At 37.6% G+C, this 108,584-nt stretch overlaps 4 protein-coding genes and 2 non-coding genes across 7 annotated transcripts; all 6 read left to right on the forward strand.

Moving 5' to 3' along the window:
• The first annotated feature begins 34,246 nt into the window (after positions 1-34,246).
• LOC127652877 (nuclear factor of activated T-cells 5-like) lies at positions 34,247-54,124 on the forward strand. Its single transcript, XM_052139300.1, has 12 exons — positions 34,247-34,466; positions 36,642-37,236; positions 38,311-38,497; positions 39,947-40,137; positions 40,520-40,692; positions 42,307-42,441; positions 42,590-42,642; positions 43,236-43,368; positions 43,847-43,915; positions 43,993-44,087; positions 47,046-48,789; positions 48,876-54,124. Exons 2-12 carry the CDS (start codon positions 36,665-36,667, stop codon positions 49,112-49,114), a joined length of 3,591 nt encoding a protein of 1,196 aa, XP_051995260.1. The 5' UTR covers positions 34,247-34,466; positions 36,642-36,664; the 3' UTR covers positions 49,115-54,124.
• Positions 54,125-58,029: 3,905 nt separating this feature from the next.
• Positions 58,030-79,523, forward strand: kars1 (lysyl-tRNA synthetase 1). Of its 2 annotated transcripts, XM_052139326.1 has the most exons (15): positions 58,050-58,147; positions 63,024-63,154; positions 63,292-63,433; positions 63,842-64,007; positions 67,101-67,194; positions 67,300-67,486; positions 67,583-67,708; positions 67,843-67,962; positions 68,060-68,222; positions 69,456-69,629; positions 70,092-70,177; positions 73,137-73,222; positions 73,374-73,500; positions 78,228-78,371; positions 79,061-79,523. In XM_052139326.1, exons 2-15 carry the CDS (start codon positions 63,036-63,038, stop codon positions 79,133-79,135), a joined length of 1,809 nt encoding a protein of 602 aa, XP_051995286.1. In that variant the 5' UTR covers positions 58,050-58,147; positions 63,024-63,035; the 3' UTR covers positions 79,136-79,523. The 2 variants fall into 2 exon arrangements, with proteins under 2 accessions (XP_051995295.1, XP_051995286.1); XM_052139335.1 differs by lacking the exon at positions 63,024-63,154 and having other exon boundaries at positions 58,030-58,147.
• A 1,927-nt stretch (positions 79,524-81,450) lies between these two features.
• Positions 81,451-86,264, forward strand: LOC127652921 (glycine cleavage system H protein, mitochondrial-like). The gene is made up of 5 exons (XM_052139378.1): positions 81,451-81,676; positions 83,975-84,054; positions 85,430-85,493; positions 85,579-85,710; positions 85,807-86,264. Exons 1-5 carry the CDS (start codon positions 81,526-81,528, stop codon positions 85,902-85,904), a joined length of 525 nt encoding a protein of 174 aa, XP_051995338.1. The 5' UTR covers positions 81,451-81,525; the 3' UTR covers positions 85,905-86,264.
• Positions 86,265-91,601: 5,337 nt separating this feature from the next.
• On the forward strand, positions 91,602-94,774 carry rpl13 (ribosomal protein L13). The gene is made up of 6 exons (XM_052139369.1): positions 91,602-91,646; positions 92,232-92,347; positions 92,479-92,620; positions 93,829-94,002; positions 94,334-94,390; positions 94,571-94,774. Exons 2-6 carry the CDS (start codon positions 92,244-92,246, stop codon positions 94,727-94,729), a joined length of 636 nt encoding a protein of 211 aa, XP_051995329.1. The 5' UTR covers positions 91,602-91,646; positions 92,232-92,243; the 3' UTR covers positions 94,730-94,774.
• LOC127619927 (small nucleolar RNA MBII-202) lies at positions 93,032-93,109 on the forward strand. Its single transcript, XR_007967645.1, has one exon. It is a non-coding gene; the product is annotated as a small nucleolar RNA MBII-202 (small nucleolar RNA).
• Positions 94,184-94,268, forward strand: LOC127619919 (small nucleolar RNA MBII-202). Its single transcript, XR_007967644.1, has one exon. It is a non-coding gene; the product is annotated as a small nucleolar RNA MBII-202 (small nucleolar RNA).
• Positions 94,775-108,584: the final 13,810 nt, after the last annotated feature.

Raw genomic sequence — 108,584 nt, forward strand, 5'->3', positions numbered from 1 at the left:
TCATCATTATCTGGCCTTCTGTATGATTTTGATAAAATCACCCCGCAGTCTACAAAAACCCCCTGCGCTGTCTGCGCAAAACTTACAGGTGAGTTTAACAACATTCAGAAGCACGCTCGACAGCATCAGCGGTTGTTAGTTGTCCAAACCGGAGCACGCCTTTTAAGCTTTTCTGGTGATAGTTGAGTTACACTGCTTTGAAAAACATGGACCAGCACCATGTAGGTGTGCATTTGATAGCATCTTTTGTGTAAATTGCTTAGCTGCGGAGTGTGTTCAATCAGCTTATGTGCACATCTTAGTCAACAAAAAATAAATCGATGATGAAAACCAAATCTTCAAAGAAATTAGACAGAAAAGTTTGCTTTAATTCACTATTTTTGAAGTGTTAATGGACACGTCTCATAATGTTCAGGGTCTGTAGTGCTCGTAGCACCACTGAACCTACATGCATTCAAATATCCTGACTATTTGGTTCTATATACAGCTGTGAGTCAGCATTCTCTATCCCAGATATCATCAAATAAGTTTTTTATTCTTTTACCAATGATTATCTGCACAAATATCTGGCTCCCCTCACTAATTTCTATATACATCAATGTTTCTGCATTGCATTGATGGATTGTTACAACCCAATTGTCTAGTATCAGAATAGTGCAACTGTTGATTGAGTGAACTCTTCTCACCCGATGCATGGCGTGCCCTCTAATTTTCTAATTTCCCCTCACTCAATGGAAGGATACAATAAAGAAAAATAGGCTAAGATATTTTTAAAAATGTATTTAAATGTATTCTAATGTAAGATGATACTCATGTTTTAGGCTAGATGACCATTGTTTTCTTAAGTGGGTTGGTATTGTTGAAAATATGGGCTTTAGCTGATCTAAATATTCTTTATAAACAATAACCCTACAATGTTTACTTTAGGTCTATCATTATATTATTTTTAAAGTAAAGTGTGACAAGGAAGAGGGCGTGGCCGGGCCTGAATCAGCTAATCAGCGGGTGAGCAAGATAAGGGGCGGACGGAGACACCGGTTAGAGAGAGTGAAAGGCACACGGCCGCGTTGCTTGTGTGTCTGTTTATGTTTGTTTAAGTTAATTTATATCATTGGAGTTTATGTTTAATGTTTAGCTGGTTCTCCCCTTCTCCTTGCCCATACTTATACTGTTACATAACGTTTTTCAAAACATATTTTTTAGTTCAGAGAATTAAGTCATGTTTTTCCTTTAAAATTAACTTTTGGCCAGACCTTATAAATAATGAATTGAAGATGAACTATTTTAAAGGTGCTGTAAGAGATTTTAGCCATTCTGAAACTTCTACTTGACTAGCCATTTAATTAGCCCCCTCTTTCCAAAACACCACACTCAAAAGCGGCATGCACACATACAAACACACTGACGCTGTTGTGTTGGAGTCCATTTTAATGCCCAACTTTGAGCGTTTCACGTGAGCAGGACACTGTACTGGCACTTCTAGGAGCATACAGTTGAAGTCAGAAGTTTATATACACTTATGGCTCCTACACACTACACGACTTTCAAAGACGTCGGATCGTGGTACCGTTCATATTACAAAACTGTCTGTCTTGTCATTGAAGTCGTAGCGTTTTCAAATTACACAATAAATCTGCGACAGGGGTGAACACATTACAAGACATTTCACTATTGACGAATCCCCGAAGACTCTGCCTGGACTCCAAATTACGTTTCACAACAGAGATATGAAAACATACCTATACTGAAAAATCTACCTATTTGCTTACTTGACTGTCCAAGAGAATTTGGCAATTTCTCTCCAATTCTTCTCTTTCTCCACCCGGTTGTGGTACAGTTCAGATGAAACATCAAATAGGCACTGGTGCTCCTGCAAATGTTCCACAAATTTTTCCTCTATTTCTACGGTCCAATTAGAGTTTCTTGATACCGCAGCCATGCTAGGTGATGTTCTGTTGCAGGTACATCAGGACTCCTCCCACTGAAACTTCCTGTGCCCTGTTTCTTGCTCTCTCATTGGTTGTAGGTCAACATAGCTGTTGTATTCAGTCAAAACATATTTCACATTGCGCATATAAACACCATGGGACCATGCAGCCATCATACCGCTCAGGATGGAGAAGCATTCTGTCTCCTAGAGATAAACGTAGTTTGATGCAAAAAGTGTAAATCAAATCCAGAACAACAGCAAAGGACCTTGTAAAGATGCTGGAAGGAAAAGGGCAACAAGTATCTATATCCACAGCAAAATTTGTCTTATATTGACATAACCTGAAAGGCTGCTCAGCAAGGAAGAACCCACTGCTCCAAAACCACCATAAAAAAAATCAAGACTACACTTTGCAAGTACACATGGGGACAAAGATCTTAATTTTTGGAGAAATGTCTTCTGGTCTAATGAAACTAAAATGTAGCTGTTTGGCTATAATGACCATTGTTATATTTGGAGGAAAAAGGGCGAGGCTTGCAAGCTGAAGAACACCATCCCAACTGTGAAGCATGTGGATGGCAGCATCATGTTGTGGGGTGTTCGCAAAATTGATGGCATCATGAGGAAGGAAAATAATGTGAATATATTGAAGCAACATCTCAAGACATCAGCCAGGAAGTTAAAGCTTGGTCTCTAATGGGTCTTCCTAATGAACAATTACCCCAAGCATATGTTCAAGTTGTGGCAAAATGGCTAAAGGACAACAAAGTCAAGGTATTGGAGTGGCCATCACAAAGCCCTGACCTCAATCCGGTAGTAAATTGTGGGCAGAACTGAAAAAGCGTGTGCGAACAAGGAGGTCTACAAACCTGACTCAGCTGCACCAGTTCTGTCTGGAGGAATGGGCAAAAATTCCAGCAACATATTGTGAGAAGCTTGTGGAAGGCTACACAAAATATTTCACCCAAGTTAAACAATTTAAAAGCAATGCTATAAAATACTAACAAAGTGAATGTAAACTTCTGACCCACTGGGAATGTGATAAAAGTAATAAAAGCTAAAACGTATCATTCTCTCTACTATTATTCTGACATTTCACATTCTTAAAATAAAGTAGTGATCCTGACTGACCTAAGACAGGGAATGTTTTCTATGATTAAATGTCAGGAATTGTGAAAAACCAAGTTTGAATGTATTTGGCTTATGGGTATGTAAACTTCTGAATTCAACTGTATATGGGCTGCCCTGTGAACGCACACAATAATTGGCAGCCAAAAAGTCTTCTTATTGGCTAAACAAATTATCTGTCTGCAGCCCACTTTCATCTCTTCTCCACTGTAAGACATCAGTGATGTCTTATAGGTAATAGACACGTTATTTCTAACGTTAATAAACAGTGTTATTTAATAATAAATATAATTGACAGACCATTTAACCTGACCATTTTTATGTAAATTAGACTTCTTTAACCGTTGTTCCGTTTTTTTTTCAGTGTCATGTAACTTCTAAAAGCACGTCTCAATACACCTGTTTTTTGTTATATGCATTGCGCTTTCAGTCTGAATTGCCCCTGACAATATTTCTAAGGAAATATTTTTATAAAGTACACATTATTGTACATATTTTTTAGCAGCATTGCATTTTGCTTAAATCGCAAACATTTAAAAAATGGCATATCGGATGAAACAAGAGACTGAATATCGGATGAAACAAGAGACTGAATATCGGATGAAACAAGAGACAAACAGTTTTCAATGTAAAACTTAATTAGGTTTCTTACCAGATGTAGTTTTGTTGGCATTTCTCCCAAAGACAAACTCGGCGTTCTTTTGTCACATGACTCGAAACGTCGAAAGTTTAACCCTTTTCTGACGGCACAGATGTTTCTGAACTGAGATCAGCCAGTTTAAATGAAGTAAAATTATGTTACATATTGCCAAAGTACAATGTCCACGCATGTGTATGTGGGGTTGCATGAGATAAAAGTCAGATCTTTTATTTGTTTTGCAACATTTTGTTCTTGACTTTCACCAGGCTGATCCAACCATATGATGGGTTGACAATCATTCCATTAAGTTGATGATGTCACTTACCGTGTTACTAAGGGCTGTTTCACGTCTTAGATGGATTTCACTATTGCTTTGCAAATACTTCTGTCACATTTTCCTTGAGTGTTAGATCACTTTGTATTTGTATCAGTGAGGGTGTTTGTATGCATGCGTGTGACCCATTGCAGTGGCTATGCTTGTGTAAATAGCGCAAATTCCTCACTGCTCTGAGGCCCTGCTTTCATCTGAGCCCAGTGGTAAACACGGTAGACACAGACTACTTGTTTCTGTGCTAAAAACACACTTGTGAGAACCAGCTGAGAGCTGGATGGCCTCTTACATATGTCATCTTAGGTGAATCGACACTTCATGTTGCAATATGGCAGTGAAGCTTTATTTCCTGCAATAAGTGTTGAAAACAAAAAATGCCCATCCTCTTAGGTCCTAAAATAAATATTGTGGTTAATTTTCAACTTAAGATTCTTTGCTTTTCCAGTTATCTCTAGGTCTTTGAAATGAACAAAAACAGGATAGGGAACCATCTTCATTCCCTCATTTATTTAACTTGTCTGGCAACATACCTTGGATACAAAACAGTGCAGAAAAACAGAGGAAAGTATAGTATGGAATAGATTAGCCTAAATGTAATAGGAAGCACATGGTGGCACACAAAATGAAAGAAACATCCACATTATGGTACCCTCCATTTCTCCGCCCCATCAAAAGTTGGCCTGTAATGTTGTCGCTGTTACCCTGTACACCTGCCTCAAGGATAGGCCATTGTTTCAGCTCAGAGTCAGTGACACTATACTTATAGTAAAGCAGGTTTAAGAATTCCCTTCTATCTACTGGCTTTTATTATAGTCAAGGATAAAATTTTGGCTTTTTAGCATGGTCCAGTTAGCCCCTGGTGGTTGGTGCCATAACTGCACCATTATGGGGCCAAAAATCATCTTCCTTTATTGAGAGACATTTATAAGTAGCCATTTGGTTTGTAAGCAACATACAAATTAGAGGTAAACCGATATATCGGTTTTACCAATTACATGGTGCCGATAGTTGCTTTTTGGATCTATCGGTTATCTGCTAAATCTATGCCGATAGTTTCCGACAGTTTTTATTTGTATTATTCCTCATCAATACACCTCTGGTAAATATATAGGCTATAAAAAGCTTCATTTATTAAATAGTTACACTGACTTAATGCTCTGTATGTATTTCGGGCTTGTTTATAGTTAAAAGCCCCACGTTATGCACCAACTCTGAATTTGTCTGGTTATTATTGGAATTGTGGTTTCAAAATAAACTACTTTTGGGATTTTATTCATTTTGGACTCATGTAGCCTCCATGTCTGTGCCTGTTATAGTAAGGAAACTCTAAGAAATCTTTGATAATTCTATAAATTGACAACAACAAAAAAACTGTTGATCGATTATCGGCAAAAGTTGAACTCTAATACAAGTCTCAGTAAAAGTACATTTCATTATATTTTAGTAGATGTTTTGTCAGTGACAGATTCTTTTAAGAAGGCTCTTAAAATGGGCTCATATTTTTCCCTGTCTGCTGATTTTGACATCACAGCTCAATATGGTTGCTAGTGAAGGGCTTGAGACTGTGTGTGTGCTTATGGTGCTATCTTCCAATCGGCATTAGGGCTGTGTATTGATAAAGATTTTCCGATGTGATTCAGATTCACAAGCTTTCGAATTTGTTCTGATTTCAATTAATTTGGTATATTTCAGTAATGTCCATTTTGCTTACATATGAAAAACATTCTCTGTCAGCTAATGCTGTTAATTATACAGGGGATTTTCTTACTTGGTACATTACAAAAATATACATTTGACTAATTTTAGTTTATCATTCACTTTTTATAATTTAGGTAACATTTGAGCTTTTTAAAAATTTACAAATGCATGTATTCCATCAATAAAAATATCTTGAAATTGCGTACATGATATTATGACCAACTGCCTAATATGCTGTTTGTCCTCCACGTGCAGGGTTGGGAGTGTTACTTTATAAATGTATTCCACTACAGATTACAGAATACATGCTGTAAAATGTAATTTGTAACGTATTCCATTAGATTACTCAAGGTCAGTAACGTACTCTAAATACTTTGGATTACTTCTTCAGCACTGGTAGATTTTTTTCTCTTGTTTTGAACTCTGTCAGTACAAAATTATTATCAAAAGTCTTACTAGAAAATAAGAAATTATGATCCAACGTGAATTTTCTTGATAAAAAAAAATATGATTGTGCCTGGTAACGTGTGCATGTAAAATGGCTAGAAATAGTATTTTAACTTAACGTAAATCTGATAATTTACACAAGGATTAGTTCTATTTCTTGTGCTCCAAACTTACTTCAAACTTACTTCTCTGTCTGCTCGTATGAATATAACACACCACAAGAAAGTGTTTCACCGCTGTTCAGATGCACATATCATTTATATGTAAAATGATTTCCATCTAAACGACTAATTATTAAATGAAAATTAATGACAATAAAATGCTAAGTAATCTCTTCAGAAATCTAAACACTTTTTGAATGTAACTGTATTCTAAATACCAATTATTTAAATTGTAACTGTAGTTGAATTCTGTTACTTATATTTTGTATTTTAAATACATATTCCCATTACATGTATTTCGTTACTCCCCAACCCTGTCCACGTGCCACCAAAACAGCACTGACCCACCGAGGCATGGACTCTACAAGACCCCTGAAGGTGTCCTGTGGTATCTGACATTAGCAGCAGATCCTTCAAGACGTGTAAATTGCGAGGTGGAGCTGCCATGTATCTGACTTGTTGGTCCAGCACATCCCGCAGATGCGCAATTGGATTGAGGTCTGGGCAATTTGGTGGCCAGGGCAACCCATTCAACTCTTCATCATGTTCATCAAACCATTCCCGAACAATGTGTGGAGTGTGGCAGGGTGCGTTATCCTGCTGAAAGAGGCCAATGCCATCAGGGAATACCATTGCCATGAAGGGGTGTACCTGGTCTGCAATGATGTTTTGGTAGGTGGCACGTGTGAAATTGACATCCACATGAATGACCGGACCCAGGTTTTTCCAGCAGAACATTGCCCAGAGCATCACACTCCCTCCACCTGCTTGTTGTCTTTCCACAGTGCATCCTGGTACCATTACTTCCCCAGGTAAATGGCACACACGTACTTGGCCATATACGGGACTCATCAGACCAGGCGACCTTCTTCCACTCCTCCAAGTTACAGTTTCGATGCTTGCGTGACCAGGAGCACCCCACAAGCCTTGCTGTTTCAGAGATGCTCTAATGCAGTCATCTGGCCATAACAATTTGGCCCTTGTCAAAGTCACTCAGGTCTTTACACTTGCCCATTTCTCCTGCATTCAACACGTTGACTACGAGAACAGATTGCTTGCTTACCATCTAATCTACCCAGACCTTGACATGTGGCTTTGTTAGGAGATGATCAACATTATTCGCTTCACCTGTGAAATACTCAAACCATCCTGTCTTGCACCAACAATAATGACACAGTCCAAATCACAGAGATCAAATTTTTCCCCATTCTGATTGTTGATGTGAACACTAACTGAAGCTCCTGACCCATATCTGGATGATTTGCACTGTTGCCACACGATTGGCTGAGTAGAGTTTCCTCTCCATTTTTTCAATGTATTTTTTATATTTTTATAGCCTGGTTATTCTTAAGAATATTGAACTTGTGAATACAAATACCTTTCTTGAACAGCATTTCTATTGGCAGTAGTGAATCTTTGCCCATGACTTAATTTTGGTCAAAAGGAAACACTATTTTTTTAAATGTTAATATCATATCGCAGTTCAAATTACAATATTTTTCAAAATAATCGCTATTAGCTTTTTTGTCCAAATCGTTAAGTCCTACACTTGTAAATGTAATCCCTAGTGATTCTGTCACCAAGCATTTAACCTGGGGTTCTCCTACACTAAAATGACAAATGAAATCAGAAAGAAGAGGCACTACAGTCTGTTTTTACAGAAAGTAATTACTTTATTCCCTTTCACCGTTTTGTATTGGCAAGTGTGACATATCGCTGTGTGATGATGGCTTGACCTTTTCACATGTGAGTTTCTCCTGTACTGATGGACCCCCTAGTGTAAACTCTTTAACGCATGCTGTAATTAAAATAAAATCTTACTTACACTTCACAGTAGATAAATGGTAAATGGTCTGCACACATATAGTGCCTTTTTAACCTTAGCGGTATTCAAAGCACTTTACTATGCGTCTCATTCACCCATTCACACACACATTCACAGCCTGCCATTGGGAGCAACTTGGGGTTCAGTGTCTTTTGCCCAAGGACACTTCGGCATGTGGAGTCATGTGGGCCGGGAAACGATTAGTGGTTAACCTGCTCTACCACCTTAGCCACAGCTACCCCATAGATGCACTGAAGGACAGATTATATCACAGCAGGTGCTGTGATAAAGATCAGATTATAAATGATCAAATATATAATGTGGATTTTAGATGTTTATAATGATTAATCATGATAGATGAGATGCAATCGCGAATGCGCTTGCAAGCTATGCGCACCCCCATATTGTTTACACGCAATGCAACATGGGATTCTGAGTTTGTGATAAAAGTGTAGAAGGTTCTAAATGCCTAGCCCTTCCAATTTCCCAGCACCGAAAAAGTTAGTATGAGTGACAGACAAAATGGGAGATAGCTGGAACGGACTGACTAGTATATTCTTTGTTTGATATCAGAAAACATGGCAGCATTGCTGCATCAAAATAGTATGCTCTGACGGTAATGGCTTTAAACTTTTATGTAGTGATTGTTTGAATGTTTGTAACATAACAATAAAGATATTGTGATGTTGAAAAGACTATTTGAGCAGCTGGTTCATTTTGACAACTGCTTCAGTCCCTCTTTTGCTGGTAAACAACAGCATGAATGCAAATCACACCGGTTGTGATCATACGTGTCGGATCCCAGCCTAGTATAATCACACCGGTTTGATTGTACATGCGAAAGGGTTACGGGTGATTGGCTCAAAAACACCTGTATCCAGAACCGAGTGCCCAAGAACAAAGATGGCTGCATTTAAATTGCATACTTTGAGGATGTGAAGGAGCCAAGAAAATGCCATTGAGATGAGAGGGCATTCTAAAATGGTGTTGCTGATTCCTATTATCTCTGCATGTATTAGGAACCCATGTGAAAGCTCACTCTCTTTGACTGGACTTGTGGTGAGAGCACAATGCAAGACTTGTTGTGACGGACTTTCATCCAGCCTTGTCCCACAACACTGTATGTAGACCATTGTTACCTCAGTACTTGTACTTCTCTAAAGTGACTATAGATTGTTTGTTTGCAGACATTACATCATATTTTTCTGCTACAGCACAATTTTCTGTAAAGTTGCTTTGAAACCTTGTGTGTTGTGAAAAGCACTATGCAATTAAAATAACTTGACATGCACCTCTTTTACAACTAGCATTGCAGCTGTCTTACAATGTGGTTGTGTAGTGCACCAACACTGGAATATATTTAGACTAGGGAGTTTTTTAATAGTATTTTTCAATATTTGTCTCCACCAAAACATTAAATTGACACTTTATTAAAAGAAAGTCTGTAGCCAAAACAGTTATATACTTTAACAGTATGTATACTGTTCATTTCATTATGACTGGTGATTATAAGTTAAGTATGAAAAAGTAGGAACAATGTGAAAAAAAAGAAAGAATAAGACTTGAATAGAAAGCTTTGCATTGGGTGTCATACAAGATACTGCCTCAACATATACTGTAATGCATTACATGCAGTTACATGCTGTTCATCAGCTAGTAAAATCAGCTGCTGAATTCAACAATGTTTTTAAAAAACCATTGACAAAGAAATAAAAAAGCTATTGTCAAGTTGCATTCTTCTTAGCTGAACAAAGATTGCTTCACCACAATTATCAAAATAATTTCCCTTGTGTCACACCATGCTTCCCTTACTATTTAGTGTTAAAACATTTTCCTGTTTACTTCTTTACCTATGTTCTAGTGTGTGCAAATGACCGTCACAATATTATTTAATATCACAAGCTGCAAGCAGGTCAATGTAAGACCTAAATAAAGTCAGTTTTCATAGACGCAGCATATTCATTGACATTCACTGCATGAAAGCTGTATAGATATTTCCACACTTTCTTAGACAAATAAAAAGCTCTACACAATTTGCACGGCAAAACATTTGGACCTTCTGATGTTGGTTGAGCAAAGACTTGACCACAATGGTGTTCATATAATTGCCTATTCCAAACTTAAATCAGCATAACTCATGTTACCTGTTTTTCTTACCATCTACATTTTGCAGGCCTCAGAATTTTAAGTTTTGATGAATTGAAGAGTCACTTTTAAAAGTAATTTCTCTTAAATGTAAACAGAGAAAAACATGTGCTGTATAAGCTAGTCCATATGGAAAAAAAAATGTCTGTATGTTCTCAGTACTCTGGATAGAAATATTTGAGCACTTATTGACAGTTCAACATATATACTTCGTTAATGCATATATACAAAATATGAACTTATATATATTAAGATAATTAAATTACAATTAACAATGTTCAATTTTAGAAAGATTGCTAGATTTTATTTGTCTTTGTCTGTCTGGTTTAGTTAAACTTGCTTTAGCAACAGTTGCCATTTTCTTTCTAAACTTATATAGAGCACCCATTTAAATTTCCCTTTACCACCTACTTAATGCTGAGAACTCTTGGAGATATAGACTGCCCCTCCTGGTTGCTATGGCGCCATTGGCAGCTAGGTGGAATAAGTAGTAAACATTTGTGTAGTGTTATAAATGATTTCTTGCTTAAATCCCTTTTGAGCTTTGAATGGAGCCATTTGCTCTGACACTGTCTGTATTAGTGTTGTTTTGTCTTTTTTAATAAGTATAACAGTCTATTTTTTACATTGTATATACTGCACTGTATACAAATATTGCATTAGATTTCTCATTCATTTCAAAGTTCTAGTTTTGCTAGTTAAATAAAGAAAGAGGTTCAAGCCAAGATAGCTAACCAGAATGAAAATGTGAGGGGATCTGGGGGGGGGTTGGAGGGTTTGTTGTTTGGTTAATGGGCCAACAGACAAAGACATTGCCCCTCCTAATATTGCCAGGGCTTATCAGTACAAGCACCAGGAATCTGCAGAAGTGAATGAAAGTGTGTGTTGTGAATAACTTACATGGTGTGTTTTTTCCCTTTCCTTTAACTTTCTTATCTAGTGTTGGCTTGCCTAAAGTGTTGCGGAGCCTTAAAGGCGTAGTGTGTCATTTTTGGGCCACTAGCATCACCATACGCTCTTGCAAAAATAATGACTGTTTTCAAACACGTTTCTTAAACACTCTCCATGTCTGTCATTGGTCGACTGAAGAGATAGCTCCGCCCCAGATGCAAGCCATTTGTTGAGCCCATGTTGCTATGTTGAGCTAGTTGTGTTGCTGAAACAAACAGACCAAATTGTATGATACCATGGGGGGGATTAATCTACAATTGGCTTACCTATAGTGAATATTTGGGATGTGCCTGAAGCTGAATACCTTTCAGAAAGGGACGAATAATGACTTTAAAACAAATAACTAATTAATCAGAATAATACCAAAATATTCTGAAGACTGATCATCCAATGAGCACGGGTATTAAGCAATATTTTAAATAAACATTCCCAAAATTACAAAGTAAATATGAGTCTGTGAAGCCAATATTACTACAGTAAACCTTATGAACGAAAATGCGCACTGTGTGATTTCAAGTTCATTGGATGGCCGCGGTCTCGACTCTCGACTAATTGTGCGTGTCTCTAAAATCTAATCTTGTCAAGAATAACATTAAATAAGATACTATATCATACACATTATCCACTTTTTAAAATGTCTGTTAACACATTAACACCAACTCTTGCACACACTTCACACGGAAGGATCCATTACCCAACCTGAGAGCGATGTTGAATTCCTTATGTGATGATTTTATAGCGGAGCTCATATGTCTGTCTCTTAAAGCTGACCACATTTATATCCACTTCACCAATTGTGTTTGTGCATGGTTTCGCCTTTATTCTCAAACAGTTTAAATGCTACATAGAGGTTTAAATACATGTAAATCTATTCAGAATATTCCTGCACATGCACGGAGGATTGCAGATAAAACAAAACATGCACATTTTCCCCACTTTTTTCTTCTTGAAATTTATAGAAGCTCACTCTTGCTATTTATTCCACTGCATTTCGATAATTCTGCATAACTAAATAATTATGTCCTCCTCCACATTATGATAAAATATGTGCACACAAAATAAACCTCAAGTGTAGCCTATCATGAAACTTTCTGATGTTTCTTGTGTAGGTTTATTTTTTTTCTAATTTCATTTCATGTTTGTATTTGTATTTAATATTCACTGCAAAATGTATGCTTGACATTTCACAATTGCTTGACTCCTCGTGCCTCCAGAATATCCTTTTATACTTGCACACTGCACATAAAATTAAACATATACTTACTCATTGCAGACATAATACAAAATTCTGTTTCAGTGGATATTAGTGTAAAAAATACCAGTGCTTTACACTGTGTCTCATTCACCCATTCACATGCACATTCACACACCAATGACGGCAGAGCTACCATGCAAGGCGCTAACCTGCCATTGGGAGCATCTTGGGGTTCAGTGTCTTGCCCAAGGACACTTCAGCATATGGAGTCATCTCCCCACATGAAGCATCTCCCCACATCTCTTGAGCTTAACCAGAGTGACCATCGGGTTCTTGGTCACCTCTTTTACCAATGCCCTTCTCCCCAAATTGCTCTGTTTGACCAGCTCTATGAAGAGTCCTGGTTGTTCCAAACTTCTTCCATTAAGAATTATGGAGGTCACTGTGCTCTTGGGAATGCAGCCAACATTTTTTGTAGCCTTCCTCAGATCTGTGCCTCGACACAATGGCTCTGAGCTCTGCAGGCAGTTCCTTTGACCTCATGGCTTTTTGCTCTGATATGTATTTTCAGCTGTGAGACCTTATATAGACAGGGGTGTGCCTTTCCAAATCATGTCCAATCAATTGAATTTGCCACAGGTGGACTCCAGTCAAAGTGTAGAAACATCTCAAAGATGATCCAGAGAAATGGGATGCACCTGAGCTAAATTTCAAGTGTCATAGCAAAGGGTGTGGAAACTTATGTCAGTGTGATGTTTCAGTTTTTTTCTTTTTAATAAATTTGCAAAGGCATAGAAAATCTTGTTTTTGCTTTGTCATCATTGGGTATGGAGTGTAGATTGATATAATATAAAGATATAATATAAAGCATTTTAGCATAAGACTGCAACATAACAAAATGTGAAACAAATAAAGGTACACACTGTTCATACATCTTATACACGTATGGCAGATTAGCAAACAATGTAAAAAAAAATACATATTCCAGAATTAATTTGTTTTTTTGGGAAAACATTAGGGTTTGTATGGGATGACAATATGTTCATTTTTGGGTGAGCTATCCCTTTAATTCTTTGTGTTTTGGCTCAGATCAGCTCTGCACAAGAAAGGAGCTTGAAAGTGAGCAATTGTTTAGTAGTAGCAATGAAATCACAATGTTTACCAAGTTAATGATATTTCTCTTTGTTTTTCTTCTACTGGTGAAGTAAAACTGTGTTTTGGGACATGAAAGACAGGCACTGTGTCCTGTCTGTGTGGGAAGGAACTATGCAGCAAAATAGGAATTTTCTCTCTCAAAAATGAGTGGAAACACTTAGAAACAGTCCAGGTACTGATTCTGTAGCCACAGTCTTAGTGCACACTGCATATTTTCTGTCTGTGTGGTTGGCAATCTGTTTACTGAAAGGGCCCTGTGCACACAGCACATGTTCCTGCATGTGCAGACCAGCCTAAGAAACAGTGACATGGGGAAAGAGCATGATTTGGGTGCTATTCTGTCTTTTAAGTTGTAGTGTGTTTTCTGTATTGGAAAAACATTGTTAAACCTTTTTGAAGTGATTTGGTAATAGAACTTGATATGCAATACGAGCACGTTTTACAACTGCGATGCTTCAGAAGTGAATTGTGTGTTTTTATTGGGGTCCTCTACTGTTGCTATATACATTTTTCATGTTGTCACCTGTAAGGTAACATGATATTGCAGGCTATTTATACTGATAAATATATATTCCTTCCATTGTAGCAATTCAAGCTTGAAGCCACCATATTTTTACAAGTCTCAGTAATCAGGGGGCAGTAAGCGTAACTCCAGATGTACAGACAACAAACCACACTTGCATTCAAACACAGCTGGACGGAGCACAACTTCACTACAGCATTCTCAACATTAAGTTTTAATGCATGCTAATGTTTTCAATGCACACTATGTAGTCCATTAAACAACATCACCTTGCATTAAAGGCGATAAAATCATCATACTGAGCTGCTCACACAGACCTCAACACTTGGTGTGCAAAACACGATGGTGGTAACAATCAACAGATTATTATTTTTTTTAAATGAATGGGTCATTTTAAATAGAAAAGAACATAAGACTTCACAAAACAAGAAGTTACCAAATGTTACAACAAAATCAACAATAAAAACTGTGTTAATAACCTTGCAAAAAGTGAAACCATGCAAGGTCATTCATTATTCAAGCTTGGTGCATGCTGGGAATACCAGCTTTGAAGTGTTTACCTCTAAGTATTTACCTCTGAAATAACGGATTTCTAATTAGGATTGAGACATGATGACAAATTATAAAGATAACAAACTATCATAAATTATACGTATATTTACGGTGTAAAAATTTTGAATTTGCTTAAAGGAGCCTATGATGCCCCTTTTCACAAGATGTCATTTAAATCTTTGGTGGCCCCTGAATGTGTCTGTTACGTTTCAGCTCAAAATACCCTACAGATCATTTATTATACCATTGTGGCAGCGGGGGCGTGGTCAAGCGCCCGTCCGGGAGAGAAAAGCGGTAAGGGCGCTCACACCTGAGCTAAATGATAACTAACACCTGTGTCTAATTTCAGTAACATGAGGAGAGCGGCATAAGAGGGCAGGAGCGAGAGAGCAAGGGAGAGAACCAAGGAAGACTGTCTCTGATGTCTTGTAAAAACTTAAGAATTAAAAAAAACGTACCCCTTAAGTTGACGTTTGTTTCCGTCCTGTCCTTGAGCTATTTCACAGTGGTGCTGAAACCCGGGACTATTTTTTTTTTTGGTTATGTGATGGAACCAAGTCGCCCCATAGAGTCCTCCCAGCTGGCGGAAATCCTCCAGTCCCTCGCTAATCTCCATCAGGGCCACCAACAAACCCTGCTTGAGCTCCGGCAGGATCAAGATCGGCGGTTCTTCGAGATCATGCGGGCTCAGGCAGAGGACCGACTCGCTATCCGGAGCCTCCTCAGCCAGGAGGCTGCGTCAGCCCCAGCCGCGACCCCGGACACCCACGCTACGCTGCCCCCGCCCATGTTACAGAAGATGGGGGTGGCAGATGATCCTGAGGCCTTCCTCGACCTCTTTGAGAGGGCGGCTGAAATCTGGGGCTGGCCGCCTGAACAATGGGTAGCCCGGCTAATTCCTCTCCTGTCCGGGAAGCACAGCTCGCGGCACAACAACTGCCAGCGACGAGCCTCCTGGCTTATTCTGACCTGAAGAGGGCCATTCTGCAGCGGGTTGGTCGGAGCCGGAAGAGAATCGCCAGCTCTTCCGGAGCATGAAGCTGGAGAAATCCGACCGCCCGTTTGCGTTTGTTCAACGGCTCCGGGGCGCTTGTCGGCGGTGGCTGCTCGCGGGGGACCGCGACGTCGAGGGAGTTATCGATCAGGTGGTACTGGAGCAATTTACGCAAAGACTGCCCAGGAGAACGGCGGAATGGGTCCAGTGCCACCGCCCGGCGTCGCTGGAGGCAGCTGTGCAGCTTCAGCGGAGGACCACCTGGCGGCGATCCCGAGGGCAGATGAGCCCTCCCCTCTCTCTCTCTCTCCCTTCCCCTGTGCCTTCCCCTGTTTCCCCCTGTTCCCTCTCGCTCTGCTCTCTCCCCAGGGCCCGTTCCTGCCCCCGCGAGGCGTGGAGGATACATCAGGCCAACTTCCCGGCCGTGGGAGAACCCGCCTAACCCTTCCCGTCCTTCAGCCGCTCTCCTCCTCAGGTGGTGGCGCCCGCCAGCTGCAGGTGCGGCCGTGGCGCCTGGGCGGTCTGTTGGAGGTGCGGAGACCGGACCACTTCGGGATCAGTGTCCACTGATGGAGGTGGGGACGGTGGTGCAGGTCTCCGATGTCCCGCAGGCTGCCCCGGTCGGGCTGGAGCGTACCGGGTCCGGTAAGGATCCAGGGGGTACATACCAAGCATTGATGGATACCGGCTGTAATCAGACCACCATCCACCAACGCTTGGTTCAACCCGGGCTTTGGGCACAGCTAAGCGGGTGAGGGTGAGGTGTGTGCATGGGGATATTCACAAGTACCCCGTGGTGACTTTAGCAATCAAATTCGGGGAGAAAAACACAGTGTGGAGGCAGCGGTTAGTTCCGCCTCACCCATCCGCTAATCTTGGGTACTGATTGGCGAATTTTAGAAATGTATTAGAGGGAGTTTGTGCGGATGGGTCCTGCATGAAAGTGAAAAGGTGTGTGATGTGCGATGCTTTGGCAGGAGGCGGAGCCGGGGCCGTCCTCGGCTGCTCCAGTGGCGAGGGAAGGGGCGAGGGGTCACCCCTCCTCTCAGGGAGTTCCCTGAGGGGACTTCCCCTTGGAGCAGTCGCGGGATGAAACCCTTAAACACGCCTTTGACCAAGTGAGAGTAATCGATGGTCAACAACTCCGGCCGGTGTCGCCATTTCATATCCGTATTTTTCACTTATTAAAGATCGGTTATATAGAGTGGCGCAGGGCGCTCAAACAAAGGAGGAGGTGGCACAATTGTTGATTCCACGGAGCCGCCGGAAATGGTTTTCCAGGCGGCTCACTATAATCCTATGGCCGGTCACCTAGGGGAGCGGAAAACACTTTTCCGTCTAATAGCCCGTTTCTATTGGCGGGCATTGGCGGCGACGTTCGCAGGTGGTGTGCGGCGTGTCGCGAATGTCAGCTGGTAAACCCACCGGCCACCCCAAAGCGCCTTTGCGCCCCTTCCATTGATCGAGGTTCCTTCGAGAGAATTGGAATGGACCTCGTCAGGCCATTAGAGCGGACGCCACGCGGACATCGCTTTGTGTTAGTCCTGGTGGATTACGCAACGCGGTATCCGGAAGCAGTGCCTCTGAGCAACATCTCAGCACGCAGTGTTGCCGGGCACTCTTCAAGATAATCTCCGGTGGGGGTTCGAAAGAAATCCTCACCGATCAAGGCACTACGTTTATGTCACGAACACTTCGCGAACTTTACGAATTGTTGGGCATTAAGTCGATTCACACTAGCGTGTACCATCCGCAGACGGATGGGCTGGTGGAAACGATTTAATAAAACATTAAAAAATATGATTCAGTAAATTCGTGCGCGAAGACGCTTAGGAATTGGGATAAATGGCTGGACCCCTGTTATTCGCGGTACGAGAGGTTCCGCAAGCCTCCACGGGATTTTCCCCATTTGAGCTGCTATCACGGACGACGCCCACGCGGGTCCTCGACGTCATCCGTGAAACTTGGGAGGAGGGGCCTTCCAATGCCAAAAATGAAATTCAATACGTTCTTGATCTTAGAGCAAAACTCCACACACTGGGGCAATTAACACAGGAGAATTTGCTCCAGGCTCAAGAACGCCAACGCCGGCTGTATGACAGGGGTGCTCAGCTACGGAATTTGCACCGGAGATAAAGTACTTGTATTACTCCCAACATCGAGCTCAAAATTACTCGCCAAGTGGCAAGGACCCTTTGAGGTCACACGACCAGTAGGGGACCTCGATTATGAAGTTAAGCGTACCGATAGAGGGGCGCGTCAAATATATCACCTCAACCTCCTGAAATTGTGGAGGGAAGAGGCGGCCTCTGTGACGTTGGCAACGGTAGTTCCGGAGAGGGCGGAGCTCGGACCGGAGGTAAACAAAGCCTGCGATCCTAACACCCCGGTTCCTTGTGGAGACCACCTCTCACCACGCCAACTCGCAGAGGTTTCCGAACTACAAAAGGAATTTCCAGACGTGTTCTCTCCTCTACCGGGCCATACAGACATTATACAACACCACATCGAGACCGAGCCGGGTGTAGTGGTACGTTGCCGCCCTTATCGCTTGCCCGAACATAAAAAGAAAATAGTTCGGGAAGAATTGGACGCGATGCTGGACATGGGAGTAATAGAAGAGTCTCACAGCGATTGGTCCAGCCCGGTCGTCCTTGTTCCCAAGAGCGACGGGTCTGTACGTTTCTGTGTGGATTATAGAAAAGTCAATGCGGTGTCTAAATTTGACGCGTACCCAATGCCCCGTGTTGATGAACTGCTCGATCGGTTAGGTTCTGCTCGGTTTTATTCGACCTTGGATCTAACGAAGGGCTATTGGCAGATCCCCTTGACACCAATATCCCGTGAAAAACGGCCTTCACCACGCCGTTCGGATTACACCAATTACGTGACGCTTCCTTTCGGTTTGTTCGGGGCACCAGCCACGTTTCAGCGACTCATGGATCGGATCCTCAGACCACATACTGCGTACGCCGCTGCTTATCTAGATGATATCATCATTTATAGCAATGATTGGCAGCGGCACTTACAACATCTGAGGGCCGTCCTGAGATCGCTGCGGCGGCGGGCTCACGGCAAACCCGAAAAGTCGCGTGGTTGGGCGTGTGGAGGTACGGTATCTGGGGTTCCACTTGGGTCATGGCCAGGTGCGACCCCAAATTGACAAGACCGCTGGCGATTGCGACTTGCCCTAGACCCAAGACCAAAAAGGGGTGAGGCAGTTCCTGGGGCTGGCTGGCTATTACAGGCGGTTTGTACCTAATTATTCGGATGTCACCAGCCCGCTGACTGACCTTACTAAAAGGGGGCTCCAGATCCGGTCCAGTGGTCAGAGCAGTGCCAACAGGCGTTTACAGAGATTAAAGCTGCACTTTGTGGGGGCCGCTTTTGCATTCACCTGACTTCTCTCTCCCTTTTGTTTTGCAGACGGACGCTTCAGACAGAGGGCTGGGGCCGTGCTCTCGCAGGTGGTGGAGGGAGAGGACGTCGGTGCTGTACATTAGCCGGAAGCTCTCCTTGAGGGAGACTAAGTACAGCACCGTAGAGAAGGAGTGTTTGGCCATCAAGTGGGCGGTCCTCACCCTCCGATACTACCTGCTGGGGCGGGCCTTCACCCTCTGCTCGGATCATGCCCCACTGCAGTGGCTCCACCGCATGAAAGATACTAACGCCCGGATCACCCGTTGGTATCTCGCTCTCCAGCCTTTTAAGTTCAAGGTGGTCCACAGACCGGGGTGCAGATGGCTGCCGCTGACTTCCTCTCCAGAAATGGGGGAGTGGTAGGCAGGCGGATGACGCCCGGACTGAGTCGGGCGGTGGGGGTATGTGGCAGCGGGGGCGTGGTCAAGCGCCCGTCCGGGAGAGAAAAGCGGTAAGGGCGCTCACACCTGAGCTAAATGATAACTAACACCTGTGTCTAATTTCAGTAACATGAGGAGAGCGGCATAAGAGGGCAGGAGCGAGAGAGCAAGGGAGAGAACCAAGGAAGGCTGTCTCTGATGTCTTGTAAAAACTTAAGAATTAAAAAAAACTTACCCCTTAAGTTGACGTTTGTTTCCGTCCCGTCCTTGAGCTATTTCACAACCATGTTACAAAATGGCCATTTTTGTGTGGGAATAAAAACTAGCTGCTTGTGTGTGTGTGTCTTTAAATGCAAATGAGCTGGTGCTCCCCACCCCGTATCCAGAATAGGGTGGAGTTTTGACATCTCTGCTAAGGATAACTAGACATCATAAGCAATATGACTGACAGCGAAAATAGTGGTGTTCAGCCCGATATGTTTGAACCGGAGTCAGACACTGATGAGGGAGAGGCTCTGTCAGAAGTAACAACTTTGAGAATGAACCAGGAATTTTCCAAATGTTTATTTGATAAATGTAGAGTTTTTTCAGCAATTTTGCAACGATAGATGAGCAACACACACACACAAATACTGTTACAACGTTCGCTATGCGCTATAATAAAACAACACACACAAACAAACATGTCCATCGGCAGTGTCCGTCAACAGTAATGGGCAGGGCCTGTACAAAATGACATCACTTTGTACAAAATCTGCAAACGGCTTGTTCTGAGACCGTGCTTCTGATTAATGGGGATTACAAAAAAAGGACTGGGTGGCTTTTTATCATTATAGGGTGGTTGTGTACACACACTGCCAACACACATTTATGTTCAAACACCATGTAAAAGTGAATTTTGCATTATAGGTCCCCTTTAATATTTTCAAGTTTACCCTTAAACTAACTTTATCAATGTAGAAAGTACTTAATCTTTACTGCTATATTAACCACCATTTTTTTCTTCAGTGTATGTTTATGTTCAATAAACACTGTATTGCCTTTTTGGTATTGCTTAATAAATAATTCACTCATCTGCCGCAATAATGTATTTTAAATATCTGAATTATTATATTTATTATATGTTTTAATTATATTTACTTAAATATAATTATTTAATGATCATTTATTTAATATTTTTTTTTGATGGCCTTTCATAGCAAATATTGATATGCGATTTAATTTTATTATTTAATTGTCAAATCATGTATTGATTAGATGAAACATTTTAATCAAATTCCTTATATCGGCCACTGTGCTCTCTTGATATCAGTATCATCCATTCAAAAACCATAATGATCGGCCACAAAAAATACCATGGTATTACTGTGGTTTTGGGCCACAAAACCACAGTAATACATTTATGCATTTGGCAGACGCTTTTATCCAAAGCGAATTACAGTGCATTTATTGGGACAATCCCCCCGGAGTAACCTGGAGTTAAGTGCCTTGCTCAAGGACACAATGGTGGTGGCTGTGGGGATCGAACCAGCGACCTTCTGATTAACAGTCATGTGCTTTAGACCACAACGCCACCACCACTCGTAGTGTAATAACCTGGAATAGATCCAAATATCGTTGTCTGGTGGTGCTATGTATTTTCAATTTTTTTTTAAAGAGTATTATGTTAACACCATGGTATATTAATATGGTAATCATTCAGTACCATGGTGTATGTCATAGTACCATGGTATTACCATCTGATACCATCACTGTACCATGGTTCTGCCATAGTCCTTTTTTAAGGGCAGGCACAAAGTATGCATTATTAAAGGTAATTGGAAAATAATCATGACACTTTACCATCTGCTTAAAGACCAGACAATGATATTTGGATGAAGTTTCAGTCTTGCTTGTGAAAGAAATGGTGAAGTTTTGTCTCAAGACCTTTAAAATCCACTTTCATAGGTTTGTTTATATTCTGAACACGGCCATATTGAGGAATTTGCCTTTACCTGCCCTCTTGTTTGCATCTATTCCAGGCCATATAGAGGTGAGTTTATTCTCAGAATTTAAGAGGCTTCTAAGCAACATACCAGTGCTTTTAGAACAATGGCTTTTAATAGTGAGAGGCACTTTATTTTGTCTACTTTGAATCCTCTAAGCATCAGGTATTGACCATGCAGGTGGAAAGGGTATGGTGTGGACATATGAAGACATAATTAGGTATGTAAAAGTGAACATGTATTTTTTTAATCATGTTAATACACGTTAATATAAGTTAATACTTCACTATATAGCGAAGAATACAGCAGACCACCTCGATCACATTCTGTCGGGACTGTACAGCAACACTCCACTACTGTGATCCTGACACCTGAATCATCTCTTTAACTTGTATGAAAGTGTGCTTGATTACATCACACATCTGGATATGTCAGACTATTTGATCATTATTTGATGAATCACTACTGCCATGATCAATAGAAGATGTACACAAACATCTCTTTTGAATAAAAATCATTTTACCACCTGCATTCATCTGGCAGAGATAGCATGATGTTAAAAGCACTGGTCAAATATTGTGAATGAAGCACAGTCTTCAATAAGGATTATTGATAACCGCAAAATTTTACTTAGACTCGTCCCTCCTTTTCTAAGAAAGAAAAAGCAAAAAACTAGGTTACATTGAGGCACTTTGAATGGAAGTGTATGGGGGGAATTTTTAGAGGGTTAAAAGGCAGATATGTGAAGCTTATTATATTATTTAAGCACTTACATGGGGTCTGGGTAGCTCAGCGAGAATTGACGCTGACTACCACCCCCTGGAGTTGTGAGTTCGAATCCATGGTGTGCTGAGTGACTTCAGCCAAGTCTCCTAAGCAACCAAATTGTCCCGGTTGCTAGGGAGAGTAGAGTCACGTGGGGTAACCACCACATGGTCGCGATTAGTGGATCTCTCACTCTCAATGGGTTGTGCGTTGTGTATGGATCGCGGAGAGTAGCATGAGTCTCCACATGCAGTGAGTCTCTGTGGTGTCATGCACAACGAGCCATATGATAAGATGCACGGATTGACTTCTCAGAATTGGAAGCAACTGAGACTTGTCCTCCACCATTAGGATTGAGGTAACCGTGCCACAATGAGGACCTACTAAGTAGTGGGAATTGGTAATTCCTAATTGGGAGAAATTAATTGTATTATTTGAGCAAAAAAGTTGTTTAAAGATTAAGATTCAACTTTATTGTCATTGTGCAGAGTACAGGTACAGAGCCAATGAAATGCAGTTGTTTTCGCATATCCCAACTAAGCTGGGGTCAGAGCGCAGGGTCAGCCATGAAAAAGCGCCCCTGGAGCAGATAGCCTCAAGGGCCTTGCTAAAGGGCCCAACAGTGGTATCTTGGTGGTGCTGGGGCTTGAACCTTGACCTTTCGGTCAGTAACCCAGAGCCTTAACCACTGAGCTACCACTGGCCCTGCTGAGCTACCACTGGCCGAGCTACCAAATGGTGTATTAAGCCATTTTATGACACTAAATCATGTTAACACGCATATTGTTTACATCTTGCGGCTATGCTTTTGAAATAATAAGTATTTTAATGTTTACGGATTGGCCCATTCACTTCCATAGTAAGTGCCTCACTGTAACCCAAATTGTTGAAGAAAAGGAGGGTGAAATTGAAAATCTTTGTGGTAATCAATATTATGCAAAAAATGCTGTCGTGAGCTTAACTTGTTTCCAATCAGCGTAACACTCACCAAGCGGCAAATGCAAGTATAATTGGACTTTGGCGAGTTAATAAAATGGACATACCAGTTGGCTGATAAATTCTAAGGAACGGTCACATTACATGCTTTTAACCTATTGTCATAGTGAAAAACATAAATGATAAATGGCAAGGTACAGAACAAAAGATTTGTAGCAGTTATTTTTCTTTCTTTTTTCTTTATGCCACAATTGATTCTATCAGTGAAAACCACTTTTCAACCTCTCAGATACGTTTCCCCCCATCTGTTTATAGTATTACTCATCAGCATACCAAACAAGAATTCAAGGCTTTGTGTTCTTGTTCTGTTAAACTAACCTACTACAATCACAAAGTGTGGAAGGCTTGTAGACTAAGGCTTCTGGCATTTGAAAAATGTTATTTATCACTTACTATTGGTGTAAAATAAGCAGTCAGGAATTTTTCCATGTTGATAGCAATGCAGGTAAATGGCCAGGACCTGTAAGGTTCATAAGAGCACTGTATACCTGGAATTGGACTGGCACTTGTATCCCAAGACTTTTATGGTCATGGAAAAGTACTGAAATAAATGTTGTGCTGACTATCACCCATGGCTTGTGATAATCCACTTGAAATTAGATGTTGGAAAGTCACTGCACATATCAATTGCCACAAAGAAATCTGTGCAAAGATATTTTGACCTGCTGCTGTGTTTACTTAAATATATAATGGACTAGTTAGGTAACATGTCTTTCTCTTAGTTCTCACTCGTCAAGCTCTTTCGTATCTCTTACCAGTTGCTTGTTCCTCCAAGGAATTTCGTGTTTTAAATGATAACTCCTGAGCTTTTAGCTATCTATGGGTTTATGCTTATGAGTCCTCCAAGACCATTTGTTCTACAGTCAGCCAACCATTTTGAGTCATAAGACAGCACCAATTAGCTATTTCATATTGCATAATATGAAAAGAAAGAGACTGCGGAGAGATGTGAAAGTTGCACGTTTAAAAATACTGTTTATAGGTACTATAAACAGTTCGCCTACTAGGCGCCTACTAGGCGAACTAGCCTACTAGGCGAACAGGCTTCTTTTAGTTCGCCAACAAAATATGACACAGTTTGTTTGGTGATAATTTCTCTTGTTCCATACATTTCCTGACCTAGGGGAACTCAGCTTGTCGAAACTAATTGTGGATGTGGTTTGTACATTACTTTTGTTACTTCTTTATTTTCCTCCAAAAACTTTTTTAAAAGGATGACGCACTTTGTTCGCCTATAGGGTGCTTAAGCTTGCTCAGGAGACAAAAGCTTGGCTTCTTCAGTTGAATAAATTAGGTTTAAAGGTGTACTCACAAATGTTTTGAAGTATGTTGAAGGGGCAATCATTGGCTAACACTGACACCTTTTGATGCTGGATGCCTGGATGCTGCATCATTCAAACACAGTAGTTTTCAGTTCCAATGCCATTGTAGAAATTCACTATGCATGGTCAACCAGGATTAATTTAATCCATGAATGAAAGGCAGTTACTGAGACTAAGTGAGTAGTATTCACCTGGTCATGTGATGCTAACATGGCTGCCCCCATGAGGCGCCCCTAACCCATGTAGAACAAAAGAGCTTTTATAAGGTTACTGATATGACTGAACTCTTCATCTCACATGAGAGGTCATGATTTTATACATAGGTTTCAAAATTACTATTCACTAAAGTAAAACGTTTTAAATGAGGAAAAAATTAGTGAAAGGCTCTAATTAATAATTTTCTCTCTCTTATTCCCTCTAGAATCAGTATATGATCTTCTCCCCAAAGAGCTGCAGCTGCCATCTACTAGAGAGCAGAACGCAGCCGCTATGAGTCAAAACAGTGGCGGAGAGGCAGGACCTCCCCCAGCAACAGCCCTTGCTGCAGGTAAGCGTTCATAGTTTGACCATCTTTTCTCTCTGTCTCAAGTGGACTTCTAGCTTGAGTCTGAGGCTGATAAAGAGTGGAGCTGAGGCCATATAGCTCCTGCATGAGGGGCATCAACATGCATATTCAACTCTTTCCAGAATGGCACTGGGAATTATCACCTATTTTTGGGGTCACTTTGAAAAGTAAATTTTGTGAAATTGCTTGGCAAAAAAGCACCTCTTCGGAAAGTTTTTTGCCATTGATATGGGATCACATTATAAAGGTCTAATGCCAATTTCAGGGATCAAATATCTGCATATGTTTTGTCATTAACTAAGAAATATTGAGATATTCCAAAGAAACAATTGAAAAAGAAAGCAATACAAGAGACTTGTTTCCACAATAGTAAAAGAATGGTAAACATTACATCAATACTGAGGTGTTTAATTAAGAATGTATATTCTATATATCTATAGAATAATACAAATATACTTTCTTAATTCAGTATTTCAATTATTAGGGTTGTTGTTACATAATAGAAGTACTTTTCCAAAATGTAGCTAGTTTGTATTATTTCATTTCTATTGGGATGCTTAGAGAGGGTTATTGTAGTAAAAAATAAACCCTAATTGGGGCATTAGTGTAGCTAATATACTTTGCAAATAGTAATTAAATATCTAATATACAGTAGTATTAGATATAAAATGTCTAATATAGCCTTATTTTTGTAACTTTGCGATTAACAAGCAAAAAATTAGTAAAAAAAGATCATCAAAACAACTCACAAACCAACTTCAGACAGCAGTCAGACTGTCTTGTTACAGTATATGAAATTCCAATTGGCTGTCCAGCTTTTTCCAATGGAGTTTTGTGAATGAGCCTTTCAAAATAGGTCCACTGTTTCTTGGTCCCACCAATTTTGGTTCTGCTAAAAAGCCCAAAAAGCCCAATAAATCTGAAACTTGGATCTTTCTTTTATTATAATTATTCACTGATCTTTCAATTTTGAAAATGCCAAACATAACTTGTCATAATTAATTATTAACAAGTATAATTGGCTATAAAAACATGCTTTCTGTTAAGAAGAATAAATAAATGAATAAATCTAATCATTTTAGTAACCTCCTCCTGGCATGCATTGAACATCTAAAAAAATAAATAAAAAAATAAACACACAAAACACTCCACAGAAGCATTATTTTGAGTTCCTATTTGTACATTCAAAATGCAATTCACTTTAGTTTCTTTTACTCTGCCCCTTTATCAAAGTACCCAGGTTTAGGGTGAGTTTCAGTAAACCAGAAGTCTGTTGCCTTTGGACATCTGTACCTAACTGCAGCCAAATGCATCCCTCTGACGAGGCAGGACATGCTGGCTGCAGCTGAAGGAAGGTGACGTATTTTCCAGCTTAAATGAATTTCATTGTGGGATTGTAGGTTTCACTGCAAATTGGCCTTACATCTTCTGGCTATTTTCTCTTCCTGTTTAATGAAAATTTAGTTTGTGTGTCTTAATTCTTGAATGAAGAATAAATTGTAGTAATCAAACATTTGCTCTGGTATTTTGTGTGTGTATGTTAAGTTTGTTTTGTTTGTTGTTGTTTTGGTTTTGTTTTTGTTTGTTTTTTGCCTCTTTTTGCTTGTCATTTTCATGTCTGTCTTTAACAACCACACAAAAACTGTTCTCTTCTCTCAGTGCGAGAGGGCTGTTGTTTGAGTTCACCTGTGTTGAGCCATTCTAAGCATAAACCTATTCTTGTCACCACATATTAGCTGCCAGAGATGTTGCTTGACCTAAGCCAGACCCTTTTCTGCCCTCTACGTCTTGCCACCTTATCCCTAACCCTTGCTTTTATCTTGTCTTCTACACTGAGTAATGGCTAAACATGATTGCAATAGAGCTTTAGGGGTGGTTCTTTTGCTTTCTTAAAATGGATCTTTGTGTATTCTTCAAATATATGGAATAGGTTTGGGCCATGTTGTTAATTTGGCCCCTTAAGTCATTTTCCGCTGTCCAATTTAACTGTTCTTACTGTAAAAATCACATTTATATATCTATTTTTATAAAGTCTCAGATATTCCTATAAATTATTGTTGTTGTATACATTTTTCCTTTTATGAGGGGTTAGAGGAGGGGCTCAGATCAAGGATTGGCCCTGTTTTAAACAAGGATGCATACTTATCATCTGGGATAAGTATGCAAACTTGTTTAAAACAGGGATGTGTCTTGTTTTAGAGCTGTAAAATAGCAGTAGAATTAATTAATTCTGATCATCTTTTATCAAAAAAGGATATTTTGAGGATCTTTAAAGGGATTTTAGCATCAATTACTCACCATCTTAGGGTTAGGGTAGGTTAGGGTGTCATTCTAAACCCATATGACTTAATTTCTTCTGTGGAAACTATTACTTTCAAGCCCTAATTCAAGGCAATAACTGTTGATATGCTGCACTATTCTGATTAGTATCTCACTTTGCTTCTCCCTGCTTCCCTCATAACCTTGCCCCTCTTGTATGGGACCCCATTATTGACATATTTTATTTTTTATTTTTTCAAATGGTTTCACGTCTTCGGTATATTTGAACTTAAATTGTTCCTTTAAGATAAAATTAAGAATTGTATGCGATTGCATCCTCAAGAACGTTGCTGCCTAAATCGATAAACACTTCACTGGTCCCCTTTTGGAATTTTTGTATTCCATTGATGAATTCATTCAGCTTACATTTTAACTTTGCCCCACAGGGTTTCTGTTGGCTTGTGTTACACCTTCTATCAATAGTGAAAGCTCTGAGGGCACTGGGTATAACACAACACACTCAGGTTGCTGTGTTAAGTTGGCTACATGCCGAATAAAGTGTACAGTGCAGCCTTAGAATGAAGGCCAGTCTAATGAATCAGAGGGGGTTGTGTAACTCTGACACAAAGTTGACTATACGATCTCTTATCTGACTCTTGTTTGTCTTTTAAAGATTTTCAATCCTTTGAATTTATTTGGTTTGGATTTAATCAATCTTACATTTCTTTATTTTCTCAGATACATTTCTTTCAGGGTTTATAGATAGTTGATGCAAAAAAATGACCACAGACTTTTTTTTATCAGCATTCAGATTTCAGGTTAAAATAAATCAGTGATTTTTGTTTTTCAGTAAAAATATCTAAACATCCTTTGAAACAAGATACATTTTAAGCAAACTAAGATGTGTAAGATCATAAGAGTTTTGTTTATTCAACAAATATATCTTGAAATACATTTATAATTATTCTTTTTTGTTCTTGTTGTAAGGACAAATCTAAAAAACTTTAGTGAGGATATAAAATACGGAAGCCCTGAACCACAAGGTTGGAAAAAGTGTTTTAGTGCCTTTCTGAGCCTATGTCCTACAATTTATGTATTTTTTTGTCAGGCCAAAAATTAATTTTTTTCTCTTTAAAAATGTTTTTTCTTTCTGAAAACATTAGATTCAATTTTTTAAAAATTTTCCTCGAGGCAACGTGAGAATTGTTTTTTCTTACTAGCTAACAATTAGCAGTGGTCCCATTAGAGATGCAAGAGACAGACACAGTGTTTTTCAATGCTGTTGTACTTCTCTGCATTGCTGTATGACCGCCAAGCAGTTGCAACATAATGTGTAATGAAAACTGTCTTTGTTGTCCTCCAGCTGAACAAAGATTCAATTAATTTCTTTAACAGTTATGCACAAACAAAGGAGCAGATGATTCAAATGACGCTGTATCAGATGTCCACCTGGCAAACCGCTCAACCTGGCATATGCCCAATTCAAACTTGACTGAAACGTGAAAAGAGCTTTTAATAGGATTTTAATCTCACTGGTTATCAGTGAAATAAATCATGTTGCCATTGTTGTTTCAACATCAAGGGCAATTAGTTGATTCAGACATGTTAAATAAATGGAGGATGTTTTGTGTTCTCTATTCTTGTCACCTGTTCATACAGTATTTCTCACATGGTAGGATGTTTTCCTTATCTGATTATGCATGGCTTGGGTAGACACTCTTCCTGTGCATGCATGTGTCCTCTGTTAATCATGCCACATTTCCACCAGTTTGATCAATCTGCTAAGGCAGAGTTAAATTAATTCATTTAAACGGTTTATGTTGTGAGACACATAACTCTTTCAAATGGGCATATATAGTAGGCATATACATCAATTCGGAATGGGAGGAAGACATTCATTTTTCTAGATTGTGTTAATATACGTTGTGTGTTTGGAAAGACGCTCTAATTTTCAGGTCTCACAACTGCATTCTCTGCAAACCTGTGCTGTGTGAACAGAACCGTACTGGACAACTAGTTGTTTGTCATGTCATATAATGTGATAGCCATGGTGCACTGTACACGAGCATGTCTCGTGTGTTTCATGTGGGGTTTTGTTAATGAGCTGCGTGTCATCCAAATATCCAACCGCTGTTTTTTACTGGCTGCTCGTGGGCACAAGGCGCGTGAAAAGGCTAAAAAGCATTCAAAGCAGTTGTCAGTTAATTATGATCTGATTAATGAACTCATGCCTCATTTGGACTTGTTTATTTAATAACATGGTGTCAGTTGTGAAACTACATGGTGGTATTATGGACATCACCATCTTTAATATATACTTCGCTCACTGTCACTATAGTTACAGGTGTTAGAATACGGTTGTGACTTCGGTTGTTCGTTCATACAGACAGTATTCAAGACGCTAATATAAGATGTTGTATAAACTAGATATATCAAGACTAGCACATGTAAGTAAATGTGTTTGTCAATCCCAAACACTGACTGTGTGAGCATAGCCAAAGTGATTTTAAATCATCCTCTTAAATTTATGTTGAGGGTATTATTTTTTTAATCTCTCTGTCTTCCTTTTCCAGATGCATTGTAGCCTATTTGTCGCTGCAGCCTGGGACAAATAAATGTATTATGCTTTTTGTCAGTTGTAGGAAATTTGGTAGTATAAATGTGCACTGTATGGATTAAAGTGCCTGTGTACCTCCACCATTATGTAGGATATTTGGTATTATGTGTGTTAGGAATTAAATTTAACTGTCCGCTTGTCTACGTCATTATGTAGGGAAATTTGGCAATGGAATTTGTCGCGTTTGACAACCATTATAAATTAGATAAATTACAAATAATTCGATTATTTGCCTGAATAAAATTCTCCACCATTAAAATCGTAATACAACGTCTCGTTGTATCCGCTCACAATTTCTATTTGATTTAATCATTGAATTGTGATTAATCCACTTATTGGAGTAATATTATCCTCATAGCTTAATGAAAATAATATCACATATATTTTAGATATGTGTTTTGAAGCAAGATCTTTTAAAGTCAAGGGACGAGATTATTTATCAAAATATTCCTGATTCAAATTAATTTTGAATACAAACAAGACTTTATTGCTAATCTAAACATAAAAACGAATCTAACACATAGACACAAACATGAAAAACAGGTTGTGATTGAATTGTAACAGAATGTGGAGGAAATGATCTATACAGAGGAAATGTACTTGATGTCTATATCGACGATGCCTTGAGAACCATTTGATACTTCTTTGAGTCTAACTCGATTTGCAGTCAGATAACTCAAATGATATTAAAGAGACCACCAGTACTTTCAGCAAAGTCTGGAGATATAATTGCGTGACATTGCGTTTCTTTGCATTGCTTTGCTTCTTTGGTTGTCAGTAGAAAGTTCTGGTTGTTCCATCAATGTTTTGGACCACTGTTAAGATCGTGGATGTTTGTTGCTAGGATTATGAGGTGGGGTTTTGAAGCGAGGCCTTTCGCAAATGTGACTCGTGACTCCCCTCATGCATGTATGTCTTAGCGCAGAGAAGAGAAGGGCTTCTTCTGAGCTTTACTTCGAGCCTTCCTGGACTTCCACATTGCACAGAACTTGAGGGGCGCTGGGGCGAGGCTACAAACCATGAGGGCCAGAGCGCGGAGGATGAGGAGCTGCAGAGGAAGTGGAAGGAGCAAGCGAAGAATAGAGAGTGTTCTTCCTTGGTACCAGAGTCTTGAGTGTAGACTGGCCGCACCCCAAAGGTGTCCTGAGCCAATCAGAAGTGACTTTTCTGAGTCACATGGTCAACTCTTTCCTTCTTTTTCAAAGTTGATTTATAATCCTTTGTGTAAAGTATACTTAAAAATTCCTACTTGAAAAAGTATGTTTTAAACATACATTTATACCTTGAAAACGGTGCAAGAAACATGACATTCATTAACATCAACATTATCAAGCAAGCTTTTACATACTAAATATGACATACTTTCATGAATATTTGACATGCATGTAACAAACATGAAAATACCTGATTAAACATCGTAATGGTTAATTAATTTGTTTACAACAATGTTAATACAAGATTAAGGATTATAATCATCAATTTGTCAGTTATAAGTGATTACAAATCACTACAGATATTTTAAAAGGTACATTTACGCATTTGGCAGACGCTTTTATCCAAAGCCACTTACAGTGCACTTATTACAGGGACAATCCCCCCGGAGCAACCTGGAGTTAAGTGCCTTGCTCAAGGACACAATGGTGGTGGCTGTGGGTATTGAACCAGTGACCTTCTGATTACCAGTTATATGCTTTAGCCCACTACACCACCACCAGGCTATAATCATTTGTCAGTTAGAAAAGTGATTACAGGTCAAAACTTATCATTTTCTAGCAAGGCTTGGTATTGTGTACATTTTGGTACAAACAGGTAGATTCTGTGCATTTAGAGGGTTAACTCATAAGTACTGTGACTGTGTGTGAAATATTATCTATTTGTCAAAATGATTAGCTGGGCATGTCATAGGGGTATTCCCTGATTTACGACATGTACGAGGAGTCCTCTGCATTCACAGGTCTTCTTTTGTTCTCAAGATGGTTAACACTCAACAGATGTCATGGCTGTAGACTGCCTGGCTCCAGTCTGAATCTCTTCATAGCTCAGGAGAAAGACAGTGTAGATTCTGTATTTTAATTATTCTGTGTAGAATTGTTGAATTTCTCATAGTTATCTTATGCATCAAAGTCCTACACAGTGTTATTGTGCTGATTCTGATTCATTCTTTTGAATTTGCAAGAAAGGGGAATCCTTTATATATATATATATATATATATATAACAATGTCTAAAGGTTTGCAGAGCATGGAGACATGATTTCACAGAATGAGTGTCTTTTGACTCTATGAGTCTGTGTCATTTATTTAGTGCCATCTTCTGATGGCCATATGTAACATTGTGCTTCATGTGGATTATCTAATGATCTGTGCATCCGTTTACCTTATGTGCTGGCTCGTTTAAAAGATAATCACTTCCTCTAAGAAATTGTATGTGATATTTTATGTTCCGTCTATATTTGTGAAGTAATATGCAAAAACACCATATATGCAACATCAGCATAATTGACATATACTTAGCAATTACTCGCTATATTTTTGTCTGTGAGTAAAACAATAGGCTGGTTTTATTCTACTCTTTGACAGCTTTCAAACAATATGACACATGACGTATTTGATAATTTTTATGTTTTTACTGACTACAATAATATGTATAGTTTGTCACAATGCCTACATGCATTGGAAAGTAGAGCTTCTAAGCTTTCAAAAGATACCTATTTTGTGCTGGTCAAGACTGTAGTTATTCATATTTTGACCTTTATTTTCTTCTCACAGGCCCATCCAAACTTAAAGGGTTAACAGCAGTTATTCATCTTGGTTAATATTAATTCCAACATGTACTAGTACATTTTTAAAACTGTATGCTGTAACATTAGTTACTGCATTACTAATGTGAATCCACAATGAACATTTTTATTTTCATGAACTAACATTAGCATTAACTAAGACTAATAAACACTGTAAAACATATATGGTTCATATTTAGTTTTTGATACCTATGATGCATTTACAAATGTTAACAATTATAAAGTGTAGCCAAAAAACTAATGAAAACGAATGAATCCCTTTCTGTACTTTAGTAGTGATTAGTGTTTTTGTTGACATCACGCTCATCGTGATATTAATTGTTTAGGTGAATCTACCACATTTTGGCATTTTCCTTTCTTTGAACATTAATTTTAGAGATTAGTGCATTTGTAAATTGATTTTTCAAATAGCAAATCTTAATTTGTTCTTTAGCCATATTGTTTACTGTTTGCATTTTTTTTATTATAGTCGCATTATTTTAAGTCATTTCCGTTTCATTAGGGCTGTTTTACTATTTTCAGGAAGCGATTTTTAAGATTTCTCCAGAATTTCTTTCGGAATGTTTTTTTTTTCCCCCCCTATTATTCTTTCTCTGTAGAATTATGGAAGTTGCAAAGCAACGTTAGTATAATCCTGCTTGTTGCAACAGGGCATTATTCCCACATATTTGAGCTTTTGGAATGGGAAAACTGGACTGGGGTAGGACTAGAACGTGACCAGATTGGTTTCTATGAAAACAACACTGTCACCAGACTGTTGATGTCTTTTTATGTAGTATTCTTTCACAACAAATCTTTATAGAAAAGACTGGTGGTAAAGGATTGTTTTGAAACTCTTTAGAGTTATAAGTGGATTAAATTAATAAATTGTGAGCTGATTTTCACTTGTCATGTATCATGTATATGATGACAGATAATTCACTTTATGTGAGATAGCAACATCCAGAATTAAAGTTTGTTTTGAAGGGAGGGCGAAACTAAACTCATTATTGTTTTCATACAATGGACTCAAATAGCTGTTTTAAGTTACGTCATTCATATCCTAGAAGTTCATAGGCTTTTTTTTTAACAATGACTGTTGCAGTGATGTGTTCAAGATATTTAAAAGGTTTTCCCAGCATTATTTATTGGATTTAATTATTAATTGGAAAACAAATTAATATGGGACAAATTAAGGTTTCATAAATGTTTTATTGTGTTGAATAAGGTTTAAGACAACACATTTCCATCCATCTTTTTCTTCTCTAATTTGCATATTTATGCAAATCAAACAAAATGCTGAGAAGGCCTCACAAATATGCCACAGACAGGCTTCATATATAGATATATATATATCCCCACCCTTCAATACTTTTGGAATGCTTAGAAGCTGTCATAAAGTTAATTATAAACATATAAGGTCTTATAAAGTGTCATCTTCACATTAACCCTTTGGCAGAAGTCCATGCCATCTGAGATGTGGAGGTAGTCTAATTAGGATTTCAAGGCAAATTAACGTTGAATGACATTAGTTTCAATTTGTCCAAAAATAAAACTGCAACAGTTCTGGAGCTTTCTTCATTTTAATACACTTTAATGGTCAGCTCTTGTTGTTCATTGGTTGTCTCATTTTCATTCCAGGGAGTTCCCTCTGAAGCAGGGAGTGTCTGCATACAAAATGCTCTGCAGTTCTCTGCTTCATAGGTCAGGCACTGGTTTATGTTGTTTCTGTGGCTATGCTCACTTCCATGAAAATTTGTATACGAATTTGCTTGCATCACCTGACACACGCTTGCAGCATCTGGATGAAACATAAATATATTGAAAACCACTTTTTGTAACAATTGAGGATGATATACAATACATGTATATACATTTTATATGTATGCTTAAATGAAGCCAAGGCAAAAGAGGAGGATATTATGGCTAGCAAACTGTGTGTAATGTCTTGGAGAGTGATGTCATGCACTGCTTTACAGTCACTCTACACCAAATGCTTGTTTTCCTTTTGCGTCCTGAATGTCCTAAGGGAGCACACAGACGTTATTCAGCATGATCATTCTCATTGTTTGTTTGTTTATTTATTTTTATTCACTGAACAGCATTTATGCTTTTGCAATTGTTGACATTTGCCCTCCAAAATGGCAATTAATTAAACGTTTGTTTAGGTATTTTAAACCCAGCAGGGCTCAATAAAAAGGATTTTTTTTCCACTTGCCCAGTGTGGCCAGTAGTTTACATATGCATATGCCTTGCAAATATTTACAACAAAAAAAGAAGAAAAACAATAATATATTTTTAATTCACAAGTTTATAAAACGTATTATTAGTAATAATATATATATATATATATATATATATATATATATATATATATATATATATATATATATATATATATATATAATATTCTTGTTATTAAAAGTTCATAAACTTTGAAAAGTTTTCTTTTCAAAACAAATCTAATTTACAAGGTAACTGTAAATTATGCAGCTGTAATGTAACTAATATAATGTAATTATAATGCAAATATATAATATAAGCTATTTATTCTTAAAAACATTTTTAATTCATATGTTCATTAAATGTATTAATAATAACAAATATTCTATATATATATATTGCATTATTATTGTTCAATTTTATTTTTAGAAACATTTATATTTGTGTATAGTTTATTAGTAATAAGTTTTATAAACGTATGTATTAAAAATGTATAAAGTTTTCTATTCAAAATAAATCAAATTTACTAGGTTGCAATTATAATTGGAAATTATGCAGCTGTAATGTAACTATTATAATGTAACTATATAATATAAGCTATTAATATAATAAAAACTAATAATTATATATATAATGAATAATTATATATATATATATATATATATATATATATATATATATATATATATATATATATATATATTATTCATTATATATATAATTATTAGTTTTTATTATTATTATATATATATATATGTTTTGGAAACGTATGTATTAAAAATGTATAAAGTTTTCTATTCAAAATAAATCTAATTTACTAGGTTGCAATAATAATTGGAAATGATGCAGCTTTAATGTAACTGTAATATAATGTATTATAATGCAACTATATTATAAGCTATTTATTTTTAAATAAATGGTTGATTAATATTTTAGAAAATGTTAATGATACAAATGTATAAAAAAATATGTATATATATTACATTATTATTTATTATTGTTACATTTTATTTTCAGGAACATATATATATATATATATATATATATATATATATATATATATATATATATATATTTTTTTATATGATATTTTGTATTATAAATACGTTTCATAAACATATGTATTAAAATGTATTTGTTGTTTTCTTTTAAAAATAAATCAAATTTAATAGGTTGCAATAATAATTTGAAATTATACAGCTATAATGTAACTATAATATAATGTAATTATAATGTAACTATAATATAAGCTATAAAATCATAAATACAGATTGCTGGAGGACAAAGCTATATGACAAACAGTTATAGAGAATTTTGTTAGTCTGTTAGACAACGTTACCTCGGCAACATATTAAAATCAGATTCATTTGACAAATTTAAACTAAATGTTTCAGTTTGCAAGGCATACAAATGCATGCACCATTGGCCTGATAGCGCAAGTGACAGTTCCATGAATTGCCAAACTTTTCGCACACTGGTCCCAAGCTAGCAGGCCATCCTTTTTGTTGAGCCTTGCCGAGTAGATAACTCTCCATGAAACATTAAAACCAGGAGCAATTGGAAAGTCAAAGGAGACAGAAAGCTATCGTGATTAAATGTATTGCTGACCTGCATATAGAGATGCCTTTATTGACTGTCTGATTGTACACACTACAGATGCCTCATCCGACTCTTCTGCTATGAACATGGGAAGTCCTCGAACTGCTTTTCCCACCTCCTCCAGTTCAACCATGCACTCCACATCAGCTTCAGAATGGATTGCTGTAAATGACAGCAGCACACCAGGAGATTCAAACAGCCGAAGGAAAGCTGAGGTGTTGGAAGGCAAGGTCTCTAGCTGTAACAGGATGTGTGGAGAAAAGGGTGGAGGAACCAGCCAGCAGACCCAACAGCAACACCAGATGACACCCTCCAAACGGTCTGTCCTCAGCATCTCACCTCCACCTGAAGACCTGCTTGATGACAGCCGGATGTCTTGCCAGGACGACCTTCTGCTGGACTCGGAACAGAGCAGCAGTATCTGGATGGAGAACTCTGTCTCTAAATTCAGCATCGTGAGCTCCAGCTCCTATAATGACAACACTGAAGTGCCCCGCAAGGCCCGCAAGTACACCCCTCGGCAGAAGCCTGGACCAAACCCGATCCCAGCTGAAGAGGCCAACTTGGATGTCTTCGATGCAGATAGTGCCAAAGGTCCACACTTTGTGCTTTCACAGCTTGGCCTAGACAGCAAGGTCTGCTCCAAAGCAAGGTGAGTTTTTGCTGTACCATGGTAAACTTTGTGCCCCATGCATTCATTCACCACCCCAAATATTTGTTCCTTAAAGTAGAAACAGGTGAACAGGTCTTAGGCCTTAAAACGCCTACCCCAGACAATACAATAAATCCCAACCCATTTGTTGGAGTTGCCACAAGGAATAGTCTCCCAAAAATGAAAATTCTCTCATCATTTACTCACCTTCATGCCATCCAAGATTTGTATGACTTTCTTTCTACAGTAAAACACAAACAAAGATTTTTAGAAGAATATCTCAGCTCTGTTGGTACTTAAAATACAAGTGAATGGTGACCAGAATTTTGAAGGTCCAAAAAGCACATTAAGGCAGCATAAAAGTAATTCATACGACTCCAGTTGTTTAATCAATGTCTTCAGAAGATAGGGGTGGGTGAGAAAGTCTTTTTTTTTTTTTTTTTACTATAAATCTCCATTTTCACTTTCACATTATATTATTATATAATATTGATCTGTTTCTCACCCACACCTCTATCGCTTCTAAAGATATTAATTTAACCACTAGATTCGTATGGATTAATTTTACGTGGCCTTTATGTGATTTTTTTTGAGCTTCAAAGTTCTGATCACCATTCACTTACATTGTAAGGACCTACAGAGCTGAGATATTCTTCTAAAAATCCTCATTTGTGTTCTGCAGAAGAAAGAAAGTCATACACATCTGGGATGTCATGAGGGTAATGATGAGAGAATTGTCATTGTTTTTGGTGAACTATCCCTTAAACAAGATAAGGTCATACCTTTCATAAATTTAATTTACATTACTAAAAAAGTACAGAGACTTCAAAGTTCACGTTTGAGGTATTACTGAGTGTAATCTATGTTGTAGAGCAAACATTGAAAGTCTCAAGTAATGTTAAACACAAACCTTATTTTACTTCTCTAGGTTTAAAGACTACCAAGTGAACAGTGCTATAATTTATACAGATATCTCATCTGTAACTTGTTGTTGTGTTGAAAGGTTCTTAATGGCAGCCAACCAATTGGCCACAATCTTTAGTTTAATGCTCACCAACGGTGCTTGTTTTCTAGTTCTGGTGGACCACAATCATCTTGTCACAAAGGTGGGATACTGTCTGGTCAGTATCCTCAGAAAAGTGAAGGGAAAGAATTAAAGATTCTGGTGCAGCCTGAGACTCAGCATAGAGCCCGTTATCTGACTGAGGGCAGCCGTGGGTCTGTGAAAGATCAAACACAACAAGGCTTCCCTACTATTAAGGTGAGTCACACAGACTTAATGTATGTTAACCAAACAAACCTGGATGTCTTGTATACTGTAGGAATAACAAAGTTGCTGCGTTTTTTACTGTGGCCATTTTCACTCACCCTGTAAAAGTCGTTGTGCAACATTTTTATGTAATAAAAAATGGTACTGCTTTAAATCCTAAAACTACATCACACCTTTCCCATGCTCACTAAGTTCATTCAAAAATTAGCTTTTAATTCGCTCTTTGTTATAACATGTTGCAGTTTTCCCTTAAACACACTATAAAGCCAAAGTTACTTTAAAATAACTCTTAATATTTAAAAAAAAAAGCTAATTTGCTCTATATTAATTAGCTCTTTGGTACAAAATATTGCAGTTTTCTGTAAACCACACTATAGAGCCAATATATTTCTAGAACGATTATTAGAAGGTTATCTCAACTCTGTATGTCCAGGTTAACGGGGTCAAGTTCAAAAAGCTTATAAAGGCAGCGTTAAAGAAATCCATAAGTGTTTAATGCAAGCCTTCAGAAGCGATATGATAGGTGTGGTGAGAAACAGATAAATGTTTAAGTCCTTTGTGACCAGGTTCTTTCAAGGAGGAAGCTGGATATGGGTAAAAATTTAACGTGTATTTTTTATTTCCCACACAAACTTCAAAATGCTTTCCAGCTTCAACACAACGACCACACACATGAACACACTGATGCGTGCAACTCTCTCTCTCATCCGGTGGTCTGGAATGCCCTTTAAATTCCTCTCCGCTCTCACTGCAAACACAAAACAGCTGTTAGAGGTGATTTCCCACAGGTGTCAATCCTTACCATACTTACTCTGTCTGCCTATCACTCAGCCACACCCCATCACCACATCTTTTTTACAATAAATCTCCACTTTCGAACAACCCCCCCAAAGCACTCTTCTCTTTTAAAAGTTTTTCTTCTTTTGTGTTTGGCGATTTGCATTCTTTGTGCATATCGCCACCTACTGGGCAGGGAGGAGACTTTGTAGTAAAAAAAAAAAGGACTTAAATATTTAACTTTTTCTCACCCACACCTATCATATTCTTCGGAATACATGGATTAAACCACTAGAGTGGTATAGATTACATTTATGCTGCCTTTATGTGCTTTTTGAGCTTCAAAGTTCTTGTCACCATTCACTTACATTGTATGAACCTACGGAGCTGAGATATTCTTCTAAAAATGTTCGTTTGCGTTCAGCAGAAGAAGGAAAGTCATAAACATCTAGGATGACTTGAGGGTGAGTAAATGATGAGAGAGTTTTCATTTTAGGGTGAACTATCCCTTTAATATTTGAAATATTTAATTTTCTATATCTTAATTAGCTCTTTGGCATTAAAGCATTTAAAGTATTATATCATGGTTCTCGTTCTTTGCTGATGATGTTCTGTATGTGCCCATGTTGTTCTGTTAAACATGAGTTTCCTGGTTCCTCACAGATTGATGGAGTGAAGGAGCAAGTGATACTGCAGATCTTTGTGGGCAATGACGCTGGGCGTGCAAAGCCTCATGGGTTCTACCAGGCCTGCAAAGTTACAGGCCGAAACACAACAGCCTGTAGAGAAGTAGACATTGAAGGGACCACTGTTATTGAAGTGCCTCTTGACCCCAGCAACAATATGACTCTGGCGTATGTAGCAACATCTTAAAAATGCATCAAAGTTCAAGCATCAGATTGTCACTAAGCATGCTTTAAAATGTTAAAGAGTGTTCACTAAAAATATTTAATTCTGTCATCACTCACCCTCATATTGGTCCAAGTCCATAATTTTCTTCTTTGGAACACTAAAGGCGATGTTAAGAAGTAAAACATGAGGGTGAGTAAATGATCACAGAATTTTCATTTTTTGGTGAACTATCCGTTTAATCATTTAGTTTGCAACATAGTTTGTCATTATAGTTTATTAAATATATGCAAATGCAATACACAGTCTGCTAATTCAGAGGTTGTAGAGGTTATATGGTGTTGATTGTAGTGATTGTGATTACCTGACAGCTGGGTGTCTCTACAGTGTAGACTGTGTGGGGATCCTGAAGCTCAGGAATGCTGATGTGGAGGCCCGTATCGGGGTGGCCGGATCCAAGAAGAAGAGCACCCGTGCCAGGCTGGTGTTCCGAGTCAGCATCCCACGTCCTGATGGCTCTCTGCTCACGTTACAGACCTCATCGTCCCCCATACTGTGCAGTGAGTGGCTTTGGGTTATTCATAGCATCTCCCTGCTGGCGAGCCCAGCTGGTGCTCTCATCACATAGGAGAGGTAGGGATTAGAGGAGGGGATAATGAATGTTTATATTATTAAGAGCCAAAAAAATAAAAAATGAATGAGTCTAAGGCAGAACATTAGGTGCCCACTACAAAGAGCTTTTGGTTATGTCAGTGTTTTGTGCTTATACGTTTTTATGTTTTGAAATTCAGATGGATTTCTGTTGCCTGTCAGTTAAAGGAATATTCAAGGTTAAATGCATCTTCGGAATGCTGTCAATTGCCACAGTAAATAATTGCAGTTCTTTTTATATAAATACTAGAAAACACCTACAGTCTTGCACATACAATGAAAGTCTATGGGGCAAGTGTTCCAGAGGATTTAAAAGCAGAAATTAGAAACCTTTGTTAAAACATTACCGGTTGGATGAAATTCTGGTTATGCATTACTCAGTTGCTAAAATGTAAACAGTAGGTTACTTTTTAGATAGTTATTTTACATCACTTCTATGATCATGTATGTATTAATGTTTAAAGGGATAGTTCACCCAAAAATGAACATTCATTATTTTCTCACCCTCATGCCATCCCAGATGTGTATGACTTACTTTCTTCTACAGAACACAAGAAGATTTTTAGAAGAACATCACAAGAACAATTGAATGGTGGCCAGAACTTTGAAGGTCCAAAAAGCACATAAAGACATTTACATTTATGCATTTGGCAGATGCTTTTATCCAAAGCGACTTTCAGTGCACTTATTAAAGGGACAATCCACCTGGAGCAACCTGGAGTTAATTGCCTTGCTCAAGGACACAATGGTGGTGGCTGTGGGGATCGAACCAACAACCTTCTGCTTACCAGTTCAGTGCTTTAGCCCACTTTAGCCCACTGCCACCAACACTCCACTCATCAAAAAAAATAAAGGCATCATAAAAGTAATCCATTTGACTCTAGTGGCTAAATTCATGTCTTCAGAAGCGATTTGATAGTTGTGGGTGAGAAAAAGGTCAACATTTAAGTCCTTTTTAAAAAAACAATTTTACATTTGGAAAGTGAAAGTGGAGATTTGTGGTATAATTTTTTTTTATATTTATCTGTTTCTCACCCAAATTTCTATCACTTCTAAAGACATGAATTAAACCACTGGAGTCGTATGGATAACGTTTATGCCTTCTTTTTGTGATTTTTGGAGCTTGAAGTGTCTGGTCACCATTCACTTGCATTGTATGGACCTTCAGAGCTGAGATATTCTCCTAAAAATCTTTGTTTGTGTTCTGGAGAAGAAAGAAAGTCCAATTAAAAGATGTCTACCTCTATGGTTCACTGATAACTAACCTACTTAAAACAATAATTAAAAGATTTATGAACCTTTGAGAAGCAAATATGTTAAAATCAGTCTGGCAAAATGTATTAAGTTTAGGAAGTAAATCTATCCATTTGGTGTTTACAAGATGATTATATGAATTATTTGGCCCAAAAAAGTCAGATTTGTCAGTGGAAACTAAATATTTAGTCACTGTCTGCTGCTCTAAAACATGTTAGCTGGCTGAGTATAATAACAGTCGGCTTTTCTCCCTCTCCCTGTTTTTATAGCCCAGCCTGCAGGAGTACCTGAGATACTCAAAAAGAGTTTACACAGCTGTTCAGTTACAGGGGGGAATGAAGTCTTCATTATTGGAAAAAACTTTCTTAAAGGAACCAAGGTCATTTTTCAGGAGAATGCTTCAGGTAAACGATTAGTATCCCATCTTTATGTGTTAGATTGCGTAATGCCCTTTTCTGTGCATCTTGTCCTATACTTGTATGAATATAGGCCTGCTTTTATTTTATTCCTATTATGTATAGCACTTCTTGGCCTTTTTAACCTCTGTTGCAGATGATAAATCCTGGAAAGCAGAGGCTGACATTGACATGGAGTTTTTCCATCAGGTAGTAAGCCATTACATCTGCTGTTCCTATTTTTGACTGTGTGGGCTGATGAAGCGCCGTAAAAATAGATGCAGCTTTGTGCAGGTCACAGACATCACTGTCGCCTATTGCTGACTGACATGAATTTGGCAAGAACCACCGATTGCTGACCTAGATACACAATCAGTATGCAGTGAAGTGTTTAGGAATTACTTCAATTGTTTTAAGCAAGTGTATTTGAATATATCTGTTTCACAATTTAAGCCCTGAAGTATCAGCAGAGACCTTTTCATTTTTAGTGTTTCAATATATTGTTGATTATGCACAACTAAACGGTCTAACTATAAAGTGCAAATAAAAAAAAAGTCAAGTTTCAATAAAAAAAAAAAATGAAGTTTAGATTAAATAATAATGTATATGTCTTGAGTTGTGCTTGCCCATGTAAAACACGCCACAGCAATGTTGGAGTTAACTACACATAAACTATACACAAGTTTAATACACAAGCGATATGTTCAAAGTCCAAATCAGAAGTATGAGCAATAGTCATTATTTATAAAATTCTAATTTTGCCTTCAGTTTATTTTTCGTTTTCTCTGTCTCTCCACTTTTAGAACCACCTCATTGTCAAAGTCCCTCCATATCAAAACCCAGCTATCACATCTCCTGTGTCTGTGTGTATCTGTGTTGTGACAAATGCTGGATGTTCCCATGATATGCAACCGTTTACATACACTCCAGAGCCAGGTTAGTATAATCTCCACCTTATAAACAAATCAGAGCACAACTCATTCTCCTCCAAAACAAAACAGGCTCACTTAAAGCTGATGTTACTTTTTGGGTGTTAAAATACTTATATGCCAGCATAATGTGGCATTTTAATATGCATAGACAACTATAAGTAAGGCATTCATTGATTCATTTTCTCAAAAACCAATGGCGGGAGTTAGGAGCGGGACTATCTGACTGTTTGAACAACTGCAGATGAGGGGTGTATTCAGAAAGCTGTTTTTTTTTGCGATTCTGTTCGGCGGCACTAGTTTCACAGAAATTACACACTTCAGCTTTAAACAGTTTATCTGTATTAAAGCCTCTATTAAATAAAAATGCTGTCATCATTTACTCATGTTGTTAAGAAAGTCAAATGGGTTTGAAACAGCATGAGCATGAGAAAATAATGACTATTTCTTTAAGTAAGTCACTGATCGTGTTACAATGTTTTCAGATGTTGATTTGTCTGTTAAGAAGGAAGTCTTGCCTCCAGTGACACCTTGTTGTTTTGAACAAATCAAAGGTAAGGAAAGCATGTGCATTTTTCTGTTGTGCATGTAAAACAATTATAAATGACCTTCTGTCTGTTGTTTTCAATAGTAATGGACAGTGCCTTGATGGCCCCAGTTTTGCCTCTTGTTAAACGAGAAGAAGTCACTCCAATGGAGGTCTCCAGTAACCCCTCGACCTTCAAGGTTTGTTCAGGGGTTGTGACAAATAAGGTTGTCCACGTTTATAAAAATTATACATTTAATTAAAAAAAATCTAGATGTTGGTTTCAAGCATTTTTTTAGAAAAACAAAAACATTCATAGCATTTTCATTGAAAAAATATATATTTTGACTTTAAAAATGTCAAGCCGTTTAACCAAGTAAAAGGTAGTAAAATGCTTTCCTTGCATCTTGAATACACACAGTTGAGTTTACACAACATAATCATTATTTTCCAAAAAGTTTTCAAAGCTAAAATATGTCAAAAGATATATATTTATTACAAATATCATGAATCTATGAGTCATGAATATCAAGAAGTTTTCTTAAGGTTTCTCCATTGGACCTGAACAAATTTCAGAAAAATTTGAGAATATCATATCAAAACATAATGATCTTAATGACCTCTCTGTTTTATGTTTTTTTTTTGTCACATAAAAACAAAATGGCTACATGCGTGTTGGTCACACCAACTTACTTTTATTTGATCTCATTTTGTTTTCAAATATTAATATTCTTTAAAACACACATATATATATATATATACACACTCACCTAAAGGATTATTAGGAACACCATACTAATACTGTGTTTGACCCCCTTTCGCCTTCAGAACTGCCTTAATTCTACGTGGCATTGATTCAACAAGGTGCTGAAAGCATTCTTTAGAAATGTTGGCCCATATTGATAGGATAGCATCTTGCAGTTGATGGAGATTTGTGGGATGCACATCCAGGGCACGAAGCTCCCGTTCCACCACATCCCAAAGATGCTCTATTGGGTTGAGATCTGGTGACTGTGGGGGCCATTTTAGTAAAGTGAACTCATTGTCATTTTCAAGAAACCAATTTGAAATGATTCAAGCTTTGTGACATGGTGCATTATCCTGCTGGAAGTAGCCATCAGAGGATGGGTACATGGTGGCCATAAAGGGATGGACATGGTCAGAAACAATGCTCAGGTAGGCTGTGGCATTTAAACGATGCCCAATTGGCACTAAGGGGCCTAAAGTGTGCCAAGAAAACATCCCCACACCATTACACCACCACCACCAGCCTGCACAGTGGTAACAAGGCATGATGGACCCATGTTCTCATTCTGTTTACGCCAAATTCTGACTCTACCATCTGAATGTCTCAACAGAAATCGAGACTCATCAGACCAGGCAACATTTTTCCAGTCTTCAACTGTCCAATTTTTGGTGAGCTCTTGCAAATTGTAGCCTCTTTTTCCTATTTGTAGTGGAGATGAGTGGTACCCGGTGGGGTCTTCTGCTGTTGTAGCCCATCCGCCTCAAGGTTGTGCGTGTTGTGGCTTCACAAATGCTTTGCTGCATACCTCGGTTGTAACAAGTGGTTATTTCAGTCAAAGTTGCTCTTCTATCAGCTTGAATCAGTCGGCCCATTCTCCTCTGACCTCTAGCATCAACAAGGCATTTTACGCCCACAGGACTGCCGCATACTGGATGTTTTTCCTTTTCACACCATTCTTTGTAAACCCTAGAAATGGTTGTGCGTGAAAATCCCAGTAACTGAGCAGATTGTGAAATACTCAGACCGGCCCGTCTGGCACAAACAACCATGCCACGCTCAAAATTGCTTAAATCACCTTTCTTTCCCATTCTGACATTCAGTTTGGAGTTCAGGAGATTGTCTTGACCAGGACCACACCCCTAAATGCATTGAAGCAACTGCCATGTGATTGGTTGATTAGATAATTGCATTAATGAGAAATTGAACAGGTGTTCCTAATAATCCTTTAGGTGAGTGTATATGTTATATTATAATATTTTAAGAAATAATATATATATATATATATATATATATTTTTTTAAGAATTTTAGCTATTACTTTTTTTTTCTGTCTGTCTTTTTGTTTACTTTAAGCCCCTCCACCCAAAAAAAATCTAAATCAAAGTGAATTTGAACTCAAAGCATGTTCATCTTAATTTATGTGCAAGTAATTTTTTAATTTACGTAATTGATCCACATGTACAACACTAGACTGAAACAATAAATTATTATTGCATATGCATTTCTATTAGCATTTAATCGATTACATTTTTTAATCAATTTAAATACAGAACATGCCATGCCAATTTATATAATAATAATTGAATTAATCACATACATCATTTGCTGCAAACGGCCCTGAAATAAAGATAATTCATATAAATAATGCATAATAATTCAAATATTTATAAGTACAATTTGTAGGGCCTAAATTTAAAATAAATTGCATTATTGTGGTAGATGAATAAAGCATTGATTAGACAATACAAAAAGTGGCTTAAGAACTCAATACATTGTTTATTTTATTCTCATATCACTGAACAAGCCTACAGCTGATAGCAGTCTGTTTTGCATTGAGTTCGTCAATGTGTCCAGTTCTCACAGTATGCGTACTCGTGTTCCAACAGCACTATTTTTAATTGTTGCTCTATATAATCTATATTCTCTGATAGATGTGTTTGGAGCACTCGCTGCTATTCAGCATCATACATGCTGCATTGTTTCATGTTAAAAGTAGTGTACATTTTGAAAATCACATCTCAAGATTCCCGTATTCTGTTGCGTTTTGCCCACCTGTTGTGCTTCCACCTTGAGCGGTTCTCATTCTGTGGCTGCACTGCTTGTGAGGTTTGTTGAAGCGCGCTGCCACCTATTGACACATCTCGTAAAAATGACTTCAAGCTTTAAAAAGTCTGTGATTTTGCTTGCTGATATCGCCTCTACAGCTGTCTCCTATGTTTATGTATGTGATAAACATTGGAAGATCTCTCTGCCCACTTGCGGCTCGTATAGTTGGAAAATCTGTACTTTCATTAATCTGTACGGCATCAGGGGGCATGGTTAATTGCAAAAAAAAATGTATACAATTAATCACACTAAATTAAATCAACAGACCTTATTTCTATACATTTATCCTGTTTGCAACCCAACAGACCTCCGATGTCATCAATTCAGCACAGAAGGCCTTAGAGATGAGTACCGAGATCTCCACCAATATTTGCACTTTTTCCAGTCCTCTGGCCCACCAAACGAGAGAACAGGAACCGTCACCTAACTCTGTCTTTTCCAACAAAGAGCCTTTCACCACTATCCAAGAACAGGACCTTGCACCCAGCAGGTCTTTCCATGTACCTAGTAAATCTCTTCTTCAGCAAGGAGTCCAGCCATTCATTTTGGAACACAGAGACAGTCTTGGACAGGAGAGGTCTAGCAACACTAGCATTTCAGTGGTGGGGCTCTCTCAAATAGACAACAACCCTCAACAACAGCTTTCCCTTCTGCCTCCCGATGAGGTGGCGCAACTGGAGCAGGCGGTACGGCAGCTGCAAGCAAAGGGATTCTGCAACATCCAACTCCAATCTGAGAATTCACTGTCAAAGCAGCGACACCATCAACTTCAGCAGCAGCAACAGCAAATCCATCAACAGCAGCATCAAATCCACCAACAACAACAGCAAATTCAACAGCAACAGCAGCAGATACAGCACCAAGAGCAACAAATTCAGCTGGTACAGCAGCAGCAAGTTCTGGAGAACCTTCAGCATCAGCTCTTTCAGCCACAGGTTCAAATTCATTGTAGTTCAGAGCAGCAGAGCTCTTCACATGGTATGGTGCAGAATGGGAGTTCTCTCTTCCAGCAGACACCACCACCACCACCACAACAACAACAACAACAACAACAGGCAGCTTTATTTCACCAAGCCAAGGACCTCATATCCATTCAAGCTGGCTTTCTTCAGCAGCAACCCAACCATTCCTCACCTTCCCTTTTTCACAATCCTACGGCCCTGGCTGAAGCCCAAAGCCCACAGGAGGCTCTTTTTCACACACAGAAGACCTCACACAACCAGGACCAGGTACAAGCTTCCCTTTTCCAAAGCAATCTCTCTGTTCTCAGTGGATCCAGTATGTCCACAGAAGCTCAGCCTTCTCCTACTAGTTTGTTTCTTTCCCAGAACACAGTACCAGGTAAACTCCCAGTCAACGCCAGCCAGCCTCAGCAACTAGCTTTTCTCACTTCTATGCAGACATCTTCTCTAGAGGCCCCGTCTGTATTCCAGGATCCCATCCAGCAAAGCACTCCAATGGAGCAACAACAGTCCAAACCTGGTTCTCTATTCCAGAGCATATCCCAATCACCAAGCAAGCTCTCCTCTGGCCAGCAACAGCAGCCTGGTCTTCTCCTCAGTTCGTTATCATCTGCAGTGACACAAGACCAAACCTCCAATCTGTTATTCTGTGGCCAAGTCCAGATGTCATCGATGAACAACAACACCCTAACTTCCCCAGAACCTCAAAACACCTCCCTACCCTTTACTGTCCGGCAGCAGGAGCCATCTGAACCCATGACGTTTCAGGATCAGACTACGATGGTGGTCAACCCGTCCTCAAAAAAGCCCTTGTTCAAGGACCAGCAACCCATGCAGTTGGTGCCAAGTTCTGGTACCGACACTTCACAGTCTGTAAACCTCTTCATGGCACAGTCCAATTTGCCAGGGGGGATGGCTTCTCAAGAAACACTTTTTGCACCACCAAATGATGTAGCTGGACTTCAGACCAGCACTTCCTCTCCAGTACAACAGCCTGGTCCCTTCTTTCAGACTACAATGAGTGGAAGCCTCAACCAGCCCAACCAGAACCAGCAGCCCAATCTCTTCCTCTTTGAGATCCATAATGGTAAGATAATAATCATGTTTCAAACTCTAGTAAAGTAAACACCGCAAGGGCCATAACTCATTTATTCAACTATTTATTTTTTCCAGAGTGCCATCAACTGATGAACTCCCAAGGAACCTCGCTATCTGATCAGATCATTGCCATCAATCAGTCTGGTCAAAGTCAGCAAGAGAGCGAGGGGCAAATCCAGTCTTTACTTGGGCAACCCATGTCAGACCCTGGAAGTGTGCAGAACACCATGACAACCTCTCAGAACATGGAGAAGATTGATGACCTTCTGGTTAGCCTTCAGGAGCAAGGCAATAACATCTCCCATTCGTATTAGAGCCTTCAAGCTTTACCTTCTCAATAGTTCCCTTCCATATAGGTTTATTGATATTTCTTGCACGCATATTGAATATTTGGATTTCTTATATATTGGATATTGAAAAAAAATATAGAATTTTGGAGATATTTTGCTCATACCGATCATTAAAAACAACTATTGACTCTTACAAAGTTCTCAGAGTAGGACATTCACTTTTACTTAACTCTGCCCATGAACTTTGAGAAACTAGTCGGCTGTTGACAGATTTGGCAAAACCTGTTGTTGAATCACAACTGGATCTACAACTTATCTACAAATTCTCCTGCTATTACACATTGACAGCACTGATTTTAGAGCAGGACACATATGGTGTGCAGTTATGCTTTGTAGTGACACCACTGCAAATATGAACATCATTTCTGGATTCCCCCCATCTTTTTAATTGAGTCTTGGGATGTCTATTTTAGCTGTGAACTTAACTTATCATAAAATATAGAATGCCTGGTATTGGCATATCTCAATACAAGCAGTCTGCGGTGAGATTTTTCATATCAGTTTTTTTATATATAAAAACGCATAATGTTCTTTTCTGTCTCAGTACACTTGAGAATCTATTTATATGCTATTTGTTTTTTGTTTTTTTGTTTGTTTTTTTAGATTAGTCAAACTGCAAAAGAAAATATATTTTATGAAAAAATTGTTTTGGCATTTTCCTCCTAGCACTTTATATGCAGTATGTTTTCAGTGTGGTTAGTTACTCCTGATTTTACATTTCGTCAAGTTTTTCTCAACTTTTGTTTACTTTATACATAATTCTACTGTCTTTCATCTGTTTACACAACTGTTTATTTTAGATAGTCAATCAGAAATGCACCTTCATGGATAAAACTCTGAATCTGAATCTAAAATACAAAGAGCATTTATTTACTGTAACTTCTAGTATTAACTTTTAATTTAGGTTCAATTAAGTAATTTCTTGCTCAGTTAGCTTGTGTGGTTTCTGATGTCTACAATTGCATGTCAGAGTGTCCTATATACATGCATTTGTGTGACATATAATATGTGTATAAGTGTCTTTTTTTCTTCTATTAATTTTTAAATATTTGAATATGATGTTCAAATAATTTTGTCATTATTTTATTTGCCAGCGTCTGGAACGCTGTAACAGGGCAGATTGCCTTTATTGGCAAATCAGAAGGGAGTGTCCAACCAGTATTACAAATAAGTTCTCTAAATATACTGGCATGCAGTATATACACGTATATTGTAAAGGCTGGCAAAGCAACCCTTTAAAGAAGTAACCCTTTATCTATTTAAGCAGAAATATAGTTTGGATCAAGCGTTTAACCTTGTCATAACTTAGGGTACAATGAGGCTAAAGGCCCTTGGGAAAAAGGCACTTTTGATTTCATTTACTCCCAAAGCACTAAACAGCAATAAAACAAAATACCACAGTACTTTTCTAAACACCTGTTTGTCTCTATACACTGCAAAGTATTCCTGATCCATGAGATAACTGTGTGCAATGTCGAAAGTTGATTTTGAGGTAATTGATCTACTCTTTTAATAGTTTTAAAAATGTTGCAAATTCATGAAGGTAATGAAAATCCCTGAAATTATCACATTTATTTTAAGACGAAAGATTATTTGTTCAAGGTGATTACCCTTTAAGCTCGGATAGACCCACAAGAAAAAACAATAATTGTCAAAATATGAATAACTACAGTCTTGACCAACACAAATTAGGTATTGTTTGAAAGCCTATAAGCTCTACTTTTCAATGCATGCAGACATTATAACCAAAACTGAAAAAATACTTTGAAATTTTATATATAAAATTGCACTGTACATATTATTGCTATCAGTAAAAACATCAGACTCATCAAATAGTCATGTGTCATATGTTGTTGGAAAGCTCTCAATGAGTACAATACAACCAGCCTTTTTGTACTCTGAGACACAAATATAGCGAGTAATAGCTAAGAGTCTCTGAATGTATCATAATCGGTCACACATTTTTCTTTACAGTGATACCAAACCCTTGATCCTCCTTGTTTGTTTTTCTTCAAGTTATAAGCCTTTAATTTTTGGTATGCCACTGAATTAGGAAATCTTTTAAAAACACAGGCAGAGCTTAAAGGGTTCAAAACAGTCCAATACGTGAAAGGATGTAATTTGGGGTTAAAAGCCCCCTGTTGCAGGGCTTAAAGGCCCCTACAAAACACATTGTTTTTCTTAAATGGGGCAAATTGATTTGTTATGAAAATGTTCAAAATGGGCTCACATTCACTGATCCAATAACAATGGAGAGTCATTTGTGTATAGAATACTTGAGATGTTATGAATTGCCAAATGTGATTGAAATTAACAGGAAATGGTGCACATTTTCATGTGGTTAATTTGAATAAGTATTATCTTAATTTTCTACTCAAAAAAGCATCTAGCAGTCTCAAAAATATTTGTCTAATTTGACAAATTGTGCCCTATAGCTACTGCCCCAATATTTACACAATGTAACTATAACCTACCTGGGGCATTTTTACGCCAAACTCATCACCTTTTTTAAAAAATAATCATTTTAAAGAAAACAACCTTTCATTAGAACTTTTTCCTTGAGGTGTGCCTTTACCCCATTGTACCCTACTGTAAAATTTAAAAACTCTAGGACATGTCAAGACTTCAGACCATGTCGTTATCTACTTCATGACAAATTGGCCAGTTTTGTGGCTCAAATGGATGTTTGTACAGTATATTTGGTTGTTAAGTGAGTTTGTTTTGAATGTATAGAAACAATATGTGAGCTCTATATTTCTGGTTATTTGATGTGTTTAAATGTCAGGCGTGATGTAAAGCTGCCAATCTAGAATGCTACATTAGGCTGGTGTGAAGTTAGTTGGCAGATATTGGTTTGTCGTTAGCATAAGGGAAATTACATACATTATGAGAGAGCTTTTCTCTGTAATGTCAAAGAAATGGCTCGTTTGAGCCTGCGATGTTTGGTATTACATTTTTGACCATTTTCTTTGCTCAGAAACCGGTTATTTTTATACCTACTTTATTGTAGAAACTATTTTAACCTCTTTTTGGAGATATTTTGCTTGAAGGGTGCTGTCACATATTTGAATGGGAAAGAACTGTGAACTTGAACTGGAAAAAAAGAGCTTTCCATGACTCATCTTCATCTCTGTACAATACTAATTTAGCTTGTTGTTGTCTCCATATTACTCTATTTATGTGAAAATTGATTTTTTTTTCACCATACCTCCTTTTCTTTCTTTTCTTTTTTTTTTTGAATATTAATTTATTATTTTTTTCAAGGTTATATCTCAAAGGTTTTCTCAGTTAAAATCATTGCGTATGTTAACATGTAACATGTTGCAACATATGTCATGTAACATGTTGCAACATATGTTTGTTTCTTTTATCTCATATCTTTTCCAGAATAAAACATATGTGCAGACCACGTACTATTATAACATGATAGGCTGTAGAGATATTAATAAGAGTCATAATAATGCAATGTTTTGTACATATACAATTGTACATTCCTGTTGTACTTTCACTATAACAATGCATATTGGAATACAAATTTGGTCAGTACAGGACTTCCGATAATGATTTCATAAAGCCTTTAGGGAATATAAGCCATATTAGCAAACATTACCACTCAAAATTCTATTTTGTGTGATTCCAAAATTCATCAATTATATAGATTAGGCATACATTTATAGTTCATAATAAATGTATCATTCAAAAATGTAATCTGTTTTGGGTAAAGTAACAAAAAATTATTTTAATAAGCATTAAATGTACAAGATAAAGCTGGCAAGTGCAGTGTCTTTTTGATAGGGATCCCCTACAATATTCTATTTTTCACTGTAAAATATTACAAATAAGGCTTGGCATATCATACATTGTTTCTAATAAACGGAAATACTAAATCTATACCAAAAAATATGCCTCTAAATGTACTTCTATCTGAAAGTTGCATAAAGTGGTGAGGTAAATTGGTAGTTGTGCCTTGTGATTTGTATTTAAAAGCACATTATTTTCCTTATTGTTACTGTCGATTTTATCAAGCAGTGGGACCTCACCCCTTTAAAATTTAAAAACTTTTAAGGAATATTCCGGGTTCAATACAAGTCAACCTCAATCAACAGCATTTGTGGCATAATATTGATTACCACAAAACATTATTTTGACTTGCCCCTCCTTTTCTTAAAAAAAGAACAATAGAAGTGAATTTGGCCAATCCGTAAACGTTAAAATACTCACTATTTCAAAAGTATAGCCACAAGACATAATATGCGTGTTAACGTGATTTCAGTGTGATGAAATCACTTACTAACTTTTTAAAGTTATATCCGATTTTACAACTTCGTTTTCACGAGGACGTAATGTCACCAAACACTAAAACGACTGTAAAAATGACAATTTAAACAACATTAGAATTAATGAACAGAATAATTTGTGTAAGTGTTTTTATGGAATTATTACCTTCACATTTCTGCCTTTAAACCCTCCAAAAATTGGCCCCATTCACTTCCATTGTATGTGCATCACTATAACCTCCATTTTTGGAGTCAAAATAATTTTTTGTGGTAATCAATACTATGTCACAAATGCTGTTGACTGAGCTTGTATTGAACCCGGAATATTCCTCCATATTTAGTTGTACTTCTTTAATCCTTTAACTTATTATTATATTTCCTAATGTGCCATAATGAATAGCACAATATTTATTATGTCATTCTTATGGCAAGCTACTTTAATGTGTCAGTTCAACTGACAAAAATTGTGTTATACAGTAGGAGTGTGGTTTGTTGTGAAAGTCTCTTTTTTGTTTAAAATTCTCATGATTGACAGACAGTTGATGTTGGATGTAAAGTTGAAATAAATTATTAGCTACTGCTGAAATATTAATGGTGACAATTTTTAAAGACTCATAGATATTTGCTTTTTTTGGGGCATTTCTACACTTGCAGCTATGTTTATGTAAATGTGCTGCTATATATCAATAAAATAGTTTTAAATAGTTCAAGGATTGTGCGTTTGTTTCTAATGCATTTTCTGTTATAGTTGGAAACATATTAGTAAACACCAGCCTTAAAGGAAAACAAGGTAATATTAAATTGACATGAGTGTGACGTCCAAAGACGTATTCAAGCGGGCATTTTATATAATTTGTTTTGGTTGTGTATTTTGGGGTGAGAATGTTTTTTTTCCCTGTTTTCTTTCTCCTCTCTTCTCTATCCTCACTTTTTCACTGTAATGACTCTCAGGTGAGACCACTAATGAGAGGTGTCTGGATTGGTCTGGCTGTGAGCTGGGGGGTAAATGCTGCTGGGAAATGCCATTTTCTGACTCCCTTCTCCTGTCTCAGATGAGCTGAGCTACTTTGTGTCTCGTGACTTGTTGTATCGCTATTAAGCGCTGTATAAAATTGTTAATTCATGTCTTGAAAAATCCAAATTACAGATCTACTATTTAATCTTGTTCTGAGACTAAATTAGTAACTCTTAACTCCTCCAAGAGCTTTCAAGCTACATGCACCAAACTTTGCACAGACCTTCAAACTGATCTGGAATAGTGGGCTATATCTTTTCTAACTGATCAGAATTACGGAATTCCCAAAGCGGTCTTCCAAATAGGCCCAAATTTCCATTGACACATATTCAAGTGTGAAAACGTTTTCCTGTAATACCTCCTTTAGAGGATTAAAACTACATCCACCAAGATCATCACACCCCTTCAGGCTGTTCTGACTTATGCTGTAAAGCAACATGCTAGCAACATACTAAGACATGTTAGAAAGGCTTAGCTAGGGGTTAAAACATGTTAACAACATGATAAAACATGCTAGAAATGTCTAGCTAAGTGTTAAAACATGTTAACAACATGATAAAACATGCTAGCAATGCCTAGCTAAGTGTTACAACATGTTAATAGCGTGATAAAACATGATAGAACAGGCTAGCAACATGCTAAAAAGTGCTAACAATACCTAGCTAAGTGGAAAAACATGCTAGAGACATTCTTATCTATCTATCTATCTATCTATCTATCTTAAAGACTAGGACTTAATTAGACTAGGCTTTTTTGCCAAACTCAAAGTTTGTGTCTACAAACTTTACTAGTATTGTTGTATTGGTTAACATCATTAGCTACTTTAGGGAGGCTGGTGCTAATTTTACTACTTTTCTTTACCACCCAGGGAGGCAAGCCTTTGTTTATTTTATTTTTAATTTTAGACGTCTGGTAAGACTTTCACCTCCAGATAGCTCTGTTTAGTTTATTGTTTTGGCCTTCCCCCTCCTGAAAAATCTGCTGATCCCCTTTATTTTTGTAGATAAACGAACACTTATTTTGATGCTTATTTTGTTGCGTTTCAGAGAACCGCTCCTAAACTGAATAGGCCAAAGTACATGTAGGCATTAATGTAGCAGTGTAGTCTTGTTGGTGCAGGAGGTGTGTTCCGCCCTGCCAATCGAAAATTCCCTTGATTACGACCTCGATAAAATGCTGTTCTCAGAGTATATACCACAGTTAGTTCCGGTCCTCGAATCTGATTGGACAAGAGACGTTCCATGAGCACTGATGGTGTGACACCATCAGTGCTCCGACGCTTCACTGTGTGTGTATCACTCCGCATTCATGCTGTTCTAAACTGAAGTGTATCTGTTAGGACTTATTGGATTTATTTTTGAAATGACATATGTTATCCAGTAGGTGGTGGCAAAATATATTTTTTGTGTGTAATATGAGCCACTTGGTGATGTAAAGTGAATCCATTAGTCATTGTTTACATAGAACTGTGCTCTGTGATCGCTCATATTACTAATACATTACTAAAACTAGGAAATAGCTTTAGGATTAACTAAATCCTAATTAATAGCTTTTTAGGACAACTTCAGGATTAAGGCTCATCACAGCTGAGAGACAGAACTGACTGATTTATTACAGAACTCAAGTGCTTACCTTTTATCAGAGTTTCAAATGGTGGAGGACATCACTGTTTCTATATCATATTGCGAAATAGAGAGGAATACCCCCTCTTGGACGTCTATTTTCCACTGTTATAGCTGGCAACATCTCTGATTGAGTGTGACAACTGGTGATTGCACACGCTCCATCTCTCTCTCTCTCTCTCTCTCTCTCTCTCTCTCTCTCTCTCTCTCTCACACACACACACATCCAGCTGTCTATCCTTTTTATCCAATAACTTGTTAGAAACAGCACAAGCCGTGATACTATTTCTGAAGTGAACTTTTTGAATTACTAATGGAGGCTTGGACTCATCATTTGTTTTGAACCAGCAAAGGCAGATTCTGATTCGTTGCGTAAGAAAGTGCACAAATGCGTTTTTATGACCATACGTTATACATATGTTAATTTAACTGTTGTATATAAGCAATATCAGACTCGCAATCATGCGATATGGCCCTACATCAGCACTGCTGTAATTACCTACGGCACTCGGCCTGCAGCCTCATACCTGCGGCCGAATCACAGCAGTGCTGATATAGGGCCATAACGCACTCTTGCTTGTGTGATATTGCTTAACTATGCGCTGATACCTGAGGCCTATATACCTATATATGCCTATATAAGGCTCTCGGGGGGCAATTGCCAGTGCAGCTCCTATCTACTTGAATGGAGAAAGACCAATATTTCAAAAACGATTGGTCAAGATTACGTTCAAATAACATATGTCAAATCAGCAATAAAATCGGACAATACTGGAATCATAAATTAGGATTCTTTGCCTCATATTACTGCAAAAACGCAATTTTCCCAGCTTGTATAGCTAATGCGCATGCACATTCTAAAGTTGATTGACAGGTAAAATCTGTATCTAAAAGGTGATTGGATTGGATTGGACGTTTACATGTAAGGTGGGAATTCCTTTCTACATCCGTTGATCAGGTGGGCACTCTGAGCTCTTTGGTTGAGCGTTCCAATTTCTCCCATTCATTTTAATGGAAGTGGCCCATCTCTGCTAATTAATCTCTGTGCTGTTCTCAGTTCTTTGCCTATTGTGGAGGATCATGAGTTGTCTGATAGATTCCTCTGTGTTTGATCCCTATCTGTTGAAGGGCAGTGTTTCTAAGAGATACTGGAACGAGTTATTTCCTTTAGCTACTTAAACATGAATGGATGGATGGATGGATGGATGAATAAATGAATGAAAAATACCACATATGAATAGCTATGAATATCATATGAGCTCTAGAGGTCACTGATCTCAGATAATATATATATTCCAGTTCTTTTCAAACATATTTACATCTAATTTCATATTTACATCTCATTGAAATTACTGGTTGAATTGGCTGCATTAATCACATATCAAGAAACGAATAACTAAAATAGATACTTATTTTCCATTCACCTTTTTTCAAACTTAAAAGCTGATATATATATATATTTATTTTTTTGTATTTTTTTTAAACACAGATAAACAAATAAAAAGAAGATATATATTGTTTCTACTATATTTGTGAATAAATGTAATCCTATTTTATTGATAAAATATATACTGCTATGGCAATATATTTTACATTGTTATGAAAACATACTATTAGTCAAATTCATACTATAAACACTAAAGCAAGGCAACATTTGGATAGAATTAGAACTTAAATGAACTAGTCAGAACTAATGGGCAAAATGCAACAGAAAATGACCAAAATGTCTCACATTTAAAAAAAGTTTTTTTTGTTTGTTACTTCATACATGTATAGAATTTTATATTATTTAAATTTACGCCTACATATACATTTGACATGTACAGAAGATCATCAAATCAATACACCTAATACTGGTATAATATTGATGTTGAATTATAGAAACCGAATGAACCGATGCAATCCAAAGCATTGACACTTTTACATTGAAATGTCAGTGACATATTAGCCATTTTATTGTGCGTGTTACAGTATTTCTGGCTTCACAGTGTGGTTGCACCGCTGTGTGTGTGTGTTAGGCGGCTAATAGCGCGAAGAAGATGGCAGACGGGCCTATTGTGGATGGAGACAAACTCAGCAAAAAGTATGCCCATTTTCAATTTACCTCTTACAATAATTTTACATTTTTAAAGGACTTGAAATAAGTCTGCACGCTTGGACTGTATTGCTTAATGGGCTCGCCATAATACATTGTGGTGAGTTTGGGCATGACAGGCAACGTGGTATAACACAGTGAGGTTTGAACACGACCTAACAGTGCATTTCGAAACAGATTGATCCTGCATGGGTTTTCCCCGTATAATGTTGCGCAAAATGCGCTCTTTTACCAACATTTTATGCATTATTAAATCGTCTAAATGTCGGTGAGCGGAAAGAACTCCATTTCCCATAAACCCACATTACAGAGCACAATTGCCATGCTCGCGACCTTCTCGATTAAAACATGCTTGTTGTCTCATTTATGTTGTTAATCTTCAAGGTTATACTCATGGACAGGTGTCTATGCAATGTCTATTCGATATCGATATTTATCACGGTATTCAATCACATTTGCACAGTGCAATTTTTTTTTTAATTTTAAGAAAAAGAAGAGAAAACAAAATCCTAAATAGTCTTTACAAAACTGCATTGGGGGCCCAGACTCAACCAATGCAGTGGTGTCTGAGGGATCTTCTATGAAAATATTACAATATTTTATAGAGTTTATCAATTGAGTGCAGTTGGATATGAATGTCATAAGATTATCTGTTAATTTTGAGTCATAATGAAGGTATATATATATATATATATATATATATATATATATATTATATTACATTACAATTATTTTCATATTTCTTTACATACAGATATCCAAGTATAGGTGCATATAAGCCCTTGTGACTGAGGAATGATACTGTATGGGGGTTTATGGGTATCTCCAGGGAGAAACTTTTGAAAATGTAAAAGTCTGAATGGACCATTTTTCTATTTTCATTAAAGTGAGAAAGACTAGGCTACAAACTAGTAATTGTTTTGTCTTCCATCCTTGTCAGAGATGAAGAAATATGAATAAAGTCAGAAAGAAAAAACTATGGAAACACGCAACTCATGTTTACTCGCATGTGGGGAAAAGAGGTAGCGGGTGCGGACCGGGACAGGGCATCTGTGAAGCGTGTTTCAGTGCTAGAGAAATACATTCAAGAATACAGCTCAGAAAGATTAGATATGATGTAACCGGCACTGTTGTTTTGTCGCGCTGCTCAATAGAGTCTATGAGAGGGTGTAACCGTCGTCATGATGTCTTGCAGTCAAGATGGAATGAATCAGGGATCCGGATCCGGAACACGGTGACCTGCGTAGGGCAATACTTCATACAATCTGAGGATGCGTTTCCACTGAAGCGAAGAAATCTGCACAACACCACTCCCAACACTTGCTGCTGTCGATTTTACAATCCACCTCGCGAGCTTGACGCTCGCTTCCATAGGAAGGCAGTGAAAGCGCTCGCTCACAATCGCTCAAGCACGCGCCAGTGAATACATACGATAAGAAAGTCAAACTGCTAGTGTTTTTAGCAATACGCATGTCTAGATGTAGAACACAGGCTAAATATCAAAAATTACTCAAATGCTTATCGTCGATATCATGGAGTTTTTTTTGTCGTGATAAATATTGATATCGTTTTATTACCCTCCCCTAGTTGTAACAATTGGCCCTTGCTCATATCCTGACACCTAGACCAATCTGCAGAGTTATCATTTATATCTTTTATAAAATGCACTGAAGTCATTAAAACAAATTTGCAACCCTGAAGGATCATGAAATTAGTTTACTGATGCGTTCTCTATGAAACTTAATGGCCAAATGAAAGCACATTTAAATAATTGCGATATTCACGATATTAGTCAATTTTACATTGTCAGCAAAATTATCTTGATTATATCATTAATATTCAATATATCGCCCAGTCCTGTCAAGCCAACATCAAAGTTTGTCGTGACATACTTTACCTATCTAGTTCAACAGTACCGAAGTATTACTATCTGACACCATCGCTGAACCATGATACCGCCGCAGCACTTTTTTTGTAAGGGTGCAAAAAATCTGATCTAGAGGTCGACCGATTAATCGGCCGGCCGATTTTTTGCATTTTTTACATAATCGGCATCGGCCAATATCCACGCATATCAAGCCGATTATTAGGCAGGCGCATCTGTGGGCAGCCTAGTGTTGTTGTGGAACACGTGTTCGACGCACGCTGCCCCTACAGTCATTTTCCAGCAGAGTGAGCAGACCTCATCCAGTGCCTAAGGAAGGAGCTAAGTTCCTTGGAGAAAACAGTAAGGGTTAAATTTGTATAACTTCTTTAGATTTAATTAAAAACTTTTGATATGTTACTGCCAACTTCAAGAAAAAAACATGACAAACGCGACAGCTGACATGACGTTCGGCTACTTTGGATATTGATAGCGTAGTTGAAGTTGCATTATCACAGCAGAAGGGTTGCTATCATGTCACAATAAGTAAGCAAGAATTTTGCAATTACAGACAGTGAATCTGAGACTTTTGTTTGTTCTGTTTGTGTGTCTTATATTTGAGAGGGTTGTCACTCAATGCAGATAAATAAGTAATAAAAATATACCAACGCACTATAGGCTATTGAAGGACTGGCTTTGGTAAGCTCGGACGTTATCGGTTCTGCTGTCGGTACTGGAGAAATTAAGAAAATACATTCTTTATTGCTATAAAGAGAAAGTTATTTTATCTCGCCAGCCATTTCTATGTATAATAATATGAAACCATTTGTGTGTGATGCAATTTAGCTATTCGCAGTCAGAGAGAGAGAGATCTCACTGACGCGGTGTCACAGCGAGCACAAAACGAGCCCAGCTTAATGAGTGACAGAACTAAACATTCAAACGTAGCCTGGTTTAGATCTGTGATTATTAGTCTGATTTTATTTTAGATTTCGCCTTCCAAAGATTATAAAAAGAATATTTATACATAAGCCGCATTCTGTCTAGCACAACTTCCTTCCCTTCACAGCGGTGCGCTGACATTTCTCCCTAAAACTCAAACTTAACGTCAGAATCAGCACGATCGGTGATTGTTGTAAAATGCTACTGTTGCTAAATTGCGGGACGCGTTTAATAATAAAAAGAGCGCAAGAGATAGGCTACCGTTCCCAAGGCAGCTCAGGCTCGAAACACACCATAAAGAGACAAGCAAAGTATAGACTACTTTGGATTTCATGCGCGTCTAAACGATCAAATATACACAAAAATATATCAAAACGACCGGCTTGGAGATTCACTTAAACACAGTTTATGTCTTAAATGGACGTAGTTATGGAAATAGTTGGGGAGAAAATATGCTGCATCAGGAGCCTATTAGATCTGAACTCGGTCTTAAAGGGGAAGCTGTCTAATAATGAACATGCTGACGATTGAGCCATTACTGCGAATCAAACAACAAAAGGCAGAGAGAAAATCACTTACAGCTCTTGAATGAATAACTTCTGCATTAATAAGCATTAATCTGTCTATGATAAACTATGCAGTGCTATTTTACAATTGATTACTTTATTAGATTTCTTTTTAGACCACACCTGAACAGTAATGTTAGACCTTCCTGAAATAAAATTATATATATATATATATATATATATATATATATATATATATATATATAACAAAAAGAACCGTTAAGAATACCGTTAAAGTACCGGATCGATAAGCAGTATCGGTAAGATAGTAATACCATTAAAACCTTAACGATGCCCATCCCTAGTTATGCCTGTGCTTCTCTTGGATGCTCTGAATATTGGATGACGTGTCTGGATTGCCCCTTAATTAAAGCTGCATTTGGATCTCAACCTTCGTGTCTCGGAGCAGTTCAGTAACACCTGCTTTGTTTATTTAATATATTTGTTATACATTATTTATACAATATGTTTTTACATTATACATTTTTAATTTTAAGTGTACAAGTGCAGATTGGTCAAGTGTTCAATAAATGTATTTGTTGAGAAATGTTGTCTATCTTAAGTAATTATTTGTGTTACATTTTATCTTTCAAATAAAAGGTTCAAATAAGAGGTTAAAAACAAGCACATATCGGCCAAATATCGGCCAAAATAAATCGGCAGCATTAATCGGCCATCGGCCGACCCGGATTTCAAAAGATCGGCATCGGCCTGAAAAAAAAAAACAATATCGGTCGACCTCTAATCTGATCCTTAAAGGGATAGTTCACGCAAAAATGAAAATTCTCTCATCATTTACTCACCCATATTTCTTCCCAGATGTGTATGACTTAATTTCTTCTGCTTAACTCAAACAAAGATTTTTAGAAGAATATCTCAGCTCTGTAGGTCCATACAATGCAAGTGAATGGTGACCAGAACTCCAAAAGCTCCAAAAAGGAGATACATTCAGCATAAAGTAATCTATAAAACTCCAGTGGTTTAATCAATGTCTTTTGAAGCAATCCAGTTGGTTTTGGGTGAGAACAGACCAAAATGTGTAGCTCCTTTTTCACCATACATCTTGCCATGGCAGTCCCTTGGCACGATCATGATTTCAAGCTCGATTACACTTCCTAGTGTTTGATGCATGCACAGAGTGCTAGGTGGTGCTATAGGAAGTGTAATTGAGCTCGAAATCAGGATTGCAACAGAGACTGCTGTCAAGATGGACAGTAAAAAAGGAGTTATATTTTGGTCTGTAATAACCAACTGGATTGTGTCAAAAGACATTGATCAAACCACTGGAGTCCAATGGATTACTTTTAGGCTGACATTATCTCCTTTTTTGGAGCTTTCTAAGGCATTGTATGGACCTACAGAGCTGAGATATCCTTCTAAAAATCTTTGTTTGTGTTCTGCAGAAGAACAAAGTCAGAAGGTGAGTAAATGATGAGAAAATGTTCATTTTTGGGTAAACTAACCCATTCATTTTTCTTGATTCATCAAATAGGACGTTGGCATCATGTTGAGTCTGGTCAGAATATGCAGGCTGCAAGCATTCAGGGCGCAGATGTTTGCTGTACCCAGCCCGCAAACCGTGCCTTTGCTTATACAAGGATGTCGTTGGAGAAGTGACAAAAGGTTGGTGGTGTTTTCATTTTAATGTGAAAAGCGACCAACCTTTTGTCACTACAAATTGTGCTTGCTAGAGACTTCCACAGCATGGATAACGTGCCAAGTGCAGCGAGTGAGCTTCTTGCCTATATGTCATCCGTTAGTGAGCTGAAAAGGCGTATGAAAGCTGAGAAGAAGACTGCTGAGAAGGAAGCCAAGGTCAAAGAACAGAAGGACCAGAAGGAGACCAATGACAAGCAACAGCAAAGTGCATATGGGGCCGATGAGGAAACCCTGGACCCAAATGTACGTCAAGAATTGATCTATGGAAGTCATATTTCTTAAGCTCTAGCACATTTTGTGGTCAATTAAAGGGACCGTACACCCAAAATTGAAAATTCTGACATTTACTCGCCCTCATGCTGCTTCAAAACCAAAATACTTTATCTTTCATGATAAACAAAAGTGATGTCGGTCACTAATCTCTTTTATTGTATGAGAGAAAAATGCAAAAAAGATGCAGTGAAGGTTAATTGTGACTCATGCTGTCAGACCCTAAGATCTCCTTTTTTTGAGTTCCATGGAGGACAGAAAATCATAAGGGTTTGAAACAACATGAGGGTGAGTAATTGATGACAGAATTTTCATTTTGTGGTTAAAAAAATAAAATAATATTAGAATGCAGATGAACTTACTACTATGATTTCAATACAGCAATACTTCAAGATCCGTACGCAAGCCATTCAAGCCTTGAAGGGAACTTCAGAAGACCCATATCCTCACAAATACCATGTGGACTTATCACTTACGGACTTCATTGAGAAATATAGTCATCTACAACCAGGACACCACTTAACAGACATCGTTCTCAATGTATCAGGTAATGCTTTCTGCATGCATTTCATGCATTTAATGTTCTTTGTTCAATACAGTTTAAGCCTTATAAATGAAATCACAGCTTTACTGTGAGCTTACAAAGGAAGTCTATGGGGCAAGGCCTTGCACTAGAATAAACGTTAAAATACACATAGTTTTGAAGAGTGAAGCCACGGGACTTCAACAGCAAGCATGTTCACATGAGATGTTCACACTTGTTAATCTTGTCTGTGCAAACGTTATAGGCATACGTTTATGCATCTTTCTTTTGCTTAAAACGATGTGCTATCCACAATATTTTGTTTATATAAAGCAAACTCCACCTACAGGAAATATGTTGCGTTAGTTTGACACTTTGCTACTGCAGAGCTACTATAGAAGTACATTTAAATGAGGACGCTCAGTAAAACCTTAACTAATGTGACATTAAAATGTGTTATCAATGACTGGAATTCACACTTGATCAGTAAAAGATGAATTATAAAGTTACATGCTCTGGATTACTTTCAACAGCAGATTAAGTGACACAGGCCTAGGCTATCACAAATATAGCCGGTTATTATTTTATTATTAATGTCTGAATCAGTCTCCTTGTCCGGTCAGGCAAGTAAAATTCTCTTTCACTTGCACCTTAAAAAATCCACTTGTCCCGGACAAGCGTTTATGTCAAGGCCTGATTAAATACTGTATTCAACATTCTCCGATAACAATAGTTTCTTCTGCAGTATAGCTCCTAGAGTTTTAGATATTATTTTGGAAAACAAGCCAAAAAAGACTATTAAAAATCTATTTTGTTCCAGTGTAAAATGGGCTAAGACTACACTCTCTTACCTTTGTTCACTTTGATCCAAATTTAACTCACAAAAAACAAACTTTCTCTTCTAAAAGGTGTAATATGTAAAAATGTTCATGTAATATTCGCCTTTTTTTGCCAATGTGTGAACGGCTTGTAATGCATCTTAAAAAATTAGTCCTTCGAGGACTTCCTAGGTTGCCTATTAAAGCCTGTAGACTGATTTTCATGCGAAGGGAGCGGGTCACTTTTGCTGGGAAAATCCAAAGGATGTGACGTTTATGCGTGCTCCCAAGAGCCTTGCCTCAGTGCTTCTCTTGCGCTATTCAACATCGACAACAGCCTGCAACACTAGGTAACGTTATCTAGAGATGGAATCCAGCAAACTTCCGTCTCCCAGCACAACACAAACTCCTACACAAACTCAGAGTAAGCCAAAAACAAAAAACATTTACTATTGAATACCGTCTTGCTAAGCGGGAACATGATCGTGGTCGAGTGAAAACTAGAGTGAACATCGGCAGGGCATTTGATTCCTAGTGGGACCTTCGTTTGGTTTTGGGGATCAAAACCGACCCTGAATTGGTGTTCTTATTGGACAGGTAAGCTTACATAACTGAAAAGCGTGTGAAATATAGTGCCATAAGGATTGATCTGTGTAATTTTAGCTAATTTGATCTTGCCTGCATAGTCATAATCAATGTTAATCTGTAATTATTCAGCAAGGTAAACCACAATAACACATGAAATGAATGCTAGACAATGTTCAAGATAATGCAAAAAGACCTATTCATTAGTGTAACGTAACTTGGTTATATAGAAAATGTATACAATCTATTATTATAAAACAATAGCGCATCGATATATATAAATGACAGTTGTGATGGAATCACATCAATACTGAATTGTGTCAACATATTTATAATGTACAGTCTTTTTTATTAACAGCTACTGTCATTATCCACCAAATATAGCTAACAGCTGTTGATAAAGCTGGTTAGCTAGCTAACACCAGCATAGGCTATCATATAAATACAGTCAATGTATCATGCAAAGAAAAGTGATTACTTCAAACTACAGTCTGGCATAATCAGACCTATATCCACACTTTGTTTTTGCCCCGTTCCAGCACTGGAGAGTCAAATATAACATGCAGTCTCAAAGTTTGTATTAAAACAATCATAACTGTAATTTTAATTATGATACCTCATCTGTCAACATGATGTCGGTGAATCACGTTCAGTGTCTTTGTACGTTACGTTGTTGTTTTGGTCGATGCTCACGTCCATATGGAGTGTGTGCACGAGCAACAGGTAGCTGCAGTTCACTTAACGGCCACAAGTGTCACTAATAACAAGGGTTTCTGAATCTTACATACTGCACCTTTAATAGAGCTGTGTATCACTGATTTTCTTTATGGTAAGATACACACATATATTAACATATATTACACCTATATTATGATTCACTATGTTGCGAGCCATCACGTTACAGCTGCAGCAAACGCAAGTGATGAGCGTCCCCATGCCAGGGAGTTCATCAGCGGGGAGAAGATTAAATCTCTTCCCTGGTCACTTCTCGCAGCTCATAGCTGACCGCACAGAGAAATGCCAGATTCGGCGATTATTTTTATAACCCGCTTCCTTGTTATTTGAAATTTAATAAAGGATGCTTTAAAGATATAATGCCGGGGTTTTTCATTGCGAAACTGAATGCAGCAGAATAATCGTTTTATCTCGATTATCTTGTTTTCATAATCGCTGGAAGCTAAAATCGTAATTGAAAATAAAATTTGATTAATCGCCCAGCCCTATTGCTACCTTGTGGATCCACTAATTCTTGCAAATAATTCCAGGCAAATGCGCAGTCTGTGCGTTAAAAGATGTGTGATTAGAAAACTCTGACTGCACGTGTTCAGTCCTCCAGCAATCTGCTGATGACTAAATTTGCGTCACGCATCCTGTACGTCTGTCCGAAGTATATTTTGGGCTTTAAGAGGACTCAAGTGTGAACCCTCAAAGAGTATCACAAGTCTTTTTATTAGCAGTAGAACAATAGCAAAACAATCCCAAATTTTGGTCAAAAGAAATCACAGACTAGTTTTTTGTTTGTCATATTGCAGTTCAAATCGCAATCACAAATTTTTTTCAAAATATTCGCAATAATACTTTTTGTCCAAATCATCCAGCTCCTGTCTGTTGTAATTGACAGCATATCACAGAGCTGAACTTGAATCTAACCTGGAACATTCCTGTTAAATAGTTTGATCCTTTTGTCTTATTCTTGCACATTTTTGCTTGAAAGGTCGTGTCCATGCTAAAAGGGCTTCTGGTGCTAAGTTACTGTTCTATGACCTGCGAGGGGAGGGAGTCAAGTTGCAGGTCATGGCGAACTCCAGGTCTGATTTGCACATTACACAATCATCATATTTAGAACTCTGGATACTTATTGCAACAAAATATCTTGTGGTCTAATTTGCTGAATTTTGGTCTTATATTCTTAGAAACTACAAATCAGAAGATGACTTTGTGCACATCAATAACAAATTAAGACGTGGGGACATTATTGGTGTTCGAGGTAACCCTGGCAAGACAAAGAAGGGCGAGTTGAGCATCATCCCAATCGAGATGACTCTGCTATCTCCATGTCTACATATGCTTCCACACCTTCACTTTGGCCTGAAAGACAAGGTGAAGACTTGAAAATATAAATTAAATGCTGCTAGCACAATTTTACATGACTTTGCCTAGACTGACTTATGTGAAAACCTTTGATTGTTCCTTTAGGAAACCAGGTTCCGACAGCGATATTTAGACTTGATTCTTAACGACCCAGTGAGACAAAAATTTGTTACCCGTGCCAAGATTATCACCTATCTCCGCAGCTTTTTGGACCAGCTTGGGTTTCTTGAGGTAAGAATATTATCCTCAAGGGGGAGAACCATTATGTTTGGTGTTAGTACTGGCACAGACATTGCACACTCCAGCTTTAACATACTCTTAATATTTTACTGGAAATGTTTTCATTTGTGAATGTGCTTTTAAAGATTGAGACTCCAATGATGAATCTGATACCTGGTGGAGCTGTGGCAAAACCATTTGTCACATACCACAATGAGCTCAACATGAATCTCTTCATGAGAATCGCTCCTGAGCTTTACCATAAGGTAATTTCTGCAATAGTTGTTGAAATTTAAATTACTGAAATCCTCTTAAGACCTGTGGAGTTTCTTGCACATTATGTCATTTCTATCAATGTTTTAGATGTTGGTAGTTGGAGGAATCGACCGTGTATATGAGATTGGGCGTCAGTTCCGTAATGAAGGCATCGATCTCACCCACAACCCAGAGTTCACCACATGCGAGTTCTATATGGCTTATGCAGACTATCATGACCTGATGGAAATCACAGAGAAACTTCTCTCAGGTTTGTTAAACAGCCTTGCTAGTACACTTTGTCTTCTCTGAGTGGAATGGAGTGCATCTCATTTTATAGCTTATATTTGTATTTGGTTATGTTGTGTATTTGAAAAATTTTGCCTTTTGGCCTTACACTGACACCTAGTGGTTTGGATGCAGCATCATTAAAAATCAATAGTTTTCAGTTTCAGATGTAATTGTAGAAATGTAGTAGTCACAGTCAGACATGATTACTTTAATCAATGAGTGAAAGTGTTACATAACAGGACGTTACTGAGATTAAGCGAGTAGTATTCGACTGGTCATGTGATTCTAACATGGCAGCCCCCATGTGCGGACCCTCTCCATGAATAAAACCGCTTTTATGAGGTTACTGATATGACTGGAGTTTTCATTCGAATGTGAGTGCTCATGATTTTATACATACAGTGCACAAGTACAATTCATGTCTTTAGCAGTTCAACTTGTTTAATGAGAAAAAATTACAGAGTGCACCTTTAAATTTGGCTTATTTGGCAAAGCTTATTTGCTATAATTAAATTAAATTCTATCGGCCACCGAAATTCCTAGATATGCATAACTTCCTTGCAATAAGTTTTACGTTTTTACTTGCAAAACATTTACAATGGTTTTACTCCAGTAACCGTATTTTAACCTTCACTATTCGTAGTGAAACCATAGTCATAACGGGTAAATGAAAACGTCAAAATTAAATGATAATTTTGTGGTTATGATTTACTATACAAATGCCATAGTTTAAGGTTTTACTATATTAATATTGAAGACTGTAGAAACGATATATATTTATTTATTTTTTTTCAGAAATCATGGTTATGCTATAGTAATATTGTAGTAACCATGACTGTTATTGGTCAACCTAGTTTTTTTTATACTTTATACTAACCTTGGTTAATATTGTTGTTAGTATGTTTTTACTACAAATACAATAGTATTTGTAGTAAAACCATAACCAAAAAAGTATGATTATTATTTTACATAGTTTTTGTGTACCTGTTCGGACTATGGTTTCACTATGAATATCAAGATTAAAATATGGTTACTGTAGTAATAGCAAGGTAAATTTATTGCGAGGGCAAGCCAAACTTGAGGGCACACAAAACTATTTCAGAAAACAATTCCCGCTTTGTCCTCAAAGGGGCTCTGAAATTTCTGTAAATCTGGCTTGGAACATTATGTATTGTAAAAAATGCTTGAATCGTTCTTATTGTTTTTTTCACAGGAATGGTGAAGCACATTACTGGAGGATACAAGGTGACATATCATCCTGATGGTCCAGAGGGACAAGCCTATGAAATCGACTTCAGTCCTCCCTTCAGGCGGATCAGCATGACCCATGACCTGGAGAAGGAAATGGGGGTGAATTTTCCAGCTCCTGAAACCTATGACAGTGATGGTAAGGTTAAACAGATAGTTCACCAAAAAATTTAAAGGATCATCATTCACTCACCTACAAGTTGTTACAAATCTCATACCAGTTTCTTCCTTGGAACACAATAGAACATTTCAGGCAGTATGTTGGCCTCAGTCACCATTCACTTTCATTGTATGAAAAAAAAAAAGATGCAATGAAACTGATTGGAGACTGAGACTAACATTCTGTCTTGCACCTTCTGTTGTGTTCCACAGATGAAAGAAAGTCATATGGGCTTGGAACAACATTAAGGTGAGTGAATGATTTAATGGATAAATGTGGGACAAATAATAGATCTGTTGAATTGGTGTGTTTTAGTGTTAAATTAAACTTTGCTTACAAAAAAATATACTACTGCACAACAGGATGCTTGTAAGCAGTGGAAAAGTAGATGGAAGCAGTTGCTAGTATGACAGTTGAATAAAATAAAAATCTTCTTGACAGAAACACGCAAGTTCTTTGATGAACTTTGTGCTCAGAAAGGAGTTGAATGCTCTCCGCCAAGGACAACTGCTCGTCTCCTGGACAAGGTATGATGTACTGGAGGTAAAATTACATAACATGCTACCTATACGAGTTTTGACTCTCAATAAATATGCAAACACGAAAAGCACAATATTGTTATGCATAATGCATAGGGGCTGGGTAAAAATTATTTTTTTTTGGCAATGCATCACATGTTCGTATGAACTCGCTATGTCAATTTTTTAATCTCAAGATCAAACTTTTACTGCAACCCTCTACAAAGAGAGTAAATCACTTGCACATGCGACCATTATTTTGTGCTATGCAAGTAAAATGTCTGTGATTAGACCGTAGGTACTGGCTAATCAATGTTCCAATTTCACTCATGTGTTGAATAGTGGTGAAGAAGTTCAGCAGGAAGATCCTTTTACTGCATGTAGAGGGTAAAGTTTGGTTTGACTCATTCTGTGTGACGTTTCTAATCACACACAGCATAGATGCACTAAAGGAACGCATCCTCTTTCGTTAAATTGAGCCCAATGTCTGATGCCAGTAGATTTAAAGAGACTGTACTGATTAAGCACGTGTTCTACATATCAATTTAAATTCTTGTAAAAATGACAAATTATGCATGTAAACATAAAAGTAACAAAAATGCAATAAATTATATGCAATTTCAAGGCGATTATTAATAGAATACACTGAAGTTGAACGTATTTCAAAAGCTAAAATGTGACTAATATGATGAAAAATTTATGAAAATTGAACTCATTTTTATCAAAATTAACATTGCAACCAAATACCTATATGAATCGATATCTAAACGAAATCTGAATCAGGAGCTTGTGAATTGAATCAGGAAGTCTGTATCAAAAGCAAGCCCAAATTACACATAAATGCTCTTATCATAGTCATAAAAAAAATATTAATTTTATATACTGCACTTGTTCTTTAGAGATATGCACTCAGTTTGTCTGAGAACCAACAATATCATAAACGGATGAATCTCTTAAAACCTCTGAACTTCCAAGTCACACTTCACCCCAAAAGGAAAAGAGTAATATTTTAAATAAGGTGGACAATTTTTTGCATTGTGAAGTAATTTTCAGGACAATTAAGCACGTTTGTATCCCCCAGTTCCCATTACTGTAATATGTCTGGTATTACTGTAATAGTCTCTTTAACACTATCACTATATATTTTTTCATTCATGAATATATATATATATACAGTGAGGAAAATAAGTATTTGAACACCCTGCTATTTTGCAAGTTCTCCCACTTGGAAATCATGGAGGGGTCTGAAATTGTCATTGTAGGTGCATGTCCACTGTGAGAGACATAATCTAAAAAAAAAAATCCAGAAATCACAATGTATGATTTTTTAACTATTTATTTGTATGATACAGCTGCAAATAAGTATTTGAACACCTGTCTATCAGCTAGAATTCTGACCCTCAAAGACCTGTTAGTCTGCCTTTAAAATGTCCACCTCCACTCCATTTATTATCCTAAATTACATGCACCTGTTTGAGGTCGTTAGCTGCATAAAGACACCTGTCCACCCCATACAATCAGTAAGAATCCAACTACTAACATGGCCAAGACCAAAGAGCTGTCCAAAGACACTAGAGACAAAATTGTACACCTCCACAAGGCTGGAAAGGGCTACGGGAAATTGCCAAGCAGCTTGGTGAAAAAAGGTCCACTGTTGGAGCAATCATTAGAAAATGGAAGAAGCTAAACATGACTGTCAATCTCCCTCGGACTGGGGCTCCATGCAAGATCTCACCTCGTGGGGTCTCAATGATCCTAAGAAAGGTGAGAAATCAGCCCAGAACTACACGGGAGGAGCTGGTCAATGACCTGAAAAGAGCTGGGACCACCGTTTCCAAGGTTACTGTTGGTAATACACTAAGACGTCATGGTTTGAAATCATGCATGGCACGGAAGGTTCCCCTGCTTAAACCAGCACATGTCAAGGCCCGTCTTAAGTTTGCCAATGACCATTTGGATGATCCAGAGGAGTCATGGGAGAAAGTCATGTGGTCAGATGAGACCAAAATAGAACTTTTGGTCATAATTCCACTAACCGTGTTTGGAGGAAGAAGAATGATGAGTACCATCCCAAGAACACCATCCCTACTGTGAAGCATGGGGGTGGTAGCATCATGCTTTGGGGGTGTTTTTCTGCACATGGGACAGGGCTGACTGCACTGTATTAAGGAGAGGATGTATTGCGAGATTTTGGGGAACAACCTCCTTCCCTCAGTTAGAACATTGAAGATGGGTCGAGGCTGGGTCTTCCAACATGACAATGACCCGAAGCACACAGCCAGGATAACCAAGGAGTGGCTCTGTAAGAAGCATATCAAGGTTCTGGCGTGGCCTAGCCAGTCTCCAGACCTAAACCCAATAGAGAATCTTTGGAGGGAGCTCAAACTCCGTGTTTCTCAGTGACAGCCCAGAAACCTGACTGATCTAGAGAAGATCTGTGTGGAGGAGTGGGCCAAAATCCCTCCTGCAGTGTGTGCAAACCTGGTGAAAAACTACAGGAAACGTTTAATTGCAAACAAAGGCTACTGTACCAAATATTAACATTGATTTTCTCAGGTGTTCAAATACTTATTTGCAGCTGTATCATACAAATAAATAGTTAAAAAATCATACATTGTGATTTCTGGATTTTTTTTTTAGATTATGTCTCTCACAGTGGACATGCACCTATGATGACAATTTCAGACCCCTCCATGATTTCCAAGTGGGAGAACTTGCAAAATAGCAGGGTGTTCAAATACTTATTTTCCTCACTGTATATATATATATATATATATATATATATATATATATATATATATATATATATATATATATATATATATATATATATATATATATATATTTGCATGTTACAGTAATGAAAATTGGTTCTAAATTGGCTTGCTTCATTTTCCTAAAAAGTCACAATGCAAACATTTTTAAATAAAAATATTTTACACTCGTTTTGGGAAAATATTTATTGCAGTTGGTGGGAGACTTCCTGGAGGTGAAGTGCATCAACCCAACATTCATCTGTGATCATCCACAGATCATGAGTCCTCTGGCCAAATGGTAAGTGCCTGCTTTGATTTTGATTTATACTTATACACTTCAGAGTATTCTGATTTTATTGATTTATTGATTTTATTGATTGATCTGCATTCAAAAATGTTTTATTAAACTAACACATTCAACTGTTTCCACAACCGTTTATCCTTCTCAGGCACAGATCGCAGAAAGGTCTAACTGAGCGCTTTGAGCTTTTTGTCATGAAGAAGGAGATTTGCAATGCCTACACAGAGTTGAACGATCCCATCAGACAGAGAGAGCTGTTTGAGCAGCAGGCTAAGGTGAAGCTGAACAAACATAAATTCAACATTATTTTCTTCCTAAATCTTTAGTATTCTTTACCAGCTTTGGCAAGTTATGCTGCTGGTATTTTTAAGTTTACATACAAAAACTGCAGGCATACTACTTTATACTGTGTTAGTACATTGTTGACATGTCCTGTGGTGTGACACGCTATTCTCAATCTGAAACTATTTTAACAGCATTATGCTAATTATTTAATCATTATTATGCATCCAGTTACATTGAATGTTTGTACTTAAAAAAATAATTTTTGTAAATGCAGTACCATTTCAAATTAATTGGGAAGCAAAAATGGTGACTCGTTACTTGACCTAAGATGTACACTTTCCCTTATAATTATATATATGTACAGATGAAGTCAGAAGTTTACATACTCCTTAGTATGCATACATTTAAACTCTTGTTTTTCACAATTCCTGACATTTAATCGTAGAAAATAGTCCCTGTCTTAGGTCAGTTTGGATCACTACTTTATTTTAAGAATGTGAAATGTAGGGCTGCCCCCTGATAGTCGACCATACATTAGTCGATGAGAAGAGTCTTGGTTGACCAAGTTTTGATTGGTCAGTTGGTCACAGAAAAAACTCCACAGGAAACTGAGGAGCACTGAATTAGCCTACCGCTGGTTGGACACTAGGTGGTACTATTGGGTAATTTTCCTTAAGCAGGATTAGGGTTATGCTTACACAATAAAGCAAGACACTTTATTTTTTATTTATTTCAACTAAAAATTCAAATGAAACTGGAAAAAAAATAAGTGCAATTAAAATGTGCGTCCAACTTTTTGAAAGATGGCTTTACAACAGTTGACAACATATCTCTGGCAAAGAAGCTACTACATCAGGGCATTCTCTACCAGCTGGGTATTTCGTTGTCCGGAAAAATACATAATGTGTGTGAAAAACATCTTTAATTAATTTAATTTAAAAACAAAAAACTTAAAAATCAAATACATTTTGAATAATTCTAAATTCAAATTGCACTCCAAATGAAATGAAGTGATAAAACAATATATACACACATACATATATATATATATATATATATATATATATATAAGTAACATTTTTATTTACCGTCAGGCAAGTATCCTGTAAACATGCAGGCAGAAAATTACTTACACAAATGAAGACATAAAAACAATTATAAATGTAAAAATTATAATTATAATGATGATGATAATCACTGAAATATAAATCATGTTTTGAGGTGAACGTGTTTTATTTTATGTTTTAATCACAGATGTATAGGCTGCAGAATTGTGGTCATAATAAACTGCTCTGTGGAAATAAAGTGAACTGAACTCAAAGCACCTCCTGAGCTGAGATGTCTGAGGTCATTTTCAGCACGGATACACGATACTGTTCTTGGACAAAAAAAATAAAATAATAATAATATTTCAGAAGACAGAAACAAAGAAAAGTGAGAACCTTTTACATGTGCGTGTTCCAGGAGACTGCACGCCTCCGTATCAGCGCGTCATGTAAGCCCATATACGGCTTTTCTGTCATCTGTTCTTAATAATATAAAAAAGTGTTTCTTTAAGCACGTCTGTGTAAAATGGGCTGTTATGGGTATTTCTGCAACTGCTGATCTCCTGGGATTTTCACAAACAACGGTCACTAGAATTTTCTCAGAATGGTGCCAAAAACAAAAAACATATAGTGAGCAGCAGTTCTGTGGACGGAAATGCCTTGTTTCAAAGGAGAATGGTCAGACTGTTTTGAACTGTCTGAAAGGCTACGGTAACTCCGATAACTGCTCTGTACAATTGTGGTAAGAAGAATAGGGTTGCCGCTGTTTTGGCGGCATGAGGGGGACCTACACAGTATTAGGCTGGTGGTTTTAATATAATGGCTGAGATATATGCAGATATGTATGGAATGATATTCCGGACATTATTCAAAAGGAATTGCAAATTTATTTGCAATTGCGTTTTCAATTTGTGGACGCATAAAATGTGACATAATCCAAACGCAATTGCAAATCGCGCATTACGGTTTGCATTTTCGTTTAAGCGAACGCACAGTGACTGCCAGATTTCAAATGGAAAAGCAAAGTCCGTTTGCAACTGTGTTTCCCATATCTTACGAGTTTTGGCCCTGTCATATTTAAATAGCAATTTCAATTACCACGTCTGCTTTTTCACTTTCTCAGCGTTGCGTATGTAGCCAGCCAAAACTCAAATGGAATACTATTTTTTATTATTTATTTTTTTTTATTGCAATATTAACAAACAGAACAAGACGATACATACAAGAAATATAAACAATCTTTCAAAACAAAAGAGAAATTATGGTTCAGAATACATTAAGAGAGGAAATGTGAAAGAAATTTAAATATATTCAACAATAGTCTAAAAAGAAAAGAGAGTAAGAGAAGAAAGAAAAAAAAAGAAGAAGAGGGCACAAAAGAAAAAAACATTAAGAGAGAATATTAAACATGGCACTAATTCTGGATGTTTTCATTGCTTTCTTGTTAACAGAAGTTGAAATTGTATTTAAATACATCTTCAATTCTTCTTTGAAAAAGCTAAAGTGGGGTTTACTTTTCATATATTTACATTTATGGATATGAAACTTTCCAATATATAAAAGAAGGTTTATACAAAAACATGCATTAATTAGATTCTTGTCTTTAACATAAAATCCAAAAAGAATGTGTCTATATGATAAAGAAAAGTTACCTAAAACCTTTTGGACAATCAGAGCATCAGTATTGTTCCAGAAAGACCGAGTAAAAAGACATTCCCAAAACAAATGATCAAAAGTTTCAGAGGAGGCTTCACAAAAAGAGCAGGAAGTATCAATATCATTTCTAAATTTCTTTAAAAAAGTATTTAATTGGATAAAATCTATGAATAATTTTATAGGATATTTCTTTAACTTTATTAGTTAGAAAGAATTTCTGAGGATGTGACCAAACATATGACCATTTAATATCATCAAAAAGGTTATTCCAATAAGAAATGGAGGAAGGAATTGAAGTAACAGGGTCCAAAAATAATGACCTAATTTTATAATTGGATTTATGTATTGAAAAACAAATAGAACCAACCACAGTAGATTCAGGGGAGAAACAGAAGTCACTGTAGCACTATTATTGTTTCTAAACAGCATACAGATTTCCAAAGAGATGGCCTTGAAAACTATATTCAATTCTTTACTAGATACTGGGAATTGGTATCCTGAAACAAAATCGGAATAATTAAATAAATTACCTTCACTATCAAATAGCTGGTTTACTAATATCACCCCATTATTGAACCAGTTTTCAAGAAATAAAGATTTCCTCTTATGAAGAATATTACAGTTGTTCCAAATTAAAAATTGTGCGTGAGAAATTATGCTTGTAAATAAGTTTCCAAGCCATAAGCATCTGCTGATGATAATTGGAAAGTTTGACAGGAAGTTGACTAATTGAATAATTGCACATTAAAAGAAAATGTATACCTCCTAATTGAGAAAAAATATATCTTGGGATTATACTCCAAATAGAAGATTGATTGTGAAGGAAACGTTTAAGCCAATTAATTTTTAAGGTATTGTTAAGAGAATCAAAATCAATGAAATTTAAGCCACCTTTATTATAAGAATTCAAAATAACTGATTTTCTAATACTCAAATGGAATACTAATTCCCTTAGTATTTCCATTTCCGATGCCTTACACAGAAACCTGTCAATCAGGGTCAAGGGTGGGATTATGCTATGGGGCGTGTTTGTCTTGGGAAGTGACGTCACTCACAGTCGACGGTCAAGAGGTGATGCCCTGAACAGATGCCGGTTTATCAAATCAAATCAAATCACTTTATGGTCACACTACCATGTACACAAGTGCAACAGTAGGTGAAATTCTTGTGTGCAGTTCCGAGCAACATAGCAGTCATGACAGTGACGAGACATATACCAATTACAATAAACAACATATTTACACAACACAATTTACATATCAAATGTACACATACTTACACAACACGATAATTATATACAATACACACAATATACAATACAATAAGTAGGAGTATATGAAATATATATATATCTATGAAGTAGTATATTGAGGAGAATATGTTGACAGTCCAGTGTGAGATTATAGATGAATAAAGTGCAGTGCTAATTATTGATCCTGATAGACTGTGAGTGATGTCACTTCCCAAGACAAACCCGCCCCATAGCATAATCCCACCCTTGACCCTGATTGACAGGTTTCCGTGTAAGGCGTCAATGGAAATACTAAGGGAATTAGTATTCCATTTGAGTTTTGGCTGGCTACATACGCGACGCTGAGAAAGTGAAAAAGCAGACATGGTAATTGAAATTGCTATTTAAATATGACAGGGCCAAAACTCGTAAGATATGGGAAACACAGTTGCAAACGGACTTTGCTTTTCCATTTGAAATTTGGCAGTCACTGTGCGTTCAGCTAAACGAAAATGCAAACCGTAATGCGCGATTTGCAATTGCGTTTGGATTATGTCACATTTTATGCGTCCACAAATTGAAAACGCAATTGCAAATACAATTTGCAATTCCTTTTGAATAATGTCCGGAATATCATTCCATAGATATGCATCAACTTCCCACATACTGTCATTTTATGATTAAACTCTGCACTGTTACATCTGGAGTTGTTAACAATAAAGCAAGCATAATGCATATATTTAATATTTAGATTAATACATGTTTTGTTTTTCTGTGTCCACAGGCCAAAGCAGAAGGTGATGATGAGGCGATGTTTATTGATGAGACCTTCTGCACTGCTTTAGAGTATGGCCTTCCACCTACAGCAGGATGGGGCATGGGCATTGACCGCCTCACCATGTTCCTCACAAACTCCAATAATATCAAGGTATGACTTACCGAATCCTTATCGTGACTCTAAATCATTTCTGGTGTAACAGAGCTTGTATGTATTAAAGGAATAGTTCACCCAAATTTTTTAATTGACATCATGTACTCACCCTAATGTTGTTCTAAACTTCCTTTTAAAGAACTAATTTTATTTATCTCTTTTGAAAATTTTCCATTTTTGTTATTACGTAAGTGTGACAAATCTCTTGCTCACTTTATGAAGGAGGAAGTGGGAGCCGGATAAACAGTCAACTTAGTCATTTATTCACACACTTTTGTTTTCAGTATAAACACATAAAGCTTTTCTTTTCATCAGAACGCAAAACACTCACAAACACTGCTGCGTGCATCTCTCTCTCCTCTGGCGGTCTGGACTGCCCTTTTATCCTCCTCCAGCTCTCATTGCAACACAGAACAGCTGTGGGAGATAATTTCCCACAGGTGTCAATCCTTATCACTCTTCCTCTCCCGGCCTCACTCTCTACAGACTTCGCTCAGCCACGCCTCCACCACAGTAAGCTAAAGTAATATGGGTTTGGAACGACAGGAGGGCGAGTTTTCATTTTTGGGTGAACTATTGTTTTAATAAAACAGACCCTGCAAACAAAAAATAGACCTCATGCTTGATTCTGTGAATGGTTTCATTTAAACATTATCACTGATATGATTTGATGTACTCCACTTCAGGAGGTCCTCCTCTTCCCTGCCATGAAACCTGAAGACAATAAGCCAGCTCCACCTGCAGACGGCACTTCAGTGTAACGCTGACTTCATCGACTGGAGCGCCGACTACAAAGAAGAGATACCTGAGGATTGCAATGATCTCTGGATTTCTTCATTCAGCCTGACCTGTCCAAGCTATTGTCACTGTTGAGGGTTGTATCCTGAATATTCAAGACCTATGCACTGTCTACATTTACGGGAACGATTTCAGCAGTTGTTTTAATGTACGGCTCAAAGTTTTATGGGGAATAGGTACCCTGTTGTCCTTTCTTTGTTGCCCATTGACAATTTCCTGGAGTTTTTGTGTCCTGGGGTAAATAAACAGATGTTTCTCAGCCCTGTTTGGATGTTTTAGTATCTTCTATCCAACTGTATTTTTCAACAGTCTTACACGGAGCAATTTAATCACAATAAATAATGAATAAGACAAAACCTAACAGTGTGTCATAGATGTCTTCCTTGTCCATTTGTACCCTTTTGTTCCTTCATATGCCTTATCCAATGTATTACATTTTACATTTATCCAAAGCGACTTATAAATGAGGAAAATTGACAGAATGATTCATCCTAAGGTGGCAGTAATACGAGAAGTGCTGTAATACAAATTTGCAAACTGCTCAGAGAAGCGCAATAGAGAGGATGAGAGAGTGGTAAAGGAATAAATTGAGTATTTATTTTAAGAAGGAAGACCGTTATTGCATCGGTAGAATTGGGTCAAGTGCTCATGAAAGAGATGCGTCTTTAGATGTTTCTTGAAGGTTTCTAGAGAATCAGCTGCTTGGATAGGGTTTGCCAGGTTATTCCACCAGTGAGGAACAGTTGAAGTGTAAGTTCAGGAAAGTGATTTTGTGCCTCTGTGAGATGGATTCACAAGGTGCCGCTCATCTGCTGATTGTAAGCTGGAGATCACATAGACTCTTAGTAGCGAGTGTAGATAGGGGGTGCTGAGCTAGTGGTTCTGTAAGCAAGCATCAATGCCTTGAAATTTATGCCAGCAACAGTGCAGATCGATGCAGAAAAGTGGCGTGACGTGACCTGTTGAAGACCAGTCGTGCCACCACATTCTGGAACAATTGCAGAGGTTTGACTATACTTGCAGGACGTCTTGCAGGAAGAGCTCTGCAGTATTCAAGTCTAGATATAACAAGAGGCTGGACATTTTATTTATTTGCGCACTTTTTTTTTTTTCCCCAATTTGGAAGGCCCAATTCCCAGTGCTTTCTAAGCATAGTGACTCTCCTCAATCCAGGTGGTGGAGGACGAATCTCAGTTACTTCTGTGTCTGAGAACGTGTTACCGCAGAGACCTAGTGCGTGTGGAGGCTTCACGCTATTCTCCGCGGTATTGACACAACTTTCCACGTGCCTCACCGAGAACCACATTATGGCGACCACGAGGAGGTTACCCCAACGTGACTCTACCCACCACCCTAGCAACCAGGCCAATTGGTTTCTTGGGAGGCCTGGCTGGAGTCACTCAGCATGCCCTGGATATGAACTAGTGACTCCAGGTGTGGTAGTCAGCGTCTTTACTTGCTGTGCTACCCAGGCCCCAGAGCATTAACTTAAACTATTGTTTGTATGATGCTGCAGCCATACCACTAAGTGTCACTGTATGTCCAAGATTATATAAACAATAAATTACTGAGTGCACCTTTAATGGTAGTAGTTATCATTAAAAACTTAAGCATTGAAAAAGGTTTTTGAACAATTAAAATGCTTGTCTACAGTAGTCCCAACAAATATGAACCTCGTTGCATTACTTAAAACATTAAATCAACTTGTGTAAATGCATTTCAAGTGAATAATTTTATACAAAGAAGTGTGTTTGGTTTTACACTTTTAAACAATAGATATGCTGTTCATACCACGTGGAACATGCCTATAGTTAATGTGATGAACTACACCTGTGTGAACATGAGGGTGACCGACTGCATACAAGCACTTGGGAAGACATGATTCAAAGTAATTGCAAAAATGGCTAAAAATAAAGTTATTTATTTGCAGATCAATTGATTTGATACTTTATTCTCTAATGCAATGGCAGTTAGACCTTTAAAGTGTATCTTAAGTGTCCAAATACTTGGGGCCACAGTTAGGCTTAAACTAAGTGGATTTGAAATTAAAGTTGTTTTTTAAATACAAGGGATTTTTATTTAATTTTCTTGTACTAGCTGCAGTAACATACAGATCCGCCTGATTGCATCATGCAATGTGATTGGATTTTCATCACCAGCTTGAACTTTGTCTGACCGCTCGTTTAGTCTGTGCCAATGTTCTTGTTGTTATCGATAACTCTAATCTCAGTGTAATTTATCAGCACCGTGATTCCTGTGTTTCAGCGGGAGCGCGCTTCCATCTACCGCGCGCGCCCCTCACACGGTCAAGTGCATCAGCCTGTTATTTCATGTTTAAAGTGCATCGGTGAAGATGGCGATGTGTGCTGCGCTCCGATGCGTTTCGGCAAACTTTTTGGCAGCATTGCCCCTGCTCACAAGACCTGCACACATCTCGACGTGCCAAATTCTTCGAAGACCAAACAATTTAAGGACGCTTTGCACGAGCTCGCGGCACTCGGAAGGTAAAAAAAAATAACTTTTGAGTAGATCAACTCCAGCTCACATGTAGCTTTGCAGCCATTCCTGTTTGCATTAGGATTTTTTTTCTTTTTTCTCAAGGACTTTGATATGCTAGATTCTATTCTACAAACGCGGATCAACCGATTTGTTTTAAAGGTTAAACGTTTATAACAGCATAACTTTCACGGTTACGTCATAATGGTCAGAATGGAATTTTGTAGATTCCATAATTTATTTTAAGGGGCTGTTCACGCTGAACACGTTTTGCGCCCGTTCGCGCTGTTTTTAATTGTTTCTCGTTACGTCTGAACCGACCGTTGTGTCTCGTCTCGCTGATGTTTAGGCGTGTCCGGTTAAGAAGAACGTCCGCTTTTAAAAACGCGTCCTGAAACCGTTGCGTTGCGTCTATTTTACGCGTTCGGTCAGAACAGCCCCAAAGTGTGTTATTTGTTTCTATTTTTCTGCTGTTGTCGTTTCAAATGTGGATTTAATTGTCTTCAGATCGTGTAACGAAGCTAATTAAAGTTAGTTAAGAACGTGCCGCATCTCGTGACCCTGAAGTTTGAGGCCCTTTGCCATTCGCTACATACTAATATTATTTATATATTAAATCAGACACTGTAAAGCATCACCTTCAGAATGATTTCGAACAACAAATATTCCCTCTGATGTCCAAGTAAAAAAAATAAATAAATAAAAAAAAATCACAGCAAGACTGTCTTTCATAGCCTAGCCATGCTTCAACATCCAGCCCTCTTCACAATCTGGTTTAAACCTGTATTTCTTCTGCATGGGCTGATGCTGGAATGCTGGATGCAGTTAACTGAAGCATTGCTCCTCTGGGAAACATGGCAGCAGCCAGACAGCCTTCCTAAGAACTACAGTTTAATTGATATGGAGAAATATTATTTTTACATTTATGCAGCACAGAATTTAACCCTTGTGTTATGTTAATTTTGTGTCCCTGGGCCCACTAAGATTGTTTATAAATCTCTCATATTGCATATATTATCACAAGATGTTGCATTAGATCTTTTTATCAGCCTTTTATATCTATCTATCTATCTATCTATCATATATATATATATATATATATATATATATATATAAATATAAATTAATCACTTGCTTGATCTTAACAAAATAGGTGTAATTTTTAAAGCTTGGATTCTGGATTTTACAATTCATATAGCTGATCCTACCAGTTCTTAAATTATGCTTTTTAATTTGCTGACAAATAAGAACTGTTTAGTGTTCATCAATTGCAATATTTGGTATCGCAACAATTATATTCAGAGTTGGCAAACCCATAAAAAGATGAGATGGCCATGTGTTGTATATCGTTGGAAAGATTTCAATTTGAAGAATGCAATGAACACATTTCACACACTCAAAGGCCAAACTGCAGTGGAGGAAATTCCCACAGACACTTGAATATAATAAACAGGAGTGTATATAAAATAGACAATGACATATCGTTACTTACAGTAGACTATTCAGATTCAAACGAGCACAAAAAAACGATGCTAAAAGAGCGCTCAACTCACATTTTGTGTGTGTGTGTGTCCACGTGTCCCAAATCTTTGTGTGTGCAAACACATTCACATATGTGCTCATCTGAAGGATTGTGATGCTCCTAAACACTTAATATTTTGTAGTGTAATCTATTGGTAATAAGAATCATTGTTTTTTCTCGAGATTCATATCTTGTTTTTTTTTTTCTGTGTTGTGCAAGATCTTTTGGTCTGAATCCAGAAATGTTTTAAAATGATCAGATAAAAACGAACGAGTCACCGGGAAATATCTGCATGTTCTGCATGTCTCAACTTGACCTTTTACGACTGCCTCAATGATTGCACCATGTTACCCTTCAACTTTCTATTCAGTACAATGATATTAAAACGTAGACCGTGAAAAGAGAAAACCTACTAAAGTAACAGGGAAAAGCATCAAATCTGGAAGTTAGTAATGCAACATTAAAGAAATGTTCCGGGTTCAATACAAGTTAAGCTCAATAGACAGCAATTGTGGCATAATATTGATTAACACATTTATTTTTTTAAACAAAGCAAAAATTGTGGTTTCAGTAAGACACATACAATAAAAGTGAATGGGGCCAATCCATAAACATTAAACTTATTTTAACCTTACGTAGTTCAATGTTCATCAGCTGGTTAATAAGTTAATATTTATATCGCATGAACAGTCCTTGAAAACAAAGTCTAACGCATTGTTGTATAATAATTGGTTCCATTTTATTCTAATGTTTTTTTTTTATTTATTCTTTTGTGTCTCCACAGCTCTGAAATATACAGACAAACATGAGTGGGTGCGAATAGAGGGGGGTGTGGGTACAGTTGGCATCAGCAACTATGCTCAGGTTTGCCCTTTACGACCTCTGTAAATGTTTAGATGTGGCATATAAATCTATTTCATATGTTTTATCTTGTAAATCTGTTGTTTCTTTCTACTTCTGAATTGTAATGCACCTTAAAGTCAACATGAAATAGCATTTGCAACTAGAGTAGACCGATATATCGGTTAAACTGATTTATTTAAGCAACTATCGGTTATCTGTGAAAACTTGGACCGATAGTTGCAGATAGCTTCCTCTATATGACGGGTGGTTAGGGCAGAGGTTGAAAAATAAGAGGACTTTGTCAACTGAAAAGGAAAGTCGTTTCAGAGGCGGAGTTTCAGTCTTTGGAATAAAGTGCGCAATAAGTCGTTGTGCTTGTATTAAGAAAGTAAATGGGGTCAAATTTGATTTCAGGTTTTATTATTTTAGTATTATTTCATGTTTCTGTATACTGAAAAAAATTCTAGTAAGAATAACTTTATCTGGCAAGTTTTTGCAAGGAAATTTCAATGGTATAAAATTAAGTAAAATCTACTTGTAATTTTCTAAGGAAATTTAACTTCACAAAATAAGAAGTTACCAAACGTAACAACAACATCAACACAAAAACTGTTAAATTAACTTGAAAACAGTGAAACAATGCAAACTCTTTAATTATTCAAGCCTGGTGCATGCTGGGAACACCAGCTTTGAAAAGTGAAGTAAAATCTACTCCTTTTATTTACCTGTGAAATTTACTCAAATTGGCGAATAAATAGGTCGTCGTCTTTAGGTTTTCTACCTGGGTAGCTCAGCAAGTAAAGATGCTGACTACCACACCTGGAGTCACTAGTTCGAACCCAGGGCATGCTGAGTGACTCCTAAGCCGCCAATTGGCCTGGTTACAAGGGTGGGTAGAGTCACACTGGGTTAACTTCCTTGTGGTCGCCATAATGTGGTTCTCGCTCTCGGTGGGATGCGTGGTGAGTTGTGCGTGGATGCCGCGGAGAATAGCGTGAAGCCTCCACACGCACTAAGTGTCCTCGGTACGGTAACACACTCAACAAGCCACGTAATAAGATGCGTGGATTGGCAGTCTCAATTGCCAATCACTATGTCACTATGCCACCATGAGGACCTAGAGGGAATTGGGCATTCCAAATTAGGGAGAATAATATATATAACAAACAAACAAGGAATATTTATAAGCTAGATCGTTCATTTTTACATGTTTGAAATTAAGTACAAATGTAGAATTTACTTAATACTTATAAATTCACGGTTAAACTAAATTATTCAATATAGAACGTTTAATCTTTTTTTTCAAAGTACACCAATATAATTGCAATATTGTGGAGTTCTTAAGTTTGCTATGAAATAGATGTTTTGAAACTTTCCCCACTTCTTTTCACCATAGGAAGCATTAGGTGATGTGGTTTACTGTGGGCTTCCAGAGGTGGGAACAAGACTTGAACAAATGGGTGAAAATTTATATCATTTTAATTATCCATCTTATGCCTTTTGTGTGTTATAGCACAGGCAACATGAATGGTAATTTTCTTTCAGATGAGTTTGGTGCTTTAGAGAGTGTCAAAGCTGCTAGCGAGTTGTATTCTCCACTGTCTGGAGAGGTCACCGAAATCAACACAAAGCTGGCAGATAACCCTGGACTAGTCAATTCTGCCTGCTACGAAGGCGGTGAGTGTAGAATATGCTTATTGTACTGAAATGGCTAAATGCTTTATTTGGGGATGTATTATACAGTATACCACTAAAACGTTCTCTCTTTTTAAGGATGGCTAATTAAGATGACCATAGAGAAACCTGCAGAACTTGATGCCCTCATGGATAAAGCTGCTTATGAAAATTTCATCAAATCCCTTGATTCATAAATGTATTGAAAATGTCACTATTTGTTGTTATTAATCATTCAGAGCCTTTTAAAAATGAAAAATGGCTTCTTTAGGATGCCACGGTTAGAATGAGTACTAATACAATTATTTGAAATCTATTTATTATGATTTTGTAATTATTTTTCCACCATAATACTCATTTGTAATGTGGTAGTTTTAACAAAACTGTCATGTGTTTTGCTGTTTAAAAAGCCAAATATTTCAAAGGGCTTTTGGTGTTTGAGGTGCTTTATGTGATGGGAGGAGCTGGCTCTGCTGATTGTCTTAAATAGTACATTTGTCAATATAACGTGGGTGCCACTACAGTAACACACATAATGCAATAAAATGGAAAATTTTACTTTTTGATCTGTGGGTTTCATTGTGGAATGAACTTTTCGGTTTGCATGACCACACTGCAGCCCAGCACACCTTGACCTTTGCCCTTAGATTAAGACAGATGAGTTTCAGTGTTCCCGGGATCAATGATTAATGAATCGGTTACCAGAGTAACTTTTTCTGCAAACCTGAAGAAAATTGGAAACCTTTGCTAAAAAGGATATAAATCGAATTTCTTGTGAAGTACCCCCCACCACCACCTCCATTTGTCAATGTAATAAACTATTTAGTCAAATGCCATTTATTTTGAGATTTAAAGGATTTTAAATGATTACAATATCTTATCTCAATTTCGATGTCATCTAAGTAAACGCAGATGTTTGATGTCATGTAACAAATATAGATAATTTGCTTAGTGCTTTTTATTGTGACATATGTAACAGTATCAACAATAGACATATAATGGCAAATTTAAATGTATATTATTACTATTATCTATATTGTATTGAACGGCTAAGAAGTTCTTATACTGGAGAAGAGGAAAGAAAAATAGGCGAGTTGACAAGCTTTGCTGGTGTCTTGACATGCAAACACTGCTTCATATAAATGATCAAGTGCTGCTTGCACATGACACATTGAAAATGTTCTCGGGTAAAAACCAGGTGTAATTCAATCATAAATAAATAAACCTATGTTGTGCATGGAAGAAAATAAGAACCTAAGCTATTGAACAATTTTTCATAAAAAGTTTGTCATTGTGGAAGTTATATCTTTATATTTGTGAGAGGGAAATCATGGTTGGCCTTATAATACCCCCTAGAGAGCAATTCAAAAGAGCATATACATTTTACGTTGTGCCTGAGTAAAAAAAAGAAATATATATATATATCATGTATTTATAATAATCAGTGTTGGGTAAGTTACTCTAAAAAAGTAATTAATTACTAACTACTAATTACATTTTCTACAGTGTAATTACATTACTGTACTAAGTACTCTGTCTCAAGGTTAATTGCATTACTTGTTACTAATTACTTTCTAAAAACCCACATCAACCTCAACCAGATGAACAATACAAGGATAGACATGAAACTAATCTTTTAATTCTTTCAAATTATATAAAATCAAATAAATTATTCATGAACTGGCCAAAGAATTTAATGGGGCCACGGTTCAATTAGAAAATGTCTATTTTGACATAAGATGTTAAATTTCCCTATATAGGATTTTTCTATAGTCTATAAAGTATTTAACACAATTACATCAGAAGTAACTGTAATAAAATAACTGAAAAATTTGAGTAATCCCTTACTTTACTTTTTTTTTCAATGAAAAAGTAATTTAATTACAGTAATTCATTTCTTAGTAATGCATCACACCCAATACTGGTTTACTCATTGTAAACGTGGAGTTATATACTTGTGGTTTGAGTAAGATATTTGGGGAAGTGTCCACTCGGGAGTCTCAACCAAATGCAATGTAAATAAAACATTTAGATTAAAATATCCCAGTGTCTACAACTATATTTACAATAGTGAAAACAATGACATTAAAACACTTAAACGCTGTCTCTTCAGACTTGAGTTGAGTGCAATAATCCTCTGGGAATATAAGCTGAACAGCGTGCGCAGCTCCTCGTGAACTGGGAAAACTTCAATAATAATCGACTCGCTCGGATAATATTACACATTAAAGTGGTAGATAACACATGGTGAAGTGATGTGTTAATCCAAAGAAACTATTAAACACCTGAGGTTACTGCCAAGTGCATCCAAGTTGGCTTAATTTATTTAGGAAAACTGTGATCGTCCATAGACAGATCTTCTTCTGTTTAATGGCGGGAGGCAACTAACGTTTAAGGTGCATTACCGCCATCTGCTATGCTGGAGTGTGGGTCAGAGTGCCGTATTTCCATTAATACTAGGGAGAAGGGAAAAAAACAACTAAATTCTCTTCATTAGTCCAGCTTCTTTTAAAAAAATCAAATAAGGTGGGGCCTGGGTAGCTCAGCGAGTAAAGACGCTGACTACCACCCCTGGAGTCACGGGTTCAAATCCAGGGCGTGCTGAATGACTCCAGTCAGGTCTCCTAAGCAGCCAAATTGGCCCGGTTGCTAGGGAGAGTAGAGTCACATGGGGTAACCTCCTCATGGTCGCTATAATGTGGTTCGCTCTCGGTGGTATGCATGGTGAGTTGAGCGTGGATGCCGCGGAGAATAGCGTGAAGTCTCCACACGCACTAGGTCTCCACGGTAACATGCTCAACATGCAACGTGATAAAATGCGCAGATTGACAGTCTCAAATAAGGCTTTATACTTCCCATCTTCAATATTAGCTCAATTCTTAAGGTTTAATACACTCACCCCACATTACTTTAATTCCTCCTTTATCTTTTTTCTATTTCATATTTTTGACAGCGACAGATTGCATGTTTCTTCTTCTAATCCACACTCACACAGACCTGATGGATGATTCCCTATTAAATTAATTGTTTTATTTAACCCTGTGTGTCATAACCTCAGCCGTGATATGATTGCTTGCTCTCTGGAGTTTCTGCCTATTGTTTCCATTCTTCACACCTTTTGCTTTATTTTATATAGATAACGTCCTTTGTATCCTTAATTCCATTACTTTTGCCAAGTATTCACAATGTTAATCTGTATTACTGCTTTAGCTTCCGCTTTACTAAAAGCTACCTCCATCATTCTACCCTGTTTCAAGGCATGTTTAGCCAGTTAGTCTGCCATCTTATTCCCCTCAATGCCCCTATGAGCTGGAATCCACATAAACCTGACTCCTGTTTCTTTACGATGTAATATGAATACAGTTTCATATACTTCATAGAGTATATCAGGTCTGTTTTGGGATGACATAGACTGATAATGAACCTGAAATAATGTGACCTTTTTTAATGTATTTTGTTCTACCCACTGTAATGCCATTAACCTTCTATCATCTCAACTGTATATACAGTTAAATTATCCTTAATACTTATATTTAGATCTGGAATCATAGACAGATCAACGGTCAGATGTACAGGTGAAACTCGAAAAATTTGAATATCGTGCAAAAGTTCATTAATTTCAGTAATTCAACTTAAAGGTGAAACTAATATATTATATAGACTCATTACAAGCAAAGTAAGATATTTCAAGCCTTTATTTGATATAATTTTTAAGATTATGGCTTACAGCTTATGAAAACCCCAAATTCAGAATCTCAGAAAATTAGAATATTACATGAAATCAATAAAAAAAAAAAAAGGATTTTAAATACAGAAATGTCGGCCCTCTGAAAAGTATAATCATGCATATGTACTCAGTACTTGGTTTGGGCCCCTTTGCATTAATTACTGCCTCAATGCGGCGTGGCATGGATGCTATCAGCCTGTGGCACTGCTGAGGTGTTATGGAAGACCAAGATGCTTCAATAGCGGCCTTCAGCTCTTCTGCATTGTTTGGTCTCATGTCTCTCATCTTTCTCTTGGCAATGCCCCATAGATTCTCTATGGGGTTCAGGTCACTGCGAGTTTGCTGGCCAATCAAGCACAGTAATACCATGGTCATTGAACCAGGTTTTGGTACTTTTGGCAGTGTGGGCAGGTGCCAAGTCCTGCTGGAAAATGAAGTCAGCATCTCCATAAAGCTTGTCTGCTGAAGGAAGCATGAAGTGCTCTAAAATGTCCCGGTAGAGCGGCTGCGTTGACTCTGGACTTAATAAAGCACAGTGGACCAACACCAGCCGATGACATGGCTCCCCAAACCAACACAGACTGTGGAAACTTCACACTGGACTTCAAGCATCTTGGATTGTGTGCCTCTCCATTCTTCCTCCAGACTGTGGGACCTTGGTTTCCAAATGAGATGCAAAATTTGCTCTCATCAGAAAAGAGGACTTTGGACCACTGAGCAACAGACCAGTTCTTTTTCTTTAGCCCAGGTAAGACGCTTCTGACGTTGTTTGTTGTTCAGGAGCGGCTTGTCAAGAGGAATACGACATTTGAAGCCTCAGTCCACTCCTTGTGAAGCTCCCCACACATTTGAATGGCCTTTTCCTGACAATCCTCTCCAGGCTACGGTCATCCCTGCTGCTTGTGCACCTTTTTCTTCCACACTTTTCCCTTCCACTTAACTTTCTATTAATGTGCTTTGATACAGCACTTTGAGAACATCCAATTTCTTTTGCAATTACCTTTTGAGGCTTTCCCGCCTTGTGGAGGGTGTCAATGATGGTTTTCTGCACAACTGTCAGGTCAGCAGTCTTCCCCATGATTGTGAATTCAACTGAACCAGACTGAGAGACCATTTAAAGGCTCAGGAACCCTTTGCAGGTGTTTAGCTGATTAGAGTGTGACACTTTGAGCCTACAATACTGAACCTTTTCACAATATTCTAATTTTCTGAGATTCTGAATTTGGGGTTTTCATAAGCTGTAAGCCATAATCATCAAAATTATATCAAATAAAGGCTTGAAATATCTTACTTTGAACTTTTGCACGATATTCTAATTTTTCGAGTTTCACCTGTATGGTCACGCTACTATTTGGAGCCGGATGTGACGACATACTGTGATAAAGGCCTATTATGGCATGATATTGAAGGTTGTCACAGAAATTCAAATTTCACACAGTTCAAAATAGAGGTAATACGTTGACAGGAGTAAAAACAGTAAAGCGCTTAAGAGTATTAACTTGTATAAAGCCTTGAATATCCCTTTTTGAATCTTAATGTTATATACATTGTATATTGTATAATTTAAAGCCTTTTGTATTCTGTATATTGTCGATATACCTTCAAGTATTATTATTATTATTTTCTTTTCATTTATTTCTTATGCTTTCAGTTGTTCTGACTGTCATGTTATATTGATTAAAGCGATAAATAATAATAATAAAAATAAATAAATAAAACAGCGCAACAGTCTGGTTCCGGGGTGAAAACAAAAACAAAAAAACAAATGGCATGATATTGACAAAACAATATTGCATTATTTGATCTATTAATAAAATAATATATCACTGTTTTGATAGTTTAACACGTATTTACAAAGTGCATCAATTAATCTAGATTTGCATTAAACAAATAGTATATTGTGTTTACGTGATGATTTGTATTTGTTATATATTTCAGCTTGTTTTTTTTTATTTATTTTTTCCTTGATCACTTGCGTTTGTATTTATTGTCAAATTCCCCCGATGATATGCCCTTCACGTTCTCGAGGTTGTTGGTAAACGTAAAGTTGTTAAACTTTTAATTTGCCCCCAAATCCTCCACGTGCTTACCCGGCTTCACACTTCCGGTAGAGTGGCGCATCGTTCGCTGCTATTGGTTCATTTCTTCATATCCTTTAAAACCCTGCTGTGCTATTTCCTTTTCCTTTTTCAGCCATTTCCCGCTTCGGACGGTATGTGCATTTTCCTCATATAAACCAAAAGTTTATCCAATGTAATCCTTATTACCGGTACGTGGCAGGATAATTTAACGTGTCCATCCTAAAAGTGTATGTTGTTGTGTATGCGAATGTGCCTTTATTGTTAGTCTGATAATTTGCTGAGTAAAACAAAAACATATATTATGCTGCTTGTGCTCCCATTCGCTGCTCTCCATAACAGTGTGCTTGATGTAATTTTCATAAAAAATACAACCATATAAGAACCAGACCACATTGAACTAAACATGAATTCACATTCAGTAGTATGTTTTAGCAGCAATATTTACCGTCCATATATATTGTGCTGCTCTCTTGCTAGCACCGTCAACGACAAGCATGTCACGAAAGATCTGCGATGAAGTACCTTTGCTCGTGTTGCTGACGTTATAACGATTGTAATTATTGTCCAACCTCTGCATAAACTAATATATCTCATATGTGTACTTCAGTGAATGTCTGTGCCTAGCTTCAGTTAACACTGCTTGAATTGTGGGAAGCATTTATGCAACTCGCCATGATAAACTAGAGAGCTGATTGGTATAATTTGTTTTACACAAGGAGTGAACAGTCATGGCTCCCAGTCGGAATGGCATGCTTTTGAACCCCCACTTTCATAAAGATTGGCAGAAGAGAGTGCGCACCTGGTTCAACCAGCCTGCCAGAAAGATCCGCAGGTAAGACAGCATCCCAGCCAATGTTATTGAAAGTGTTTCAAGTTGCCTTATGTCTTTGCTAGAATGTATGAGTGAATGGAAAGGCTCTTTTCTTTATTATTATTATTATTATTATTATTACTTTTTCTCAGGCGTAAGGCCCGTCAGGCTAAGGCTCGCCGTATCGCTCCAAGACCAGTTGCTGGACCTCTCCGGCCAGCAGTCCGGTGTCCCACCATCCGGTATCACAACAAAGTCCGTTCCGGACGTGGTTTCACCCTGGAGGAGCTGAAGGTAATGTTGGTGCCATGCCTTTTCCACTCCACCTAGCCCAGTTTAACCTTGGGGACAATGGAAATGCTACTTGCTTTTAAAACTTAAAGGGAAATTCCACCCAAATATGAAAATTGTCATTTTGTCAGCCTCATGTCGCTCCAAACATTTTTTTCTTCTGTGAAATGGAAAAGGAGGATGCTTTGAAGATTATTTTTCCCCCAATGACTTTTCATTGAATGGACAAAAACAATTGAAGTATTCTTCATAATATTGTGTTTAGCAGAAGAAAGTCATACAGGTTTGGAGCTGCATGAGGGTGAGTAAATGATGACCAGGTTTACATTTTGGGGGAAATATCCCTTTACTGCCTTTTTGTCTCCTTGTCCAGCTGGTTACATTTGCTGGTCTAGCTAATTTGAAACAGTCGGATGATGACAAATTCTCCGGAATCTCTGTACCTCATTGATGATACTCCTTGAACCCTTTTTGCTGACGACTGTACTTGTCTTAAAGTGATTTCACCCAAAAATGAATGTTCTCATTTGTTCACCTTCATAACATTCCAGATGTGTACAAGTTCTGTTGAATACAAACAAAAATATTTTTTTCCAATGCAAGTGAATGGTGGCCAGAACTGTGAAGGTCCAAAAAGCGCACAGACAGCATCAAAGTAATCCATATGACTCAAGTGGTTAAATCCATGTCTTCAGAAGCGATATAGTGTGGGTGAGTAAAAGATCAATATTGAAGTCCTTTTTCCACTATAAATTCTCCTACCTGCCCAGTGAGTGGCAATATGCACAAAGACCGAAAGCTTTGAAAGGGGGATTTATAGTTTAAAAAAAAAAGACTAATATTGATCTGTTTCTCACCCACACTATCATATCGCTTTTGAAATTATGGATTTAACCACTGGATTCGTTAGGATTTACTTTTATGCTGCCTTTGTGCTTTTTGGACCTTTAAAGTTCCAGCCACCATTCACGTTCATTGTATGGACCTACAGAGCTGAGATATTCTTCTAAAAATCTTCATTCGTGTTCCGCAGAAGTAATTCATACATATCTGTGATGGCATGAGGGTGAGTAAATAAGGAGAGAATTTCCATTTTTGAGTGAACAATCCCTTTTAACGATTATTTAAAATGTGACGTTTTAGGGCAGATTTAGCATCATATTAAAGTCACACTTAATGTCTGTTGCATTTGTACTTTAATCTGGTCACAGGCAGCAGGAATCAACAAAAAAGTTGCCCGCACCATTGGCATCGCAGTCGATTCTCGTCGTCGCAACAGATCCTCAGAGTCTCTGCAAACCAATGTACAGAGGCTGAAGGAGTACCGCTCCAAACTCATCCTCTTCCCCAAAAAGGCTTCTGCACCTAAGAAGGGCGACAGCACTGTAAGTGACATTCATAATGTATTTTAGGGTTTAGTTCAGTGTATTTTTGGGTGAGTGCTCTGGTATAAAAAGGACCATCTCTTCAATGCATAAGAGCAATAGACATGCAATCATGTTTTCAGTAGAACGGTTTATTGTAATCGATCTCAGCTCTACCACTCTAACAGTGTTTGCAGTCAAATGATGACAAATTCTCCGGAATCTCTGCACATCCTTGATGACCTTTCCTTGAACCCTTTTCTTGCTGATGACTGCGTAGTATTCACAACCATGTTCTACAAAGTGGTGCATTTTAGTCTTGTTATGTGACGCTCCTTTTTTGTGTCTGTAGGAGGAGGAGCTCAAGATGGCAACACAGCTTACTGGACCTGTCATGCCCATCAGAAGCGTATGTATCCATTATCTGCAGTTAAATAATGCACTTGAAATTAGCAAAAATGTATATAGTTATATAGACAATTCTTTGTAATATTTAACTTGTCACTTCTGGAGAAAAAAAAAGTTTGGCTATGGCCTAGCTTGCGTTCTTGGTGTTCATCTTCTGAGGGACTGTCCATATTTCTCGCAGGTTCACAAGAAAGAGAAGGCCCGCGTGATCTCCGAAGATGAGAAGAACTTCAAGGCCTTTGCCAGCCTGCGTATGGCCCGTGCCAATGCCCGTCTCTTTGGCATCCGTGCCAAGAGGGCGAAGGAGGCCGCCGAGCAGGATGTAGAAAAGAAGAAATAAACGGAATTTGTAAGGAACTTTCAAAAATAAAATGTTTAAAAAATACTTTTCTTTGGATTCATTTCTTGAAGAACCTTTAGTTTTAAAGGGGTAATTCCTCAAAATAAATTTGTCATTTTATTTGGTTTCAAGATGTTCCACACCTGTATGACTTCCATTGAACACGGAGATGTTTGGAAGAATGACAGCCTTGGTTGGTCACTATTTACTTTTGGTGTATTGGAAAAGATGCAATGAACGTAAATGGTGGCTGGCAATCATTCCGCCGAATATCTGAATTTGAGTGAACGATTACTGCAAACTAGTAGATTTCCTTCAAGGCTTGAAGATGGCTAACATGATGCTCAAATTCCATTGTGATCTTGGATTATAAGGTTTTGGATACTGAAAATATTTTTACAGTGCATATTTGATCCTCAGACAAAAAGGAAAAAATTATATTCTGGCATTATTGTTTGGAGTTTAGTTCCCTTGTCCTTATCCCTGCTTGCATGAGATGCATACCAATTAAATGCAGGACCAGCACCAGCTCTGAGATGTAAGGTGGGAAATAGAACCTTCTGGGTGGGCCAAACAGTTAGAGGGGTGGTCAGGGATGTGGTTGCCTTGGTGGGCCAGGCCCCCAATATAGAGTGGGGCCTGATTAAATGTATAAATTGAATGCACCAAGTTGCATTGGGTAAAGTTGACTTGGTGAGGAGAACTTCTTCATAGCTGAGTGAGAGTGCTGTGTTCAATATTCCCCAGAAGATGGCAGTGTTGATCTGTCAGACGAGTCCATGCATATGAAGTTCTTAAGTCAATGAATTGACGTTCAAATATGCCTTGTTAATAATCTTATTTGTGGGTTATAGGTGGAATGGATAGCACACTTGGATGCACTCTTTAACATGCATGCCAACAATATGGTAACTGCTTGCTGCTTTTGTGCTGTTTTTAAAATAAGTGAAATGTGCTTCCTAGAATGCACTGTTGGGGGTTGTCAGTTTATTATTGGGGCATTAGCTTAAATTATCCTCCCACACCTGTATTTTAGTGATAGAAAAATGATTTGTCCCTAATACTGAATTTGGATGGATATGTCATTGTGCGAACAGTAAACATTAATCTGTCAGCACAGATGTTTATGGACCATGTGGCAAATGCTCAAATATAAGTGTTTACATAGTTCATACATGGAAGTTTTAAGATTGTCATATCCAATGGTGAATGGATTGGGCTGTGGGTGTATTATGTAAGCATTGCATCCCCACTTAATCTATTTGTGGTATGGGAGTTCATTCAGCTAGAGCTGGTGTATATGTCTAAAATTATATTGTAATATAAACCGACACTGCGCCCTAACATTAGAACTATAAAACAGACCAAGCAATACACAAGAAGGACATGATTGCCGTATTACCACTTCATGGCCTCAGACTAACCAGAAACCATAGCTTAGTATCAATAACACAGATTTTTTTTTAAATAAATATATTAACTTCCCTTTATTTGAATGCAAAATCAATGCTTCTCTCCTTGCAAATGAACATCTCCCAACACTTTATAAAAGTCACCTACTTTAAGTTTCGATGGCCTCTTGTTCTCGATTTTTAATTGAAATGAACTTGTGTATGTAGGTAACCAAATCCACTTAGGTCGTCAATGCTTACACTGCAGATATCTATTTTAGCGCTTAACGCATTAGTTACATGAACTTGATAGTGTTGACAAAAAATCTATAAAAAATCAGATAGCGTGAATTAAGGAGCTTCTTATTGGCTTACTCATTTTGGTAGGCATGCTTACCTTGGCCATTTGTAGTAACGCGTGTGATTCAGTATGAACGAACAGTGTTGAAAGTGCGCAAAACAATGCTTTGAATCAGAGAAAGTATAACATAAAGTGCTTATACCTGATGGTGGCACAAAAGTGAATAAATGAATAACTGTCTGTGCTGCTCAAATGAGATGAAAGATGACTCATTTGAATGAAAACATGTTTATATTAACAATTATATTTAAATATGTCATAGTGTCATTTTTCTTTTCACCCTTCTGTTAGTCATCCTCCCTGAAAATTAGTTATATTTAGGTCTGTTCTCACCCAAAACCGTCTGATTACTTCAGAAGACATTGATTAAAACCACTGGAGTAATATGACTATTCGTTTTACCTTTTTGGAGCATTTGGGGCTGAATTTACGAAAATGTTCTTAAGATATTTTTTTTGTTTTGTTCTAAGAATGTTCTTAGGATAAATTATAAGAAGTTCGTAAGTGCAATTCTTGATAAATTCTTGAAAAACTCAAATCGTTTCTTAATAATGAAACGCATGCTTTGACATTGTCTGATTAGCCTGCCCGTAGGGTTGCCTTGTTTAATAGCCTACATCAAATTCAATCCTTCAACACTGGTAAATCTTAATACAAAAAGAAAGTCTCAGATTTTTAATGTTATAATTATGTTTCTATGAACTCTAAAGATCATGGAGAGGTGCAGCACCTCCATTTGAATAAGCATGATTGGTCACCACATTAAGAAGCTTCAAAACAAAATGTATTGTTTGAATTTGGTGATAACAATTACATGGTCTGAAAGCTGGAAATAAAAATATACGTAATTAAACTCAAAACAGTCAAAAACCACAAACAACAGCCCATTGCGACTTCAAGACTCAACATGAAAAACCCAGTAAATTAATTCAATATCTTACTTTTTAAAATTTAAAGAGCAACATGCAGGTTGGACACCCCTATATAGCATAGTGTATGTTGATGATAAAACAACTAGATTTTCTGAACGTGGAGTAATATATATTTAGCCATTAACGATATTTTGAGATAAATTGTGATAAAATAACTTCCGCGTCTATAAAGCACTAACCGGAAGTGGCGATGGGCGAGGGAGTCTGGTCAAGTTCAAGCTCAGGTTACAATGGATGCGAATGAAGAAACCGAGTTCTCCGGTGTGGACGAACATGCCTATGATGGCCCACAGGCCTATAATTATGAGCAAATTAAGAGTTAAAATAATTAAAAGTAAGACTTACTCTGCTAAGTCCTCGTTTTCGTTGCACAGAATGTCTGCTAACGTTAGCACTTTGTCCTCCAGTCCAGCCCGCGCCAAAATCCGGTGTAAACTTTTACGGTGGACTTGATTCCATCGAGTGCACCGAGGGAACAGCATCAGTAATCAGCCTCACGTGGTCCTTACTCCGAAATCCTATCCGAGACTCCAACAAATCTCCAGGTCGATAATTCTCCGGAGTGAAATGTGCGCCACAAACGACCGAGTGTGTGGTAACAGACGCGGCAGTGAAGTCTGCTCTCTTCACCTGCACAAAACGCACCCAAGACCGAAAAGCCTTGTTTTTCCTAGAAGGAAAATGATGGACACGATGTCCTGACAGGCTGGAATTCGTGCAACCAGCACAAAACACAATAATTTACCATTATGGCTTCTCTAAAACTTTCTGTCTCTAACTACATCAACACCCGCTGACCGCGAGCTCTTTTGTTTGCCTCGCCCTACGTCATATGACGCGTTGATAGCGGGAAAGGCGTATTCCAGAGCCTAGCACATTTTCATCAAAATCTCTACATCAAATGAGATTTCATTAGTAATTTCTACATATGTGTTTTTAAAAGACCTCTGCAGACAATATAAAGTATTAATTCAGTTATAAATTCAACCTGCATGTTGCTCTTTAAGACAACTGTGAGTTTATCCTAAATTTAAGATGTTATATACGACGACGATTTAAAAAAAATGTTTTGTGAGAATTTCAATGCTGCTTTTGTTTTGTTTTTTTCTTCTTTAGAACAATCTGGGATACTAAATATTCATAACTGTTTTCTTAAGTTAGAAATTAAGAAGAAAATGGTAGTTAAGAAGAAATTTGTTCTTAAGAACGTTTTGTGAATCCGGCCCCTGGTCACCACATCTGGGATGGCATGAGGGCGAGTAAACGATGAGAGAATTCTAATTTTTGGGTGAACTATCCCTTTAAGATTATGAGCAAAGCCAAATCAATTTTATTTGGATAGTCTTTTCACAATACATATTGTTTCAAAGCTGCTTTATAGAAAATCATGCCTCAGTGAGCAAGTTACCGTGGCATGGGAAAAAGCCTCAATAAGATGTTTAGGTGAAGAAAACTAACAATGTATGATATATTTATTGCAGCATTTATTAATCTTTAAGATTTTTCATTCTTAGTTCATAGTGTATTAACTAATGATAACATATACAACTTTTGATTTAAAAAATGTGTTACTGTATGTTTAAAACTAATATTAACCAAGATTAATAAATGCTGTTGAAGTATTGCTCATTGTCAGTTCATGTTGGAAGCTTTTTGAATTTTAATTGTTTGGTTAATGCTTAAACTGTAAGAAACATGATACATAATTACACTCACATCCAACCTAAGACTTCAAGGGATTCAGGTAGTGTTCACTAAAGCAATCCTCGCTGTCTAGCTGGTATTGGTTGTAGTTTGGAGTAGTTTAGTCTTTGCAGTCCATGCTAAAATGACTGGTAAGTGAAGCGTCCATCGCTGTCAGGTCATTATGGGCTGTAGTAGGCAGTCGTCGCTCAGCAACACAGATGAGGTGGAATATAAAGCAAGAACAGGCTGGAGCTAACATAGGATCTAGCAAATTTCAAGATGGTTGTCAAGGTCGAAACAGGGAACACAAAGTATGTGTTTGTGTAAGTGGTATTTATTTTGATGGTGATTTAAAAACCTGAGAATCATCTGTGACATGACCAATGTAGAATAACTAAAAGGTTAAGACATAAATGAGATAGATGTATGTCTGGCTAAAGAGTATAAAAGGCTTTACCTCCTTTTGTGGATTTTGATATTGTAGGTGTTATCAACAGGCCAGAGTTTTGCAACCTTGATGAGTGTGGCGGACGAGCGTAACAGCCTAGTGGCACAGCACTGCCATTTCTTCTCTCGCAGAAGAATTGAAAAGCACTTTTCCTTTCATAAAGCCATTTCCATTCTCCACAACAACAAATAACAGAGCATCGTAGTTTCTATTTTTACTTCTCTGGAACTGTTATCCAAATAAGAGTGGAGGATATTATACCGGAGGTAGACACTTGTGCTAAATCGTGCTCCATAATGTTCCATTTAAATGGGAATTTTACATATTCAAACATCAGTTATGTAAGACGTGAACAACTCTCAATGTTGAAATACATTGTGGGTGAACTAAAAAAGGCTCTGGAAACCATAATTGCATTTGCTCTATGTATACTGTGTGTGTGTGGGTGTTTTACCTTTGGGTATGCCTGCAAACAGCTATAAGCCACTAATTGCTGTACTGTTTTAATGAGACAATTGATTTATATTATATCCTGTCTTGTTTGTTAGCGTTTAGTCGGACATGCATCTGTGCTCACTAAGCTAATGACAGGAAACTCCCTCCCTTGAAGGCTTATGAAGAGCTTGCATAAAAAGCTTGCAATATATCTTGGACTACAGTGCTTACAGTCAAATAAGACATCTGATTTAATCTCAAATTCCTGTCTAATGGCACTCTACAGGTACAGTATGTGTCCAGGACAACATATTTTAAAATCCGATGCGAAAGGATCACAATCAGTTTTTGGTGTGATGGGAGAGAAAAATTAGGTGGGCTGACTAAAAACATTATGTAAGACTGTTTTAGCATAATTCTGTAAAGTAGTATTTGAATAGAATAGTATAGCAGTGCTATTTTGTATATTTTTTCACTCATGCCATTAAGAAGGAATGCACATTAGACTATAATCATATTAATAACTTATTTTCAAATATCTTGCATATGTGTTCAGGGTAATTCTACCCCATTCCCACAGTACACACATTGCCTTGAGACCCTAAGAACAAAGTTACATAATATTGGGTCACAAATGAGAGTCTTTTGTGTTTTTATTAACATATGTGTAAATAATGACAATAGCTTGATGCCAACGTATTTCATGTCAGTATATTTCACTGTAAAAAATGTCTGTAATTTTAACGGCTTAAGAATGTAAAAATGTTACAGTAAAAAATATTTGAATCATATACGGTAAAAAATTACAATATATTTTAAAAAATTATATATGTAATTTTAAGGTAAAATGTTGTAATATTGTATTTTTTACTTGTTAAAAGTATAATTTTAAATATATTGTAATTTATTGTAAAAATGTATATTATGTTTAACAGGAGAATACATGTACCTTTTACATTAAACTATTGTTAAAATTATGGTAAAAACGGGTGTTAATATAATATTTTATGAAAAAGTTATGTTTCTTCTTATTTTTAATATCATTAATGTACATTGGGTTGTTCTGTGTTATATATTTATGCAGTTTAGTTCATGTTTGTTGCATTATAATTATATTAATTAGCAATACATTTTAAAGTGAAAAGCAGACTTTTATAATTCCAGACGGTCAGTATATCAAGTTTATATAATGTAATAATGTAAACAGTTGTGAACCGTAAAATACACGGACATCAAAATGACATCCATTAAAGTTTTAAACATCGTCACTGTTTTTTAATAGTAAATTTCACCACAGCTGTCAGTATTTTACCTTAAATTTAATGGATTTGTTTTTTTACAGTGTAGTAATAAGGTTATGTCAAACTTGTTACCATCATAACTGTTTTGTATTAAATAATGTAATATTCGATACGTCGAAGAATTTTGTCAAAACGAAATAATCAGCCTTTCAGACGTTTTTAACACTTTATTTTGCTTTGTCAGTTGGAGATTTTAAAATGTCAACAAAGTTATCTTGATTTTGTATAGTATAGTTTGTATAGCTGTGGTGGTGGGGGCATCGTTTAGCCCCGGCTTGTGAATGGAGATCGAGATCGGTAGATGAGAATGGTAAGGATCATCTGTCAATGACTGTCTCTAGCAGCTGTTTGTCATTGCAGTGAGAGTTGGAGATGGATTTAAGAGCAAGCCAGACTCCAGTGAAGAAAGTGAGAGTGGCCACGTACACCCCGAGACTGTGCTGTTTATGTTGCCAATTGAAGATTCCGCTGGAAAGCTAGTTTTTGGTATAAAAATTAAATATCTTTTTAGTTGGATTTCTCCCGCTTCCTCCTTCCACCTTCCACAAACTTGTCACACTGGTCCTGAAACATGGGAATTTGAGGAAGAAAGCTACCATGGAGGCCTCACCACTGGAGGAAGTGATAAAGACCCTTGCCAGCATCCACCATTTGCAGCATCAGGCCCTCCTCAAACTGTGTGCTGAGTAGGAACAATGCTTCTTCTCGCTCCTCCAAGCCCAAGAGGAGGTCCGTTAGGTGCTCCGGAGCTTGCTGCCCTGGGAGGGAGCTGCTTCCACGACCCCTGAATCCACATCTTACAATCCCCATCCCCAGCAGCTCCGGGATGCTTTCCAGAGGTGGTTGCTGGCAGAGCAGCGTGACTTCGGGCTGTTTATCACCCAGCTTCCAGCAGGGATGGTGGAGTGGGTCCAGTGTCATCACCCGGCGTCACTCCACAAGGCAATCCAGCTGGTAGAAGATCACATGGCGGTGTATTCGGGAGCCGGCAAGTCTTGAGACACTTCTCTCTCTCTCTCTAGTCTCCCCTCCTTCTCTTCTCTTCCCTCCCCTTCCTCCCATCCTGTTCCTCTTCCCCGAAATGTGTGGGGGTCCCCCACCCAAACTGGCTCCCTGGCTTCTGGGGATGCACCCACCGGTTTCTCCAGTCCCCACTTAGACAAAAGAAGATGCAACCCAGTTGTTGATACCGAAGAGTCGTCAGGAAATGCTATTCCAGATGGCTCATAATAATCCAATGGCGGGTCATTTATGGCGAGATAAAAACACTAAAACGTCTAATGGCCCATTTCTAATGGCCGGGCATTTACGGGGCTGTTCGCAGGTGGTGTGCGGCATGCCGTGAATGTCAGCTGGTGAATCCGCCAGCCACACCAAGAGCGCCTTTGCACCCACTTCTATTGATCGAGGTTCCCTGCGAAAGAATTGGCCTGGATCTCGTCGGGTCATTAGAGCGGACAGCACGTGGACATCTCTTTGTGTTGGTTCTGGTGGACTATGCAACGTGATATCCGGAAGAGGGGCCTCTACTTAACATTTCACGATTTATTGGGAATCGATTCCGACATGCGTGTACTACCCACAAATAGACGACTTGGTCGAAATATATATTTCTCCCCCTTTTTCTCGTGTGGAGTTTTGCTCTCAGGTCAAGAACGTATTGAATTTCATTTTTGTTGTTTGAAGGTCCCTCCTCCCAGTTTTCCCTCACGACATCTAAGACCCAGCGAGGTCTATATATATATAGTTTTATAAAGTTGTGTTAATAAACAACACCAGGGATAAATTTATACGATTTCACAGAGGTAACAATAAATAAAAACATGCTTTTAATAATAATAACAATATTTTAAATCAAGTTGTAAATAGCTTTGCTGTAGCAATGTTGGTGATTTAACACCGCTGTCAATGTCGTTTCAGATGACCAATCAAATCAAAGATGGCAGGACTCAGGAGCAACATGCGGCTCGATGCAAAGCAAGTTAGTTCAGCAGTCAGTGCCATGTCAGATGTAATAAGTGAAATTATGTCTTTGTTCACACTGCAGGAAAAATCAGATTTTTCTTCAAATCAATTTTTTTTGAGTGACTGTTCAAGCTGCAAGTTGTATGTGGCCAGATCAGATTGTTTCTGCTCAGGCTAGTCGCTTATGTTATTACGTCCACATTAGTTGTCATAGTAATGCAGCAAACATGCGTTTATTCACCATGCATGAGATTTTAGTGATGGATGTTTTACCATTTATTATGCTTTTCATGAGAGCAGTATCCAAATATGAACTTTACCTTCCACTGTGAAAGTTTTGTTGGCCTGAAATGTGTAATAAAACAAGCTGAACTCACATTTCAAGTCATTTTTATTGAAAATTCAGTTTGCAACGATCCATCATTGTTGTATTAAATTTGAAGTGCCCTTTGAATGCATAATCATGCGAATGTGGTTTGGATGAGGCTTGTAAAAATTTAAAGTGTTTTTGTCCTGTTCAGACTATGTAATTGGTGTTTAATGCACACCAGTAAGCAGCTTCATATGTGTTACCAATGTAAAAAAAAACACAAAATCTGTGTACCCGGATGAGCTGATAATATTGTGTTAACATGATTGAAGTTTCAGTTCAATAAAAACGTTGTACATTTGAGTTTAAACAACAGTTCACGAAAAAAACTTTTATAAGTTAGAGAGTCACATATGTTTATTGCAGAAATACATATTTGTCTAAAAAGAAGTGCTTGTGGCCATAAATTCCTTCATAAGATCTGGCTGAAGAACAAACATGACTTATACTCTTAATTAACAAATCATTCTGAAAAACAAAAACAAAAAACTAATAATAATGATTTTAACTGTTTAGGGCTATTGTTTACACATTTTTAAAACTGAGGAGAAACATTTTGACCTGCTAAAGCCCTTTAACAATATCAACCCACATATGAAAACAATGGTCATATAAAATGTCAATGTTTACTTAAGGATGCATTTATATTTAATGATCATTTTCTCTATAAAGTATCATCCTATTCAGCGAGGAAAAAATCAGTCCTGCAAATATTGTGAATTTGCACACAATACCCAGTGCAGGAGCCAGATTTGTGTGTAGTTAATCACTGGCAAAAGAATAACAAACTGAGTTGATGCTGTTCGTGATTGAGAGGGATGACTCACAGCTGTATATAACCAAATATAATCAGGATATTTGCAGGTTCAGTTTCACATTATCACTTTTTTATGAGCTGTACAGACGCTGAACAGATAAGACACGCCAGTTTGACACTTCGAGTATGGTGAATAAAAGCAAACTTTTCAGCGCATTTTCTTTGAATGTTCAGTTTTCATATTTGATTGCTTTTGTAGCCTAATGTAAATACAGGATGTGCTGACAACATTTCTGTCACAACTGCAGTGATCATAATTTACATGTGTAGATTTGACTGCCCAAGCACAAAACTAAGCATTTTTATATAAATATCTGATTGAAAAAGACACTATCAAATGCTCACCTAAATGGTGTAATTTTCTGCCCTAAAAGCGAATGGGGAGCAAAGACCGTAAGTCCTAGAGACACCAAACTTGGCAGGATGGTCCCAAATCCCGACCGCTACTCGCACACCCATCTGAATCCTTGGGTCACAAAATGGCTATCTCTGATTTCATTTCCATCTATAAACTACTTCCTCACAGACCGTTTGTTGGATTGGCATGGATTTAGGTATGTATAATCTACATACCCCACTGACAAAAATTGTTCCAAAGATATTAGCGAAACAGTTCCTTCGGTTGAAAGCGATTTGAGTAATTGATCAATATCTACTCAACACAAACTCGAAACGTAACCAAACTTGGTATAAGTAGTCAGGAGGATATTTTGAAGACGTATGCAAAGTTTTGTACAATGGCGCCAATAGAGGGCATTACAACTAAATAAAATGTCATGACATCGCAGCCGTTTGAGTGACAAAGTTCAAATTAAATCTTCTTTGGTTCAAATAACATATTTTTAAAAAATCTATTCCACAAACCAACAAATATGGCCGCCAGCAACCAATCAAATTTCAGTGCCTAATAACTCATATTGGGAATGGCCGATGGTCATGAAACTTGTACAAAAGCAGGGCGATAACACAAAGCGGTATATAACATTTTGTGATAATAGGCCACACGGTGGCGCTATAATTTGCTAATTCGTGTTTTTGCGAATATCTCCAGAACCGTATAGACTAGAATACAATTCTAACGCTTTTCTGAATCCATCAGTACCCCCAAATTATATGATCACTTGAATTTCCATTTCCACAATAAACTTTTTCTACGACTTTTTTTATTGAAACTCGTCCTAGGCCATTTGAACGATTTGCACAAAACTTGGTATACATCATCTACTCCCCTGACAAAAGGTTATCAAAGAATTTTGATTCGTACAATCGTTCCGAAGATATAAGCAAATATTTTTTGGAGCATGGCCTATTATGACTAATTAGCCTGTATCTTGTGAGTGCAATTTTCAAACTTAACAAACATTTGTACACATAGACAAGAGATCACTCTAAGGTTACATGTCGAGTTTAGTTCATTTTTTTATGCTAGGGGGCACTGTAACTTCTAATAAAATCCTAATTGTGCAACTGTGCTCAAAGCAGTTGAAATAACTCCAGAACCGTATTGAATATATACACTCACCTAAAGGATTATTAGGAACACCTGTTCAATTTCTCATTAATGCAATTATCTAATCAACCAATCACATGGCAGTTGCTTCAATGCATTTAGGGGTGTGGTCCTGGTCAAGACAATCTCCTGAACTACAAACTGAATGTCAGAATGGGAAAGAAAGGTGATTTAAGCAATTTTGATGGCATGGTTGTTGGTGCCAGACGGGCCGGTCTGAGTATTTCACAATCTGCTCAGTTACTGGGATTTTCACGCACAACCATTTCTAGGGTTTACAAAGAATGGTGTGAAAAGGGAAAAACATCCAGTATGCGGCAGTCCTGTGGGCGAAAATGCCTTGTTGATGCTAGAGGTCAGAGGAGAATGGGCCGACTGATTCAAGCTGATAGAAGAGCAACTTTGCCTGAAATAACCACTCGTTACAACCGAGGTATGCAGCAAAGCATTTGTGAAGCCACAACACGCACAACCTTGAGGCGGATGGGCTACAACAGCAGAAGACCCCACCGGGTACCACTCATCTCCACTACAAATAGGAAAAAGAGGCTACAATTTGCAAGAGCTCACCAAAATTGGACATTTGAAGACTGGAAAAATGTTGCCTAGTCTGATGAGTCTCGATTTCTGTCGAAACATTCAGATGGTAGAGTCAGAATTTGGCGTAAACAGAATGAGAACATGGATCCATCATGCCTTCTTACCACTGTGCAGGCTGGTGGTGGTGGTGTAATGGTGTGGGGGATGTTTTCTTGGCACACTTTAGGCCCCTTAGTGCCAATTGGGCATCGTTTAAATGCCACGGCCTACCTGAGCATTGTTTCTGACCATGTCCATCCCTTTATGGCCACCATGTACCCATCCTCTGATGGCTACTTCCAGCAGGATAATGCACCATGTCACAAAGCTCGAATCATTTCAAATTGGTTTCTTGAACATGACAATGAGTTCACTGTACTAAAATGGCCCCACAGTCACCAGATCTCAACCCAATAGAGCATCGTTGGGATGTGGTGGAACGGGAGCTTCGTGCCCTGGATGTGCATCCCACAAATCTCCATCAACTGCAAGATGCTATCCTATCAATATGGGCCAACATTTCTAAAGAATGCTTTCAGCACCTTGTTGAATCAATGCCACGTAGAATTAAGGCAGTTCTGAAGGCGAAAGGGGCTCAAACACAGTATTAGTATGGTGTTCCTAATAATACTTTAGGTGAGTGTATATATATATATATATATATATATATATTATTTTTGCAAATAAAAGGAAAAAAGATTGAATAAAAGTTCACTAGTATTCATCACAATGGCTCTCTTCAGTTTGGCAGAGCCCTGCCCACAAGCATGACAAATCTCTCTGAAACGGGACATGGTTTTTATTAACATAAATGACAGATATACTGAAAATGAAAATGTTATTATATACAGTGTATATATAGCATAAATACGTACACTGAAATATATGAAATCTCATTGATACAGTTTTCCAGTCTGGCTCAGTAGGGGGTGCTTCAGCACCCTTCCTGCACCTTTGCCCCATTTACTCACCCTTGTGCCATACCAGACGTGTATGACTTTCTTTCTTTTGCAGAACACAGATATAGATTTTTAGTAGAATGTCTCAGCTCTGTAGGTCCTTACAATCCAAGTGAATGGTGTCCAAAAAGCACATAAAGGCATCATAAAAGTAATCCATACGACCCCAGTGGTATAATCCATGTCCAAAAGTGTAATCGAGCGTGAAATCGTAATTGCCAAGCAGACTGCTGATGCCACGATTTATAGTGAAATGGAGTTATATTTTGGTCTGTTCTCACCTAAATCTGATGGTATTACTTCAAAAGACATGGATTAAACCACTGGAGTCATATGGAGTACTTTTATGCTCCCTTTATGTGACACCATTCACGTGCATTGTATGGACCTAGAGTGCTGAGATTGAGATCAAATCTTTGTTTGTGTTCAGCAGAAGAAAGTAAGCCATACACATCTGTGATGGCATGAGGGTGCGTAAACGATGCGAGAATTTTTAGGTGAACTATCCCTTTAATAGGTCCGTATTGTCGATTCTTGTCAAACTCAGTGACGTCCATTAAATACTTTTTTTTTCTGGTCATGATAAGGCTGTTTGATATGAAGCTGTTAAATAAATTTAAGTACTGCTCTTCAACGTAATATGACGTGAAGCCAAACTAACGGCAGCATCATCGCGGTGGGCATGTCTCAGCCTCTCTCCTCTCAACAGACACTGAGTTTCAGTGGAAGGAAGAGCAACAGCAGGTAAGAAACTCGCGCTCTTGTTGACACGCGCTAGATTAAATGTTTGGGGTTAGTCTTAAAGATATGTTAAATTTTTAGTGTTGTTAGTCTTTTATTACATGCAGTTTCTCCATACGTGGCAGCTTGTTGGTGAAAGCATTAGACACATCATATGGGTGTTTACACTTGTGATATCTAAACATCGACAATTACACTTAATGGAGTTTTATGTACTATTCCAGTAGTTTACTCAAACTATTTAACCATACAAGCGTTAGTTTCAGGTTCACACCGAACGCGTTTTTGCGTCCGTCTGCACTATGCAAACATGCACAATATTGATGCCTATGCGCCAGCGTTTAATTAACCTAAACGCCG

The sequence above is a fragment of the Xyrauchen texanus genome, chromosome 2 (genome assembly GCF_025860055.1).
Source record: "Xyrauchen texanus isolate HMW12.3.18 chromosome 2, RBS_HiC_50CHRs, whole genome shotgun sequence".
Taxonomy (NCBI): domain Eukaryota; kingdom Metazoa; phylum Chordata; class Actinopteri; order Cypriniformes; family Catostomidae; genus Xyrauchen; species Xyrauchen texanus.

Coding starts and splice junctions, on each gene's coding strand:
- rpl13 (XM_052139369.1), top strand. CDS start 92,244: ATGGCTCCCAGTCGGAATGGCATGCTTTTGAACCCCCACTTTCATAAA. Junction 92,348..92,478: donor CCTGCCAGAAAGATCCGCAG/GTAAGACAGCAT, acceptor ACTTTTTCTCAG/GCGTAAGGCCCGTCAGGCTA. Junction 92,621..93,828: donor TCACCCTGGAGGAGCTGAAG/GTAATGTTGGTG, acceptor ATCTGGTCACAG/GCAGCAGGAATCAACAAAAA.
- LOC127652921 (XM_052139378.1), top strand. CDS start 81,526: ATGGCGATGTGTGCTGCGCTCCGATGCGTTTCGGCAAACTTTTTGGCA. Junction 84,055..85,429: donor GCATCAGCAACTATGCTCAG/GTTTGCCCTTTA, acceptor TTTTCACCATAG/GAAGCATTAGGTGATGTGGT. Junction 85,711..85,806: donor TTCTGCCTGCTACGAAGGCG/GTGAGTGTAGAA, acceptor TCTCTTTTTAAG/GATGGCTAATTAAGATGACC.
- kars1 (XM_052139326.1), top strand. CDS start 63,036: ATGTTGAGTCTGGTCAGAATATGCAGGCTGCAAGCATTCAGGGCGCAG. Junction 68,223..69,455: donor CACAGAGAAACTTCTCTCAG/GTTTGTTAAACA, acceptor TTTTTTTCACAG/GAATGGTGAAGCACATTACT. Junction 78,372..79,060: donor CAAACTCCAATAATATCAAG/GTATGACTTACC, acceptor ACTCCACTTCAG/GAGGTCCTCCTCTTCCCTGC.
- LOC127652877 (XM_052139300.1), top strand. CDS start 36,665: ATGAACATGGGAAGTCCTCGAACTGCTTTTCCCACCTCCTCCAGTTCA. Junction 44,088..47,045: donor GTAACCCCTCGACCTTCAAG/GTTTGTTCAGGG, acceptor GCAACCCAACAG/ACCTCCGATGTCATCAATTC. Junction 48,790..48,875: donor CCTCTTTGAGATCCATAATG/GTAAGATAATAA, acceptor TATTTTTTCCAG/AGTGCCATCAACTGATGAAC.